Below are 144179 nucleotides of genomic sequence, written 5' to 3' on the forward strand. Positions count from 1 at the left end.
CTCATGAACCGCTTCATGAATCTTCATCAAACTACCGGTATTCGTCTAAGGATAAACGAAACAAAATTGCAACCCTACGAAACCTTTGCGAAAAATTAAAAGAGAACCATTTAAATTGTTAAAGTGCAGTGTTTAGTTTTGCAATTTGAAAAATGTTAGATGAAAGATGAATGTTAGATGAAAAATTCATAAACTTCTTTCCTTATTACAATTCGCCGACCATCATTTTTAAAGATATTTCTTGTTTACATTATTATGTTAGAGGACCATATGTTAGATTGCTAATCTTTATGTTTGGTTCAACTGCAGAAATATGTTTGGTACTGTTGCTTCCAAGGGTCATTTCAAGGTCACAGACAGGTCAAAGGTCAAAACCGACTTTAAAAACGGACTTTGTACGTATTAATGATACCAAAATAGTGTGTGTATATCATGTTTATAAAATTACACTGCAAATTTATTTACTGCATTTCAGGCAGCAATAAAATTTGAATTTAAAATTTTCACACAGACTATCAAAAAATTGATGATTTATTGTACACTCTGAGGAATGTTTTGAAACGGAAAGTATTGTATTTTTGTGAAAGAAGACAACGATTGAAAATAAATTATGCATAAATATATAAGGTATCTCATATAAGCTGTTAAAATCACGATACTATCATGTATACAATGAAATATGTTCAGTCTGCCCGCTTAGCTCAGTAAGAAAAGCAGATCTATTGATCACGGGGGCGGGAGTTCGATCCAAGGGTGAGGCGTATGTTCTCCATGACGATTTGATAATAGACAGGTCAGGAGTCATTTGCGTCCTCATCCTAGTTACTTGCGGGGAGGAGGCCAGTACTGGTAGAGAATCCAGAAAGACTTAAATAGGTTTACTGATATTTGTTTTATTTTGTTCTTAAAATTCAGCATGTTATTTTTGTTTCGACTCTTCTAGTTTGACATGAAATTGTGACATGTTTATACTCTTTCTTTTCCTTTTCAAAACAAACATTGAAATCAAAATTAAATATTTAATCAGATCGTAACAATTTTTAGATCAAACGCTTGGTTTTAGACAGGATGTTCTTGATAGCATTTTGAAAACAAAGTAAGCATTAGCCATTCAGACGTTTTACAACCTGAAAAATCAAAGAACATCTGAAATGTTCATTCAGAATTTTTATGAGAGTAACACTTGCGCACATTCTATGAAACGATGAAGTCATTTTAAATAGAACTTCCGATATTTTCATAATTATTGATAAAGATGATGTTTCAACTAACAAGAGCACCGCCTGCGGGTGCCAACGATCGTCTGCAAGTGCTGGACAATATGTTAAAAAGGAGTTATGGTTCTTGGCCTTCTTACTCACCTTAATTGGTGAAAACAATGTATGAGATTTCAAAGCTATAGTAAGTATTCAAGAAAAGTGAACTTTAAGAATGCCAACAAAGGCAATTTCTAGGCCTGTTTTTTCAGAAATAAATCCTTCTAGGTCTTTCGTTTGTATGTTACTGGATAATAAAGTTTATCATGTCGGAAACAACCTCATCAGCTTTTGTTGCAAGTTACAACTTTGTTACTGTTATTTATAAACAATTATAAATAAATCTTGTTTTATCATACCGACAAACTATTCCAGTTCCTGCAAAAAAGCCATTATTTGTAATAACTTAATCAAAAGATGTTAAAATATTGCAACATTTTTAACAAAACAGGCTCAGAAAGCTAATATACAACACCACCATCATCTAGATATCTTTTACTGTTGTTTTATTTTATATTCATCTTATTAATACATATCATAAAACAGCTACAGATAAAAAAATCAAAGTTTAAATTTCTTTCCACCATGTGCATTTCTTTTCAAATTTTGGTTTTTACCACTTCGTTTCCTGCTGATACTCGTGGTTACCTCCTCCTGAAGTTGAGTGAAGAATGCCTTTGAAGATGTCAAACCTGTCCGTTCTTTTTTGTCCTCCTAAAGATAATACAATAAATAATTTAATACTGATATTTGTCTAGATACAACCACATGACACCAGGCAATCGAGATACAACCACATGACACCAGGCAATCGAGATACAACCACATGACTCAAGATACAACCACATGACACCAGGCAATCAAGATACAACCACATGACACCAGGCAATCAAGATACAACCACATGATACCAGTCAACCAAGAGACAACCACATGACACCAGGTAACTAAGAGACAACCACATGACACCAGTCAACCAAGAGACAACCACATGACACCAGGCAATCAAGATACAACCACATGACACCAGTCAACCAAGAGACAACCACATGACACCAGGTAACTAAGAGACAACCACATGACACCAGGCAATCAAGAGACAACCACATGACACCAGTCAACCAAAAGACAACCACATGACACCAGGTAACGAAGAGACAACCACATGACACCAGGCAACCAAGAGACAACCACATGACAGCAGGCAACCAAGAGTCAACCACATGGCACCAGGCAACCACTATGACATAAGGTAAACAAGTGACAGCCACATAGTACTAGGTAATCAGGAGACAACCACATGATACCATGAAACAAAGAAAACACTAAAAAAAAACTAGAAAATGCTTTTGTAAAAAAGCGCATGTCTCCCCCAATGCAAAGTCCTATAGGCAAGAAGTCAATAGGGGTCAGGAGCGAAAGTCGAAGAGACACTGATGGTTGGCTGCAATAAGGATCATCTACTTGGCATGTCCAGTCATCACGCTAAATTTCAACACTCTTGGCCTAGTGGTTCTAAAGTCACTGTTCAGGCTCCTGTGACCTTGACCTTTCATCAAGTGACCTCAAAATAAATAGGGGTCATCTACTCTGCATGTCCAATCATCCTATTAAGTTTCAACATTGTAGGTCAAGTGGTTCTCAAGTTATTTCCAAAAAATGATTTTACATGAACAGGCCACTGTGACCTTGACCTTTAATAGACTGACCCCCAAAATCAATAGGGGTCATCTACTCTGCATGTTCAATCATTCTATGAAGCTTCAACATTCTGGGTCAAGTGGTTCTCAAGTTATTGATCGGAACTGGTTATCAATGTTCAGGCCCCTGTGACCTTGACCTTTAATGGAGTGACCCCAAAAACAATAGGGGTCATTTACTCTGCATGAACAATCATCCTATGAAGTTTCAACATTCTGGGTCGAGAGGTTCTCAAGTTATTGATTGGAAATGGTTTTCCATGTTCAGGCCCCTGTGGCCTTGACCTTTAACAGAGTGACACTAAAATCGTTAGGGGTCATCTACTGTGCATGACCAATCATCCTATAAAGTTTCATCATTCTGGGTCAAGTGGTTCTCAAGTTACTGACTGGAAATAGTTTTCAATGTTCGGGCCCCTGTGACCTTGACCTTTCACAGAGTGACCCCAAAATCGTTAGGGGTCATCTACTCTTCATGATCAATCATCCTATGAAGTTTCAACATTCTGGTTCAAGTGGTTCTCTAGTTATTGATCGGAAATGGTTTTCAATGTTCAGGCCCCTGTGACCTTGACCTTTGATGGAGTGACCCCAAAATCAATAGGGGTCATCTACTCTTCATGATCAATCATCCTATGAAGTTTCAACATTCTGGGTCAAGTGGTTCTCTAGTTATTGATCGGAAATGGTTTTCAATTTTCAGGCCCCTGTGACCTTGACCTTTGACGGAGTGACCCCAAAAACAATAGGGGTCGTCTACTCCAGCAGCCCTACAACCCTATGAAGTTTGAAGGTTTTAGGTCAAATGGTTCTCTAGTTATTGATCGGAAATGAAGTGTGACGTACAGACGGACGGACGGACGGACAGACAGGGCAAAAAGAATATGTCTCCTGGGGGAGACATAATAACAGTTCCTCTAGTGAAAGTGTGATAGCCAATGAAGAAGTTTCTTCTTTATTTCAGGGTATTAAACATAAACAGAAATACCACCAATACAAATAGACGTATAGTTAACAAAAAACTTATTCATGACTTAATAAAAGAAATTAAGGATCAGTAGTTAAACTCTTAAAACATACGTATATAATGAATTTACACACTGGCACCTGATCAGAAAGAAAATGCCTCCGTACGTGTTACACCCTACCCCTAGGTATTCTATAAGAACCATGGTCGTGAACGGGAAAATATACTAACCCATTTCAATCGCGTATTTCATATCTAAAACACGCAGTTCAGTAAATGTGTACTATTGATATTAAACAAGTTGTAATTTATCTTCCGTTGTGTACCGGTCACATTTCATCAGTAGTTCTTATCTTAGAAAAACAACGTGTAGTTTACAGTTTTTTCACAGGTACTCAAAAAACTTGCTTGAACTTCCCTGGTGAAGTTCCGTTCTAGTTTATAGACACACTCTGATTGGCTGATATGAAAATGTATGTCAGTCGTCATTTTACTACACGTGTACGCTAAAATGTTTATATGCAGCATAAATGTGCAAATGAATTAAATAAACAGAATAGATGTATAACTATGCATGATTTCAAATTCAAAACCATATACAAGATGAATTTCATTCATCATTTCGAGTCTTATCGTAAAACTGTGAATATATTGCATTCTGTTTTTGTTTGTTTACATTTCGCTTAACATGTGCACACTGTCGTGACCTCTAGACCGGATGTTCATTAGGGAAGTTCACGCAAGTTTTTTCTGTAACGTTGACTAAAGCATAAATATACGGAGCATCTCTGCAATATGGAATATTGAGACAAGGTGACTGGTGCACGATTGAAGATAAATTATCGCTTGTTTAATATCAGTAGTACACATTTACTGACCTGCGTGTTTTAGGTATGAAATACGCGATTGAAATGGGTTAGTATATTTTCCCGTTCATGACCATGGTTCTTATAGAATACCTAGGGGTAGGGTATAACATGTACAGAGGCATTTCTTTCTGATCTGGCGCCAGTGAATTTACATCATGATATTCATTATCAAATTTTAAAATGGATTTCATCTGATTTATGTGAAAAACCAAAAAACAGATTCAAACCTCAATGAAATCATAAAACAAGAGCTTGTAGAACACGAAATGCCCCCCTTGATGCATTCAATAACTGGACAAGGAACAGAATTTATTTGGTCACTGTGCACTGGACGTTTGACATACTGACCTCACATGGGTCATTTACCAGTCATAAGCGACCTCCGTATCAAACGTGATCTTAAACCAATACATTCCCTAATTATTTGGCAAAACAAATTCTACTATTCTGGGTCAATGTGACCTTGAACTTTGACCTACTGACCTCAAAATCAATAGGGGTCATCTGCTGGTCATGATCAACCTACCTATTAAGTTTTGTGATCCTAGGCCCAAATGTTCTCAAGTTAATCATCCAGAAATGGTTTAACTGTTCTGGATCAATGTGACCTTGACCTCTGACCTACTGAATTCAACATCATTAAGAGTAATCTGCTTGTCATGATCAACCTCCCAATTCGGTTTAGTGATCCTAGGCCCAAGCCTTCTCAAGTTATCGCCCGAAAACCGTTTACTGTTCCGGGTCACTGTGACCTCGACCTTTGGCCTCAAAATCAATAGAGGTCAACTGCTGGTCATGATCAACCTCCCTATTAAGTTTCATAATCCTAGGCCCAAGTGTTCTCAAGTTATTGTCCGGAAATGGTTGACCTCAAAATGAATAGGGGTCATTTGCTGGTCATAACCAACCTCCCTATCAACTTTTATGATCCTAGGCCAAAGCATCTGGAAACTGTTTAACTGTTTCGGATCACTATGACCTTGATCTTTGACCCACTGACCTAAAAATCAATAGGGGTCATCTGCTGGTCATGACCAACTTACCTATCAACTTCCATGATCATAAGCCCAAACCTTCTTGAGTTATCATCTGGAAACAGTTTAACTGTTCTGGGTCAGTGACCTTGACCTTTGACCTACTGACCTCAAAATCAATAGGGGTCATCTGCTGGTCATGACCAACCTCCCTATCAACTTTCATGATCCAAGTGTTCTTGAGTTATCATCCGGAAAGCAACTGGACTACGGACCGACCGACCAACATCTGCAAAACAATATACCCCTCCATCTTTGAATTAAGTAGCTTGTTATGAGGATTTTCTTGCATCAATGTTTATGTATTTTCTTAACTGCAAATTCATATACCTTTATCAGAGTTACTCCAGCAGTATCAGAATGGCTATCCTTCTCAAGTTTCTTCAAAGCTTTTTCTTTGCTATACTTGTTTCCAAGACCAGGATTCAATTTCTCAACAAGTTTTTGTCTCTTCTCCTGTTCTTTCTTCCTTATTCTCTGGTTTTTCTTCTTCAATTTTCTTTCCCTCAATCTATCTGATGCAGTTTTCTCTGTTGAACCTTTAACTTCCTGCCGCTCCTTGTCCTTAAACATGAAAATCCAAAATCTGAAGATCACTGTAACTATACTTTAGTATCAATATTAAGAAATTATGCACTTATCCTAAATTCAGTTTTGACAAATTTATAAAGAATTCTGCTACAATTTAAATATATGAAATACACAAAATTGTGCAGCAGCATTCCTTTTAAAAAGCTATGCAAAATTTTGTTACAATGAACTAGTGTGAAATTCTGCTTCAATAACTTAAAGCAAAATTCTGTTATAATGAACTAATGTGAAATTCTGCTACAATAACCTAATGCAAAATTTGTAACAATGGACTAATGTGAAATTCTGCTACAATGAAGTAATGCAAAAGTTTGTTACTATGAACTAATGTGAATTCTGCTACAATAACTAAAGAAAATTGTACAATGACTAAGTGAAATTCTGCATACAATGACATGTAATTTCACAAATGTTACTATGAACTATGTGAAAATTTTACAATAACTAGCAATTGTTACAATGAACTAATGCAAAATTCTACAATCACCTAATGTAAAATTTGTTACAATGAACTAATGTGAAATTCTGCTACAAAGAATGTTACAATGAACTAATGTGAAATTCTGCTACAATGAACTTACGCAAAATTCTGTTACAATGAACTAATGGGAAATTCTGCTACAATAACCGAATGTAAAATTTTGTTACAATGAACAAACGTGAAATTCTGCTACAATGAACTTATGCAAAATTCTGTTACAATGAACTAATGTGAAATTCTGCTAAAATAACCTAATGCAAAATTTGTTACAATGAACAAATGTGAAATTCTGCTACAATGAACTATTGCAAAATTTTGTTACAATGAACTAATGTGAAATTCTGCTACAATGAAGTAATGCAAAATTTTGTTTCATTGAACTAATGCGAAATTCTGCTACAATGAACTATTGCAAAATTTTACTACAATTAACTAATGTGAAATTCTGCTACAATGAAGTAATGCAAAATTTTGTTTCAATGAACTAATGTGAAATTCTGCTACAATAACCTAATGCAAAATTTTGTTACAATGAACTAATGTGAAATTCTGCTACAATGAACTACTGCAAAATTTTGTTACAATGAACTAATGTGAAATTCTGCTATAATGAAGTAATGCAAAATTTTGTTTCAATGAACTAATGTGAAATTCTGCTACAATAGCGTAATGCAAAATTTTGTTTCAATGAACTAATGTGAAATTCTGCTACAATAACCTAATGTAAAATTTTGTTACAATTAACTAATGTGAATATCTGCTACAATGAACTAATGCAAAATTTTGTTACAATGAACTATGTGAAATTCTGCTACAATAACCTAATGCAAAATTCTATTTACAATGAACTGATGTGAAATTCTGCTACAATGACCTAAAGCAAAAGTTTAACAGTGAATGTCTCCACAATAACCTTATGCAAAATTTTGAAATAATTAGTTCTACATAAGTTTGCTACAGCAAATAATTAGATACATAAATTGTTACTGAATTGGAGCTCATCCGCCTTGCTTGTAAAACAGACATTTACTGACACAAACAAAATAATTTAAGATATTATGATAATTTTTTCTATGAAATATTATGATTCTGAAATAATGGTAATAAATGTTCTATATATTCATACACAAAATATTACATTTCTAAAAGCATGTCAATGGAAGTAATAATTTGTTGGGTACAAACCTTAACTTCTTCTGGTGCCAGTAATTTTCCTTCACTGACTGATACAGGTGCTACCTCTTCCATTGTAATTGAAGGTTGATTTGTTATGACCTTGACCTCTGCACTTGCCTGTACAAATAAAAGACCATAAAATAAATATTTATGTTTCATCTGATTCTGCTTATTGTGCATACAAACTTTATCAGAATAAAGTATAATACAATCATCTAACCATCAGTTCTTTATTTTTTTTTAAAAGAAGTTATCTTTTTATTCAATGTCTGCCATAAGTACAATTTGCATGAGATGAACAGCCACATAAAACTGTAGGTCATACCATAATTTTGGAAAAACTTCTACTTAAAGAGTAAGAATACAGCATTCACTCAAGAAAGATGTAACCCTTATCATGCTGGACACGACTGATTCTGGCTTTGCGACCAGTGCAGATCATGATCAGTCTGCATATCCATGCAGTCTGATCATGATCTGCATTGTTCGCCATTCAGTCAGTAACTTTTTAGTCTGCACCCCTTTCAACAGTTAATGGTACTGTCCAAATTGAAAGATGGACAAGTTCATAATAGAAATTCAGCAGGGCAAGGGTTAAGTCAAGTGAGTACAGTGACAGCAGGTACATGACAGATTTATAAACTGGTGATGCTCCTGTTTTTAGATTGAAATAAACTGTAGTTAAAGCAAACTCCTTGGGGCCGGCAAAATAGGTTTGTTACATCTGGAGTTTCTTATATTTTTTTCTTTTTTAATAAAATTTTGCTTTGGGTTTAGCGCAGTTTTTCCACCGTACCTAAACATGTAGTTTAAAGAGACCAACAACTTGTAAGAGACAAAGTTTATTCTTAACAACTACATAACAAAAGCACCGCCTGCAGGTGCCATCCCTCGTCTGCACATGCTGGACAATATGTAAGAAAAGAGTTATAGTTCAGATTGTCTAAGTATAAAAAGGGCCATAATTCTAACAAAGTGCATATCAGAGTTATGGTTCTTGGCCTACATAGTCATCTAAATTAACAAGAGGACCATGATGGTCCTGAATCGCTCACCTCTTCCCACATGACCCAGTTTTGAGTATGACGTCGTTTTTTCTATTATTTGACATAGTGACCTAGTTTTTGAGCTCATGTGACCCAGTTTTGAACTTGACCTAGATATTATCAAGATAAAAATTCTGACCAATTTTCATGAAGATCCATTGACAAAATATGGTCTCTAGAGAGGTCACAAGGTTTTTCTATTATTTGACCTATTGACCTAATTTTCGAAGGTACGTGACCCTCTTTTGAACTTTACCTAGATATCATCAAGGTGAACATTCTCACTAATTTTCATGAAGATCTCATGAAAAATATGGCCTCTAGAGAGGTCACAAGGTTTTTCTATTTTTATACCTACTGGCCTAGTTTTTGACCGCACGTGACCCAGTTTCGAAACTGACCTAGATATCATCAAGGTGAACATTCAGATCAATTTTCATGAAGAGCCATTGAAAAATATGGTCTCTAGAGAGGTCAAAAGATTTTAATAATTTTAGACCTACTGACCTAGTTTTTGATCGCAGCTGACCCAGTTTCAAATTTAACCTAGATATCATCAAGATGAACATTCAGACCAACTTTCATACAGATCCCATGAAAAGTATGGCCTCTAGAGAGGTCACAAGGTTTTTTATTATTTGACCTACTGACCTAGTTTTTGACGGCACATGACCCAGTTTCAAACTTGACCTAGATATCACCAAGGTGAACATTCTGACCAATTTTTATGGAGATCCATTCACAAGTATGGCCTCTAGAGAGGTCACAAGGTTTTTCTATTATTTGACCTACTGACCTAGTTTTTGACCGCACATGACCCTGTTTCGAACTTGACCTAGATATCATCAAGATGAACAATCAGACCAATTTTCATACAGAGCCCATGAAAAATATGGTCTTTAGAGAGGTCACAAGGTTTTTCTATTATTTGACCTACTGACCTAGTTTTTGATGGCACGTGACCCACTTTTGAACTTGACCTAGATATCATCAAGATGAACATTCAGACCAACTTTCATACAGATCCCATGAAAAATATGGCCTCTAGAGAGGTCACAAGGTTTTTCTATTATTTGACCTACTGACCTAGTTTTTGTAGGCACGTGACCCACTTTCAAACTTGACCTAGATATCATCAAGATGAACATTCTGACCAATTTTCATGAAGATCTCATGAAATATATGGCCTCTAGTGATGTCACAGGGTTTTTCTATTTTTAGACCTACTGACCTAGTTTTTGACCGCACGTGACCAAGTTTCGAACTTGACCTAGATATTATCAAGATGAACATTCAGACCAATTTTCATACAGATCCCATGAAAAATATGGCCTTTAGAGAGGTCACAAGGTTTTTCTATTATTTGACCTACTGACCTAGTTTTTGACAACACGTGACCCAGTTTCGAACTTGACCTAGATATCATCAAGGTGAACGTTCTGACCAATTTTCATGAAAATCTTGTGAAATATATGGCCTCTAGAGAGGTCACAAGGTTTTTCTATTTTTAGACCTACTGACCTAGTTTTTGAAGGCACGTGACCCAGTTTCGAACTTGACCTAGATATCATCAAGATGAACATTCTGACCAATTTTCATGAAGATCTTGTGAAATATATGGTCTCTAAAGAGGTCACAAGGTTTTTCTATTTTTAGACCTACTGACCTAGTTTTTGACGGCACGTGACCCAGTTTCGAACTTGACCTAGATATCATCAAGGTGAACATTCTGACTAATTTTCATGAAGATCTTGTGAAATATATGGCCTCTAGAGAGGTCACAAGGTTTTTCTATTTTTAGACCTACTGACCTAGTTTTTGACGGCACATGACCCAGTTTCGAACTTGACCTAGATATCATCAAGATGAACATTCTGACCAACTTGCATAAAGATCCCATGAAAAATGTGACCTCTAGAGTGGTCACAAGCAAAAGTTTACGGACGGACGGACGCACGCACGGACGACGGACACCGCGCGATCACAAAAGCTCACCTTGTCACTTTGTGACAGGTGAGCTAAAAATGATGTTAAACAAGTGTGCAAAGTTTCAAAGCTGTAGCTCTGGTAGTTTTTGAGAAAAGGTGGACCTAAACAAAACTTTAAACCAAGACACTTAGATTTTCTTAGTACAAAAGGGCCATAATTCTGACAAAATGCATATCAGAGTGTTGTGGTTCTTGGCCTATATAGTAATCTAATGATGTTAAACAGTTGTGCAAAGTTTCAAAGCTGTAGCTCTTGTAGTTTTTGAGAAAAGGTGGACCTAAACAAACATTTTAACCAACGTCGACGCAGACTATCAAGTGACAACAATATACCTCGTAGATTTTTTTCAAAAATCAGACGAGCTAAAAATGAAATATTTTTGGCAAAAGGGAGACAGGCTGGCACAGTCCACCACTGCAAGCTGGCAAACCTGACAATTTCTGTAGGAGATGAGGCTGGTGCTCATTCAGGCAGTTCGGTAAACTGAATATAATCTGATAACAGTATCCGAGAAACCCCAGGCAGTCATGGTCAATTACCATAACCGAAGGCGATGATTACTCATCGTGGCAATTCGTCCAATAGGACAATGGTATCCAGAAGACTCAAGATGAACTCTAGAAAATGCTTTTGTAAAAAAGCGCATGTCTCCCCCAATGCAAAGGTTTATAGGCAAGAAGTCAATAGGGGTCAGGAGCGAAAGTCAAAGAGACACTGTTGGTTGGCTGCAATAGGGATCATTTACTTGGCATGTCCAGTCATCCTGCTAAATTTCAACATTCTTGGCCTAGAGGTTCTCAAGTCACTGTTCAGGCTCTTGTGACCTTGACCTTTGATCAAGTGACCTCAAAATAAATAGGGGTCATCTGCTCTGCATGTCCAATCATCCTATTAAGTTTCAACATTGTAGGTCAAGTGGTTCTCAAGTTATTTCCAAAAAATGATTTTACATGAACAGGCCACTGTGACCTTGACCTTTAATAGACTGACCCCCAAAATCAATAGGGGTCATCTACTCTGCATGTTCAATCATCCTATGAAGTTTCAACATTCTGGGTCAAGTGGTTCTCAAGTCATTCATCGGAACTGGTTATCAATGTTCAGGCCCCTGTGACCTTGACCTTTAACGGAGTGACCCCAAAAAACAATAGGGGTCATTTACTCTGCATGAACAATCATCCTATGAAGTTTCAACATTCTGGGTCGAGAGGTTCTCAAGTTATTGATTGGAAATGGTTTTCCATGTTCAGGCCCCTGTGGCCTTGACCTTAAATAGAGTGACCCTAAAATCGTTAGGGGTCATCTACTCTTCATGACCAATCATCCTATGAAGTTTCATCATTCTAGGTCAAGTGGTTCTCAAGTTACTGACCGGAAATGGTTTTCAATGTTCAGGCCACTGTGACCTTGACCTTTCACAGAGTGAACCCAAAATCGTTAGGGGTCATCTACTCTGCATGACCAATCATCCTATTAAGTTTCAACATTCTGGGTCAAGTGGTTCTCAAGTTACTGACCGGAAATGGTTTTCAATGTTCAGGCCCCTGTGACCTTGACCTTTAATGACGTGTCCCCAAAATCGATAGAGGTCATCTACTTTGCATGTACAATCATCCTATGAAGTTTCAACATTCTGGGTCAAGTGGTTCTCTAGTTATTGATCGGAAATGGTTTTCAATGTTCAGGCCCCTGTGACCTTGACCTTTGACAGAGTGACCCCAAAATCAATAGGGGTCATCTACTCTTCATGACCAATCATCCTATGAAGTTTAAACATTCTGGGTCAGGTGGTTCTCTAGTTATTGATCGGAAATGGTTTTCAATGTTCAGGCCCCTGTGACCTTGACCTTTAACAGAGTGACCCCAAAATCAATAGGGGTCATCTACTCTTCATGAACAATCATCCTATGAAGTTTCAACATTCTGGGTCAAGTGGTTCTGTAGTTATTGATCGGAAATGGTTTTCAATGTTCAGGCCCCTGTGACCTTGACCTTTGACGGAATGACCTTAAAATCAATAGGGGTCATCTACTCTTCATGACCAATCATCCTATGAAGTTTCAACATTCTGGGTCAAGTGGTTCTCTAGTTATTGATCGGAAATGGTTTTCAATGTTCAGGCCCCTGTGACCTTGACCTTTGACGGAGTGACCCCAAAAACAATAGGGGTCGTCTACTCCAGCAGCCCTACAACCCTGTGAAGTTTGAAGGTTCTAGGTCAAATGGTTCTCCAGTTATTGCTCGGAAATGAAGTGTGACGTACGGACGGACGGAAGGACGGACGGACGGACAGGGCAAAAACAATATGTCTCCTGGGGGAGACATAATTAACCTTTGAATTACTTTTTCAGATAATGTTGAGATTTTTGGTTCTATTTGGAGATTTATTAAGGGGGTGTATATATAACAGGAGTTATATAATGACTAACCCTGTGTTGGACAGTACGCTCCTGCTCCAAGAATGCAGAACCGAAGACGACAGGTACAAGGTGGTGGGGTTAGAGAGTTCCAAAAAATTGCCTCTCCTGACCATGCACTTTAGAATAATGAAGCTCAATAAGCAAACTATAACGAGGCTCCTGCTGATTACTGATAAGCCCACGTGGGTCATACATAGGTTAAAGGTCAGAGAGAGGTTCTCGTGAGGTGTACCATATATTTGGACTCTTTTTAAAACACTGTTGAAATTTGGGAATATCAATAACTTGTTTTGTCTGGCACAACTGTACTCTTTTCCCATGGTATAGTAGGTACAAACATTTCTAATTATGAACTGATGACATTCCTGTTTTGGCGTATAGTGGGTGTAGGTAAAAACATTTCTATTTATGAACTGATGACATTCCTGTTTTGGAGTATCGTGGGTGTAGGTAAAAACATTTCTATTTATGAACTGATGACCTTCCTGTTTTGGAGTATCATGGGTGTAGGTACAAACACTCATGTTTATAAACTCATGGCGCTCCTATTTTTGAGTGCAGTGGGAGTTCATTTTATCTTTTATTTTGAATTTGATCAAGGTCTGCCATGACCAAGACATCATGTTGGTGTCCCTCACATCATGGAAGTCTTTTAAGTTTGGAGACCAAAGTTTCCTTACAACTCACCTGTTTTGGAGTATAGTGGAAGTTGGAAAGGGCATCTAGCTTTATAAACAGTGATTGCATCATCTTCTTTATTTCATCATGACCTGGATCAGTCTTCTCAACTTCTTCTGACTAAAAAACAGGAAATAATTTATTCGACTATATTTCTAAGTTTTAAATACAGAATACAAGTCATTTAATACTATATGATACCAAGATTTCTGACAATAACATGTATTAATGGGATGGGGTACCTGTGAAAGTAAACAACAAATACACTAACTTAAAACAAGACTATATTACTCAGCAGTAAAAATCCCCTAACAGAAGGGGCATTTGTCATATATCCTAACAGAAGGGGCATTTGTCATATATCCTAACGTAAGGGGCATTTGTCATATATCCTAACATATTAACTGTATTATTTTATGTTGAAACTAAAATGAAGCACTTGCATATTCTCAAAAAAATAGCCCGCCTTTTGTAAACCAGGTTTCATGAAAAAATTTGGTATTTATCAGGGTTTCAGAAATCTGCAAATTTATTGGTAGCCCAACAGGCTCTGGTAGACTGAACATTTAAGTTTATTTGGCAATGACCATTTTGCTTTGTTTACTAAGTGCTTGTATACTACAGTTGGATGGAATGCTTGAATTAATATTGGGTTTCATAATTTTAGCCATACGCACATGTTGTTATAGATTTTGTTCTCTTAAATAGCAATTATCATTACCCATTTTTCTCCTTAATATAAAACTATTTAAACTGGGATTCTTCTCCGTTAATTACTGCAACATGACAATATCATAAAAGGAATGTCAATCATTTTTCATAAACTTGCAAATTCCTTAGGAGGTGTATCAATTGCAATTTATGTCATAAAATTATTTAAAGTCTACCTGTAATTCTGTTTGATTCTTAACATCTTTTAATGCCAAGTTTAATAAAAGGACTAGAACCGAGTAAATAATGTCTCTAACTTTCTTGGCACTGTGTATTCACTTATCTGAATTTATGTTACTCATTTATCCGAATTTATGTTTGTCCCAAATTCTCTATAGTATCTGACATGAACTCGCCGATTTTTGCTAAATAGTGGTCAATTTTTTTTGCATGTTGTGCAAGTATTTAAACTGAAAAGCATAAACTCAGTGTTAGCACTAAACTGCTTCATAATCACATCGCTCGATAAATGTTGCGGTCAGCGAAAATGAAAGTACACTTTGGCAGGTGGCGGTAAAATGACGTAATTTTAAGACTGGTTTGCATATTGTTTTGAACACTACGGATCAGCGACTCTGATGATATTGGATCAGTCTAAAATCTCGCTGCACATTTTTGTAAACATTTGCCTCAGGGTACGATTAAACGGTTAATTGTTTGCTGATTGTGACAGTAGGTGTTAAAATAATTAATGCCTCAGGCATGTATCTCTCGATAAACAAGGGGATTATAGACAACTATCAAAATTATGTTTGAAGACTAGAGTATTGATTTCCGGGCAACTGATATGGAGTTTCAAGGTAGCCCAGCAAGTGCTCTCTGAAAAAAATTAGTAGCTTGACAGAATTTTCTGGTAGCCCCCGGGCTCCGGACATGGGATTTCTGAAACCCTGCTTTATAAAGCTGTTGCAAGATCTATCTTTTGTCACCAATGAATAGATAGACAAATTTACTCATGGTTTGGTGAAACTCATCTAATTGTATACAGCAAGTAGTGTAAACACTGTAAAATATGACTAATCAAGAGTCATAACTCCCCTGAAAATCACTGAACCAAAACATGCCAAAAATATGTATAAGAAGACTTGGCACTGATCAGTCCTGTAAGGTTTGGTGGAAATGCTTCCTATTATATAACAGAAGTGAGTGAACCATCCTAAAATTTGATGACTCAAGGGCCATTTACTCCACTGAAAATCAACAAACCAGAACATGTCTATGACATGCACAACTAGGCTTGCATGGATCATGTTTCTAGTAAACTGTTTACCTTCTGTTGTTTAAGGTATTCCTGCTCGTAGATTTCATTCAGACTCAGTTTACTCTTTTCCTGGTCGAGAGTTATACGCTTCTTGTATTCAAATGGGTTGTCTTTGGGCTTTACTTTACGTTCTACATCATCCCATGCCTGAAAAAATATATACAGAGGTCAAGAAACTGTACATTAGGATATATTTGCTAGTATTTAAATTAGACCTAAAGAAATAATTTTTTGTTTCCGGTAACATGCTAAAAAAATTAGGGTATGTAGATCGGTAAATTTTTTTTTGGATTTTTTTTATTAAGTGGGACTTTTCGGAAATTATTTTTGTGTCAAAAAATGAATACAAATAAGGGGGTTATGCCTTTAGAGCATCAGTAAGTTGATTTCTAACATCACTAACCATGTTTAAAGCATAAAAAGTGCAAAACACTGTAAGCCTCCCAGGTCTTCCACACCAGAGGAACAAAAAAATAAAGAGTTTTAGGCAATATTTATTTTTTCAAAAAAACAACTGTGTAGAATGCAAAATGTGACAGGGTATAAACCTGATGTGAAGTAGTTGAGGATATAAACCTGATATGAAGAAGTATGGTTTAGTTAGTAGAATGGTATAAACCTGATATGAAGAAGTATGGTTTAGCTAGAGACTAAGATGTGAAATGGTAAAGCTGTAAAAACAATCTAAAATGTATTAAAGATCCTTGATATCTTTTGAACATTAAAAGAATGGGACTTTTACTTGTTTATTGGGACTGAAATCAACAAAATATATATATATGATTTCAAAGTATATTATATAAATCTGGTATTATAATAATAATAATAATAACAAGCAAATTCGATGAATTGGTATCCCCCGCCGAAAGGGTTTGTGGTGAGGAATGGCAAAAAAATATATCCGGTAAAAAGTTAAGGATGTTAATAAGTAGCAACTAATTTCATTAGTAAAAATCAATTTAACAGAAAACAAACGTTTAATTAAAGAGTACATAATAAATGTATGATACTTTGATCCTGACTAAAGAATTTATTTTGAATGGGATATGCTTACTGTAATAAGCTTAGCTTTTAAAATTAAATGCAGTTAATTGAAATGTGAGCCTGAAGTTTAACTGGAACAAAATATTGTCTTTGAGTGGTTTGGCACCAGGTGTTGCTGTTTAACATGTACATTTGAACTTAAAAGAACAGATGTCCTTAAGAGAACACAATCAAGTAAGATATCTTGAACATGGCTGAGGACAAGGTTTGTGCAGTCACAACTTAACATGTTGAAGGTTTGAACATTTAAAAAAAAAAAAAAAAAAAGGAATGGAAATATATATATGTGTATATATATAAATATATGCATATATTTATTCTTTTTTAGGGGGTGGGGGTGCGGGGGAACAGGTGAGGTAACAAAATTTCACATGTTGATTATAAATATTGATGGAAAATTAAAAATGAAAAAAAAAAAAAAAATAAAAAAAAAAATGGGTGAAGTGGGGGGGGGGGGGGGGCAGAGGATGCATGATCAGTGGTGGGCATGACTGGGTGGAGGAGCGAGGTGGGGGAATGGTACAACTTGCATGTTGATAAATATTCATGGAAGGTTTGAAAAAAAAATCTAAAATCAGGAATGAAAAAAAATTTTGAGGTGGGGGGTGGGGGGGGGGGGAGGAGGGGTGTGACCAAGGCAAGTGGGTGACCAGGTGTGGGTGCACAACTTCACATGTTTATAATAAATGTTCATAGAAAAGAATGAAAGAAATTTAATGAAATTCTGCCAAATGGCTTGTTATGTACAAATATGTGGACTTTTATACAATTAAAGGGCAATAACTCTTAACTTACTAAATAAATCCGAACGAAATTGTGTGTACACAACCACATTATTGTGATCTAAATTCTGTTTAAGTTTCATAGTTCTAGGTCAAATATATCAAAAGTTATGATGCAGAAATTGCCATATTTATAGTACCCTATATAGTTAACACTAGAAATTTCTAAGGGCCATAACTCTGGTGTTACTAGGTCAATCTGGCTGAAACTTGACGGGCCACAAAAACTCATAGTGGTGAACATGTATATGAAGTTTTATATAAATATTCCCAACCATTTCCTAGATATGGCTCCGGATGGACGGATGGAAAGACGGACAACGCCAAAACTATATCCCTCCGACTTTCGTCGGGGATAATAATAATAATAATCCATTATCAATAAATTGAAATCTTTATATAGCATCACTCTACCAGTTTCTGTTCACAGTTTCTTGTACATAAAAAAAGATGACATTTGCTACCAATCCCAATCCAAATTGGTTTGAGACATTCCCTCGGTTCATCCTTATATTTTTAGCCAGCCTGGTCAATTAGCATGGTTCGTAGGCCTGGTAAGTGTGGAAAACACTAATCTGCCACAAAAATAGAATTCAAACCTTATCCTTTATTCTTTGTTTGATCAAATCTTCAAGGGTCTTTGTTGTTTCCTCTGTAATTTCAGGGGCTGAAATATATAACATTTTTCATATTGTGAATTCATTTTATTTCGTGATTTTAGCCAAAAATGGCAATTTCTTAGGGATATGAATTTAGGATTTCAGTTTCAACTTTTGATGATATAATGAACAGGAGTTTTCTTGAGATCTGTTTTTGTGGTTTAATGTAACCACCAAATCCACAAAAACTAGTTGTCCATCAATATTTAATGATTTCGTAGTATTTTTAACCCTTACCCTGCTAAATTTCTATTATGAACTTGTCTATCTTTCAATTTGGACAGTACCATTAACTGTTAAAAGGGGTGCTTACCAAAAAGATACTGGCTGAATGGCGAACAGTGCAGATCTTAAGTTTAAATTCATAAACACACTTAGCCTGGGGAATTTTATGAATATAGGAACTAATGTATAATATAATTTGTCTAAGATTTTCTATGATAAGAATATTGAGACAAAATTCATATTGTAAGTTTCTTAAGTTATTATCATCTTCCTCCATCTATCTTGGTTGTGCAGTCCAGACATACTAACAGAAATGAATTCCAAAGCAACACACAGTTTTAAAACTTGTCTTTTGACTCAGATTGTTGAATTATCCTACTATCTATCAAATGCTGAATTTAAACTAGATATTACATTGATATCAGTCAGCTTTTTAAATATGTTCAAATTAATGTGAAGTATTTACAGAATTTTACAAAAAAAAAGAGCTGTTGGAGGACAGCAACACTCGGCTATTCAACAGCCTTGTCAATTGAATGAATACAAAAGTCGAAAAAGTGGCATAATTTTGTAAAAATGGAAAAAAGGGTTATGGAACCTTCACAGTGCTTATCAGCTCATAAAGTGAACAAGTGCGTGAAGTTTCAATCCTTTCCCATAAGTGGATACTGAAATACAAGCTTACATATAAAAACTTAACCAAAAACTGCTAAGTCGAAAAAGGGGCATAATCTTAAAAAAAAGCAAAGTAGAGCTATGGGACTAAACAGTGCATGTCAGATCATGACAGTGAACAAGTGTATAAAGTTTCAATCCATTCCCATTAGTGGGTACTGAGATACCAGCTTACATACAAAATCTTAACCAAGAATTTCTAAGTCGAAAAGGGGGCATAATTTTGTAAAAAGCAAAATAGGTTATGGAACTGTGCAATGTAGGTCAGTTTATCACTGGATAAGTCTATGAGTTTCATCCATTCCACAAGTGGTTAGAGTACAGCTTACATACAACTAACCAGATTCTAGGTCGAAAGGGGCATAATTTGTAAAAAAGCAAAATAGAGTTATGGACCCTGGCAACTTAGGTCAGTTGTCACAGTAAATAAGTGTGTGAAGTTTCAATCCATTCCCACAAGTGGTTACTGAGATACCAGCTTACATACAAAACCTTAACCAAGAATTTCTAAGTGGAAAAAGGGGCATAATTTTGTAAAAAAGCAAAATAGAGTTATGGAACCTGTGCAATGTAGGTTAGTTTATCACAGTGAATAAGTGTGTGAAGTTTCCATCCATTCCTACAAGTGGTTACTGAGATACCAGCTTACATACAAAACCTTAACCGAATCGGGAGTGGACGCCGAAGCAGACGCGGACGCGGACGCATGAGTGAGTCCAATAGCTCTTCTTTGAATAGTCGCGCTAAAAATGATAAAAGATATATTTCTAACAGGGATCTAATTGGTTTTTCATAGTGTCAATCCATAACGGATACCTCGTATCGAAACTTAGCATCCTCAGTATCTCAAAGCGCAGACATCAGAGCCTTGCAACTAAAAATAAGTGAAATCTCAAGAAACACAGACATTGTAAGTAAATATTTGTTGTTGTTTCGCAATAAATGTGCAGGATTGTCGCTTCACAGAACTTGCAACATATATTTCTTATATATAAATGTCCAAAAACAAAATTTTAACCATTAGATTTTATAAAATAAAAAAAACAAGTGACAAGTCAGCTGGTGTGGCTGTTTGCACACATACTTTTCCTCATTCTTTCTGTACGAGTTATGTTTTCATCGAAGATGATGGTGCCAACACCGTCTTCTTGGTATACTTAACTTGTAATACATATGACGTGTGCTTACATATGAACAGCTAAAGCAAGACACAATTTGAATTCAAATGAAATAACAAAGTCCTTTAAAACTACTGAACTGGAATCCTGTAAGCGCACTCTTGATACTGCACATATTTCTGTCTATTTTTCTGTTTTACTTATCTTTGCTTTAGACAGCCATAGATGAAAACTGTTACTGAAGCAAAAATTTTGTGAGTTAATAAATCTAGAAAATTTTAAAACATAATGCTCTGTATATAGAACACATTTAAAGCTATTTCTATCAAGATTAGTATTGCTTCAGGAACGCATATGTTAGCACTTTTTCCATTACAATTTATCACGTTTCAAGTCAATAACTTTGATAACTGTAATTAGCAAACTTTCATTATCAATGAAGTAGTAATAACAAGAGACATGGAAATTCCCAGAAAACAAGGTTTTTCAAACATTTGCTTTTTTCAGTAACTTTGACTTTGATCTAACACTGACAACTAGTGATGAGAATCGGACAGCTGAAGCAGAATCGATTAATCGGTCCGATTCTGATCTCTCTCCGATTCGATTAATCGAAAGAATCGGGACCGAAAGATCAATACAGACTTTTGTAATGTGGCAATATGGTAGTAACAGCAAAACTTTCTCAAGACTTTCAGATTATCGTATGATACTTTAATACTTTTATGAAGATTTATGACACAGCTGCTGTACTGACAGCCTTTAGCAACTTTGGGCAATTATGGCCCAGTTGTTCGAATCTTTAACCGGCTGTTAACCTATCTGCTGGTAGATCTTGATTCAAAATTTGTCTTGATGGACTTTTTTTTATTTCACTAAAATACAGTCCTTAACTCAAAGATTTGTTTTCAAATTCTTCTAAAATGTCAATAAGCCTTAAAAGTTAACCAATGATGCTTAACTGGTGTTCAAGTTCGAACAAGTAGTCCAAACTGAGATCTGGAGGAATATTGGACCAAATGCAAAAGTAACTAGAATTCATTTTCTCTATGACCAAGGCCAGGGATTCAGTCATGCTAGATCACTTCCATATTTGACATGGAATATATGCTGGGGACATTGCTGGCAGGTCTGGAATTAATATATCATCTTTCTTAAGTAATTCACTATTTTGTATTGAAGGAATAATAAAAGTTGTTAAATAAAATCTGAAAATGATTCCAATTAGAGAAAGTGGGTGGGGTACCTTCGTTAATGTACGCTTTAAAGCATATTTTGCAAACAGCTCTAGTAGTATCAAGGTTTTCTTTAAAAGGAGCTAACCCCGGCTTCAAGTTTCATGCAGAACCAAAAATTTCAAGGCATCTGTTTTTTATGCCAGGCAACAAATTTTTTATAAGTTTACGATCATAACAGCTGGCCTGAGTGTTCTCCATTAAGAACCCAAAGATTAAAAGAGCAAAGTATGTAAGCTAAACGCGAGAAGTTCTGAAAAAGTCCTGAAAGCGGGATTTTAATTTTTTAACAAAATCAGCGACTAGAATCGATTTCTTTTTGGTCAGAATCGATGTCACCGATTTTGAAACTTTGCGATGATTATCGAACATCGCGACAATCGGAACATCATACAGTGACAACCCTCGTGGCCAAAACCCCCAATCTCCTAACCTTTCTAACCTAAAAAGTTCCATTGCAATATTTAATTCCTAGCTAGAGCTATCAAGTGGGAAGTGTTTTTCTCTTTTTGAAAAACCCAATTAAACTAGATGCCCATGAGCAGCATGTCGAGTCCGCCCTCTGACCCCTAACTGTGACCATGACCTTTGGGATAGAGTCCGTCTCACTGAGTTAAACAATCATGCCAAATATAAACAAGATTCCTCAATGCATGTCAAAGTTATGGGCCGTACAAGATTTTACATGACCTTTGACCTCCAACTGTGACCTTGACCTTTGAAATAGCAACCTGGGGCTTGTGCATGACACTCCATCTCACTGCAGTTAACATTCATGCCAAATATAAACAAGATTGCTCTATGCATGTCAAAGTTATGGTCCAGACAAACAAAGCCGGACAGACGGAGGCACGCACTAACGCACGGATGGACGGACGCACAAACACCCATTTGGACAACTATGTCTTCGCTTCCGCAAGCGGGCTCGACAAAAAGCTTTGGCCTGATCCTTTACATCCTGTGTCACAGACTTACAACATTGTCTTTAGCCAGACAATAGGTCTACACAGCATTTTATTTATGTATGTATTTTAAAGCTTAAAGGGTGTGTGTGTCATACAGTATACAGCTATCCGGTGCCAGATATTTAAGGTAATATTGATTTGCCAAAAGGACACCCATGTTAGTGAAAATATTTTTAACATTTACACTGTATAAAGATATATCTATACTGCAACAAGCATAATTTGCTCCAAATAGTTGTTGCATTTAAAATACACTGTGATCTGGGCAACGTATTTTCAATTTCTAATATGCAATAAATGCATATCAATGTATGAGAATAAATGTATCAGAAGTTCCATGAAAGTCTTAATAAAACCTACTTACATCTTTTACCCATGTTTATAGACACTTTTCAAAAAGGACTCTATAATTCCAGTTTATTTTGAGCTGTGAGGCTCCCGTGCCCTTTGCTCTAACTAGTCTGAGGCATGGTAAAATGCACTACAACGTTGTATCCTTTATGGATTGACACAATGTTTTAACATTCCTTTAATAAATCTCCCAACGACATACAGAAAGTGAAAAGCAGTCATTTCATGATGTGAAGACTTATTAATAGTTTGGAAACATTCAGTCCAATAAACTTGCTTACCTGCAGAACCTTTAAGTTAAGCATTTTATCAATTTTATTCAACGAGTTTAATAAATTTAGAGCCTCACATTTTATTATTTTATTCAACTCGTTTAATAAATTCAATGTGGAAAGTCACAAATGTAATATTCTTCTTATCACATGTTAGCTTTTCCTGCCGAAACATCAAATATTCTACTTTCTTCACTATTATAAACAAGTAAATTTGACCAACGTCTCCTATACTATAAACGAAGTTGACGTCAAAGCTTTATTACACTAGTGTATTATCATTTTATGTAATGGCTTTATTTCACTCTCGCGACATCAAACATGTGATAAAACCTGCTCTTTTAGGTCATCTCATGATGCCAAAGACTTGTGTGAGTTTATAAGGCCTAGTAGTTTCTAAAAAAACCTGCTTCCATTCAAAACTGTCATAAAATGTAAGCTTGAGTTATGCAAGTTGTCTTGTATAGTCATATTATGATGCCAAGGACGTATAAAATTTGGAAGTATTTGTCTAATAGCTTCTGAGAAACCTGCTGCATGCAAAACTTTTGTAAGGCTGACATGGACACAAATAACAGGATAACAACAATCTGGAATTTGGATTAGTGCAGCAAACAACTGCATCAATCAGCCTTTTACTATGCATTATCTTTTAACTCTTACCCTGCTAAATTTCTATAATGAACTTGTCCATCTTTTAGTTCGGACAGTACCATTGACTGTTAAAAGGGGTGCTTACAAGATACAAACTGAATGGCGAACAGTGCAGATCTTGAATCAATTGCGTCCAGCATGATATGGGTTAATATCAAAACTAAAGCTGTTTGAGGACAGCAATGCTTGACTATTCATCACAGTGGACATGAGTGTGAAGTTTCAATCCATTCCCATTATAGTTTACTGAGATACTACAAAAACTCAACAAAACTGGGACATGACTGACGCCAAAAAACCTGGTGAGTGCAACAGTCCTATCTTTTTGAAAAGTCAAGCTAAACATTAGGGTGATCAATTAAAATATGTTAGAAAATACTGATAATACAATTGGTTCATAGTCTGGCAGTATAGAACAGAAAAAAAGATTCACTAAAAAAATTTTTATGACAGTAAGTATCATTAGGAAACACAGTATATGAAACCTACGTAATCTTGTGGTGTGTTCAAACTGTAAATTCTCCTGTAACAGACTGTTTTCTGGGCGTTTGCCACCAGTGATTTCACCAGCAAGTTGCCATGGTTTCTCAGACAACATATCATCTTCCATAGCCGAAATCTTCTTTTTCAACTGTAATACAATTTTAAGACCACACTTAATCAAACACAGACTGTTTTAATTAATTGTGCTTAGCTGTGCTATATGCTTCCAAAGGACCTTTTCACAGATTTTATAAACACAAAACAGCCATGTGGTGGCTGTAAAAAAAGTTCCCCCATACTTCGATTCTGTGTTGTTGTATTTTCCGGTGCTATGGATCATGGAGTCCATTTCTTTTTCTGCTTATGTTTAGCCAGTGCCAGGTGGTGTGAAGGGGTGTTGGACATTTCATTACCTCTCATAAAAGTACGAAACAAACTGCTCAGTCAACAAGGAATTAGTGTTTTCATTGGCAATATTGTACACTGACTTAATCTTATGTTATTCTTTTGCTTGTTCACATTTCAAAATGCCATAATACTGTATGACACCTATAGGCATATACAATCATCCAACAAAGTTTGACCAATGCGGACCATAATCATTATCTAATCATTTATGGGATACCAGTGTTTCAGCTGTACTGAAAACTTCTCAAGTAACAGCTCCTTCTATGTAAAAGATCATTTTATGTAATTTAGGACAATTATTTACTTTGAAACAAAATTGCCAAATCATCTATGGTTATATAAACTGTTAAAAATTATTTCAGCTGTGATAATTAAAAGAACTTGAAAACAAACCCTTTCTTGTCTTATTTCATATGATGACTTTTTTGGTCTATTTCCACCCAGAATTTCTGATATATCTTCTCCCTCGCTATCAGAGCCTGCAAAAAGATCCTGGCTGTGTCTTTCTTTAGCTGCTTGTACCTCTTCTTCTAAACTGAACAAATAGACAAATGTTTGATAACAAGAGATGTCCATAAGACAGCTTTGCCAATAATTTTTTTTATAAAACTTTAAGCAAAATATTCTAAGTTAAAAAGGGGCATAACTCTGTCAAAATTCAAACCAGAGTTATGGTGATTGTTTCTCCTGGTCTAGACTTTGATAGTAAATAATTATTTAAAGTTTCAAGTCAAAAAGTAAAGCTTTGATAGTAACAGAGATATTTGACTTTATCAAAAACTTCAACCAACGGTGACACCGATGCCGGGCTGAGTGCAATAGATCTTTTTTTTGAAAAGTCGAGCTAAAATCTGGTACATCAATATGTGACACTGTTACAGTAAGGACATACCAGTACTGTAAAATAATTTAATTTTGTGAGCATAAAATTTCCTGGTTTTGGCCCAAACAGCCGTTTTGAGGGGATACATATTCATGGATATATAAAATGAACTGGCCTTTTTTTATCTGTTGAGATCAAATTTTGCAGATTGAGGTAACCATAAAAGATGTCTGCCACTAATATTACTACGTTTACAGTAGTAGTGCAGTGAGGTAATTTTTTTTAACTGTCATTAACTCTTTCTGCTATAATTTGTAACTGTCTAGCAATGAACCTTTACTGCAGCTGGAAGCATACATACTTCACAATTTTTCTGACTCAACATTTTTTTGTTCTTATGATATCTCTGTCAAATACTGAAGTATTTTAATGAAATTGGATAAAATGATTCAATGATTATTTTATTTCAATGAAACATAAGTATTAACAGTGATACTTATCAGATGTACATTTAGTGAAACATGACATCTAGGTGGTGGCCACTATGGCCACTACTTTTAACACCAATCAACTTCAGTGGTTATCTCCATGATAGAACAATAAATTACACTTAACCCTGTTTAATTTAAAAATGCCCACATTTCATATTCTCAGGTCTTGCTTGCAACTTCTTTTACCTGTTTTCTTCTTCATTATCACTTTCTTCTTCAAATGCATCTGAATCTTCTTCACTACTTTCTCCTTCAGTCTTTTTGTTTTCTCCAGCTGAGCTATCAACTTCTCCCTCTGGTGGATCAAAGAAATCTTCATAGTGTGCCTCCTAGAAAATATCAAGGCTCAAACACTTAGACCTGAAGTTTTTTTAATGTTTTTCCTACAAATGTCAATGTAAATCAAGTGAACTGCTGGATGGAACTTTGAAAACTTTGACCCTCAGGGGCTTGATTTGAACTGTTGAACAAACTTGGCAGAGAACCACTACACTATGCTACAAGCTCATATATGTTCTGGGCCTTGCAATTTTTAAAGAAGATTTTAAAAGTATTTCTAATATAAGTCTATGTAAAATCCCATGGCAGGGCTAGTTTTAACCCCAGGGGCAGTATTCGAACAATGTTGGAAGAGGACAGAAAGAAATGGAATTCTTTGAATAAATTTGGCAGAGGACCATGCAAAGAACATCCAGACCAAGTTTCATCAACTTCCACAAAATGATTTCAGAGGAGATGTCATTTGAAGAAAAGTGTGGATGGATGGACAGACTGCATGGTGAGTAATCACAATAGCTCCTCTAGAACACTTTGTGCTCAGGTGAACTAACTAGAAATGTTTCCAATGAATCTGACTGCATCTGAATATGATTGCATTCTGATAAAAAGACAACAACTTTTTATCCACAAAGAGATGTTGAATATAAGAATCTTTCACTGGTTGGAGGTGCAGATAGAAATATTTGGCTCATGGGTAACTGTTTAAACGAGGCTCTGCATAGTTTCTGCAAAACAGTCACTTGAGAGTCAGATATATCAATCGGCACCTTTAAGCAGTGATAGATTCTATTTCTTACATACTGTATTTTTCAATTAAAATAGGAAATAAAGTAAAACTAATGCCTTTTTTTCAGGTACTACTTTATTATAGTAGTATATTATGAATTTACGCATTCATTCATATATTAATTTACATCAAATCATGAAAGACAAGTTTTTCCAGCACTGGCAAAAATATGGGAAAGTCTTGTCTGGCATTAAAGAAACTATGATGTTGATTTCACGAGCTATGGCCCCTTAAAGAAGTCTTCAGTAACATATTTTGTACATTATTATCTGTAACTGTTAATTTTTATGAAGAATTACCTCTTCTGCAGAATCTATTTCTCCAAACATATCAATGTCCTCTTCCTGTTCATCATCATCACCATCATCACTTTCTTCTCCTTTTGCCTTTTTGAGTTTCCTCTCCTCACGTCTGTCCTCCTGGTCTAGAAACTCTTCAAGTTCAGCCAGTTTGAAAAAAGCATCGTCAACAATACTTCCTTTCTTTAAAAGTTTCTTTGTTTGCTTTTGACTAATTTTTTTTTTATCTTTGATGTGACTTTCATTTTCTGTCTGATCTTTAAAAGACACAGATTTCTTTTTCTTACTTTTAGATTTCTGATTTTCACTTTTATTGTCTTCATTATCTGAGTCATCATTAAACAACTCTTCATCTAGATCACCCTTCTGCCCCAATGGGCCAAAATCGAAGTTCAGATCTTCATCAGAGTCTCCAGTGAAATCGAAAAACTTATCATCCTTGTCAACTTCATCAAGTTTTTTTTCTATGTCTGCAAGTTCATCATCATCATCATCTGTTAAGTTTTCTTCAAACACTTTCCCTTCATCAAAATAATCACCTTCATTATTTTTAACCTTACTATCTTTAGAACTTTTTTTCTGATTAGGAGTCCTGTCTGTTAATTCATCATCTTGTAAAGTAGTTCCTGCTATCTTATTGTTTTGCTTTGACTTAGATGGTACTTTTGAAGAAACAAATTTGCCTGATTTAAATGAACAACGATTTTTGTTAGAAATAACTTTTGCAGCTTCACTCAACAAATTGGAAATGCATGATTCATTTTCCAGTTCCAGTTGCTGCCAAATCTGCTCATCATCAAATCCTGATACAATCAGTTCTTGTAGAGTGTCTGAAGTTGAGCTATCCTCACTGAATACCTTTGATGCATCATATAAATTCTTCAAAGGAACAGTGTACTTGGAGCCAAATGACTTCTCTGCACTAAAAGATAAGGAACAGAAAATCATTTTCATAAATATCTAAACCTCTGGCATTCTGTTCATTAAATTCTGGTTTATTTTGTTTTTATACTATAATAATACTTACATTTTAACCCTTAGCCTGCTGCAGGCGAATTTAACAGTCTTTGCAAACAGCTTGGAACCAGATCAGACGCCGATTAAATCGGCGTCTGATCAGGTTCCAAGCTATTTGCTACTCTGACAATATTTCTTCCAATTTTGGAGCAAATTGAATGAACTTAACAATTTTAGCAGACGACATTTCCAGCAGACGACAATTTACCTAGCATGCTAAAGGTTAAAGGACCTGTAATAAATTGAAATTTTTGTACTTATATGTCCATGTTGCAAATATCAACAACACATTGATACATCATTCCATTTCTAATAGTCTTAGTTATATAACTGTTGAAAAGACTTCATAAGCATTAATTCTAGGATAAGGCCTAACCATATTAATTAATAGTTCTTTGGAAAATTTTCTAAAAAAACATGGAAAGTGGCAAAATATTTTTTTCTCAGTTTTGACCTATTCAGAGGTGGGTACATTTTTCACATGGCTAACAGGATACTTAAAATTCTAACTTGATCAGCAGCAATTGCTATATAAACATATAGCAAGCAGCCTATACATCAATCTTTGATAAAATACAGCTGTTACATTTTACACTACGAGATTCTACTCTACTTCCATTATTTTAACTCCCCTTTCGTGAATAATTAACAGATGTGCTATCAGTGCAAGAGAAAGATCTTTTAAAAGTATTGACAGTGAGATGTCAATGTGAGAAAGTGAGACTGAAAATAGTTAAAACTGTAAGGTATATAGACAAGAGTAGTAAAATTACACTTGGCTACAACTGGATTTATGTTGGCATACTGATTCAATTCTTAAGACTAACTGCCGTAAAAATCAAAGAGCATATTAGCATTTTATGATGAAAAATCCCAACAGCCTGTGGCAGGATTCGAACACGGGTTGCTCTGAGCTCATGTGCTAGTCCAATGCTCTAACACTGAGCCAAAGAGTAAACTCCATGACACAGTTGTCAGAGGTTGGCTTTAAACGTATTGGCTATGTGTAAGCCACCGTAACACTTCCACTCTTCAAAGTACTTATCATTTATGATGACCCGTAAGCCATTTTGGCATAGAAAGTGCCATTTATGGCATTAGATAAAGTCTGATTCCCAGATGAACCCCCATGTTACGTTCTTTGCCATAACAAATCAAAGTGCATAGCATTTTATGATGAACAAGCCCATCTGCCAGCCAGTGGCGGATTTTGAACCCGGATGATGATCCAGGTTTTTTCTTGCTGTTTTAGGAACATAGCCTATACCCCAAAAATTGGGAATTTTGACGCGTAAATGTTCCAAATTGGGAAATATTTAGTCCCATAGGATATAGTAAGGATGTGTTTAAGCACTTTCTCATACACTTGTTTCACATTGTACAACCTCTTTAACATATTGCCATTACAAAATTGCTCATAATTTGGTCAATGTTTGTGTGAAATTTTGATGAAATTTTTTTCAGAATGTAGATTTGGAATTTTTACACTAATTTTGTGGGAAAATACATACTTTTTGGCATTGGGAATATAATCGAATAAGGGCTATAAAAACAGCCGAAAAAAAACAACCTGGGATTGTTGGGGTGCTAAAGCAATGCTGTGACCACAGAGCCAGAGTTAACTACTTGACAGTTGTCAGAGGTTGGCTTTAAACATGCAGGCTATGCATAAGTGACCGTAACACAATTGTCACTTGAATCAGGACATTTTCTCCATGCATGGTATCCAAAAGTCACGTACGTTAGCCACTCTGCCGTAGCCACTTCCAATTTTTTTTTGGCAAGAAGAAATGTTATAAAATTTAAATGCTCTAAAGTACTGAAACAAGGTCTCAAGATCTAATTGTTTAAATGAAAAAAAGAAAGAAAGTAATAAATATAAAGTAAAATCCGACAAGAAATGGGACACATGAGATTGAGGGATCGCGAAAACTCAAAACATATGCAAATACAAGCCGAAATATATTACCCAGACTTCAAATCAATATGAAATATTAAAGAGAAATGTAAACAAAAATAATCTCAACCTAAGGAAATTCTCTAGATTGTCTGTTAAAGCGATAATCTTTGACGAACTTTTGACAATTTTTCCACTCGTGCAAGCAGCCATATTTTTGACTGGTACACAATCATAGCTTAACATCGGGCAAACAAATCGCCTTTTCATAGAGAACCCTACAGGATGACGGACTGGATGTAATTTTTGTATTACACTGTCACGTCTTTGTAACGAAATATTCAGCGCAGTCTAGAAGAAAAAACACGTGTTTCTGTTTACAAATCCAAACTGTCATGAAGAGAAAACTTAGAGATACAACTGAAATGGTAATCAAAAGAGTGTTACGTATATTTCATGTCATTTCTTTAATTGTACAATAGTTTATTTTTACATCTTGCGAAGCCCTGAATCATTTGACTGTGTTAATGTTTTGCCAACTTTTTCCAGTTTTGGCACATACAGTAATCTGGTAATGAGTATCTGCGTACATTAATGTCACGGTATAGGACTTGAATATTAAAACAGGGAGAAAATGTGTAGGTGGCCGGGTAGCTCGGTCAGTAGAGCATCGGAATGGTATTCTGAGGCCAGAGGTTCAATCCCAGTCTGGCTGCACATTTTTCTCACCCTGTGACATTTTGGTGCCCACTTAATTGGGGCCGTGACTGAATATACTCTGAGATCATGTTTACCTTGTCCTCTATCCCATTAGAAATTCAAGGACGAATTTCATATAGCGGGGGAGTATGTCACGGTATAGGACTTGAATATTAAAATGGGGAGAAAATGTGTAGGTGGCCGGGTAGTCCAGCTAATTTTACGGGAGTCGCGACATTGTGATAATTTTTGCACAGGTCAATATCTCTCCTCCACGATGTAGAGGCAGACATATGGTAAATGTCAGTCTGTCACAGACTCTGTAAAATCGGTCTGCCTTGCAGTCGAAAAATTAAGACTATAGTGGCCGGGTAGCTCAGTCGGTAGAGCATCGGAACGGTATTTTGAGGCCCCGGGTTCGAGTCCCGGTCTGGCTGCACATTTTTCTCACCCTGTGATACAAATACACTACTAGAATCTGTCACCTCAGCAAAATACCTCGTCACGGATATCTCGAACGATCTCTTGTGGGATACCCACATATTAAAATAGGTCAACCAAAAAGGCAAATCAAACTCTAGGTTTCCCCTCGCAAGAATATAAAGGTTAACTCCAAACCCCTGAAGTCTGGTTTCCATACACACAAACCCGAATAGACCAAATAGAAGTGGTCCAAAGACAGGCAGCGCGTTAATGCAATGTCCGACTTTGGCTGCACCTCCAGTGTCACTGACATGTTATACAGCCTAAAATGGCTCAGGCTAGATCTCTGGCGCATTGTCTCCTGACTCTCTCTTATGTATAAAATCTGAAATCAACTGACCAGGGCAATAGGGATGACCGGGTGGGTACACAACTTCACATATTGATAATAAATGTTCATGGGAAAAAAATGAAAGAAGTTTAATGAAATTCTACCAGTTGGTTAGTTTGTAATTCTACCAGTTGGTTATGTTTGTTTTGTGGATATTTAAACAATTAAAAGGCAATAACTCTGAAGTTACAAAAGAGATTCTGATAAAATTGTGTGTGCACCACATTATGGTGATCTCAATTCAATTTAAGTTTCATAGTTCTAGGTCAAATATGAAGCAGAAATTGCCATATTTATAGTATCCTATATAGTTAACACTAGAAACTACTAAAGGCCATAACTCTGTTGTTACTTGGGCAATCTGACTGAAACTTAATTGGTCGCATTTCCCTATAGTGATGAACATGTATATGAAGTTTTATTTAAATATTCCAAACCACTTCCTAGATATGGCTCCTGATGGACAGACAACGCCAATATCCCTTCGCCTTCAGTTGGGGATAATTACATACCTGTCAAGACACATGCATTGCACAAGATTCACAAAGATAAAAATACAGATTCACCTATTATATTTTCAGAGAATTTAAATTATTACAGGAAATTATATAAAACATATGTATATTTAGTTCCTTTTTTGCTCACCTGAACCAAGGGTGTGCTGTTAGTAAAGGTGGATGATCATCGCGTCAGTGGTCAGTCATCCGGCGTCAACAATGTTCTCCTCTGAAACTACTGGTCAAAATTACACCAAATTTGGTCTGTTACATACTAAGTGACAAGGTGAGCTATTGTGACCGCTTGATGTCCGTCATGCGTAGTCTGTCGTCCGTCAACAATTTCTAAAAAATCTTCTTCTTGAAAACCACTGGGCAGAATTACACCAGATTTCACAGGAATGATCCTTGGGTGGCCCCCCTTTCAAAATTGTTCAAAGAATTCAATTCCATGCAGAACTCTGGTTGCCATTTTAACCGAAAGGAAAAACTTTAAAAATCTTCTTGTCCAAAACCACAGGGCCTAGGGCTTTTCTCCATAAAATCTCCCCACTTTTCCTTAAAACCTCCCGACCTCTCCCTAATCTAAGCTGAAGGAGAAGTGACTTCTCCCTAAAATCTGAGCCTAGCTTATGCCCTGTTAGACACAGATTATTGTATAAATTTCCATCATTCTTTTACTGGCTTGCAAGCAGACAATCTGGCATACATTTTAAATGTTTGCTTGTTGTTTTATTGTTCACATGTCATAATAATGAAAATCAAAGCTATCCTGTACTGACTATAAATCATTGGGTATTTAAAAAACATCAGTGAATGAAAAGTATTTGAGAGAATTTTAAAATACTGAATGTTTTTAAAGAGAACACATTATTATTTTGATATATAATAAAAAATCTTGGGTAGTATCTTTAGATGTGGTTTTAATAATTAGTGATTGAAAAATGACCAAAGCTATCCTGTTCACACTTAAAGCCCAGCTCCACTACCATTCAAGTTCTATTGTGTGTATGCAACCCATGATTACAATAGGTAACAGTGAACGGCCGTGGCTACAAAACTGCAAATGTTGGGAGGTTGTTCAACATTAAGACTGCCATCAGAAAAAATGAAAACTTGAAGTAGTTGGTACATGTAGTGGATATCAATATGCATTTTTCTTTTGAGTCTGTGAAGACATTATCTTGTGGGGATGGACCCTAAAACATGATGTCATTTCATTGGTCTTGTAGCATCAACTGAGCAAGTTCATATTGCAATGAGATGACTGTATCTATATTATTTCATTTTAAGGTCTCTGATGATGATGATGATGATGATGATGCCAGTGATGATGATGGAAATAGCAGTGACAGTGAAGGTTCAGACAAGGGGGCAAGTGATTCGGTGAATGAAGATGATGAGAAGGCTGATCTGCAGGCATCTGTCAAGACTGGATCTAAACAGAAGCGTGCAGTTGCTGAAAATCAGTCTAAACAATCTGGCGAGCCAGTCAGTAAAGCTGCCAGACTGTCAAAAGGTGATCTGTATAAACCACCGACCAACGAGGAGCTAAACCAACTGAAGGAAACAGAAAATCTTTTCCATTCAACATTATTTAGAATGCAGGTATTGATGTTTTACTCATTTGTTATTAGAAGAAAGCAAAAAACATCCTATTTGTTTTAAGTTAAAAACCTTTTATGCCCCTTTGGTTGCTATTATAAGACAGCTCTGTTTTTAGCTCGACTATTCATAGAGTAGTGAGCTATTGCACTCGCTCATGCGTCGGCGTCCGTGTCCGCATCCGTGTCCCGATTTTGGTTAAGGTTTTGTATGTAAGCTGGTATCTCAGTAACCACTTGTGGGAATGGATCGAAACTTCACACACTTATTCACTGTGACAAACTGACTTACATTGCACAGGTTCCATAACTCTATTTTGCTTTTTTACAAAATTATGCCCCTTTTTCGACTTAGAAATTTTTGGTTAAGGTTTTGTATGTAAGCTGGTAACTCAGTAACCACTTGTGGGAATGGATTGAAACTTCACACACTTATTCACTGTGATGAACTGATCTACATTGCACAGGTTCCATAACTCTATTTTGCTTTTTTACAAAATTATGCCCCTTTTTCGACTTAGAAATTTTTAGTTAAGGTTTTGTATGTAAGCTGGTATCTCAGTACTTACTAATGGGAATGGATTGAAACTTCACATACTTGTTCACTATCATGATCTGACATGCACTAAGCAAGTCCCATAACTCTACTCTCTTTTTTTTCAAAATTATGCCCCTTTTTCGGCAGTTTTTGGTTAAATTTTTGTATGTAATCTGATATCTCAGTATCCACTAATTGGAATGGATTGAAACTTCACACACTTGTTCACTGTCATGATCTAACATGCACTGTGAAGGTCCCATAACTCTACTTGGCATTTTTACCAAATTATGCCCCTTTGACTTAGCAGTTTTTTGTTAAGTTTTTGTATGTAAGCTGGTATCTCAGTATCCACAAATTGGAAAGGATTGAAACTTCACACACTTGTTCACTGTCATGATATGACATGCAGTACAGAGGTTCAATACCTCTACTTTGCATTTTACAAAATTTTGCCCCTTTTTCAACTTTTGTATTCATTCAATTGACAAGGCTGTTGAATAGTCGAGCGTTGCTGTCCTCCGACAGCTCTTGTTATCTTTAAAATTCCATGGAAAAGTTCTTTAGGTGGAAACTATGAAAATTAAGGCCTACAGTATTCTGTCTCAATATAAATTAGACTATTAAATGATTATCTTTTACCTACAGATTACAGAACTTCTGTCAGAAGTGAGTTTGAAAACAAAGAGGAGGAAGGAGATCGAAAACACAGTTTCCACTTTGAAAGATACAGTCATGGGTTTAAAGAAAGGTGTCAAATATGAGGTAAGTCTATGTTTGTTTGAAATTTTCAGCAGTACTTCGGTTATTTATTAGGTGCCTGTTACCTACCTTGTACTGTTGGATTCTGTGCTAGAACTAATTTCTTTGCTTCAGGTGAGTAACAACTTCCCCACATAAACAGGGAAGACAAGCAGCATTTTTCTGATTTTACAGCTGTTATTGGATCATGTTCTCAAAAAAAAAACAGCATTTTTTTTCTTAAATTTAAGACAAAAATTCCCAGTTGTAGTGTATACCAAATACATTGAAATGTTCGTCTACTTGTCCATCTGTCCATCTTCTAAACCATTGGGAATATTTTCATAAAACTAACATCATTTGTTAACCTCATCAAGATGATATTCAGGCACATAACCCAGATCACTAGGTTCAAGGTCAAGATCACACTTGGAGGTCAAAGGTTAAATAGCTGAACTTTGTGTCTGCTCCAAATTGTCTAAACTGCTGGGAAGATTTTCATAAAACAAAATGAATTGTTTACCTGAAGACAATGTGCAGAGAGTGTAACGCAGGTCATTAAATAAGGGCTTATACTGTAAGGTCAAAGGTAAAATAGCTTAACATGTGTCCAGTCAGTATTGTCTAAATTTATAAAACTAGCATCGATTGTTACCTCATCAAGATGACATGCAGAGACTGAGTACATTACCCAGTTTACGAGGTTCAGTGTCATGGGCATGCTTAGAGGTTAAAGATCAAAAAGCCTGAAGCTGTGCCCACTTCATATCTTTTAAACCACTTGTATAAATTTTATAAAATTAGCATTAACTGTTAACTTTGTCAAGACATGCACATAGCACAGCCCAGATCAGTCCAGACCATTTATCTTATCAAGACATGCACATTGCACAATCCAGATCACTTGGTCCAAGGTCAAAGCCACACTTAGAGGTCAATGATCAAGTTACTTTCAATTTGTTTCTGCTTCATATCTTCCTAATCACTAGTAGGATTTTCATAAAACTTTCTTCAGTTGTTAACCTCATCAAGACAACTTACAAAGTGTACAACTCAGGTCATTAGGTGCAAGTTCAAGGTTAGAATTGAAGGTCAAACTCATGATTAAAACATTTTATTTTCTCTGGAACAAAGTAGTGTGTAGGGGCTTTAATAGCCTTAAGTATTTAGCTGTGGTTTAATTAAAGGAAAGCACTGCAGAATCAATACAGTGTGCTTAAACATTCACAAAAATGATATTGTTTTTGTAGTAATCCCAAAATGAACCTGAAGAGTGATTTTAAAACATGTAAATTAGTAAGATGACAGCTACAAAGGCTGTATAAACTGTGACATCACTGGAACTCTACGATAGCAGCAATGCTGCAATAGCACAAACACTGTTGACTTAAGAAAGAAGTTACTCCATTTAAACGCAAATTAATTTTTCTGTACAAATTTTATTATGCCCCCCTTCGAAGAAGGAGGGGTATATTGTTTTGCAGATGTCGGTCGGTCGGTTGGTCGGTCGGTCGGTCGGAATGTAGACCAATCTGTTTCCGGATGATAACTCAAGAACGCTTGGGCCTAGGATTATGAAAGTTGATAGGGAGGTTGGTCATCACCAGCAGATGACCCCTATTGATTTTGAGGTCTGTATGTCAAAGATCAAGGTCACAGTGACCCTGAATAGTAAAACGGTTTCCAGATGATAACTAAAGAACACTTGGGCCTAGGATCATGAAAGTTGATAGGCAGGTTGGTAATGACCAGCAGATGACCCCTATTGATTTTAAGGTCAGTATGTTGAAGTTCAAGGTCACAGTGACTCTGAACAGTAAAACGGTTTCCGGATGATAACTCAAGAACAGTTAGGCCTAGGGTCACGAAAGTTAATAGGGAGGTTGTTCATGACCAGCAGATGACCGTTATTGATTATGAGTTCAGTATGTCAAGGGTCACAGTGACCAGGAACAGTAAAATGGTTTCCAGGCAATAACTCAAGAACGCTTGGGTCTAATGTCAGGAAAATTGATAGTTAGGTTGGCCATGACCAGGAGATGACCCCTAGTGATTTTGAGGTCATTATGTCAAAGGTCAAGGTCACATTGGCCAGGAACAGTTAAACGGTTTCTGATCTTCTTGTCCAAAACCATAGGGCCTAGGGCTTTGATATTTGGTATGTAGCATAATCTAGTAGTCCTCTACCAATATTGTTCAGATTATTTCCCTGGAGTCAAATATGGCCCCACCCCGGGGGTCACATGGTTTATATAGACTTATATAGGAAAAAACTTTGAAAAACCTCTTGTCCAAAACCGCAGGGCCTAGGGCTTTGATATTTTGTATATGACATCATCATCGAGTGGTCCTCTACTAAGATTGTTCAAATTATTCCCCTAGGGACAAATATGGCTCCGCCCTGGGGGTCACATGGTTTACATAGACTTATATAGGGAAAAACTTTGAAAATCTTCTTGTCCAAACCACAAAGACTATGGCTTTGATATTTTGTTATGTAGCATCATTTAGTGGTTCTCTACCAAGTTTGTTCAAACTATCTCTCTAGGGTCAAATATGGCCCCGCGCCCAGGGATCATATGGTTCATATAGACTTATATAGGGAAAAACTTAGAATCTTCATGTCCATAACTTACATCATTCAAATTTGGAACACATGTATAGTTTTGAGTGGCAAGATGAACCTTGACATGAGTTGACCTTGATCTTGACCTAGTGACCTACTTTCACATTTCTGTAGCTACAGCCTTCAAATTTGGACCACATGCATAGGTTTGTGTACTGAAATGAACTTTGATCTTGAGATTGACCTAGTGACCTACTTTCACATTTTTGAAGGTACAGGCTCCAAATTTGGACCACATGCATAGTTTTGTGTTCCAGAATAAAATTTGACCTTGATTTTGACCTAGTGACCTACTTTCACATTTCTCAAGCTACAGCCTTCAGATTTGAACCACATGTATAATTTGTGTACTGAAATGAACTTTGATCTTGAGATTGACCTAGTGACCTACTTTCACATTTCTCGAGCCACAGCTTTCAAATTTGGACCACATACACATTGTTTTGTACCGAAATGAAATTTGACCTTGATTTTGACCTTGAACAAGTCTTGAAATTTGGAACATTCAAAAATGGCTCAGTGGATGGCGCCAAGATCACTCTGTAATCTGTTGTTAGGTTAATAGGTTAAAGGTCAAGGTCAGATTAAACCAGAATGGTAGAACTTTTGTTTACAGTGAGCATATAATTTCTGTTCCTTGTGCAATTACTGAATGCATCAAGGGGGGCATTTCGTGTTCGACGAGCTCTTGTTATATTATTGATTTTGTATGTTTATAATATAATTCAGGCCCAGTTCCAGGGCCGGGCTGAGGTGGCCAGTGCAAGTTGGCTGAGAAGTGACCTATAGTCATCAAAGTTGCCCTCAACTATTTTGGCAAAGAAATATTATTTTCTCAAAATTCAGACCCAAAAATGCACCAGAGGCCACCATTTCATACCTTATTTCAAAATTTTCTAGGGGGAGAGCCCCCTGACTCTTACATGAGCAGAGCACCACCTCCTTTACCTACCTCCCCCCTATGCACCTTGCCAATGATGCCTTCATTTTGAACTGGTGCCCCCCCTCAAATCAAATATTACTGGATGGGGGCCTGATATATATACATGAATAACATAATTTGCCAATTTTAATTGGACCCCTGTCCAGTTATACACATTTTCCTACAGGCTGGTAACCGCCTCGGTAGCCTAGTGGTAGAGTGTCCGCTTCGAGTGCGGGAGGTCGTGGGTTCGATCCCCGGCTGCGTCCTACCAAAGACGTAAAAAATGGTACTAGTAGTTTCCTCGATTGGCACTCAGCATTAAGAGGGTAGTGCTAGGACTGGTCAGCCCAGTGTCAGTATAATGTGACTGGGTGGAGTATCATGTCACGTGTCTACGGCGTGATATTCCAGTGAGGCAGCACTATAAAGTTGGGCATTGTGCTCCTTGCTACAAGTAGACACCGTCTTTTATACATGTATGACTGAAAAATTGTTGAAAAAGACGTTAAACCCGATCACACACACACACTCCTACAGGCTGGTAACACCTAAATATGCATATTGTGAAGGAAAGTTTTTGATATATATGAACATTAATGAGAAGTACCTTGATAGACAGTTGATTGGATACTTTACATTGATGCCCAAATTTTTAGCTCACCTGTCACTAAGTGACAAGGTGAGCTATTGTGACCGCTTGATGTCCGTCATGTGTAGTCCGTTGTCCTTCAACAATTTCTAAAAAAATCTTCTTCTTGAAAACCACTGGGCAGAATTACACCAAACTTCACAGGAATGATCCTTGGGTGGCCCCTTTCAAAATTGTTCAAAGAATTGAATTCCATGCAGAACTCTGGTTGCCATGTTAACCAAAAGGAAAAACTTTAAAAATCTTCTTGTCCAAAACCACAGGGCCTAGGGCTTTGATATCTGGTATGTAGCATCATCTAGTGGTCCTCTACCAAAATTGTTCAAATTATCCCCCTAGTGTCAAATATGGCCCTGCCCCGGGGGTCACATGGTTTATATAGACTTATATAGGGAAAACTTTGAAAATCTTCTTGTACAAAACCACATGGCCTAGGGCTTTGATATTTGTTATGTAGCGTCATCTAGTGGTCCTCTACCAAGATTGTTCGAATTATCCCCCTAGGGTCAAATATGGCCCGGCCCCGGAGGTCGCATGGTTTATATAGACTTATATAGGGAAAATTTTGAAAATCTTCTTGTACAAAACCACATGGTCTAGGGCTTTGATATTTGATATGTAGCATCATCTAGTGGTCCTCTACCAAGATTGTTCAAATTATCCCCCTAGGGTCAAATATGGCCCAGCCCCGGGGGTCCCAAGTTTTACATAGACTTGTATAGGAAAAAAAGTTTAAAAATCTTCTTGTCTGAAACCATAGGACCTAGGCTTTTGATATTTGGTTTGATGCATTGTCTAGTAGTCCTCAACCAAAATTGTTCAAATTATGCCCCTGGGGTTAAAAGAGGCCCCGCCCTGGGGTCACTTAGTTATTATGTGAGTTTATATAGGAAAAATACTTAAAAAATAATCTGATCCTATTTCAAAGACTGTTTAATTATAATTACCTGATGACCCCAAGTAATATGATGTCACTTGACTGTGACCTTGACCTACTGACCTACTTTCTTGTTTTTTGAGATACAGCCTTGAAATTTTGATGACATACACAGTTTTACACACAAATCATAAAACTGAATTTCATTGACCATGAATGTGACCTACTGACTTTCTTAATATTTTATCATCAGTTTGACATTTGAAACATGTAGCTCATATTACTCAGGTTAAACCAGCCATATATGAAGGTTTCACAAATTTGTTGTAACTTTGCCATTCTTATCAATGGCCAAAGTATTTGTCTTGAAAATTCTGATACCTTGGTTTATTAATTTGCCAGTTATTGCTGTCAAACCAGTTAAAACACACTAGGTAACAGGATATGTTTGGCGCAGGATCAGTACATTGATTTGAAAACTTTAGAGGGGTTAGTATTCTCCTCATTTCAGTCTATAAAAACAAATAACTAGTAAAATCACCTCACTAGCCTTTTCGCGTAATAAATGAAGTTTCCAAGGGCAATTTAAAATCCTGAAAAGATGCCATTTTAAGAGAAAACGGCAAAGTTAAATGTTAAACTTTACGCCAGTTTCGACAGTTATAAAGTTTATAACCACATTTCTTTGAAAATATTACCAAACAAAGACAATATCTTTATGGACTATATATATCAATCTTTATGAAAATTCATTTTTGTGTGTGTTGTAATAAATTGACAAACAGTTTGTTTGATATAAGTTTCAAATCTTATAATGATCATGGAACTGTTTCCTGACCTGTTCAGTTTTGTTTGTAAACACGTCCAGGAGGCACATGACATAAAGCACTCCTTACATTTGGAATAAAAGGACAAAGTGTGGAGTTAGTAAAAGTTGAGTATATGAATTATCATCTGTCCAGAATTGACATTTGGAATATTTTTATCACACAGGGATTGATCAATAGATTGCTTGTCATGTCATGTCTCCTTCTGAGATTAGAGGCAGGAGGGAAGGGAATATAAAGTTCATGTAACCTTTAGCCTGCTGGAAACAAGTGGTTTTGCCTTTGCGCCCAAAGCAGACCAAGATTAGCCTGCACATCTGGGCAGGCTGATCATGGTCTGCAGTATTCGCTATTCAGTCAGTAAATTTTCAGTGAACACCTCTTGCTTAAATTGAATGATGGACCAGTCCATTTTAGAAATTTAGCAGGCTAAAGGTTAATAAATGTCACATGCTTCATATGTATGCTTCAAAAGATTATGTATTTTTATGCTCTCCTTTTCCTTCAAGGTGCTTTTTAACCCTTATCATGCTGGACATGATTGATTCTGCCTTTGCGACCAGTGTAGATCATGATCAGCCTGCACATCCATGCAGTCTGATCAAGATCTGCACTGTTGGCTATTCAGTCAGTATCTTTTTGGTAAGCACCCCTTTAAATAGTTAATGGTTCCATCCAAATTGAAAGATGGACAAGTTCATTATAGAAACTTAGCAGGGTAAGGGTTAAAAAGTTACAGAGTACCGAAAATACATTTATAGTGATACATGCAGTGTTTAATATTTCCTGTCCTGACACAAAATTTCTTTGTAAGGAATAATAAACATTAAAGTGAACTAGATGTGAAAAATGCCTTGTGTCCATGCTGTATTTTGAAATGTATTTTTTTACTTAGTTTAATTTAAATCATTTTATTTTAGCTTGATTGTGAAGGGAAAAAGATCTCTAGACTTATTTGAATCACTCTTGAATCTGGTTCCTTGAACATCAGTTCAAGTGTCATAAGAGAAGGTTATGTGATGCTTGTATGGCTTGAACCCTGGGTTTCTGTGTTGAAGAGCCCATAACTTTTACTCCCAACAGATATACTTGTATATTGTGTCCTCCCACCAGTACATCATTACAAAAGTTGTAGTGTAACGTTGTAATCTGTAATGATTTGAAAGATAATTATTGTATGAACATTTATTTCAGCTGCAAGATTATTCATGGTTAAAGGACTCTGGGATAGAAGTTCCATTAGCAGTGGAACACTCCAACGTTAAAGGCAGTTTTCACTTTATTCCGCCAGTAGATGTGAGGTTGTCGGGAAGTTTTGTCTTCGAGACTTGTATAAAGCCAAATGTTACTGTGGACCTGATAGTTGTTATGCCAAAGGTATTTAAGCAAATTTCTCTTTAAGCTATGATTCAAAACATAGTGCAAGTGCCAGAGAAATGTGTTAAATGAATATTAATATTTGAATGAAGTGGTGTCACCTTTACACTGATAGTTTGTCTGATTTTATTATGCCGCCCTTCAAAGAAGGTCTGTTGGTAGGTAGATATGTCAGTAGACCATTCAGTTTCTGATCAACATTTAGAGAATGGTTGGTCAGATGTCAAAGGTTGAGGTCAGAGTGACCTTGAGATTGAAAGCTGTCTCCGCCAAACTTCGTAGGATGAGTGCCTTTAGCCAGTAAATGGCTTTTGTTGTTTTAGGAGTCAGTAGGTTAAAGGTCAAAGTCACAGTGACCTCAAAATGGAAAATGGTCTCCACTCAGTAACTTAAGAAACTTTTGGTATCCTGCCTTCAGACTTCATAGTGTGATCGCCTGTCTGTATTGTTTTTGGGGTCAATAGATCAAAGTTCAATAAAGTCTGTGCCCGCCCGCTTAGCTCAGTAGGTAAGAGCGTTGGTCTACGGATCTCGGGGTCGCGAGTTCTATCCTCGGGCGGGGCGTATGTTCTCCGTGACTATTTGATAAACGACATTGTGTCTGATATCATTAGTCCTCCACCTCTGATTCATGTGGGGAAGTTGGCAGTTACTTGCGGAGAACAGGTTTGTACTGGTACAGAATCCAGGAACACTGGTTAGGTTAACTGCCCGCCGTTACATGACTGAAATACTGTTGAAAAACGGCGTTAAACCCAAAACAAACAAACAAACAAAAATAAAGTCTGTAAAATGATCCTTTGGAAGCATAGAATGCAACCAAGCAAAACGATAGCAGACTTATATTTTGAATAAATCCATTTTATTTTACTCAGAGCAATGGGCGATATCGGTCAGTTAATTCCCCTGATAAAACAGGTGCGCGTATAGGCGGCGCTAAATGCGAATAGGTCCTAGACTAAAGTTTGTATACTTACATCGTTATACAGTCGTTGTCACTTCAAAATATTAGTAGATTTGGAAAGTATCCGAAAATGTAATCAAAGTTCAGCTTTTTATCACTTGAGCAAAATTTTGAGTGTTCAAAGAGCTTTATTCATATCTATTGATATTCTATGCTTTGAAAAATAACAGACTAGCTGTAAGGACTGTTTTAAAGTGCATTTTCTGTGTGTCAGTTTATTCATGGACTGTATGATTGTCATATTTGTTAATTGTGGCAATAAATGCTTTATTTAGCTTTTAAGTAGTTTTTCAATATCAAATGCCCTCCTTGGAAAATCCTTTCATTTTGCAAGTATTCAGACTATATTCTTTAAATAAAGGATCAGTATAGACAGTATATATTCCTAAAGTTACAGTTTACTCGGAAAGATCTGCATACACAGCTGAGGTCTTGAATAATATAGAAATTATAAGAATGTTTACTGTAAAACGTTAAAATATATGTCCTTGTGATCAGATGTCCCTATAAATTTCCATCAGCCCAGTTAATTATTACATCTGTTTTCTCATATAATTTATGAAAATATCATCCATGAGGCATAAATGATCTCTATTGACAAATTAACATAGATCTCCTGTTAATTTTAATTTGATGGTGCGGCCTCTTTAATTTTCAGTCAATTCAAATTCACAGCAGCTTGCCCACATAAAGTGAAATGCAAACTTCCAATAAAAGGGCCATTGGTTCAATCTCAAATTTTTGTCGAGCCTAAAGCATGCCTCTTGAGATAACACCCCAACAATTAGTTGAAATGTTTTTAATCAACAAAAAAAAAAACCTGACACGTTTGTTTCTTTTCTATAGAAAACAAAGTAGAAAAATCACAAGAATGTCAAAATATGAATTTTTACATATTATAAAAACACCCGGAGGATTTTTAATATACAGACCACAAATTTGTAGAGCTTTGTGAGACCTATTAGACATTATGTCAAATCAGTGTAAAAAGTATTAAGAAAACTTATTATAAACATTAACATCAGACTGTCAAATATGTAACACCCACGTGGGAGCAGGAAGTGTTAAGTCTGCTTCAATGACATATTCTTTAACCCCTAAGTGTTAACAGGACACATGGCATGCACATTTTTATGATAACAATCAGTATGCAGCCAGTGGATAGGAAATTTTATGCAAACTTAATATATCTAGAGAAATCATTGTCTATGTGAAACAAAGTATCCATACAGGGGTAAATTTAGCAATATTTTTCAACTAGCTAAATTAGCTAACCCCACTTTGCTCACAAATTAAAAACAAATGTGACCCGCTTAAAAATAAATGCTAGGACACTATTTCAGTTATATATTACTGGCCAGTATTTTAAGTGAGGCTATAAATTTCTTGTTAAAAACAGAAGAAACATGTAGCTATCTAATTAGATGATATTGATAAGTTACATGATTCTATCTTTTGAAATAACAGAATCACTTTTTTAACACTATCATAAAAGCCGAGAGTACACCGCATGATAGGACCTATTCGCCCGTAGCGACACCTGTTAAATCATTTGGGAAGATAACTCGCCGAATGCTGCTATTGTTTTTTACCTGGTTATTTCGGCTATATCGCATAGCCTTCATCAGCTGACTGCACTGAGTTCTAGTCAGTGGGTGTCACATGACTTTGAGTCGTCATATGACACCAGGAGAGGACTGTACACTACTGGAAGCTCCAACCCCTCATCCCGGTTGAGCGATGGTCGCCGCTGCTTGATGAGTACGGCTTCTTTCACCCGCCGTTTAGATGTATATCCTCTGACGTCAAGACTTTTGTGTTTTGGGGGTCAATGTGGTGTCCAGTTTGTTCACAGTGTGTTCACAGTGAGTCTCCTGGTGTCACGTAATGACTCAAAGTCATGTAAATGGATTTATTCAAAATATAGACAATCCAGAGCAAGAGAACAACCTTCATTGTTTTAATAGCAGACACAGTTTGATTTAGAGGTAATAGAAAGTGCTACACCTCTCACATCCCCTAGCACCGGCTTAAGCGGAATTTTATTACATAGATATTGAATGAACTCCATGATCCCAAAGGATGAGAAAATTTAACAACACTGTGACTACCACTAAAATCTGTTTGAGTGAAAAAACTAAAGAATGCTTTGGCCTATAGTCTATAAACTTCATAGGATGATTGCCTGTGGTCAGTAGATGACCCATTATTTAGGAGTCAGTAGGTTAGAGATCAGGGTCATAGAAAGTCTTAGTACTGAAAGTTGAACGGGACATCATGAGGGCATATGTGGTTCACAAACAGCTCTTTTTAGTAAACATTAACATTTTAATGTGAAACGTGCTCCAAGTGTTTTTCTAGAACAATTGTCATATATTAAGTAACAATTACACGACATTAGAATTTTATGTAACTATTGATATTTGAGGTACATGAGCATATTTTGATCATGTGTTATTGCATGTGTACTTCTCTTTGTCTGTTTTCTAGCCTCGAAATATGTAAGCCGAAACCATAATATTAGCCCACCATCATCAGATGGTGGGCTATTCAAATCACTCTGCGTCCGTGGTCCGACGTCCGTCCTTACGTTAACAATTTTTCGTTATCGCATCTCCTCAGAAACTACCAGGGGGATTTTGACCAAACTTTGTCAGAATGATGTATTGGTACCCTAGTTGCGTCCCCCTGAAAATCAGACTGGTTCAACAATTCTTTAGTGAGTTATGGCCCTTTGTTTATTTCTATAATTTACATAGATTTATATAGGGAAAAACTTGAAAATCTTCTTGTCCAAAACCACAGAGCCTAGAGCTTTGATATTTGGTATGAAGCATCATCTAGTGGTCCTCTACCAAAATGGAATGGGATATAAATCTTCTACAGATTCCATACTGCAAAACGTTCAAATAAATGAGCTACAAACTGTTAACAATGATCACTAGACTAAGCTACTTTACGTTACTCGAACAAAAACAACAGGAATTGAACAACTTCGCTTTTGTCTTCGTAAATATATTTTCCACACTTTGGAATTAGCATGTTAGAATGGTTACAACGTTTCGATGATTATGAGAAGTTGGTATTTAAACAAGTAAAGTAAGACTCAGCAACGTGTCTATTTTCCTTGAAGGTATCCTTCTTTAATGCAAGCAACATTTTGAATAACGATACACTGGAGTATTGATCATGAAAGAAGACATTGTTCTATATGTATTATTGTCTAGAGCAGCTTACCGAAAGAGAACCTGTAACCGAAGTAAGTCTTCAGCAACATGCCGTCTTGACTAAACCATAATTATCTACAGCAAAACTAACATATGAAATGATTCTCAAATGTTCCGATGAATCTAAGTCGATTAATCCACAAACTACATTAAATGAATTAGATGTATGTATGGAACCTCCAATAGTTTCAAAAGCAAGAATTTTATTTTTCGAAGAATAGTCTCTTTCATCGATTTGCATCTAATGTAAATTCAGAGGATATACCGGTATATCATAGCATTCGCTTTTTTAAATATATAGTTGTTATTACAGAAACTTGAGTTGTGTAGATTATGATCAATTGTGAATAAAAAGACACTTCATTATACTTTATCATTATACTTTATCATATATAGTAATATGTACGATGTTAAGAGTGAAAATGGCAGAATAGCATTTGATTTTTTTTTTTTCAAAATTGCAGAAGAATGTCAAACTGTGATGGGAAGATATCATTATTTTTTGTGTTCCATATTTGAAATCATCCAAGATCATCCATAACAAACATTCTTACCAAGATTTATGAAGAGATAGAAAAAAAGTGTGCCCCCTAGGGTGTAAACAAACTTATTCTTTTGATTTGACCTGGTGACCTAGTTTCTGATCCCACATGACCCATATTAAAATTCATTTGAGATTTCATGCTGACAAATATTCTGATCAAATTTTATGCACATCAAATGAAAAATGCAGCCCCATATTGCATACACAAGGTTATTCTTTGATTTAACCAAGTGACCTAATTTTTGACCCAACATAACACATATTTGAACTTGATCTAAATTTCATCAAAGCAAACATTTTGATTAAATTTCATGAACATCTTTCTTAAAATATAGTCCCTATTGCATTCACAATTCACTTTGATTTTAATGGGTGACCTAGTTTTTGACCCCAGATAACCCCTATACAAATTCGACCTAGATTTCATCAAAACAAACATTCTGATCAAATTTCATGAATATCCAGTGTAAAATGCCCCTATTGCATACACAAGTTTTTTCTTTGATTTGACCGGGTGACCTAGTTTTTGACCCCAGATAACCCATATTCAATCTTGACCTGGATTTCATCGGGACAAACATTGTGATTAAATCCCACGAAGATACAGTGTAAAATGCAGTCCCTATTGCAGTCCCTATAACAAGATTTTTCTTTCATTTGACCTGGCGACCTAGTTTTTTACCCCAGATGACCCATATTCTAACTTGACCTTGACTTTATCAAGGCAACCATTCTGACTAAACTGTATGAATATCCAGTGTAAAATGCAGCCCCTACTGCGTATACAAGGTTTTTTCTTTGATTTCACTGGGTGACCTAGTTTTTGACCCCAGATGACCAATATTCGAACTTGACCTAGATTTTGTCTAGAAAAACATTCTGATCAAAATGCATGAAGATCAGATGTAAAATGCAGTCCCGATTGCATACACAAGGGTTTTTTTTAACTAAATGGGTGTAACAAGCGTAACATTCTGAAAAATACAATAGACACCTCTTCGCAGACACATGTAACATAATTAACATCAATGTTACCCCATAAAAAAGCTACGTATGATTATTTCTGGTTGTTTTATCTATCTAAAATACATCATCTTATTAAATAAAGTGAAACAGTTCTGAATTTAGATACAAAATAAGAAAAAAAACACTTGTTCTTGTTTCCCATTGTAATTAATCTTTCATGTTTAAGCTAATTAAGACCAATACGCATTTTATATACAGATACATCTATTGGTGTTTTTTTTAAAATTAGTCTTCCTGCATCTGTTTGATTGGTTAATGGATTATAACATTATTAATTGATATACGAACGAAAAGTTGAAAGTATAAATCTTAGGAACATGTTAGAAAATCAAGAGTTTATAAATAAAATTGAAAAACAAATTACAGTTTAAAACAAATAAATTAAAATCTGTTACACGTGTATACGATATTGATCATGTACAATTCTTTCTTATACATCAATGTTTTTCATTTCATGTATGGTAAAACATATTATCATCGTCTTAACTAAAAGAAACGAAAATCTCTATGGTTTAATGATGAGTGTAAATATAAGAGACGTTTTATTATTCGAAGAATCGTTATGCCGGTATAAGATCGGAGGAAAATAGATTGTCGATGCTAAACAATTCATTAAAGTGAAAAAAATGGCTAAACATATGCTTTTTGATAAAGAAAAAGTAAAGATGGCTAATATTAGCAAAACGTCTCCTCGCAAGGTTTGGAAGTATATAAAAAATTTGCTTTGATTTTAATGTAAGTTTTGATGAGTTTAAAAATCAAATATATCAAACGATTCTTAGAGTCAGTTCATGAATGATAAATTTCATTCAGAACCTGACGAGACTGTAAATGTGAAATATATTGATAGAGCTATTTCTGTAGAAGAAGTTAAAAATTGTGTGTTCTCTAAAGAGATACAAAAGTTGTGTCTGATTTCTTTATTGAAGCAAATAATGTTATATCTCTTTATTTATGTATATTTCAATTACATTTATAATAATTGTGTATACCCTGAGGCATGGTGTCTCCCTTGCTCTTTTCATTCTTTATAAATGATATTGCTGAAAATATTAATTTTGATGAGTTAACTGAAAAAGATATTGAACGTTTGTCTATATACATGATCCTATTTGCTGATGAAAAAGTAATGTTCACTGCTGATCAAAATAGTCTGCACTCATAAACAGATGTTTTTCGTCCGATATTATACCAGAACTAAGATCATAGTTAAAAAAATGTGATAAGATATACATGTTTCCATTTATGGCTGTACACGCCATAATGTTATAATGGAAGTCTATGGAAAAACAATTGGTATTCACTAACCAACAATTAATTAAGAAATATTCTAACACGATCCGCAGCAGCTGATATATAAACATATAGCGAAATCGCCTATACATTAATCTACGATAAAATATAGCTCTTCCATTCCGCCTACGATTGTAACTGACTGTGGGGATTTTCTCTGCCTCGACCCGTTATATACAGTAAAAATACCAACTAAATATTCGACTTTTACAGTGCTAGTAGAATAAAAAGTACCTCAAATTTCTGAAACAAACAATTTCTAACTGATGAATTTATTTGTTTATATTTTTACCGTAAGAAAATGTTTCAGCCCGGGTAAGTTTCAATTTCAACACCAGTGCATCTATGTCGATCGTGTGGGTGTATTTACAATTTCTGCGTTAAGGGCAACCACAAATGTCAACTAGATTCTACTTGGACAGTAAATAAATCAGAATCATTTTTCCAATCTTCCAGACTCAATGTTTACCTTTTTATATCCGCCGAAAATTTCTGCGTGTATGTTTCAGTGCCAAAAGTAGTGACGTGTACTATTTTTAGAAACGCATATATAAACTTTGAATTCAGTATTTACCTCTGATATCTATACCCGACCTTAGATGTTATTGAAAATAACATTTTCACGGCAATACCTACTTAACACTTTAATTAAATATTACTGAATATCGAAAATTCCGTTTGATGCAACGCTTTCTATTCGTGGGGAGTTTTTATAATAGCATAGGCCCCCGAATGACATATCGTGCTAAATGTAGTGCGTAAAAACAAGATTTGCGTGTTAGAACGAAATAATAAATATGTTCCAATAATTTTATCATTTAAAAAAATATGGGCAGTCGTCGGAAAGCGAAAAATTTAAATCACTCGTGCTACGCACTCGTGATTTTAAATTTTTACGCATCCGAACTCCTGCCCTATTTTATTAACTGATAATATATAGGCACATATTTATTATTTCTTAAATATATGTAGTAAGCACTCGTGGAATTATTGCTATATACTGAACTTAAAAGCTAATCCGCAATTTAATAATTTGCCTACGACTTACAAAAATACTGAATGAACGTCCTTACAACTTAGCAAGCGCATAGAACATTATGTCGTTTATAACATTTTAAAACTGCAATAATTTTAAACAGAGATTTCAGATAAATTTTACGACTTCAATACAGGTTTTTGAAAAATCACAAAATTACGCTTAACTATTTAAAATTTACAAACCAGTGACAAACGTTACGAAGGAAGAAAATGGCAACAAAGCAAAGTATTTACTTTCGCCATATTCTTTTCCATTGAAAATTATAACGTTCATTTCGTTTGAACCGCGAAAGTTACGTCAACGCTGCTTAGTGATAACGGGCCGCTGTTTTGACGACGTCCGCTTATAGTCAGGGAGAACGTTCTTTAGATGACGTCACAGCTGATATGTCTGGTTAAAAGAATTTAAATTCTACAAACGTATTAAGAGCTCTTTTACGATATACCCTCATAACGTGCTTCGCTAGTTTGTAAATTCTAGATGTTTTAGTGTATTTTTTTTTATTTTTCAAAGAAGGGCTGAAGTCGTAAAATTAGTGAATTTATAGCATAAATTGATTGTGTTAAAATTGTGAAAACTTTTCAACAACATATTATACTAAGAGTAGACTAAATTTCAAAATTGTACCTCCAGTAATTTTTTAATTACTGGCAAAAGAACTAATACCCGGTTTGCATTAGTATAGCTTTAAAAAGTATTGAATGTGATACACTACAATTGCTTTAATTTTATTCTATTTTGCTTTAACTTGTGCAAAACACAAATTATTTTATATCTTTACAATGCCTATCGTGTTTTATTGTTAATACTGGCGTTATAAAGATTTGGTAATATAATTATCATAATTGCACATATCCATATAAATGTAAAACGTATTACGTATAGTCTATAAATTCACTCAAAAGGTTTTATGTTTAAACGATCATTCGGGTAGACTGTGTTTTTTCTACCATAAATACTGGGGAATTCCCTATCAAAACCGTGCTTTTACTTGGATAAACCCGTTTTATTTAAGTGAATATTGTAAAAGTGATAGCATCAGAATCAGGTAACATATTTATTAAATATATATTGTTCTAAATGTTGGTGATTATTCTATGATTTTTTCGTGTAGCTGATGTATTTTTTTATCATTTTAACTTATAATCAAGATATTCATATACTCCTTAACGTGTCTTACCTATAATTGCAGTTGAAAATCCCTTCTGATGTCACCTATCTTAAGCAGCCACTTTCCTTCAATAGCCAGGCAGCTAACATCTCAAACTGACCCTTTGCTTTACAACCACCATTATTAAGCAGCCAGTTCATGCCTGTCAGGTTTGACGTAAGAAAACAACGTGAAGAATTTTACGACGCGCATTTATTAAATGGCTTGCCGTTTAGTAGTCAAAACTGCTGTCCGAAACACGAAGGATCCAGGGCTAATGGGTTTGACAGATGATCGGCAAACTTTATCACATGACATAAGGAATAAACTTTCTGAATTTATTGAACTGTAGACTGGTCAATGGTACAAACTGTGCACCGCCGATATATAAAATTAAATGTAATAATAAATTGTATATATTATTGTGTTAACACTTTTTAACTTCTTCTTATTTTTTATCAAGCTTAAATCAGTGATACAGGATAAAACGTATTCTAGGAACCACAAGTTTCTATAATAATGCAGCATCAAAGTTTCATGTAAACTGAGCATATACATACCGCATAAATTGTTGGAAATATTCATAATATGCAATGGCAAACTTTCGCTAAACTATTTTATCTTTAGATATTTACTTCAGATGTATAAAATCGTCAATAACAACTGAGTGTTAAAAAAAAAACAGGCAGATTTTTAATTGTAATACATAATTATACTGTGTTTATCTATACATTTATGCTGTGTGTACTATTTTAAACCTAATGCATAGTACTGTTAATACAAATAAACTCGTTGATTTAATGTTTACATATTAACTATACGAAGCAATTGTTCACGTTTATAAATATGTAATTTGGGTTACGATAATAAAATCTGTAACAATTTACTGTAGAAGCATGAACAGCATCCGAACAAATTATAAGCAGACTCGGTTTTACTGAGTTTTTGCTTGAGTGGTAATGAAATGTGTAACACTCCCACGTCCCTCTCCTCGGCACCCGCTTTAGCGGAACTTTGTCATAGAATAACTTTGAATGAATTTAACAATTCCAAACAACCAGGAATCAGGAATAATAACAACACAAGTGAGCGGCATCAATTTAATTATTCACATTTATATCAATATCTCAAGTGCAATAAAAAGACATATTACATATATATTACACATATAAATTAATGTACATACCTTTTTAAAAATATATGAGTTATGAAAGGCTTTCGGTTAATGACAGGATATGTCCAGCTTGTTGTAATAGCGTAGAAAATGAGGTACATGTAATACTATTGTCCAGCTTATGATATTATCAGAAGTGAACTTTTTGAAAAAAGCATCAGAGGTTTGTAATCACTTTACAAATTTGTCAGACGAGCATAAGTTAGATTTTATCTTTTCAAATACTGATATTGTTAAAACTGCTGCTACCTTATATTAGAAGCTAGAACACAACACTTATATTATAGTTAGTAAAACAAAGTGCATTCGTGATCTGTACGTCTTGAATGAGATATATCTTGATATTTGGCAAATTGAGGGTGTGTTGTGTAAGGGAGATAAATGAAATTGCTGATGGAAGATCAGGATGAGTTTAGTTGTAAATAACAGGTGTAGTAGATGTTGTAAATATAACAAGAGGGTCATGATGACCTTAGATCGCTCACCTGACTAATATGAGCTACATGTTTCAAATGTCAAACAGATGCTAAAATATTAAGAAAGTAGGTCAGTAGGTCACATTTATGGTCACTGAAAATCAGTTTAAAGATCGGTATGCAAAACTGTATATGTCATCCAAATTTCAAGGATGTATCTTAAAAATCAAGAAAGTAGGACAGTAGGTCAAAGTCACAGTCAAGTGACCCCTAATTACTTGGGTCATCAGGTAATTATAATTACACAGTCTAGAAAATAGGAAATATGATCCGATAATTTTTTAAGTATTTTTCCTATATAACTCATATAAAATTGACACCCGGGGCGGGGCCTCTTTTGCACCTCAGGGACATAATTTGAATAATCTTGTTAGAGAACCACTCGGTAATGTTAAATACCAAATATCAAAGGCCTAGGCCTTGAACTTTCAGACAAGAAGAATTAAAAAGAATTTCCCTTATAACTCTTTGTAAAATTTGTGACCCCCGTGACGGGGCATCTGTTTACCCCAGGGTAATAATTTGAACAATTTTGGTAGAGGACTACTAGGCAATGCAACATACCAAATATCAAAAGCCTTTGCCTTGCAGTTTCAGACAAGAAGTTTTTTCCTATACAAGTCTATGTCAAACTTGGGACCCCTGGGGCAGGGCCTCTGTTCCTCCCAGGGGCATAATTTGAGGACTATTAGATGATGCCACATGCCAAATATCGAGGCTCTACGTTTTGCGGTTTTGGGCAAGAATTTTCAAAGTTTTCCCTATATAAGTCTATGTAAACTGTGTGACCCTTGGGAAATAATTTGAACATTCCTTGTAGAAAACAACTAAATGATGCTACATACCAAATATCAAAGCCCTTGGACCTTTGGTTTTGGACTAGAAGATTTTTAAAGATTTTCCTTTCGGTTGCCATGGCAACGCGAGTTCTGTATGGAATTCAATTCCTTGAACAATTTTTAAAGAAGACCATTCTAGAAACATCCCAGTGAAGTTTCATCAAAATTAGCCAGGTGGTTTAGGAGGAGATGTTGTTTAAAGGAAAGTGGCCGGCCGGCCAGACGGCCGGACGGACGTACGGACGACGTACGGACGCCGGACGGTGAGCCATCACAATAGCCATAATGACCTAAAAAGGATTATTTTAGTCTTGCGTTTGAAGGATACATATCCTGATTGTAATACTGTTATATCCTTTTATATAAATTTAGGTAACCAATGTCCGATTGGATCAGGACTGATAAGACTTTTTTATCCAGTTTTCGATGTGAGTGTCTTAAAAGTGTTTATTTATGGCAGTTTTTAGTATTTTAAATAGATTAGCGGTAGTAATCTAACTTTTAATAAATGTAATTCATATGTGATATTGTCATATTGTCGTTATTAACAGTCTCTTATAATTTTCATATAGACTGACCATTTACATTTTTATCTTACTTTATGTATATATGCTTCTATCTACTGTATAAATGTAAATGGATGAGACTTAAATAAATAAATATATATATATGAGTTGTAAGAGACAATGATATGCATTGTCAATATATGACATATCTAATAAAATCTACATATGATATACATGTAATTTATATTCTAAGATCTAATTCAAGTTATCAAAAGATGTTAAACATTCCACAAATTTGTGGTTCAAACATATAAAACGAGCCAACAGCCTCAAATTTTAAGTGAAGCGATTCAAACCCGTTGTAAAATAACATAATGAACAGTTTAAGCAACATTTTGTGACATTTTTCACTTTTCGTATTTATTTAGCAAATATAGAGGCACATTATATTGAGTTAAATCCCTATTACATTGTTTTCGTTTAAATAAATTTTTGCTATAAACCAATTGTAATATTAAAATCGAGTATTTTTTTTTACATTTCAATGTAATTTCTAGTTTTACATCTCCCTTTGATAGATATCCAAATATTCTAAACTTTCCTGTAGCTTCGTAAATCATTTTTGTCAACCATGATATGGAAGGTAGTAATAATTTTACAAACTTCCAATATATTTCTGCTAAACGCAAATCTTTGACAGATATAAAACAGTTATTGATTGATATTTTCTTAAGGCAAAATATGTTTTTGCAAATTTTTATTTGTTTTATTATCTCTATTTTGGGTGGGCAACCAGTGAGAGGCACATAGCTTAATTCCTAATTAACTGAATTGTACATACTAATAAATTACTGTATAATAAAAGCCATTCTCTATTCAGGGATAATATATTTTACTAGATTTTGCATGATTGTCATCAATTCAGACATCTTTGCAAAATAAAATCTTTCCTAATAGATGAATACGATCAATAAAAGCTAAAAGAAAATCCTTTGGAAGCATAGAAGCATAAAATTCAACAATAAAGTTAGTAACAGGTTCGGTTTGATGGAGTCTGTTCATGAGAGGTAATGGAAAGTACGATACCCTTCACGCCCCTAGCACCGGTTTTAGCGGATTTTTTTACATAGATATTGAACTGAACTCCAACAGATATAGAGTGGACTGAAGCGATACATAGATTTTCTACCAGATTAGTACAAAGCGGAAGAACCCCTTGTGAAATCTTTCATACAATCCTGTCTCGATACAAATAGTGAAGTGGCATTATTTTTGACATAGTTTTCTGTAAGAACCTTTGATTTATACAGCCGATAAGTTTGTTTCCCAACTGAACCAATTGTAGCATATCTTGCATTGATAATATCTGACCAGTGACTGAAACCTGGCAAAGTTGTTATATTACCTTACTTTGAACCATTGTTCTATCTCATTTTATCGTGTTTGATCGTTTAAAAGATAAAAATCATATTTCCATGCGGCTAGGTTTATCATAAAGCTTTGATCTTAAAAATACATAACTTGATATGGAGATAATCACATTTGTTCTATCTTCTATTTATCATAATGGTATATTCGTACCTGGGTTAGTAAGGTCTGACTACAAATAAGATATCAAAAGATAGGTAACAATAAAGTAAGCCGGCGCCAATTGAAGTAAATTGTTTAATTTTCCTTACTGTTTACTGCTATAATGGATTGCATAAAGTTCTCTTACTTCGTGTTCAGTAAGGTATGAAAATATAATGCTTTTACGTTGTGCACCTTTTATGTAATATAATATCTGTGTTATATGTCAGAAATGATTTTTCATGTTTTATTTCCTTTAACAGCTAAACTCGTTCATTATAAGCATTTGCCAATAGTCCAATATTTTTGAAAAAAAAATGCAGTTTTAATGTTACATACCATTAATTTATTTTTAGATCGGAAATGGGGAATCGGCATCCGTCTTACAAGAGGAAATATATCATTGCCAGAAAGGTACACAAATAATTATGGATGTTTGATAAAGTCATTCTTTTGTTTCTTCAATTTCAATATAGCATTCGAAATGTAAACAGTTCTAAGTAACTGACCGATAACGTTTTTCAAATCTTAAAAGATTATATTACAAAAAAACAGTATAACTACGGAGCTGAATCAGTATTTTTTCTGTTTATTTCAGAATCCATTACCAGCACCACATGAACGCTACCTAAGGATCATGTCTGACACGGTACCGGTCTATATCAGTAAACAAAGGTTTCTATATATCAAAATGTTTGTTAGGATCTCTAGATTGAAAACTGCATGACACAGTTGCATTTCGTGTGGTAGAGAATTGATATTCAACATGGCGTCTAAAATGGCCGCCGAAAATTGTTAGATTTCTGTATATGGAGATTTATGGATATACAGAGATACTAAATTATATAGATCTTATTGAAATACACCAACATGTATCTTACGTTGTCAAGAGGATGATAAAAGGGACATTTTATAGAATATTACTAATATCCAAAATGGCGTTCAAGATGGCTGCCAAATTCAGTAAGAGTTTTGATTCATTTGCACTACTACAATTGCACATACCGTGGACAGTTGGGGTCTGCAACTATCGGAGAAAGTTGACAATAATGGACTTTGCAAGAAACCGATAGAAGATCTTTCGGTCACTTACGGGACTCCGTTAGGGCCATCGCCTTTGAATGTGTTGAGCTGAAACGTGATACCCGATAGTACGATGATGAAAACGCGAAACTACGATAACTAAAACGCGACAACACGATGATGATTACGCGATACTACGATAACGAAAACGCGATAATACGGTAGTACGATGATGATAATGCGATATATTATCGCGTTTTCAGAATCGTAATGTCGCGTTATCACCATCGTACTATCGTATTATCGCGATTTCGTTATCGTAGTGGCGTCATTTCACAATTTCATTATCGTACTATTGCGTTATCACTGACGTACTGTCGCGTTATCATCATCGTACTGTCGCGTTATCACCATCGTACTGTCGCGTTATCTCCATCGTTCAGTCGCGTCATCATCATCGTACTGTCGCGTTATCACCATCGTACACACGCTATCATACTGTCGCGTTATCAATATCGCAATATCGCCTTTCGGTGCGCATGTGCATGCTCAAAATTAGAAGATTAGCAGTTATGTTTTTAGAACTACAGCTTTCAAAGTTCCAACCCCGCTCTCACGATAGGGCGATATGCAGAATCGAACGCGGGTCCTCGTGTGTGGAAATCATGATTTATTGATGATCCTTCTATAGCTACAGCTGCTAGATAGCCAAAAGCAACATAATTAACCAGTCCTTTCCTATGCCTTTTCAGCTATCGTCAACTTAAGAGACATTTACAGAGAATGAATTTAAGACGTGTGTGGGATTTTGAACAGGTTCAAAATGCTATGCAGGTATAGCATTTCTCATTCCTGTAAAATCATAAATAAAATTTCTTAGTAAAAGGAGCGTTATCTCTGTCACTTTTGGTCGAGGTTATATAGCTCTAATTCGGTCAAATAAATAGATCCTAATTTAACCATTTTTCGCGCATTTGCGCTTACACCAGGGGCTAAAAAGGCATTATTTCACCCGTAGAGTGTATTTTACATAAAATAAGACGCTTTTCATGCTTATATTTGCATGATTTCTCGTTGCTTACTTGAAAACGGAAAGTAGTGAGTTTATTCTGCGGACCGCTTTCTGAAATGCGGCAAGATCGGGGTACCTGACAGAAACTGTATCACTGTTGATCTGAAGCAGCTTAATTTTAAATAAAACAAAGAACAATTTCTTTTATTGGTATTTAGCCTTGTAAGCCGCTTTACTTTTTTGCAGAAAATTTTAAGACTATGATGCATTAAAATGAAAATATAAGCCATGCAAATTGCGAAAAAAACTTTCTTCGAATATTTTCGAATGGTGTCTTGCGATGCTCCTATTTCAGTGTGGTTATGCGTCTTATGAAATTCAACATCGATAACTTGAGCTTTACAAGACATGCCTTTACTTCAATTTTCAGTTCAGAAATAAAGGCATCATATTTGTAAAAATATTCATGTCAGACAAATAAAAACCGCTCTGATCATGGTACACTGTGACATTCTCTGTTGTTGTTATTAATCATATACTATATAGAAAACTCAAAGCGATTGACCTGCAGAGTTTTTGCCAAATTACATATTTGGTTTTAGCTGTAAAACGTTGTACAACACATGAACAAGCAATAAAAATCATTTTGAATTTTAACAGTGCTTAAATAAGAAGACAAACAGAAACCAGAACACTGGAGGGGAAATTCTTCTATGCACATGGGCACCGGAAGGCGATAGTACGATGATGGTAAGGCGATAGTACGGTGGTGATAACGCGACAGTACGAGGGTAATAACGCGACAGTACGATGATGATAACACGACAGTACGATGGTAATAACGCGACAGTACGATGATGATAACGCGATAGTACGATGGTGATAATGCGACAGTAAGATGTTGATAACACGATAGTACGATGGTGATAACGCGACAGTGCGATGATGATAACGCGACAGTACGATGATAATAACGCGATAGTACGATGGTAATAACGCGATAGTAAGAAAATGAAATTGCGAAATCACGAAACTACGATGGTGAAAACGCGATAATACGATAGTACGATGGTGAAAACGCGATAGTACGATGGTGAGAACGCGATAGTATATCGCTTTAACAATATCGTACTATTGTATTATCGCGTTTTCGTTATCGTAGTATCGCGTTACACATCGTGTTGTCGCGTTTTCGTTACGTAGTTTTGTATTTTGCGTTTTCATCCTCGGCAAACGGGTATCGCGTTTCAGAACAACCCATTCAAAGGCGATGGCCCTAACGGAATTCTGTAGCACGACATAAAACAGTTTCCACCTGTGAGTATATTGAAAAAGATCATTATGTGTTGAAACATGTATATGTTCTAACAACGCACATATCTAATTAAAGATAATAGGTAAGGGTAGATTTCTCGGAAGCATAGTGCACCAAAAACACAGCCTCAGCGCCACGCATTTGCAAAGTAGGCCCACAACAAAAAGAAGCTGTAATGGAAAAATATACAGACGGGTTGCTTCAAAATCTAACAAGTACAAAACTTTATGCCAAATAAAAGACAGACGGGTGGAAGTAGTAAGGGTAAAAACGATACAATTTCTGTATTGACGATATTATTTATTTAAAACGAAATATTTTCTCGTAAAAGCGAGATACAAGCGCAGTAAGATCTCGTAGTTATGTACACGGGTATAGGGTAAATGTCTGTAATAAAGAATAGAATATCTCGTAATACGCGATAAGAACGATTTTTTGTTATAACGATATAATTTATTGTAATTACGATATGTTTTCTCATATGAAACCGTCAATGAAACCGCCATAACGAGTATAAATCTCGAAGTAATGTGATAAGGGTAATTTTCTTATAATAATGATACCTCTTAATTACGAGACAAGACAATTTTTTCCGAATCAAGCCCCGACTTTTGTATTTATGTAAAATTCCATTTTCGTTTATAAACCCATAAAAAATTTAAAAATGCAAAAAGGGGTTGTTTTTCTTTTGTCTGACCGGGCCATTTTTTGACCCCCCAATGCCCAATAGAATCGTCCAAGTTCTGACCAAGTTTCATTAAGATTGGGCCAAAATTGTGACCTCTAAGGTGTTAACAAGCTTTTCCTTTGATTTGACCTGGTGACCTAGTTTTTGACCCCAGATGACCCTATATCTATCACGTCCAAGATTTTATTGAGGGTAACATTCTGACCAAGTTTCATTAAGATTGGACCAAAATTGTGACCTCTAAGAGTGTTAACAAGCTTTTCCTTTGATTTGACCTGGTGACCTAGTTTTTTAACCCAGATGACGCAATATCAAACTTGTCCATGACTTTATTGAGGGTAACATTCTGATCAAGTTTCATTAAGATTGGGCCAAAATTGTGACCTCCAGAGTGTTAACAAGTTTTTCCTTTGACTTGACCTGGTGACCTAGTTTTTGACACCAGGTGACCCAATATCAACTCGTCCCAAGATTTTATCGAGGGTAACATTCTGACCAAGTTTCATTAAGATTGGGCCAAAATTGTGACCTCTAAGAGTGTTTACAGTCAAATTGTTGACGACGATGGACACAGGGCGATCACAAAAGCTCACCTTGAGCACTTTGTGCCAAGGTGAGCTAATAAAAGCTGATTGCAAGATGTGGTCTCTATTGTGTTCACAAGCCAAAAACAGTTAATTTGGCCCTTCAAGGGGCCATGACGGGACCTGGCCAGTTTTCGAAAGGAACCGAGATATGCCAATACAAGTTGTGTGCAACTTTGATTAAAGTTGATTGCAAAATGTGGTCTCTATCGTGTTCACAAGCCAAAAATAGCAAATTTTGTCCCTTTAAGCGGCAATAACTCTGGAACCCATGAAGGGATCTGGCCAGTTTTCGAAAGGAACCGAGATATTATGCCAATTCAAGTTGTGTGCAAGTTTGATTAAAATTGATTGCAAACTGTGGTCTCTATCGTATTCACAAGAAATTATGAACGGACAAACGATCACAAAAGCTCACCTTGTCACTATGTGACAGGTGAGCTAAAAAATTAACATTTTTTGGCACTTTCAATGTTCATTCAGGGGCCATAACTCTAGAACATAAGACTGGATCTGACAGGTTAGGACTAGTTATTTTGCAAGTTTGCATCAAATCAAACCATAAATGATGTCTTTATATGGCTACAAAAGCCGAAAAAGCAAAACTGGCCCTTTAAGGGGCCATAACTCTGGAACCCATGATGGGATCTGGCCAGTTTTCATAGGAACCAAGGTATTATGCTAGTTGTGTGCAAGTTTGGTAAAAGTCGATTGCAAGATGTGGTCTCCATGGTGTTCAAAAGCCAAAACTATTACATTTGGCCCCTAAAGGGGCCATAACTCTGGAACCCATGAACTGATCTGGCCAGTTGCCAAAAGGAACCAAGATATTATGCCGATACAAGTTGTGTGCAAGTCTGATTAAGGTTGATTGCAAAATGTGGTCTCTCGTGTTCACAAGCCAAAAATAGCAAGTTTTGGCCATTTATCTATCGTGTTCACAAGAAATTGTGAACGGATGATGGACGGACGACTGGCAATCACAAAAGCTCACCTTGTCATTTTGTGACAGGTGAGCTAAAAATACACAAATCTATTTACACTTGTACCTGTTGAGAACCTTATAAGAACTGAATGTTTGGCAACAGTGAAGTAAAGGTACACTCAGTGGCAATAAACAACGACAAGCTTCAGATTTTTTTCTTTGTTTCATGCCATTGTTGGCTGCAGCACTATTTTTCACAAAGCACATTTAACAGCAATTGATGTTTCTATTTTTTGACAGTAGACAGGATGTAATAGTTCCCTTCTATATTTTTTTCTTCTGCATGTCTTTTACCATGTATTAACAGGATTGCAGGTAAATCAAAGTTTGGGCAAAAAAAAAATAAATAACAGCACTATCTTGTCCATATACAGGTTACAATTTATCCAAGAAGTTATCTAATCCTTGCACTTGTTCTTTAAGTCCCTTGCGTTTTCTGATTGCAGTGACGATTTCCCCTGTTTTGGTAGTTGGATCCAGAGCACTACCACCGGGCATCACTTTCCAGTGGTCAAATACACACTGTGGAAAAGCCTGACCTCCTGTTGCAGCTCTCAATTCTGATGTGAATCCTGTTAAAAAGTAATAAAAACTTGTTGTTTTAATGCATACTAAAGGCATGGTTCATTCAACTTATTGCCCAAAAAATTTCAAGCACTTTATAAGGTTCAAAAACTCCAATTCAAGCACTTATGAAGCATTGCAAGTAATACATTTCATCCACCATGGGGCATTTTAACTTTTAGCCTGCTGGTGGCAAGTGATTTAACCTTCGAGACCAGTGCATACCACGATCAGCATGCATTGCAGGCTGATCACGGTTTGTACTGCTCGCTATTCAATAAAAAATTTTGTCCATAAATTTAAAGTGAACACCCCTTTGAATAGTGTTACTGCCTAAATGGAATAGTTACCAACAAGAGGGCCAAGGTCACCTGAGTAACACACCATAACAGTGTAAATATGTTTTACCTAGTGATTTCATAGAGATGAATATTCTGACCAATTTTCATTAAGATCGGACCAAAAACGTGGCCTCTTGAGTGTAAACAAGCTTTTTCTTTGATTTGACCTAGTGACCTAGTTTTTTTTTTTTTACCCCATATTCAAACTTGTCCAAAATTTCATGAAAACATTGACAAACAAGAGATCAAAGAGTGATCTTGGCGCCCACCAATGTGCCATTTTCGAGTGTTCCAAATTTCAAGACTTACTGACTAGCTCAAGGTAAAATTTTCGTTTCCGTACACAACAGTGCATGTGGTCCAAATTCGAAAGCTGTAGCTTGAGAAATGTGAAAGTAGGTCACTAGATCAAATTTCAAGGACAAAGTTCTTTGTATACAAAACTATGCATGTGCATCAAGTTCGAAGGCTGTAGCTTGAGAAATCTGGGAGTAGGTCACTAGGTCAATCTTAAGTTCAAAGTTTATTTCGGTACACAAAACTATGCAAGTGGTCCAAATTTGAAGGCTGTAGCTTGAGAAATGTGAAAGTAGGTCACTAGGTCAAAATCAAGGTCAAATTTCACTTCAGAACACAAATCTATGCATGTGGTCCAAATCTGAAGCCTGTACCTTCAAAAATGTGGAAGTAGGTCACTAGGTCAATGTCAAGGTTTGTTGCGGTACACAATCCTATGCATGTGGTCTAAATTTGAAGCCTGTATCTACAGAAATGTGAAAGTAGGTCACTAGGTCAATCTTAAGGTCAAAGTTCATTATGGTATACAAAACTATGCAAGTGGTCCAAATTTGAAGGCTGTAGCTTGAGAATGTGAAAGTAGGTCACTAGGTCAAAATCAAGGTCACATTTCATTTTGAAACACAGAACTATGCATTTGGTCCAAATTTGAAGCCTGTACCTTCAAAAATGTGAAAGTAGGTCACTAGGTCAATGTCAAGGTCAAAGTTTTTTTCAGTGCACAAAACTATGCAGGGGGTCCAAATTTGAAGGCTGTAGCTACAGAAATGTGCAAGTAGGTTACTAGGTCAAAATCAAGGTCAACTCATGTCAAGGTTAATCTTGCCACTCAAAAATATACATGTGGTCCAAATTTGAATGTTGTAGTTATTGACAAGAAGATTTTAAAAGCTTTTCCCTATATAAGTCTATATGAACCGTGTGACCCCCGGGGCAGGGCCATATTTGACCCTAGGGGGATAATTTGAACAAACTTGGTAGAGAACCACTAGATGATGCTACATTACAAATATCAAAGCCCTAGTCTTTGTGGTTTGGACAAGAAGATTTTCAAAGTTTTTCCCTATATAAGTCTATGTAAACCATGTGATGTCCAGGACGGGGCCATATTTGACCCTTGGGGAATAATTTGGACAATCTTAGTAGAGGACCACTAGATGATGTCATATACAAAATATCAAAGCCCTAGGACCTGTGGTTTTAGACAAGAGGTTTTTCAATTTTTTTCCCTATAAAAGTCTATATAAACCATGTGACCCCCAGGGGTGGGGCCATATTTGACCTCAGGGAGGACCACTAGATTTTGCTACACACCAAATATCAAAGCCCTAGGCCCTGTGGTTTTGGACAAGATCAGAAACCATTTAACTGTTCCTGGCAAATGAGACCTTGACCTTTGACCTAATGACCTCAAAAATCAATAGGGGTCATCTACTGGTCATGACCAACCTCACTATCAATTTTCTTGAGACTAGGCCTAAGCGTTCTTGGGTTATTGCCCGGAAACCATTTTACTGTTACTGGTCACTGTGACCTTGACCTTTGACATACTGACCTCAAAATTGATAGGGGTCATCTGCTGGTCATGACCAACCTCCTTATCAACACTCATGATCCTAAGCCCAAGAGTTCTTAAGTTACCATCCGGAAACCGTTTTACTGTTCAGGGTCATTGTGACCTTGAACTTTGACATACTGACCTCAAAATCAATGATGACCTATCTCCCTATCAACTTCCATGATCCTAAGCCCAAGCATTCTAGAGTTATCATCCGGAAACCGTTTTACTGTTCAGGGTCACTGTGACCTTGACCTTTGACATACTGATCTCAAAGTTAATAGAGGTCATCTGCTGGTGATGACCAACCTCCCTATCAACTTTCATGATCCTAGGCCCAAGTGTTCTTGAGTTAACATCCGGAAACCGTTTTACTAATCAGGGCCACTGTGACCTTGGCCTTTGACATACAGATCTCAAAATCAATAGGGGTCATCTGCTGGTGATGACCAACCTCCCTAATTACTTTCATGATTCTAGGCCCAAGCGTTCTTGAATTATCATCCGCAAATGGATTGGTCTACATACAGACCGACATCTGCAAAACAATATACCCCTCCTTCTAAGGGGGCATAAAAAGTAATTGCTTTAAAATGCTTGGGAGTGTTTTAGATTATTGGTTTTTGAGGCTACTTCCCACACTGTAAAGCACCTAATATGAATAGGGGTAGCCCATCTCAAAAGTAATACATGACTCACCGAACGATTCATTTACAGGCATGTGAGCCTTCAGAATTGACTGCCCTACAATAATTTCATAGTTCTCCTGCATTTCACCACGTTTCCTATTAAGTACAGAGAAACATCCTCCTTGGGCTGCTGTTGGTACCTGAAAGAGGTAAATACAAAATTTCGTTTATTATATATATATATATATATATATATATATATATATATTTATTCTAGCAAGAGGGCCAGTTGTTTTTTTTTTCTGGCCAATTTGTGCCCCAGTCCTAATGGCAACGAGTGTTTTTTTCTCTCTAAATTTCAATGCTAAAATTCCCAAAGTTTTTTTTTTTTTCAACTTTATCAGACAAGACTACTGAAACCTTAAAACATCTGAAACAAAAGACAATTTGCTAACCTAATGCACAATGATAAATTTTATGACCATTTTTTTTTTTTATTTGACGTTTAAGTAAACTAGAAAGTGTCTTAATGGGGGTATATCCTTCACAAACGTATTATATAAAGGCTTCATTATTCTAGGCCATATACTTCTTGAGCTATGAGCATCACAGATTTTGACTATTTCAAGGGCCAAATCTCAAGATGAATGCAAAGTGTGCAAGGGCATCATGATAAAGGCTCATGCAAGGTCTCATGAATTTACATCAAATACTTTTAAGAGGCCACAACTCTGACGGACGGACAGACAAGACAAATCTATATGCCCCCTTCACTAAGTGACGGGGGCACATTTTTTTTTTTTTTAAACAATTCCCTTTTTAGGCATTTTATGAAGTTTGAAGGTTCTAGGTCAAATGGTTCTCAAGTTATTGACCGGAAATGAATTTCCATGTTCTGTCCGCTGCGACCTTGACCTTTAATAGTGACCCCAAAGTGGGTCAAGTGGTTCTCAAGTTATTGATCGGAAATGGATTTCCATGTTCAGGGTCATGTGACTTTGCCTTTTTTTTTTTTTTTTTTTTTGGGGTGATCCCAAAATCAATTGGGGTCATCTACTCTGTATGACCAATCATACCATGAAGTTTCAACATTCTGGATCAAGTGGTTCTAAAGTTATTGACTGGAAATAGTTTTCCATGTTCAGGCCCCTGTGACCTTGACCTTTGATGGAGTGACCCCAAAAACAACAGGGCTCGTCTACTCCAAAAGCTCTGCCACCCTATGAAGTTTGAAAGTTCTAGGTCGGATGGTTCTCCAGTTATTGATCGAAAATGAAGTGTGACGGATGGACAGGGCAAAAACAATATGTCTCCCAAAGTGGTGGTGGTGGTTGGAGACATAATAAATCCTGGTAGAAGGTCACACAAGGAAGAATTTGTGTGAAATAATTTTATTTTAAAATCTGGCAGTTTTAACTCATACACATACATAGGGAAAGTGATCATGCCCATGTTTTTTTTAATTAAATCCGAATAATTCAACAAATCTTAGTAGATGGTTATATAAGGACCATTTGTGTGAAATTTCATAATTGATTCAATGGTTTAGATGTCATCTGAAGATTTTTCTAGTTTTAGCTCTGACGGCCCCTATGTGCAATAGAGCGTACCATTTGAACAACATAGCAAGACCATATATCAAGGTAAATATACTTTTCAACTTCAATGTAATGTCATGGCATACTGTCATACACGCGGAAAATCATAAAACATACTCTTATTTCTACAAGGTAGACGGGTTCCATAAGACCTGGTACAGCTGTCAACATACAGGCATACAAGACTCTTCTTGTCGTTGGGATGATCTGGCCACCACCTCTGTGAATAGCATCAGCGTGGAGAGTTACGTCATGTATATCAAATCTCACACCACGAACATTTTCATCACAAAGAACACCCTGCAATAAGCAAACAAATCTGTTTGGTCATTTTTACATTTCTGGCTATATAAATGCAGCATTACGCAATATCAAATGAAGATCTAAGGAGGATTTCACTTGAGAGACTTCATTACAGGTGATCATGTATCACTTGCAAATATGCTCCTAGCTATCAGACAAAAACATTTTTTTGCAAAACAGTTTCATGAATTGGTACCATGTTGGTTATACCTCAGAAAAATTTGCAGATATGCTTGTAAGTGGTCTCAATATGGCAAATATTTTTGCCATGTTATACGTAAACCTCCAACAGGGTAACAAGAGCTCCTCCAAGCGGGACAATATACACCAAAGGGTTATATCAGAGGACAGAAGCAAAATTTAAAGATTTTTTTTTTTTTTTTTTTTGGTGGGAGGAAGCAGGGTTTGTAGATTGCTGCAGTCGGCACATTATCTCACCACCAACTGCCTAAATTTCAAGTTTTTTGAAGTCCATACTTTAATATTTTTTCAAGTTATGCTCTGGACACTAAATACGATTGGATGGTTGGGTCAAGTAGTTGGTACTTACTCATGTACTGATTTTGCTAAAATACTGGAGTATTACTATCAGTACTTGGAGTAGTTTACGAGTACCACAGTATAGATTCAAATTTACCAGTGAATTTCATACCAAACAAGAATAGTCACAAGCATACTTCTTCATTGCTCAGTTCTACACATTTCACTCTTAAATGATAGTTGCAGCTCAATTTCTTCTGTTATTTCTTATCAGCACACGAGTGCAAGTTAACAAAATTTGTTTTCTTCAATTAGATCAAAATTTTAACTTTAAAATAGTTTCTTTTAACATTCTGTTAGCTTAGTTTAAATTCTCAAATTCCTGTTTAACAAACCTGAATGGGAGATTTGGACACCTGGTCAAATTGAGGGTTTTTTGTCCTTCACTCACAAGTTTTGTTAAAGTTCTAGATTTCTGCTAACACTTTTTACTGAACCCTTGACAGCTTTCAGAAATAAGCTTTTGTACATTGTTCTAAGATCCCATTCCAACTTCCCAACCCCCCTTACACTGGGTGGTATCAGGTATTGGCAAACTGTTTGATTAGATGGGTAATTCCTTTGCAGCCCAAATGAAATTTAAAAAATTCCTTCACATAACGAAGACACAATCTGCAGGCTTTCTAGCCAGCCATTACAAAAAAGTAAGAGAAAAATAGGAATAAATGTCAGACAAAAAAGTAGGAAAAAATAAGGAAATCTGACCAAAAAAGCAGGTGAGCTATGAAGGCTCTCCGTGGGAATTGAATCTAGGTCTTAGATATGGATTCAGACAAATGAAAGTTTGGCCGGACAGGGCCAAAACTACATGCTTCTATCAATAACAAACCTCCTTTGTAGCCCACTGGAAGCCAGCCACTACACTGTCTTTGATTTCATTGAGGTACTGTACTCCTTTTGTAACATCAATCAACAAGTTTGGGCCAGTTCCTTCTGGACCAAAACACCAGATCTTTCTTGCTTCAGAGACATCAAAGTCATACTTGTCTGCCAAGATTCGAGCCCTTTCCTTCATCTCCTGCCTTGGTGTGATCTCACCCTAAAACAAAACATCAAATTATTTCAAATGGAGAGTTTCTAAGTTATTCAAAATGGTTAGGTTTTAGAAAACATGAGATTTTTATTTTTCTTCAGCTACATAAAAGCATTATTTTCTTTATAACCCTACCCACCCCAATTTACTTGAAGCCCCAAACAGGTAAACCTTAAAATGCCCCGTTTCTTGCCCACCTGACCTAGTTCTCATCTCTTGATAGCTTAGTATCTAATTTGGCCAAGATTACATTACAAGGTCACTAACCCCAAAGCACATAGATCATTCGTGCAAAGTTTCATCCAAGTCCATTCAGTGGTTTTGGAGTAGTTCTTTAAAGAAAATGTTGACTAGTGCCACCCTATCCCCCCAGAAAGAAAAACCCTTGTGTAGTTGGTGGTTCTATCCTAATGTCTATCCCTGCCTAAAATAATATGTAGGAGCACTTAGGTCTTCCTAGCCTGCTAGCAGCATGTGATTCTGCCTTTTGACCAGTGCAAACCAGGATCAGCCTGTACAGATTCAGTCAGCAAATTTTCAGTGAACATCCCTTTGAAAAAATTAATGGTACTGCCCGAGTTGAATGACAGACAAGTCCATTTTAGAAATTTAGCAAGGTAAAGGTGAACAGCTGAAAAGCCGACATATGTTTCTTACCGTACTTGTGCACTTAAGAACTTTTGACAGTGATGTCAATAAAAACATTTAATATGAATTCAAAATACAGTACTTACATTATCAATTTGGGCTTGCAATTCTTCATCTAAAGGTCTAGCCTTCATAAAAAGACGGTTATGTTTGTTTGGTGACTTCGACAGGCACGTTATTGAGGATTCCTCTGTAACAGTTTCACGGTATGATACGACGGGGTCAGATTTCTTCAGCGGAATGCACGCATGGTCCTCCTCAAGATCTTTAAGACAAATCTCCAAATGTAATTCTCCTGCACCAGCGATGATGTGCTCTCCTGACTCCTCAATTGTACACTGAAACAAAATAAATTTAAGAACTAGATGTGTGTCCATAGGACACAGGTGCCCCCCACTCCTGCCACTGTAACATGGTTTAATGACTCAGGTTAAACAATTTTTAAGAACCTTATGTGTATTTTTCACTTAGTTGGTCATAATTTTGGCCTAGCTGAGTAAAATCCTAAAGAGAACACTTCATAGGCTATAAAACAATCTTCTGTTTTATGATTCTAGGTCAAGTACATTTTGTACTTACGTGTTTCATCAGGGCTCTCGCGAGTGGGCGACTTGAGCGAAATAGGCGCTCTAGAACTTCAAACTTCGCTCAAATTAACCTCAAAGCGAAATGCAAGTCGCCCCCAAATTTTTTTTTGATTTCCGCACTCGCTAATTAGTGCTACCCGGACTGTTGACAATTTGCACGGTGTCATAACGAGTGCCGAATACACAAACACACGCCAGGTAGCATAATTTAAGCTCCTCCTACTTCAGGTACTTGCGAGATTTTCCCGAGAAGTGTGAAAGCGAATCAAATTATCCGATACACCTCATGATTGTGTTCAGCCAATTAAGGGCGCCCTTTACGTCTTTGACACTTCGTTTTTTAATTTTGTCAACATTGTTCGAGGCAAAAAGCAAAGTGTTTTTTTTAAGAAACTACTGATTAAACCCTGCGATTAATTGGAATTTTGGTACACAATTATTTGTTATCTTTTGATAAAAGAAGACATGTAATGTAAATTAACAATGTTTAAATTTTACTTCCATCGATGAATTTTGTTTGAATATTATTTCTAGATTACACCGTTTTTCTTTCAGTTTCATTCGAGTAGATTCTGACATTCCTCGGTGAATGACTCGGTGTTTTAAAAATAAACACTTCATACAAGATATAACCAAAATTTGGCGGGTTACATTTACAGAATCGGCTTGAATTTTGAAAACGATTTTTTTTTCAGAATTTTTTAACGAAACAATAACCACTGTATGGGAAATGATCTAACTAAGAAAATGAATGGTCACATCAATACTTTTTATCAAGAAACAAGAAAATTACAGCCACCTTTCGAATCACTCGACATCATTGCGGTAGGAAATGTCATCCCACTTCTCCCAAAAGTCTCCCCACTTCTCCCTAAATCTGCTTGAGGGAGAAGTGACTTCTCCCAAAAAATTGGACCTAGCTAGACCCCTGGTTTCATAAACTTTTTTTTTGAGTAAGTCTGGACAAGAAGTCTGGGTCTTGTGTAGTGAAATAATGACTGTAGGTAAAATATTTTCGAAGCTACGCGCGACAAAACATTAAAATGACAATTTTTTCCTAGGTCAGGGGCCATTACTCCTACAATACTGAATGAATCTGGACGCGAAACCCCAGGTGCACAACTGCACATGCTGACCAACATTCCTGTAAACTTTGGTGACTCTAGATCAAACCCTAATATCTTACCTGTACCATGGGATCTGATTTTGAGAGACGCTTAAGACCTTCTACAAGCTTTGGCAATTCAGATGGGTTTTTGCATTCAACTGCAACTCTCACAACTGGACTCACAGAGAATTTCATCACCTGGTAAAAAACATTTGTATATTATATTATATATATTTATATATATATCATGTTTTTGTTAAAAATATTTGAAAGCGAATTATTTCAACACAGAACGTCAGTAATCATTTGTATCTTTGAAGAAGGAAGCCAACTCGTTATCTACATGTCTGACAATTTGTATTATGGGATTTCAATTCTTTATTACATACAAGTCAGGATACTTTCTAAATCGGAGTACAAGTATATGAAGATTGCAACAGCTGTAATGAGGAAACTATTACACCATTATTAAACAAGGAGCTGCGTTCAATAAATGCTTGATGCCCCCGGTGGCATCCTTGTGTCGATACAAAGCAACCTAAGTCCAAAACGAGGTTACTGTCAAGGTCAAACTGAGGTCAGGTGATGTCTGAAAATGAGGAATGGTCACAGGTTACATCTGCATTAGTATCAAGTCATTCTAGTTAGGGGTATTGATGCTAGACGAAACGGTCCCATTTGGTTAACCTCGTACGGACGGACAGGACAATCACTATATGCCTCCCGCATCAGTAGATGCCAGGGGCATAAAAATTGTTTGTGGTAACATAACATGAAGTTTTTTGTGTGTGTAGGCAGGTAGGGATTTTTTATTGGTTTTGAATTATAAGATTCTTTCACTGGTTGTAGGTGCAGATGGGAATTTCCTGCCTTGAGGGTAACTGTTTAGGCGGCAACGAGGTTCCTACCGAGTTACCGCCTAAACAGTTACCCGAGAGCTGGATATTCCTATATGCACCTATAACTGGTGACAGAATCTTTTTCTTGCATACTGACATTAAGAAATAATAATATATAATCAAATCAATTGAACGGCTTTCTTTTTAGAACTATTTCTTATAGCAGCCTATTTAAACAAAGCGTGGGAAACCAACGTCTGTAAACAGAAAAGACGTCGTGACGTTTCAAAGACAAATAACAATGTTTAGCTCCGGTTTTGTTGTATCAGTTGCAGCGTAACGTTATTATTTGATAATATAACGTGTTTTGAATCGAGAAATATACCACCAGGAACAAAGAGGAACTGTCAAGGTATTGGACTTTTATTCCTTTTTTTTAAAAAAATAAATTACCACATAAAGCTTCCACATATCTGTAGTTCGTAATACGTCATTTAAAGCACAAGAGTAATCTTACACCCCGGGGTGTAAGATGGATTTTTCCAACACCGGAAATCCCAGGGGTCCTGAAATATTTTCAGGGTCTACTTGTCCAGGGACAAGTTGGGCCCACAAATCCACTTGTCCGTACCAAAGAAGAACTTGTCTGTACTTTTTAGTTTAAAAAGGGAAGGATCAGCATTATCATTACTAAATAAACAAATAATACAAACATACACTTCTGTTGACTTCTATTTTGACTTATATAAAGTTTTTATGTTATGACTAGAACCATCCATTTGAAAATATGTTATAACTAGCAGGCTAAGTGACTAGAACATCCACTTGAAAATATGTTATGACTAGCAAGTTTAGTGAGTAGAGAATAATTAAGAACACTTGAACACATGCCATTGACAAAAATAATCTCAGTATGCCTAGAATTTCTACCCTGGTCCCATAACATTCACTGAATACTGCACTGGTCTTTCAGGGGTCCTGAAATAAGCTGTCCGAGTTGTTAAATGTCAAAACAATCGACTCGAAAAATTAAGGGCCCAAATTAAGCCACAAATTTTGGCTACTAAACTTGTTTACATAGCACCAACCTAGCTAATCGATTTTCTGAAAATCAAAAATGAAAGTAGATAACGGGAATCCCCAGACTGGCACTCATTTTCAACTTCACGGTATAATTTTCCAATAATGATCATTAAATGTAGTAAACCAGTCCACGTGTCTATAAATGGCTGCATACATTTTTGTTTTGATAATTTAAGGGTCATAAATGATCACAGCATGCCCAGTCACGCAGAATCCTGCGTTTTTCACGCAGAAAACACAATGTGCACGCAAATTTTCCGATGGCCGTGCGTGCAGGAACGCATATTTGTTGTGGCCGGCAAATAAACGAATTCGGCTCAAAAATTGGTGGTCGCTAACCTAAAACCCGGGAAACGCTTGCTTTTGAACAGAAAACCAATAAGCTTCCAGCGGCAAACATCTGCGCGATCTAGATTACTCCAAATACATCACTAACAAAAATGGCAGACGAGCATGAAAAACTTCATTCTGGGTGGAAATATTAAATTGACCTCAGTGCCATATGAAAGGCCGGGTTTTCACTACAAAATAGGCATCGTACAGCATTAGTTCCTGCAGGCGTACTGTTGATAATGTGCAGAACAGAATGGTCATCGAGTACTACTGTAAGCAAATGCCTAAGCCAGAGAAAAAGCTGCTGAAGCATTTAGGCCTTAGACATTCGTAATAGTTAAATACTGTTCTTTATGCCTTAGCAGCATATAGTAAACAGGCTAGGCCTATATAAATACAGTATGACTGAGTTTACTGAATACTGTAAACATTATCTAATATCTGTTGCTTTTAGTTTTCATACCAGTACGTATGTTCATGTTTTGGGAAAATTCAGTGTACCCAGATTTTTTAAGCCTGTACCCACTTTTTCCAAAAGTAGTGGGTACAGGTACCCACTTTTTAAAAATCCTGTGGGCATGCTGGATCACAAACAGATTAGATATTGCCTTTAGGCATGCGGAAATCACAATGAGGCCGATTAGTTTCGTTTTCATAAAATGTTTACCACGGAAATTTTACTTGTCCCCGGACAAGCCAGCTTCTAAAGACTGCTTGTCCAGACCGAGGAATCCACGAATCGGACAACTCGTACAGCTTATTTCAGGACCCCTGAATCCCTGTCTGGTATGCAAGAAATAATCATACAGGTGAATTTTTTTTTCTGTTTAAACTAAATGCTGCATAGAAAAATTGTCAAAGAGTATGGTCAATAGTCTAAAAAAATTTCAAGACAGATGACTTATTACCAACTTGTTCATTTCATTTAAACTAACTGTGCATTATACACAGTTATGTACTGTAAACAATTTCTGTGTCAATTTTTATTAATTGAATCCAATTAAGCAGCAACAAGAGCTGTTCCTACCCCTCCTCCAGTGGACTTACCTTCATGTTGTGGGCATCTTTGTATGTGGATATGGTACCACCCTTGACCAAAAACTGATCCACTCCTACCAAACCACATATGTTGCCACAGGGTACGTCCGGAATTGGTTCAATGTAGCGACCCATCATCAAAATGGTTCTAAAATAAACAGAGTGCTACTGGTTGAACCAACTGAAACAGCAACCTTAAACACTCGTTTCTTAAACAAAACACTGCTGTTATGCTGTTCCCTCTCAGTGCTTGGATTATATTTTTCACTAGTTTCATCTCTTTCGTCTTGAAAACAAAAGCTTTTACATGGTTCATACAGAACTTTCAAAACAAAATTCAAGTACTTTTCAAGGATGTTTTCCCAATTTTCAAGGACTACACAATTGCATTTGTCGGATTTATTTCTTTTACTTATGATGAATTCTGTCGATTTTCTACAAAATAAACACCGCAACAATAATCTGGAAATGACCACTGGCGCCAGACCAGAAAGAAAATGCCTCTGTACATGTTGTACCCTGCCCCTAGGTATTCTATAAGAACCATGGTCATGAACGAGAAAATATACTAACCCGTTTCAATCACGCATTTCATACCTAAAACACCCAGTTCCGTAAATGTGTACTATGGATATCAAACAAGTGGTAATTTATCTTCCATTGTGTACCAGTCACATTTCTTCAATACAACTTATCTTAGAAAAACAACGCGTAGTTTATAGTTATTTCAATGTTACACAAAAAACTTGCTTGAACTTCCCCGGTGAAGTTCCGTTCTAGATTACAGAACCAGTCTAATTGGCTAATGTGAAAATGTATGTCAATCGTCATTTTACTACACATGTTCGCTAAAATGTGAAAATGCAGCATAAATGTGCAAAATGAATAAAATAAACAGAACAGATGCAGACCAATGTACGAGTTCAAATTAAAGATCATATACAAGATGATTTTCATTCATTATTTCAAGTTTTATTGTAAAAATGTATTTTTTTAAATTCTGTTTTTGTTTGTTTACATTTCACCAAACATGTGCACACTGCCGTAACCTCTAGACCGGATGTTCCAGGGCTTTTTCACCCTATCTCACGGGGCCGATATTCGGCCCCATTCCCAATGCCAAATATGCTCTATTTTTCCCAATCTGGAGCAAAAAATTCCCAATCCAATGAAAAATTTCCCAACTGAAATCAGTTACTTTCTGTTTTTCAATAATAATTCTTGCACAATTAGTTTTGTTTGCCAAGTAAATCAAACAAAATGTTGGAAAAACCAACTCTTTTCTATTTTTAGTAACATGACGGTCTGCAACCTCGGCAAAAAATAATTACAAGATTTTGCTGAAGAAATGTATGATTTGTATGCAAAAACCTCTCAAAATGCATAAAAACACAAATATTAATTGAATCAAGTACCCAAAACATGTTGACAGGTAGTTCTTTTACCATTAAAATCAATTGTCACATATTTTCGCGACCCAGTTTTTACACTCGAAAATACTCGCACTTTGCCATTCTACTTTTTGGATAATTTCAGTTATAACTTTGGTGAAAACAAACTGTAAACAAAAATTTTAGCATGACAAATAAAGAGTTACTGTATTTTTAGGCAATATTGGAAGACAATCCTGAAAAAAAAAAAAACTCAAAAATTCACAAGGGGATACTGTCTACCAGTAAAATTTGAAACTGAAAATTCAAACTAATATATATTAATTAAAAACTCACTTATTTGTCAGTATATTTTCCCAAATTTGACAATTTACCGCGTTAAAAATTCCCAATATGACCAGGGGCCTTTTTCCCAAAACCCCCTGAAAAAGCCCTGTGTTCATTAGGGAAGGTCAAGCAAGTTTTTTCTGTAACGTTGACGAAAGCATAAAATATGTTGATAATCTCAGCAATATGGAATATTGAGACAATGTGACTGCTGCACGATGGAAGATAAATTATCCCTTGTTCAATATACTAGGTACCCATTCACCGAACTGTGCGTTTAAGTTGAGAAATTTACGATTGAAACGTGTTAGTATATTTTCCCGTTCATGACCATGGTTCTTATAGAATACCTAGGAGTAAGGTATAACATGTACAGAGGCATTTTCTTTCTGTTCTGGTGCCAGTGGAAATGACCTTCAATTCAGCATCGATAAAATTTCACGTTGTGATAAATGCGTTAAAGAGTACTAAAACCCATCCCAGTACCGTACTATCATTTACTCGTCGGTAAGCCCTGTCGAAGAAAGGTCTGTCATTTGTTCTTTTTTCGATATTTTGGTCTGATCTGTTATTTTTTCTGATTTTCTATTCGCAGAACATCAATTTAAGGACAATTTATCAAAATTTACTATTTTTTTTTTTTCAAAATTCAGGTACTTTTCAAGGAGTTTTTGGCAGTTTAAATTCAAGTACTTTTCAAGTACTAGGCATCAAATTCAAGTACTTTTTAAGACCTGTGCGAACCATGTTTTAAATGTGGGCAGACTTTTTCATTTTTCCTGCATTGAAGCATGCCTTTTCTTCTCCGTATTCCAATGTCTGCCTGTGTTCAATGCTCTCATTGTGCAAATTAAGGTAGTTCTGCACGTTTGGATCAAATTTTTTTCTACAATGTAGAATTCGATTAAACTCCATTTTTTCAAAACTTCAGAATATACCTAGAAAATTCAGCAAATAAAAAAGATAGGGTCGTGTGCTTGATTTTTGCTAGGCTGGTTTGAAAAATTTGGACCTCACACAATATTTCATAATGGGAGTCTATGGGAAAATCATAACTTTCGTAACATTTTCGCGAATAGAATTTTTTCTACAATGTAAATTTTGATGAAACTTCTCAGTTGTAAATAAACACATGGCCTATAATTTGATGAAATAAAATGTATAGGTCCGTGTGCTTACTTTTGAGATGTTTTACCATAATTAAAGGGAACCGGGCATTTCACGCTAATTTTAAGACATTGTTTTGATTTTTTTAACGTGCAATATGTTTTAATATCATATTTTGACTTTAGAAATATAGCAACAGTGCCATTATAACAAATTTACTCACATGTTTAGATTAATTCATAAATTGATTTTCATTTCCGTACGCCGAATCCAGGCTTCATTCTGCGTTTTCCGGATAAATGACGTTACGCCATCACTTCCGGTTTTTCAAACGTGCAGAACTACCTTAAGCCAATAATTTGTTCTTAATTGGTAATGCCTGTATTCTGAATGCTAAGAATTTTTTACACATATAGCCAGGACTTGCGTATGTGTCCCCTAGGGCCAAGTATCAGCTCCATTCCCTATGCTAATTACTCAATTCAGGAAAAGAGGGCCAAGATGGCCCTAGGTCGCTCACATGTGTAACACACCATAACAGTGTAAACATGTTTTACCTAGTGATTTCATGGAGAATTATTCTGACCAATTTTCAATAAGATTGGACCAAAAAACGTGGCCTCTGGAGTGTAAACAAGCACTTTGATTTGACCTAGTGACCTAGTTTTTGACCCCATGTGACCTAGATTTGAAATGGTCCAAGACTTCATGATAAACATTCTGACCAAAATTTATGAAGATAGAATCAACTAGAATGTGTCTGTAGGACACAGGGTATGCCCCCCACTGGTACATTTGTCACAAATGAGGGGCAATAATTCAAATGTTTGCAGTATTAATGGGGTAAAGCCTTAAACATTTTATGAAAAGGATTCATTATTAAAAGCCATATACTTTTTGAGCTATTAACATCACAAACAAAAAATCCACTATTTTGTCTGTATCAAGGGCCATAACTCTAATAAGCGCTAAGATTCTCAAGAAGAATGTCAAATGTGCCAGGTCACATCATGATAAAGACTAAAGCAAGCTTTCATGAATTTACATAAAATACTTTTCGAGCTAGGCACATAATTAGGTGAAAATGTGCATTTCTTTACTATTTCAGGGGCCATAACTTTAAAAATAGGTGTTGGAGCCAGCCAAAAAAAGGAGGTGTCCTATATAGCCCCCCCAAACGTTTGGTGGGGGTATAAAAATGGTAGTTGCATAATGGCGGATACATACAGTCCTCAGTTTTTCTGCTCTGTGACCTTGACCTTAAGACCTGGTTCATGTGTTTTGTTCACTGTCTCATCAACATCTACCTATATGCCAAGTTTGAAGTCAATACCTTGAACAGTTATTTAGTTATACTCCAGATACAAAATATGTCGGACAATTTTGACCTTTGAGCTCAATTTGTGACCTTGAACTTTGGCCTACAGAGCCCGTTCAAGCACCCTGGACACACATCTACCTATTCGTCAAGTTTAAAGTCTAAAGTCTAGACCTTTAATGATTATAAAGTTGTGCCAGGTTTTGTTTCCCAAGACACAAGTTATGTTGATGCATGTCCGAATTCTAATGATGCATTTTCCTCATTTTAACACCTTTTAATACTCTTCATACTAGTCTGTCCTCAACAGTACAATGCTGCGGCAGTGCTCCCAACAGTCTGACTGACATAAACATCTGTTAAAATTTCACCCTGTCTGGTAAAATTATTGAAAATTTTACTAAGAAAAAGATAAATATTTCCTGAATCTGGCTCTTGCGATCTGTGCTCGTCATATTTTACATACCTTTGAATACTCTTCTCATACAAGTCTTCCTTCTTGCCTGGCTTGTAGTTGGGGCCCATGATACGCACCTTCTGTCCAGTAGAAACGGTACCAGAGAAAACACGTCCAAAAGCATAAAATCGTCCCTTGTCTGATGTGGGTACCATCTTTGAGATGTACATCATCAGCTCTCCCTTGGGGTCACAAGATTTTACACCTGCAAGACAAGTTAACCTCCCTATTAAAACTGTTCCGGGTCACGGTGACCTTAACCTTTTGATCTCAAAATTGGAAGGGTTTATCTGCTAGGCAAAATACACTACTGTACCAGCAATATTAATACCCAACTTTGTAGTCCTCTTTGGTGCCATATAACCTATACTGTGTTGGTGCGCCGTAAAACCCAAATAAATTTTTATAAATACCCAACTATTTGATTTACGCACGCATTGAGTGTTGATATAGTTTAACCTAGGTTTTTAAGAGTACTATTCAATGTTGGAGAACTTTACTGCCGACCATGCTGTTATGTAAAGCATCTAGACGATTCAGATTTTCTTACTCTAGTAAAATATCATTGCCTGCGTTTCTATAATTTCATATACGTTTTTATACCCCAGGCCATTTTTTCATCAATTTGGGAATGCCACCAACACCGGTGGAATTGGGAAAATGCTCTCGAAAATTGTCTTAATTGGGACAATTTGCAAATTACCAAAAATCAACATAAATGTGTTTTTGTGTGAAATATTAATGAATTGCATTCCAGTAATTGTTCAACAGTATTATAATTTACCTAAATATACATAGAAATTAGCAAAACCATCTTAAAACAGCAAAAGCCCTAAAAGGTATAATCATTTGGGAATTTAGCCCGCCCGCTTAGCTCAATAGGTAAGAGCGTTGGTCTACGGATCTCGGGGTCGCGAGTTCGATCCTCGGGCGGGGCGTATGTTCTCCGTGACTATTTGATAAACGACATTGTGTCTAATATCATTGGTCCTCCACCTCTGATTCATGTGGGGAAGTTGGCAGTTACTTGCGGAGAACAGGTTTGTACTGGTACAGAATCCAGGAACACTGGTTAGGTTAACTGTCCGCCGTTACATGACTGAAATACTGTTGAAAAACGGCATTAAACCCAAAACAAACAAACAAACATTTGGGAATTTTAAATTAAACTTTGGGAAAAAAACATACTTTTTTGAATTGGGATTACCTCCTTTTACCGGAGGTAGATTTAAAGGGGAAAAAAGCCCTGAACCCTTAAAAATATTATCAGACATGCGTGCTTGCATTATTTCAAAGCATAATTTACGCTAATACACATTTAATCTGGAGCCCTAATCGACCAGTACTGACCACTATACTTTTCAATGAACGAAATTTTATATTATTCCAAATTGCTTTATTATTTTCATAATACTACTACAGCCTGTGCTAATCTGTGAATCTAAAAGTGTTGAATAAACCAGTACTAACCACCAAAGAGTGACCACAATATTGAATCGACCGGTCAATACTCATATTGACCAGCTTTTTGCCAATGTTGCTTTTGAAGGATGCAACTGACTAAGTTTGGTGATGATCCATCAAATGTACTGTCTGAAGGGAACATACATATTCATCAAGTACATCAGGGGGTATAAACTAGCTATTTTTATTTATGGGTCCAGACTGTCAAATGAATGTTTAACATTAGATATATGGTCATTTTCTCCAACAATTTAGGGGCCCAGCCCAAAACCTAGGGGCCATGGGCTACTGGGCCCCTGCTAATTTATATCCCTGTACATATTCAACAAGTACATATTCAACAGTATCTGAAAATAAAACTTGTATACCTGTAGCACAAGGGTCATCTAGAGGACCTTCATACAAGAGCTCAGTTCTGTATTTTTGGGCCGTTACTGGAGAAGGCAGATGAATTACTATCATCTGAAGTAGAGCATCACCAGCTGGCAGCCATTTCCTCATCATAACCTGTGTATATTTTAAAGACTGTTATTTTGTATATGCTTGGATTATGTTAAATTTTGTACATTACTATCACAACCATCTTTGTTGATCCCACTGGGGTTTGATGCAGTTCCAACTGTACAGGATTCATGCAGAATATTAGTGAAAATTCAAGGACTTTCGAAAAATTGTTTTCACATTTTCAAGTCTTGAAGTCCTAGTCCCAACAACTTTATCTTTTCTAAAACAAGGTGTTCTATTACAAATCATGTGGCCATCCTTTAATTTTTTTTTGCAGTAACCAAACCCATAACTAAGTACTTTAAGAGGATATATACATTATTGTAATGTAAAGCTTATCAACAATCAGTTTACAGCTGAAAATCGCTTTTACATTTTACATTTCGAGAAAATTTTACATGAAGCTGAAGGACTATTTGTGTGAAGTTACTTCTACATTGGGCCTGCGATTTCGTGAGAAGATTTTTAAAATTTCCGGTATAACATATAGGAACTAGAGATGCTTCTGAGAAAAGCGCACGTCTACCACAACTGCCCCTACGAAAAATGTCTAGTTTCTGTAGATGGTTTAGACGAGTGAACCCAATTAGATGGCTTGGACGAGTGGACCCAATCAGTAATTCAAGGGCCATAATTCAAAAGTGCCTGGGCGGATTTGGTTATCGAACTTGGCCGAGGTCTTTTGGTCAAACATATTTAGTTCAAGTTTCGTGAAGATCGGATGAGAAATCTTCGACTTAAGTGTAGACAAGCTTTGTGACAGACACACAGACTGGAGTAAATCAATATGTCTCCCACACCACTCTGTGGCAATTTGGCTGGTTATCGAACTTGGCCGAGATATTATGCCCACAAACATTTTCAGCAAGTTTGGTGGATCGGATGAAAACTGTTTGACTTAAAGAGAGCAGACATGCTTTTGTATGCCGACTGCCCGCCCGCCACGGGTGTTCACATAATATGCCCCGTTCTTTCAGAGACGGGCGTATAAAAAGTGACCACGTTCCCTGGCATGTTTTTTGACCAAACGGGATAATTTGAATAAATGTAATCACCTTTCAGAGGCATATAAAAATGAACCTTAAATTCGCAGTACAGTCTATGTAACACGAAATTGCCAAACTATGCAAACTAGCAATCTGGAACTAAGCATCCCAACAAAGTTTGGTTGAAATCCCACAAATTTCAATTTTTTGTTACAGACAGACAAGACAAAATAATTGAATCTCCCCACATAAGCAGAGAAACAATTACATCTAAAGGAATACATCAATATATCACAACAACCTTAATTTTCATCAACAATATTGTTCTTAAACTACCTTGAGCAAGTTTTTGCCACGTAGATCCTTCTCTTCTGTTGTCAATTTCACACCAAGTTTTGCTGCAAATGCAACTGCCTTAGAATTGTCATCTTCAGAATCCTTGCAAATCTTAAACACCTGAAAATAAACTCTGATTATATAGTTTTTATTATTACATTATAGCCGTAGAGGTCAATCTGAAAATTAAATCTAGAACGCAGTCTACCTTACTACTTGGGACCTACAGGCGAATTGGTATTTACTTATTACATTGGGTACGAAAATGTTTAATTAAAGAGTACATAATAAATGTATGATACTTTGATCCTGACTAAAGAATTTATTTTGAATGGGATTTGCTTACTGTAATAAGCTAAGCTTTTAAAATTAAATGCAGTTAATTGAAATGTGAGCTTGAAGTTTACTGGAACGAAATATTGTCTTTGAGTGGTTTGGCATCAGGTTGCTGTTTAACATGTACATTTGAACTTAAAAGAACAGATGTCCTTAAGAGAACACAGGTAAGATATCTTGAACATGGCTGAGGGCAAAGTTTGTAAAGTCACAACTTAACATGTTGAAGGTTTGAACATTACCAAAAACAAGAGCTGTCTCCATAGGATGACACATGCCCCCGATGGCACTTTGAATGAATAGTTATGGCCGATGTTAGAGTTTAGGACCTTTGACCTACGGACCTGGGTCTTGCGCGCGACACGTCGTCTTACTGTGGTACACACTCATGCCAAGTTATTTGAAAATCCATCCATCGATGACAAAGATATGGACCGGACACACCCATCAATGTACTATCCTTTGACGTCTAAGTTTGACCTTGACCCTTGAGCTACGGACCTGGGTCTTGCGCGCGACACTTCGTCTTACTGTGGTACACATTCATGCCAAGTTATTTGAAAATCCATCCATCGATGACAAAGATATGGACCGGACACGCCCATCAATGCACTATCCTTTAACGTCTAAGTGTGACCTTGACCTTTGAGCTACGGACCTGGGTCTTGCGCGCGACACGTCGTCTTACTGTGGTTCACATTCATGCCAAGTTATATGAAAATCCATCCATCGATGACAAAGATATGGACCGGACACGCCCATCAATGCACTATCCTTTAACGTCTAAGTGTGACCTTGACCTGTGAGCTACGGACCTTGGTCTTGCGCGCGACACTTCGTCTTACTGTGGTACACATTCATGCCAAGTTATTTGAAAATCCATCCATCGATGACAAAGATATGGACCGGACACGAAAATTGCGGACAGACCGACAGATGGTTCAAAAACTATATGCCTCCCTTTGGGGGCATAAAAAAAAAAAGAGGAATGGAAATATATGTATATAGATATATGTATATATATTTATTTTTTTAGGGGGTGGGGTGCAGGGGAACTGGAGAGGAAACAAAATTTCACATGTTGATTGAAAATTAAAAATGAACAAAAAAAAAAAAAAAAAAAAAAAGGTAAAAGTGTGAAGGGGGGAGGATGCATGATCAGTGGTGGGCATGACTGGGTGGAGAAGTGAGGTGGGGGAATGGTACAACTTGGAAGGTTTGAATAAAAACCTAAAATAAGAAATGAAAAAAAAAAAAAAAAATTTTTGGGGGGGGGGGGGGGGGGGGGGGGTGACCAAGTGTGGGTTTGCAACTTCACATGTTTATAATAAATGTTCACAGAAAAGAATGAAAGAAATTTAATGAAATTCTGCCAAATGGTAAGTTTGTTATGCACAAATATGTGGATTTTTAGACAATTAAAGGGCAATAACTCTGAAGTTACGAAGAAATCCGTACAAAATTGTCTGTGCACAACCACATTATAGTGCTCTAAATTCTGTTAAAGTTTCATAGTTCTAGGTCAAATATATCAGTTATGATGCAGAAATTGCCATATCTATAGTACCCTATATAGTTAACACTAAAACTTGACGGGCCGCAAGAACTCAGAGTGGTGAACATGTATATGAAGTTTTAAATAAATATTCCCAACCATTTCCTAGATATGGCTCCGGACGGACGGACAACGCCAAAACTATATCCCTCTGACTCATAGTTTTAGGTCAAATATATCAAAAGTTATGGTGCATAAATTGCCATATTTATAGTACCCTATATAGTTAACACTAGAAACTTCAAAGGGCCATAACCCTGGTGTTACTTGGGCAATCTGACTAAAACTTGACGGGCGGCAAGAACTCAGAGTGGTGAACATGTATATGAAGTTTTAAATAAATATTCCCAACCATTTCCTAGATATGGCTCCGGACGGACGGACAACGCCAAAACTATATCCCTCTGACTTTCGTCGGGGAATAACAACGGGCCATAACTCATTTAAAAAATTGTTGAACCAGTCTGATTTTCAAGGGGACACAACTAGGGTACCAATACATCATTCTGACAAAGTTTGGTCAAAATCCCCCCAGTAGTTTCTGAGATGTGATAACGAGAAATTGCTAACAGACGGACAGACGAACGGACCACGGACGCAGAGTTGATGATGGTGGGCTAATAAAGCTACTTGCTAAAATTTGCAAGTATTCAAAAAAATTAAATTTGAGCCCTGTATGATTCAAGACCAGTTGTCTTGCCCTATAGAAATAACTAGCTCTTCTCATTTACTTACCTGAAAGATTGGTACCAAGATATATTTGTTGAAACCACGGCACTTCAGTGGTGTCATATCATCTGAGCAAGACTTTGTCCATTTCTTTTCCTTCTCATTATAGAAGTTATCTCCCCAAAGTCTCTTCATCATTTTTGACTCTTCAATCTTGAACTTAGCACAGTACATCTTTGCAAAGTCCTTCAGGGTAAAAGCCCAGCCATGAAGTCCAGATCCAAAACCTACTGTACCATTTTGCGGATCCACCTAAATAATATTTAACCATTAAATATACAAAGGATCATAAACTAAGCTGTCCGAACAAAGACAAGATTCAGGGATCACTTTTGGCCGCGATTCAGAGATACTCGCGCGATTATTTTGCAATAATCGCTTAAATTTTGATCAAATGCGATTACAAATCACATCCGCAGGGCCGGGGATCTTTTACCGAAATGACTTTTTACTGCAATGCGGACTTGCCATTACTTGCTGATTGTGTGACGTTTATTAGGAGCTTGAATTTCACTTTTATCTCCATAGAGCGTCCGGTGATAATGATTACCAAGCAAAAATCACATATTTTTGCGAAGTGTCAAAATGCCACCGAAGAAGAAACTGAAGCATTTGGAAGGCAAAACTTTGCTTCCATTCACGCGGACAAGTTGTGATGATAATAACAAGGTAGGGAAACCCCTGGTGAAGTCCCTTCGTGAAAAATACACTGAATGCCCGAAATTCCAAACGAAATGATAATTGAGGCCAAAGGTAGGGTAGTTATGAGTTTAACTTCAAAGCGTAATGGAAGTGTATCAGATCCAGAAAGATTTAAATTTAAATGAGCTTCCACTTGGGCAGAGCAGCTTAGAAGTAAAAGTTCGGTTAACTCCCTACTGAAAGGAAACAAGAGGGTCATTGACCCTAAAGCGCTCACCTGTGTACAAGGCTTCAAGTGTGTTTGTACAAGTACAGAGTTAGTTTCTTCTATGTTAGCCTATATTATATACATGTCACACACACTTCTGAACCTAGGGCAGTAATTTTGACAATTATGATAGACTTTTTACAAATCTGATATCACACCTAAATATCAAGGTTCTAGCTATTATTGATTCAGAGAAGAAGATTTTCAAAGTTTCTAATATAAAAGCCTATAGTAAGTACATGTCAGACACAGGGATGTGGCCATTTTTTTTAACCTTAGGGCAATAACTTGGACAAGTATGGTATACAGAAAAGGAAAAGTGACCACGCCCTCTGGCAACCATGTTTTTTGACCAATCAAAGTAATTTGAACAATCTTGGTAGAGGGTCACACAAGAACTATTTGTGTTAAATTATTTTAAAATTTGGCCAGCAGTTTCAAACAAGAAGATTTTTAAAGTTTCCACTATATACATATAGGGAAAAGTGGCCACGCCCTCTGGCGGCCACGTTTTTTGACGAATCAAAATAAATTGAACAATCTTAGTAGAGGGTCACACAAGGACCATTTGTGTAAAATAATTTTAAAATCGGGGCAGCAGTTTTACACAAGATTTTTCAAGTTTCCACTTTATACAGAGGGAAAAGTGACCACGCCCTCTGGCGGCCATGTTTTTTGATGAATCAAAATAATCTGAACAATCTTGGCAGGGGCGGCAAATTCAATTGTCGGTATTGCCCAGGTTGTCCCAAAGCCTGTACGGACAAGTGAAATTTGACCAGAATTTACTATATAACTATTATACGGACAAGTAAAATATATCAAATGACAAAAACGGACAAGCAAGTCAAAATCAGATTTCGCCGCCCCTGCTTGGTTGAGGGTCACACAAGGACCATTTGTGTAAAATTATTCTAAAATGGGGCAAGCAGTTTGAACTTTCACACAAGATTTTTAAAGTTTCCACTACATACATATCGGGAAAAGTGACCACGCCCCCTGGCAGCCATGTTTTATGTAGATGGTCACATAAGGACCATTTGTGTGAAATTATTTCAAAATCTGACCATCGGTTTAGGAAAATGTCGTTCGAAGTTTTTTCTATTTTTAGCTCTGGCAGCCCGTATGTGCAACCAAGTGGAACCGTTTGAACAACTTTGGTAGAGGACCACTCAAGGAACACCATGGCCAAGTTTTATCAAAATTCTTTCAGTGACTTTGGACGAGTTGTCGTTTAAACACAAATGTTGACGACTGTCGACTTGACACATGCACACACAACGGACACAGCGTGATCACAATACCTCACCATGGAGCTAAGAAAGTCTTTAGTTTGAATTGGTTGTCAAACAAAACAGTTGTTTAATGGCAAATTTGAGACTTGGCAGCCTCTTAAATGGATAAAAGAAACCATTGCATAACAAAGGATGCACAAAGTAAAGTGTTGAAGAGAAAAGGCCATGTTCTTTTCTAATGATTTTGGAATGGGGCCTGGGCCTAAACTTCCAAATTGGGAATTATTGGGAAACGAGATCAGAGCAACATATATGCTGCGTATTTGCGTAAATATCAAATGAAGTTTGCAAAATATGCAACAAGATTTTCATTTTATGCAGTCTTCGAATTTGGCACTAGTCCGAAGCCCGAGGCTAGTAAAAACCTAGATCGGACTAGTATTTGTCTCTAGGTGACTAGTCCGCGAGGCTAGTAAAAAAAATCGAGAGAATACGTATAAAATTACCCAAAAAATCCATAGCGTGAGTTTTCTACGGTGTTTATTTCACGAGTGTAGATATTACGCGCCCCGGCGGAAATAGATGGTTAAGCTTTCCCTTTTTCGCTGAATTATCCTTAGCGAGAAGCAAAGGAAAAAGTTGTTTAACCTAGCGTGACCTTTACTTACGAAAATAGAAGGGTAAATTTGTAAACAAATGTTTCAACTAATGTATACACCCGGGGCCATCCGGGAAAGGCCATAAGCGGCATTTACCCGAAGAGGAAAAAATATCCGCAAAAAAAAAGTATGAATCAAAAAGAACGCGGAGCTTCCAGCCTTCTGGGAAAAAAGTTTTCCGTGGCTTACTTACAATTCTGAATCTGGCAAGATGTTTTGCACCTTTTGTATTAAAACATCAAACGAGTGTGTTTTTACCACCGGGTGTTCTAATTTCAAAGTGGAAACCTAAACGCTCACCAGGAAAGCGTGGACACCAAAAGGCTGCTGGGAAATCATGCAAAATCTGCCCCACACTCCAAAACGAGTGAGGCAGCAATTGCCTGTTAAAACTCAAGCAAAATGAGTATCAAAAATTAATTATAAAGTTTAGGACAGCTCATGCCCTTGCTAAATCACACCAGAGTTTTAATTTCTATAACACCATCTGCCGGTTAGACAAGGTCAAGGGCTTAGATGTGGGAAAGAGTTACTTAAACAACAAAGCAGCAGCCTCTTTCACTAAAGCCATTACCTCGATGCTTGAAATGTTCTCTCGTGAATAAAATGTATAATGAACCAAAATAAAAAGAAAAGAACCTTGTTTTGCAGTTATGTTCATATATTTGCATATGTATGATAAAAATGCAATAAGCAATATCAAACAATATCACACAGAGTATAAAAATGACACCAAACAAATAAAAAATACACCTTTAATAATTTACTGTTCGGACTACCAAAATTCCTTTCGGGCTAGTAAATTCTGCTATGTTGGTAGTCCGGCTGGCTAGTACTTTGAAAAGTTTTTCGTGAAGACTGTTTATGCGTATCAGAAAATACCCAATTCGCATCCCAGGCGTAAGTATCATTCTACATAGCTTTGCAGAATTTAAACAGTACTTTCCCATTCATGACCGAGGTTCTTATAGTATACCTAGAAGTAGGGTTTAACATGAACAGTAGCATTTTTTTTCTACCCAGGTGCTAGTGACATGAATGTTCACATTTTGGCAATCATGTCAATATAAATGAACAAGTATGTATTATGTAGCCTCGAGTACTTACAGAAATGTTGCCCATAGGGCTGTCTGAACCCTCATACGTGGCAATGATGACATTAGTATTCTCTATGGCTCGCTGGAAGATCTGGTACAACGCCTCTTCATCACACTGCAATGTCAGCAGGGCAAGGTCCATCTTATTCATGAAGAGCACCGGCTTAATTCGCTCAGCAATAGCCTGTCTCAAAACAGTTTCTGTCTGTACAGATACCCCTGAAACAGTGTAATAGCAAGAAGTTGTGTACATGCCACCACCTCAAAGATTTCATTTATGAAGTGGAAGATGGAAGTGGGCCTCGCCCATTCTCCACGCTGAAACTTCAAACAACTATTGCTTCTGCCATCCCTTAATGAAAACCTCTGCATTTTAAATACAGAAATGTTTTTTCAACAGAGAGTTTTAAGTTATAACAGGGCACTTGTTTTGCCGTTTTTTGGGGCCGAATATGGGTCCCATTCCCCTCTTAAAATAATATGTATTTTTCCCCTTTCTCAGAAGAATATTCCCCAGATGACAGGTTGTTTGACACAACTAGATATGAACTCTCTTTCAAGTTATATCATTGTGTCTCTAAGGAAGGTTACTGCTGCAATATAGCTACATTAGTTAGAAATGATTAAAAACAGTATTAGTAAGTGTGAAAAGTAGTAACATATATGGCTAAAAACTTCCCCTTTTTGTCTTAAAACGACCAAACATTCTCCTTCCCGAGGGTATGGGTACCTGTCCCCAAAAGTTGTCTAGTGCCCTGTATATGTATAATGACTGATGTCTATTACCTTAATGTTTTCACATACACTTATGAGAGAACAGACCGGGCTTCTTTCATTATATAGCAGGGAACAAAAATTGGCTTCTTAACAATTCCAATACATTTTACAATGGAACTAGGAGTTGCCTTTTCAAAACGCAAAATCATGTCCTCTGGTGTATGCAGTGGTTGGGAAAGAAATTTTTGAAATGTGAAAATTCCCCCATTGGCCCTGAAATTAATGGGGGATTTTCATATTCAATGAAAAATATCAACAAGAAAATAAGACAAATGTAATGAATTACTAAAACATAGAAATAAATTGGCTATGAAAAGAAAAATTTTCTGAAGCAGCTACAACAAGCCCCAAAAGTGTTTTTAACAAAGTAGGTCAGATATTTTCGAAAGAGACAGCTTCACTGAAAACGTGGTTATGGGTAGAGGAAAGTCTCGGGATATCTGAAACTTCAATTATTAAATACTTTAATGTAGTTAGAAAAATACGAAATGTTTATACAAATTTAATTGTACACAATATATTATCTCTCGTGAAAAAAAAAAGAAATCTCCCACTAAAATTTGCCAAATCTGAAAATTATTAAATATTGGCCAAAATAATCCCTGAAAAAGTATGAAGCTTCCTTCTGCAAATAAAGCATAACAAATTGACATTTTCAACTAAACTTACCAGACACACAGTCGACAACCACAAGCGCTCCATCTGTCACACGAAGAGCAGCAGTCACCTCAGATGAGAAGTCAACATGCCCAGGAGAATCAATCAAATTGATCAAGAAATGGTTCTCGCGTTCCTCACCTTGGGGCTGTTGAATAAACTGGAGGTCTTCTTTTGCCAGTTCATAGTACAGGGAGATGGCCCTGTGAAAGTTAATTAGCTGATATTAGTGGATGTTCTCCGTCAAAGTTACAATTATTGTATGATGTTTATAAGACAGGTCAAATAACACAAGAGGGCCATGTTGGCCCTGCATTGCTCAACTGACCTGTTCTTATGTAATCAACATTATTACATACTCGTTTCTATTCCCAATTAAGCTATACTGGTACCGGAAACGTCAATATTTTTCCATACACCGACGCCTGAATTTCATATCGGGTGCGTGACGTAACTCAGTGCGTGTTGTTGCACTATTTTTTCTATTTAGTTCAGTATTGTCAATCCTATTCAGGCTATTGTACATATTTATGATATTTACATAATATTTATACGTGTAGATGGGTATGTAATAAAAGGTTATTATCTTTGCATCGGGATATATGCACTCGTTCTTCAGCAGAAGAATATTGCGCTCCTAAAGTCGCGCAATATTTCCGCTGAAGAACTCGTGCATATTTCCCAATACAAAGCTAATAACCTATAAATATTATAACATATATGCCTCACATAATGACCCCTTACCAGACAATCATATACATTCTAACCTGTTTGTAAGAGCTGTTAAAGGGACTGACTGAAAGAGACCTCTACAGACAAGTGTCCGCTATATACGGATTAAGGACATCAACCTTTTTGTTTAAAACGTAATTATGCTAATCATTTTTTTAATTATATTATTTTATCATTATGCTTCAACCTTAAAAACTGATCCCCAATTATCTTGAGGGTATTCTTTTCTGTATGTTGCCTCATCAGTCATCACCACCCACCAATGTGCCAAATTATGCTCTAGACAATTTGAAGGACAATTTTGAGCTCCAAATGTAATCTTGACCACCCTGATATGGGCACTCTGCACATAGTCTCATTGTCAATTACCTATAAACAGAGGGTCACACAAGGCCTATTTGTGTAAAATTATTCTAAAATCGGACAAGCAGTTTCATACAAGAAATTTTTTAAGTTTCCTCTATATACATATAGGGAAAAGTGACCACGCCCTCTGGCGGCCACGTTTTTTGACGAATCAAAATAAATTGAACAATCTTAGTAGAGTGTCACACAAGGACCATTTGTGTAAGATTATTTTAAAGCCGGACCATCGATTTAGGAGGAGATGTCGTTTAAAAGTTTTTTTTCTATTTTTAGCTCTGACAGCCCCTATGTGCAACCAAGCGGAACCGTTTGAACAACTTTGGTAGAGGACCACCCAAGGAACATCATGGCCAAGTTTCATCATAAAACAAGGATCATCTACTGACCAGACAGTCTTCTATAACATTCCACAACTGTGGGCAAAATGTTCTTCCATTATCCATTGAAAACAATTTTTAGTTGCAGGTCATGATCAATATGCTTAACATGTTTCCTTAGTGGGGAAAGCCCCTCCACAACAGCTAGTACAAAGGTGTATAAATTATAATTGTGCAAATAAATTTATTCTTACGTTGACTTGATGGTAATGCATCTGTCTTGTTCATCTTTTCTGGTATCAGTAAACCTGGTTTCTCCTGCTTTAGCACCAGCAATGATACCAGCTTTACTGACCAGAGAGTCCGTCAGTGTTGATTTTCCATGATCTACATGAGCAATCACGGACATGTTCCTAATGTTGTACTTTTTGTCCATAATGGCGCGAATCTCGTCTACTGTAAAGTTCACCTAAAAATACAAAAACCTTCTTTCAGCTCTTTTCATGACTCACACTGGCAAATAGATAAAATAAAGATCATGCAACTACATGGTTACTGGACGAGAGTCATTCCCTGAATCAAAGCACAGTCTCTTATTTGAAAGACAAAATCAAAGGACTGGATTTAGCTCAGGTCTTACAACCATGAAATCTTTGTTAAAACAATTATTTCTCATTACAGGTAGGCCTAAAAAATTCTTTGTTTCCAGTAACATGCTAAAAAAAATTAGGGTAGGTTAGGTCTGAAAGTTTTTTATAGATATTTTTTTTTGGAAGTGGCTATTCTTACTGTCCCATAGGAATAGCCTCGCAGGCTATTCTTACGGCTCTCCCGTAAGAACAGTGAAAAGCCCGCAGGTGGCTATTCCAACGGCTCTCCAGTACAAATTATGAAAACCCTGCAGGTGGTTATTCCTACGGCAGTTTTGTGTTAAACTTCTTACTGAATTCATTCCACTGATATAATTTCACCCAACTTCTTTACTTTTCCGGTAAGGAAATGCAGAGAAGACAAAAAAGGGAAGTGATTTCCCCTAGTATACTGTATAATGCATTTTATTACATTTGATTACTTCCATTGGTTACATAAACAATTTTAATACAACAAATTTATAGTAAGTGTAAAATACTCATTTGGTTACTGAAATTTGTCTAAATAAATCGGAAAAGGATTGTTTGTTGTACAGATGTAGATGTAAATACATACGTTATTAATATTGAAACACTGAAAATACTGACCAAGTATTTTCAACAAAACCAGTTAGAGAATTATTGATCTATGTTTCATGTATATAAATGCAAATTTTTCACAACAGTACAAATCTCTTACCGCCCTAAATATGTTTTTGCCCTTTAAATTAAGTTTAATATACTTGACGTTTGTCACACATCTGCTTGACATGTTTGCATCAATTCAGACCTGACTTTTTATTTGTAACACAATGACCAAGTGTGATTACATGTCATTTCCAAAATCAGTTGAAAATTTATCAGTTGAAATGACTTCATTACCATGTATTTTAATACAAAACTGCCGTAGGAATAACCACCTGCCAGCTTTTTCACTATTCTCACGGGACAGCCGAAAGAATATTCCTACGGGACCGTAGGAATAGCCACTTCCTTTTTTTATCAAGACTTTTCGTTAATTATTTTTATGTCAAAACATGGGTTATGCCTTTAGAGCATCAGTAAGCTTTGTTTAAAGCATAAAAAATGAAGTTTTGCAACTTTTTGTTCAAAAGTTGTAAAAAATGCTCTGCAAGGCCAAAAAAAACATTTAGGGTCAGGCCACAATTTTAGGGTAGGTTGGGATACTGGAAACAAACATTTTTTTAGCACCTAACATTGATTATTCATTTAAACAATTTATTATTTCAAATAAACTTTACTTCATCCCTTACCATGCTGGACACTATAATTTGGTTCTGCTTTAGTGACCAGTGCAGATCATGATCACCCTGCACATATGTGCAGTCTGATCATGATCTGACCTGTTCGCCATTCAGACAATATAATTTGGGCAAGCATCCTTTAAACAGTTAATGGTACAGCAAAATTGGTACTGTCAAAATTGAAAGATAGACAGGTTCATTCTAGAATTTTAGCAAGACTGACAAGAATTATAAATCTATTATGCTTAAAACACAAGAATTTGGATTTTTGAGAATTTGATATATCTAACTGTTAAGCAAGCCCGAAGACTTTACCTGGATTAAGAGACAATTTTTCCCAAATTATCTGGTCCCGTAAAGTGAGTGTCCCCGTATTCTTCTTTTTTTTGTCTTTCGAGAGACGATGTTTATTTCAAAAGAATGTCTCAATGCAGATGAAGTCTCCGACCTTGTGAAAACTTAAACATTGGTCTTAATCAATTTTAAATCGCTATTTCGACAGAATTCATTAAGAAATCTTATGCCGGCACCAACCGTATTTTAAGTATACACACATTTCAATGATCGTAAAATATCAAAGGACTTATATCATATAGCCTCTAGTAAATATATATTTTAACACAGGAACAATAGGTGTAAAACATATTATAAATTTGTCAACGAATACGACTTACCATCTTGGATTTACTCTGATTTTCCCGGACAACTGGTAATATAAGTTGTCCTGCTTCTAGGACCCGACGGAAAAGGACAGATATCACGTGATTCACTTGTGAAATACTTCGATTGGTTAACAAATTTTGTATACTGCAACGTCAATAAAATATTTGAAATAGAGAACCTAAATATTGCCACGTAAATTAAGTTTCGGTAAATATTTTTTGTTTCTTCTGCTTCATTACATATTAATTGACAGAAAGTGTCTATCAAATTTAATTTAATTTATTATGCGAAAAAAAAAGAAAAAGAAAAATGGTTCAGACTAAACCTATAGTATTACGCCAATATGCCGTCCCCATCCATCCATCAATGTGCGTGTAGTTGAGTGTAGCGACGAGCATGATCGTGGTTATATAGTTTTCTCTATGATGATGTATCAATCTGAGCAGTTTTCTACCCATCTCACGGTACATCAGTGAAGACAGACAAACAGCACTGTCATCTGCAAACAAACGAACTTTGGGTTTGAGGGTTTCATGAAGATCACGTATATATAATTAAAACGGTAAAGGCCCAAGTACGGACCCCTAAGGCTCCAGATGTAAAAGCTACTTCAGTTGATTTTTCATCTTCAGGAATAACTGACTGTGTACATTCTATAAGAAAAGATTTAATCTATGATTAAGTGTAGGTCTTCATTTAGATCTTCGTTTTATGAGATTATCTGGTCGACTGGTTTGATCCCCGTCGATTTAGTCGCGGTGTTGTCCATCGCTTCCGGAAACTGTCTTGTCAAGACTGCTGGTCTCTGGCAGTCTTCATCCTATATCGACAGGTAAACAAAGTCCGATTACCCAAAGATGTAATCAATTGCAGATTTGCTACATATTTCATATAAACATAGAGCTAATAAAACAAGTGAATGAAGTATTGCCATGCAATACAAAGTCCCCTACTGGAAGGCACCTAATTTTCTCTACTGCAGTATAACATAATGAACTGATATCTGTCAATGATGTATAAACAATATTGTACTATATATACAATATGTTATAACAAAACACTTGGATTAAAATTTATATATATAAAAACCTACAGTTGTTTTCATATTGAATTTTTTTACCTGATTATAAAAATGTTATCATGTAAGTTATTTATAGTAACAACAAAGGGAAATTAATCTTTAAAAAAAAATCTATATAATACAAGTCCACAAGAAACTCTTTACCAGATAGAGATAGGTCAAAATACACCTAAAAATTGGATGTAACTTGCATGCTGTACCACAGAAAAGTGGTCTCGATTTTTCTCTACCGCCAGTAATAAAAAAGTTACAATAAAATCTATTTATAGTAAAAACAAAGGAACGTAATTCTAAAAACAAGGGTGCCTCATGGTGGTGAACATTTGGTCCAAGTTACATCAAAATCCCTCCATGCATGAAGAAGAAATGTCCCGTACAAAGTCATTCTTGAATTTGACCTTTGACCTCTAAATATGACCTTGACCTTAGACCTAGGGACCTGGTTCTTGCGCATGACATGTTGTCTCATCCAGAGGAATATTTGTGCCAACTGATATCTAAATCCTGCTTTGCATGACAAAGTTATAGACCGGACAGGAAAAAAATCCTCTTGACCTTTGATCTCAAAGTGTGACCTTGACATTTAAGCTAGGGTATTGGGTGTTGCGCATGACACGTCGTCTCATCATGGGAAACATTTATGCCAAGTAATATTGTAATCCCTTGATGGATGACAGAGTTCTGGATCAGACAGGGCAAAAACCTTATTGACCTTTGACCTCTAATTGTGACCTTGACCTTTGAGCTAAGGGTCTGGGCTTTGCGCATGACATGTTGTCTCATCATGGGGAACATTTGTGCCAAGTAATATTAAAATCCCTTCATGGATGGCAGAGTTATGGACGGGACAGGAAAAAAACTCTGTTGACCTTTGACCCCCAATTGTGACCTTGACCTTTGAGCTAGGGGTCTGGGATTTGCGCATGACACGTCGTCTCATCATAGGGAACACTTGTGCTAAGTGATATTAAAATTCCTTAATGAATGTCAGAGTTATGGACCGGACACGAAACAGACCCTGTTCATGCTATGTTAACATTTGACTGCTAAGTGTGACCTCGACCTTTGAGCTAGGGGTCTGAAAGTGTGCACGACACATTGTCTTATTATGAGGTACATTTGTGCCAAGTAGTATTAAAATCCCTTCATAGATGGGAAAGTTATGGACCGGACAGGAAAAAAGCCTTGTTGACCTTTGACCTCCAATTGTGACCTTGACCTTTAAGCTAGGGGTCCAGGTTTTGCGCATGACACGTCGTCTCCTCATGGGGAACATTTGTGCCAAGTAATATTAAAATCCCTTCATGGATGGGAGAGTTATGGACCGGACAGGAAAAAAGCCCTTTTGACCTTTGACCTCCAATTGTGACCTTGACCTTTGAGCTAGGGGTCCGGGATTTGCGCATGACACATCATCTCATCATGGGGAACATTTGTGTCAAGTAATACTAAACTCCCTTGAAGGATGGGAGAGTTGTGGACCGGACAGGAAAAAAGCCTTGTTGACCTTTGACCTCCAATTGTGACCTTGACCTTTGAGCTAGGGGTCCGGGTTTTGCGCATGACACGTCGTCTCATCATGGGGAACATTTGTTCCAAGTAATATTAAAATCCCTTCATGGATGGCAGAGTTATGGACCGGACACGAAATTGCGGACAGACGGACGGACGGACGGACAGACAGACAGACGGACGGACGGAATGACGGAAAAGTGCATTCCTATAGTCCCCGAAACTGGTTTTCAACCAGTAGAGGAATAATAAAACATTTTGTATGATTTTTTTTTCAAAAATTAATATGATTTGCCTTTATCTTTTTTGCTCCAGAAGCACGCCAAAATAACCATTTGCCGTCATCACTTTAGATAATTTCGAAAGAGGATACCGCCGAATCCCTTACATATCATCAGAGTACTACAAAAAAAGGGGCGGAGCTTATTTTCCCTATATGGCTATATTGTAAATTTCAAAAACCTTCTTCTTAAAAACAACTGGGCATATTTACACTAAACTTCACAGAAATGATCCTTGGGTGCCCCCCCCCCCCTCCGCCCCACCCCTATCAAAATTGCCCAAAGAATTGAAATCCATGCAGAGCTCTGGTTGCCATGGCAACCGAAAGGAAAAGCTTTAAAAATCTTCTTGTCCATAACCACAGTAGCTAGGGCTTTGATATTTGGTATGTGACATCATCTAATGGTCCTCTACCAAGTTAGTTCAAATTATCCCCTAGGCTTAAATTTGGCCCACCCCGGGGGTCACGTTGTTTATATAGACTTATATAGGGAAAAACTTTGAAAATCTTCTTGTCCAAAACCACAGTAGCTAGGGCTTTGATATTTGGTATGTGGCACCATCTAATGGTCCTCTACCAAGGTAGTTCAAATTATCCCCCTAAGGTCAAATATGGCCCCGCCCTGGGGGTCATATGGTTTACATAGACTTATATAGGAAAAACTTTGAAATGACCTTCTTGTCCAAATCCACAGGGTCTAGGGCTTTGATATTTGGTATATAGCATCATATATTGGTCCTTTACCAAGTTTGTTCAATTTATCCCCCTAGGGTCAAATATTACCCCGCCCAGGCCCGGGTCACATGGTTTAAATAGACTTGTATAGGAAAAAACTTTAAAAATCTTCTTGTCTGAAACCACAAGACCTGGGCCTTTGATGTTTTGTATGTAGCATTGCCTTATGGTCCTCTACCAAGATTGTTCAAATTATTACCCTGGGGTGAAAAGAGGCCCTTCCCTGGGGGTCCATAGTTTTACATATACATATATAGGAAAACTTTAAAAATCTTCTTGTCTGAAACTGGAAGGCCTAGGCTTTTGATATTTGGTATGTTGCATTGCCTAGTGGTCCTCTATACCAGGATTATTCAAATTACGCCCCTCAGTGGAAAAGATGCACCACCCAGGGTGTCCCAAGTTTTACATAGACTTATATACGGAAAAATTCTTCTTGTCTGAAAGTTCAAGGCCTAGGCCTTTGATATTTGGTATGTAGCATTGCTAGTGGATTTCTAACAAGATTGTTTGAATTATGCCCCTGGGGTGAAAAGAGGCCCCGCCCCGACCTACTTTCTTGATTTTAAGAAACAGCCTTGAAATTTTGGTGACATGTACAGTTTTGCACACTGATCCTAAAACTGGCTTTCAGTGACCATGAATGTGACCTACTGACCTACTTTCTTAATATTTTAGTATCAGTTTGACATTTGATACATCTGGTCGATATTTACAGGTATGGACGACAGCATAATACAGATAAATGTATTGACTTATACGGAGTTTCTACTCCCCGTATTAGACCTTCCTGGATACATGTAGCTCATATTACTCAGGTGAGCGATCCAGGGTCATTATGACCCTCTTGTTTTATTAAGTGAGACTTTTCGGAAATTATTTTTGTGTCAAAACATGAATACAAATAAGGTGGTTACGCCTTTACAGCACCAGTAAGTTGATTTCTAACATCCCTGACCATGTTTAAAGCATAAAAAGTGTAGTTTTGCATATTTTTGTTAAAAAGTTGAAGGAAATATTCTCCAAGGCCATAAAAACATTTAGGGTCGGGCCAAAAGTTTAGGGTAGGTCGGGATACCGGAAACAAACATTTTTTTTACGCCTAAATTGAAATATCCGCCAATAATATATACATATATTATATACATGTATTCCGTCTGGATGAGTGTTTAACTGTATTCCGTCTGGATGAGTGTTTAACTTTTACTTCTGCTAAATAGAGTACATAAACGCTGTCTGTCATGATCTGTCGTCTGTGGGACGAGGAAATTGCTGCCGTCTAGCATTTCCATACTTTTCGCCTTCCAGTATTATGATAGTTTTTTACTATGAGAACTATCTAAAACTCCGAACACCACCAATTCCTGTTCTTCTAACCGTAAGTAGAATATTGCACCAATCACTTCTTCCGAATTGCAGAAATGAGCTAAACTTTGGGTAACCGAACCAGTTGAGCACCTAGAAGCTTGCGTATTTGAAACAGATGCCATTAGCATATCAACACTGGAAATATTTCAGGGACTGGATACATGCTTATATTCATTTTTAAACAGAATGATTCAGATTGCTTCTTCGGTGGTAATAATGAGTGGTGACAAAATTTGCATCGGGACTATGTGGACACTTCTTTAATATTGAGGTAGTACGGCATGTTGACTGCATGCACATCTATGTGTACAACAGGATGAAAAGCATGATCACACGACCTTGCGCACTCGAAGCGGACGCTCTACCATAGAGCTATCGAGGCGGAATTATTAAACGTTAATAGACCCTTGTTCAATGGCATATCGCTTTGAACTCCGTCACAAGAGTTAAGCGAGCCACTTTCTAGCTTTTAAAGCTAAAGTTTGGTGTACCTCTGCCATCAGGATATTTAAAAAGAATAATTTTCTGCCTTTGGTTTTGTTTATGTACATTTCTTTCTTATTTATAAGACCATACTGATAATCAAATCCTAAAAGCTCACTAGAATTCGGCATTTGGCTGTTGAAATCCAATACTTCCTACAAGGATCTTGCACACTAATAAAATGTCTTTTTAAAATCCGTTACATTTTTAGCTCACCTGAGCCAAAGACTCAAGGTGAGCTTTTGTGACCGCTTGATGTCTGTCGTGCGTCGTGCGTCCGTCAACATTTTCTAGAGAAAAAAATCTTCTTCTTCAAAACTACTGGGCAGATTCACACCAAACTAAACAGGAATGATCCTTAGGTGGCCCCCTTTCAATATTGTCCAAAGAATTAACGGTCTCTAGGTGACCCTCTACCAAAATTACTTAAGCCGTGCTATTTCTGTAAAAAAAAATACATGACCGCCAGGGGGTGGAGCTTATTTTCCCTATATGGCTATATTGTAAATTTCAAAAATCGTCTTCTTCTTCTTCAAAACCACTGTGCAGATATACATCAAACTTCACAGAAATGATCCTTGGCTGGCCCCTTTCAAAATTGTCCAAATAATTAAAATCCATTCAGAACTGTGGTTGCCATGGCAACCGAAAGGAAAATCTTTAAAAATCTTCTTCTCAGGACCTGTTTTAGCCAGATTTTAAAAATATTTTGTAGAAATGATACTCTATGTGACCTCTACCAAAATTGCTTAAGCCATTCTATTTCTAGTAAAAAAACATGACCGCCAGGGGCGTGGTTATTTTCCCTATATGACTATATTGTAAATTTAAAAATTCTTCTCTGAACTCAAACCATTAGACTAATATTCAAACTGTACATGTATGGATTTACAGGCTGGTTCAAGTTATGATTCCAGGAGCAACATTGGTCCCGCCCCGTGTTCCCTAGAATTTACACAGAGTTCTATAGCAAAAAAAACATAAAAAGATGTTCTTTTCTGAAATGGAGAGGCACAGAGCTTAGATATTTTACATGTGGCATTGTCTAGTGGTTCTTTACTAAGATTGTTAAAATCACGACCCAGGGTTCATTTAAAATCCTGCACCGGGGTCACTTATTTTTTTTTAGTTATGTAGCAAAAATACGTAAAAATATCTGATCATGTTTCCTAGACTGTTTAAATATAATTACCTGATGACCCCAAGTAATCAGAGGCCACTTGACTGTGACCTTGACCTACTGACCTACTTGAAACAGCATAGGAAATTGGATGACATATATAGTTTTGCACACCGATCTTAAAACTGACTTTCAGTGACCATGAATGTGGTCTACTGACCTACTTTCTTGATGTTTTATAGCATCAGATTGACATTTGAAACATGTTCACACAACTGGTAAAATATTTCAAAACTTACTTATATTTGACTTTCAAAACTGATCTCTTACATTTGTCTATGTAGCTCATATTACTCAGATGAGCGATCCAGGGATATCATGGCCCTCTTGTCCAAGCTTTGTCGACATTATATAACTTAAACCTAAAGTAACCATAATTTTCAATGTTGAAATCCCCTTAGAATTCAGGATTTGGCATGCACAAATTGCAAATGTTTACGAGGGAGTACCCCCGTATCCCCCTCATACAGAAATAATACAACTCTTTCTCAAAATAAGGTAACCATTTTATTAAGAAATTGTTCTCAAACACATAGACCAAAAATGCAAATAACAATATTTATAGTTTTAACCCTTTATAGGTTACAACACACTAAATAGCTGTTCTTCTTTATTCTATATAAAATTGACATGTTTCCAATGGCTGCATCACACATCACACTTGGACGGTAATAGGTCGTACAAATAATTTAACTCGGACTACGCCCTCGTGAAATTATTACGCCCGACGTATAACCGCCCATCGTGCATAAATAGTGTTTAAACACTCCTTTGCTATAAATCATTTCTTCCCATATCCTCCGTGTGATACTGTGATACGTAGCATAATGTCCAAGGTGATCAGATTGAGAATAACCAATAAATTTAAGTACGGCTTATGGAGTTGTCGAGCCGTGATTCCATTCCAAGAATTAACAGAAGTTTTCTTAATATGGACAGTTGGGTTTGGTGAAGAACTCAATACATTGTTATTGTAAATTCATGGTCTCATAAAATTAAATCTTTTTTAGATAATTTAGGCTTTAGTGATGTCTTGTTGAATTATGATTGAAATTGTAACTATTATAATATGTTTAAACAACGGTTACGCGATCAGTATATACAAAACTGGAAAGCGTCGATTAAAACTATATCAAAATTGGAATATTATCGAAAATTTAAAATAGAATTCTGTTATGAGAAGAATATATTAGAAAGCGATTCACTGAGAAGGCAATACGCCAGTTTTAGAACTGCATCGCATAGCCTGGAGATTGAAGTTGGACATTATACTGGTATTGATAGACAACATCGTGTCTGTAAAATGAGCTTAAGTCATTTTGTTGAGTCCGAATATTATTTTCTGCTTTGTTGTAAGAAGTACTCAAACATATTAGACAGAAATATTTTGTAAATAAAGCCTGGCCATCTGTACAAAAATTCATTAATATTATGCTATCTACTAATAAGAAAAGAGTGATTAAAAATGCTAAATATGTAAGCGAAGCTTTTAATTTACTTGAAGTTCTAACCGCTTCTTAGTTTAGGGTACTATGTTATGTTTTGGATGATATGTTCCGCTTTATTTGTATGTTATAATTGTTTCTTTATTTCACGTCAATATGTCTTGACCATATTTGTAATAGATATTGTAAACGGTCAAAGGCATTTGTAATGCCGATTTGACAATAGATGAAATGAAATGAAATGTTATTTTTAAAATGTCAAATATGGAGTTATTTTGCTCCGTGCATGGTGACACTAAATCTAGATGGTAAAGCTATTTCTGAAAAGCTATATACAGTATAGTCAAGTTGATTGTTTTATATGTCATAATTACTGTAAATTAGCCACGACTTTTGAATAAACTTTTGAAAATTTTAAATCTAAATAAATATATTTGTATTATGTTGATAACATTTCCATTCTGGTGAAGTAAGATAACATTCATTTACGCGAAAACAAGGACAACAATAAACTAATAATATCTAGCCACGTTCTAAGATGGGCAGCATCCACAAAACAAAACCAAACATCAACACCTGAGCTTGGAAGTAGCTGTGTTGACTTTTAGACAGTAAAATGTAAAGTGGATACATCTACTTACTCATCAATACATTTTTATGGTACCCAGCATGTTGTGGTACCCAGCATGTTGGGCCAAAATGTAACATGGAATACCCAATTGTGAATATTAGACCCATCGTGAAAATCGCCACAAAAGCCGATTATAAGTTTGGCCATGTAAATCTGCTGTCGAGACTGTTCGCTAGTTTTCGGTCTACTCCGTATTTTAGGCCGATGTCTATTAAGTAATCCCGACTTCGCCAATGTACATGTACCGTTACATTAATACTTTTTTGTGCCCCCCCCCCACCCCCATGAGTGGTGGGGGCATATAGATTTGGTCTTGTCCGTGCATCCGTGCGTCCGACCGTCTGTCCGTGCGTCCATCCGTCCGTCCGTCCGAAGTTCGTGACGCGCCTAGCTCGAAAAGTATTTGATATAAATTGATGAAACCTTGCATGAGTCTTTATCATGATATGAACTTGCGCACCTCCTATTTTTCATCTGGCTCCTCCCCCTATTTTCAGAGTTATGGCCCCTGAAATAGTCAAAAATGCACATTTTTACCTTGTGACACGCCTAGCTCAAAAAGTATTTGATATAGATTGATGAAACCTTGCATGAGTCTTAATCATGATATGAACTTGCGCACCTCCTATTTTTCATCTGGCTCCACCCCCTATTTTCAGAGTTATGGCCCCTGAAATAGTCAAAAATGCACATTTTTACCTTGTGACACGCCTAGCTCAAAAAGTATTGATATAGATTCATGAAACCTTGCATGAGTCTAATCATGATAGAACTTGCACACCTCCTATTTTCATCTGGCTCCACCCCTATTTTCAGAGCTATGGCCCCTGAAATAGTCAAAAATGCACATTTCACCTTGTGACATGCCTAGCTCAAAAATATTTGATATAGATTCATGAAACCTTGCATGAGTCTTAATCATGATATGAACTTGCACACCTCCTATTTTTCATCTGGCTCCACCCCCTATTTCAGAGCTTATGGCCCCTGAAATAGTCAAAAATGACATTTTCACCTTGTGACATGCCTGCTCAAAAATATTTGATATAGATTCATGAAACCTTGCATGAGTCTTAATCATGATATGAACTTGCGCATCTCCTATTTTTCATCTGGCTTCACCCCCTACTTCCAGAGTTATGACCCCTGAAATAGTCAAAAATGAACATTTTCACCATGTGACATGCCTTGCTCAAAAAGTATTTGATATAGATTCATTAAACCTTGCATGAGTCTTAATCATGATGTGAACTTGGGCACCTCCTATTTTTTATTTGGGTCCACCCCCTATTATTAGAGTTATGGCCCCTGAAATAGTCAAAAATGTACATTTTCACCTTGTGACACTCCTAGCTCAAAAAGTATTTAATATAAATGGTTGAAAACTTGCATAAGTCTTTATCATGATATAAACTTCCACACCTCTAATTTTTTGACTAGCTCCACCCCCTTTTTTATAGTTATGGCCCCTGAAATAGTAAAAAAATGCACTTTTTCACCTAATTGTGTGCCTAGCTCAAAAAGTATTAGATGTAAATTCAGGAAACCTTGCTGGAGTCTTTATCGTGATGTGACCTTGCACACTTGGCATTCTTCTTGAGAATCTAAGCTCTTATTACAGAGTTATGGCCATTGAAATAGCCAAAATAGTGGATTTTTTGTTTGTGATGCTCATAGCTCAAAAGTAATGAATCCTTTGCATAAAATGTTTGTTGAGGCTTTACCCCATTAAGACTGCAAACATTTGAATTATTGCCCCTTATTTGTGACAAATGTACCAGTGGGGGCACACCCTGTGTCCTACAGACACATTCTAGTTTGATGAATAAGTCTAATTTACAGTGATTGCAAAGATAAATTAGAAAATAAATTGGAACTAATCGGAACCTAAATCATGGTATTTGGTGGATTAATCAGAATACTTTTATATTTTATAACGGTATTCTCAACAAACACATTTTTATAAACCGAACAATCACTGCAAAAATAATTTCTACTGTCTTACAATCAGATGGAAACTCGCTTTTATAATACTTTGTTTGATGATCATGATTATGAAATAAAGGTTTTAAATAGTTTTTTGCGTAATTAAAAAACTGCACCGTGAGCGGTGTCGAACTAGCTTAGAATCTTCTGCCAGCTCGAAGATCGAAATTCAACTTCATAACTTGTCGAATTTTGATCCCAAGCTACCCCTGATGATAGAAAAACGTCAAAATTCAAAATAGCTTTTAAAGGCCTAAATTTTGGCAGTGGCCCAAGGGATTTTTGTCTTCACCAGCACAGTTGGGGGCTAATGACCATCACAGTATGGCTCCAATAAACAAGGGTCATTGTTTATTGGAGAGTCAGTCTACCTTACAAGTGTATCTATTAGTGAGAAGGGGAAACAATGTAATTTATTTATAAATTAACAAATAATTGATAACTTTTAAAGTTATACTAGTTTTTTCTGGCATTTTTATGTAAAGAAAAATATTTGTTGATCAAACACAATAATAAAATAATCAGAAACTTATTTTCTCAATAATGAAATAATGAGAAACCTACTTAAAGAAACATGCAAGTTTTTATTTTTTTTCAAATTCTGTCTGGAGAATTGTGATATTTTTGAAAAATGTGACTTTCACTCATCTAAAGCTTGCAGAATACTGTAAATAACATTTGTTTAAATTGAAAACAGAATGTGCATTTCAAGTTACAAAGCAAAGCAAAAGAAGTCACTTTAGGCAACATACTGAAAATGAAAATTGAGTATAGATGGAACACAATAATTTTATATTCAAATAATGTTGGTTACAGGAATACAAGAAAATCAATTTCCAATTCGAAAAATGTTGTTTGTCAGCACAAAGAACTCATGAAGTTTTCACTATACTTGTGTTTTATTATCATTATTATTTTCAATATTATTACTGTATCTTTTATCATCCTATATGTAATATAATAATAACAAAAATGATAATAATATAATAATGATGATAATAATAATATTATTATAACATCAAAATAATAGTTATTATTATTTACGTAATATCAAAATAATAATAATTATTATTATTATTCCACATTCACTGAAGAAAAATTAAATTCTTTCAACTCGACTGCACACATCTTCATGGTCTAGTTGGGGTCCCTGCTGTGCTTATTGCCCTCTAATCAATTACTGTTACATAATCGCTGATAAGCAGCAGATAAGATGGGAGTTGTATATTGGATTTGGAGGGTGGGGGGGGGGGGGGGGGGGGACACTTATAACGTAGTGAATCTAGGCCTTTAATTTCGGGCCAGCTCAATGATCGAAATTCATAATACTCCAAAAGCCAAAATTTCGATCATCTTTTGGATGAACAGCCTGTTCAAAGATTGAAATTGATTTTTTAAAAGTCAAATATCGAACAAGCAATTAGTGTCGAGCCAGCTCGAAAATCGTACTTCAAATTTTGAAAAGCTGAATTTCAGTATAATACTGAAACTGCGATCTGCTCAAGATCATAATTCAAAGATTAAAAATCGTGCAAGATCGGATATATCGGAATTCAAGTTTTTAAAAATATAAATAGATTATTCCCGGTATTATATTTCAAGCCTGCTCGAATTTTCAAAACAATCGAATTTAAAACTGAGATTGAATGTGAAACTATCGTTTGAAACAGCTGGATTTCGGTCTTGCATTAATTTAATTTGCGAGCTCGCTCGACGTTTCTAAAATCTAGCACTGCATGCCGAACAAGTTCGAAAATCAGTCAAATTTTCAATCTGAATATCGAGCAGGTATTGTATTAAGAGTAAGTTTAAAGATCGCAATTTAATTTTTTAAATTGCCGATTGACATGAAATTCGTGGTAGCTCAAAATGTTTGCATTTCGATCTTCATGCTGGCTCTAATTTCAATTCTGCCTCGAAATTTGTTGATTTCTTTGATTTTGATTTCCGAGTTTGTGCGAAATTAAATGTAAACGAAGTTCAACGTCATCCTTTCGAAAATTTGAATTTCGATCTTCTACTTCCAACTTCCCAAAAATACGCCGCCTTGAATTTCCGTTACTGATATTATTGCTGGAATCTTACAGCAGAAACTGCAATCTTACTGGTATTAAGTAACTGCAATCTTATTGATATTATTGCCGGAACCTTAAAGCAGTAACTGCAATCTTACTGATATTATTGCTGGAACCTTAAAGCAGTAACTGCAATCTTACTGATATTATTCCTGGAACCTTAAAGCAGAAAGTGCAATCTTACTGAGATTTTTTGCTGGAACCCTACAGCAGTAACTGCAATCTTACTAATATTATTGCTGGAACCTTACAACAGTAACTGCAATCTTACTGATATTATTGCTGGAATCTTACTGCAGTAACTGCAATCTTACTGATATTATTGCTGGAAACTTACAGCAGTAACTACAATCTTACTGATATTATTGCTGGAACCTTAAAGCAGTAACTGCAATCTTACTGATATTATTGCTGGAACCTTAAAGCAGAAAGTGGAATATTACTGATATTAAGTCACTGCAATCTTACTGATATTAAGTAACGGCAATCTTACTGATATTAAGTAACTGCAACTTACTAATATTATTGCTGGAACCTTACAACAGTAACTGCAATCTTACTGATATTATTGCTGGAACCTTACAGTAGAAACTGCAATCTTACTGATATTATTGCTGAAAACTTACAACAGTAACTGCAATCTTACTGATATTATTGCTGGAACCTTAAAGCAGTAACTGCAATCTTACTGATATTATTGTTGGAACCTTAAAGCAGAAAGTGGAATATTACTGATATTAAGTCACTGCAATCTTACTGATATTAAGTAACGGCAGTCTTACTGATATTAAGTAACTGCAACTTACTAATATTATTGCTGGAACCTTACAACAGTAACTGCAATCTTACTGATATTATTGCTGGAATCTTATAACAGTAACTGCAATCTTACTGGTATTAAGTAACTGCAATCTTACTGACATTATTGCTGGAACCTTACAGCAGTAACTGCAATCTTACTAATATTATTGCTGGAGTCTTACAACAGTAACTGCAATCTTACTGATATTAAGTAACTGCAATCTTACTGATATTATTGCTGGAACCTTAAAGCAGAAAGTGCAACCTTACTGATATTATTGCTGGAACCTTACAGCAGTAACTGCAATCTTACTAATATTATTGCTGGAACCTTAAAGCAGTAACTGCAATCTTACTGATATAATTGCTGAAAACGTACAGCAGTAACTGTAACCTTACTGATATTATTGCTGGAATCTTAAAGCAGTAACTGCAATCTTACTGATATGAATTAACTGCAATCTTACTGATATTATTGCTGGAACCTTACAGCAGTAACTGACGTCTTACTAATTTTAAGTAACTGCAATCTTACTGATATTATTGCAGGAACCTTACAGCAGTAACTGCAACCTTACTGGTATTATTGCTGGAACCTTACAGCAGTAACTGCAATCTTACTGATATCATTGCTGGAACCATACAGCAGTAACTGCAGTCTTACTGATATTAAGTAACTGCAATCTTACTGATATTATTGCTGGAACCTTACAGCAGTAACTGCAACCTTACTGATATTATTGCTGGAACCTTACAGCAGTAACTGCAACCTTACTGATATTTTTGCTGGAACCTTACAGCAGTAACTGCAATCTAACTGATATTATTGCTGGAACCTTACAGCAGTAACTCCAGTCTTACTGATATTATTGCTGGAACCTTACAGCAGTAACTGCAACCTTACTGATATCATTGCTGGAACCTTACAGCAGTAACTGCAACCTTACTAATATTATTGCTGGAACCTTACAGCAGTAAGTGCGGTCTTACTGATATTATTGCTGGAACTTTACAGCAGTAACTGCAGTCTTACTGATATTATTGCTGGAATCTTACAGCAGTAACTGCAATCTTACTGATATTAAGTAACTGCAATCTTACTGATATTATTGCTGGAACCTTACAGCAGTTAATGCAATCTTACTAATATTATTGCTGGAGTCTTACAACAGTAACTGCAATCTTATTGATACCATTGCTGGAATCTTACAGCAGTAACTGCCATCTTACTGATATTAAGTAACTGCAATCTTACTGATATTATTGCTGGAACCTTACAGCAGTAACTGCAATCTTACTGATATTATTGCTTGAACCTTACAGCAGAAACTGCAATCTTACTGATATCATTACGGGAACCTTACAGCAGTAACTGCAATCTTACTGATATTATTGCTGGAATCTTACAGCAGTAACTGCAATCTTACTGATATTTAGTAACTGCAATCTTACTGATATCATTGCTGGAACCTTACAGCAGTAACTGCAACCTTACTGATATGATTGCTGGAACCTTAGAGCAGTAACTGCAACCTTACTGATATTATTGCTGGAACCTTACAGCAGTAACTGCAGTCTTACTGATTTTATTGCTGGAACCTTAAAGCAGTAACTGCAATCTTACTGATATTTTTGCTGGAACCTTAGAGCAGTAACTGCAACCTTACTGATATCATTGCTGGAACCTTACAGCAGTAACTGCAACCTTACTGATATCATTGCTGGAACCTTACAGCGGTAACTGCAACCTTACTGAGATTATTGCTGGAACCTTACAGCATTAACTGCAACCTTACTGATATTATTGCTGGAACCTTACAGCAGTAACTGCAGTCTTACTGATATTATTGCTGGAACCTTACAGCAGTAACTGCAGTCTTAGTGATATTATTGCTGGAACCTTACAGCAGTAACTGCAACCTTACTGTTATCATTGCTGGAACTTTACAGCAGTAACTGCAGTCTTACTGATATTATTGCTTGAACCTTACAGCGGTAATTGCAACCTTACTGATATTATTGCTGGAACCTTACATCGGTAACTGCAACCTTATTGATATTATTGCTGGAACCTTACAGCAGTAACTGCAATCTTACTGATAATATTGCTGGAATCTTAAAGCAGTAACTCCAATCTTACTGATATTAAGTAACTGCAATCTTACTGATATTATTGCTGGCACCTTACAGCAGTAACTGCAATCTTACTAATATTATTGCTGGAGTCTTACAACAGTAACTGCAATCTTACTGATATTAAGTAACTGCAATCTTACTGATATTATTGCTGGAACCTTACAGCAGTAACTGCAATCTTACTGATATTATTGCTGGAACCTTACAACAGTAACTGCAATCTTACTGAAATTATTGCTGGAACCTTACAGCATTAACTGCAATCTTACTGATATTATTGCTGGAACCTTACAGCAGTAACTGCAACCTTACTGATATTATTGCTGGAACCTTAAAGCAGTAACTGCAATCTTACTGATATCATTGCTGGAACCTTAAAGTAGTTACTGCAATCTTACTGATATCATTGCTGGAACCTTACAGCAGTAACTGCAACCTTACTGATATGATTGCTGGAACCTTACAGCAGTAACTGCAACTTTACTGATATTAGTGCTGGAACCTTACATCGTAACTGCAATCTTACTGATATTATTGCTGGAATCTTACAGCAGTAACTGCAACCTTACTGATATGATTGCTGGAACCTTACAGCAGTAACTGCAACTTTACTGATATTATTGCTGGAACCTTGCAGCTTACTGATATTATTGCTGGAATCTTACAGCAGTAACTGCAACCTTACTGATATTATTGCTGGAACCTTACAGCAGTAACTGCAGTCTTACTGATATTATTGCTAGAACCTTACAGCAGTAACTGCAGTCTTAGTGATATTATTGCTGGAACCTTACAGCAGTAACTGCAGTCTTAGTGATATTATTGCTGGAACCTTACATCAGTAACTGCAACCTTATTGCTATTAATTTTGGAACCTTACAGCAGAAACTGCAATCTTACTGATATTATTGCTGGAACCATACAGCGGTAACTGCAGTCTTACTGATATTAAGCAACTGCAATCTTGCTGATATTATTGCTGGAACCTTACAGCAGTAACTGCAACCTTACTGAGATTATTGCTGGAGTCTTACAACAGTAACTGCAGTCTTACTGATATTATTGCTGGAACCTTACAGCAGTAACTGCAACCTTACTGATATTATTGCTGGAACCTTACAGCAGTAACTGCAGTCTTACTGATATTATTGCTGGAACCTTACAGCAGTAACTGCAGTCTTAGTGATATTATTGCTGGAACCTTACAGCAGTAACTGCAACCTTACTGTTATCATTGCTGGAACTTTACAGCAGTAACTGCAGTCTTACTGATATTATTGCTGGAACCTTACAGCGGTAACTGCAACCTTACTGATATTATTGCTGGAACCTTACATCGGTAACTGCAACCTTATTGATATTATTGCTGGAATCTTAAAGCAGTAACTCCAATCTTACTGATATTAAGTAACTGCAATCTTACTGATATTATTGCTGGAACTTACAGCAGTAACTGCAGTCTTACTGATATTAAGTTACTGCAATCTTACTGATATTATTGCTGGAACCTTACAGCATTAACTGCAACCTTACTGATATTATTGTGCTGGAACCTTACAGCAGTAACTGCAGTCTTACTGATATTATTGCTGGAATCTTACAGCAGTAACCTTATTGATATAATTGCTGGAACCGTACAGCAGTTACTGCAACCTTACTGATATTATTGCTGGAACCTTACAGCAGTAACTGCAGTCTTACTGATATTATTGCTGGAACGTTACAGCAGTAAGTGCAGTCTTACTGATATTATTGCTGGAACCTTGCAGCAGTAACTGCAGTCTTACTGATATTATTGCTGGCACCTTACAGCAGTAACTGCAATCTTACTAATATTATTGCTGGAGTCTTACAACAGTAACTGCAATCTTACTGATATTAAGTAACTGCAATCTTACTGATATTATTGCTGGAACCTTACAGCAGTAACTGCAATCTTACTGATATTATTGCTGGAACCTTACAACAGTAACTGCAATCTTACTGAAATTATTGCTGGAACCTTACAGCATTAACTGCAATCTTACTGATATTATTGCTGGAACCTTACAGCAGTAACTGCAACCTTACTGATATTATTGCTGGAACCTTTTAAAGCAGTAACTGCAATCTTACTGATATCATTGCTGGAACCTTAAAGTAGTTACTGCAATCTTACTGATATCATTGCTGGAACCTTACAGCAGTAACTGCAACCTACTGATATGATTGCTGGAAACCATACAGCAGTAACTGCAACTTTACTGATATTAGTGCTGGAACCTTACATCGTAACTGCAATCTTACTGATATTATTGCTGGAATCTTACAGCAGTAACTGCAACCTTACTGATATGATTGCTGGAACCTTACAGCAGTAACTGCAACTTTACTGATATTATTGCTGGAACCTTGCAGCTTACTGATATTATTGCTGGAATCTTACAGCAGTAACTGCAACCTTACTGATATTATTGCTGGAACCTTACAGCAGTAACTGCAGTCTTACTGATATTATTGCTAGAACCTTACAGCAGTAACTGCAGTCTTAGTGATATTATTGCTGGAACCTTACAGCAGTAACTGCAGTCTTAGTGATATTATTGCTGGAACCTTACATCAGTAACTGCAACCTTATTGCTATTAATTTTGGAACCTTACAGCAGAAACTGCAATCTTACTGATATTATTGCTGGAACCATACAGCGGTAACTGCAGTCTTACTGATATTAAGCAACTGCAATCTTGCTGATATTATTGCTGGAACCTTACAGCAGTAACTGCAACCTTACTGAGATTATTGCTGGAGTCTTACAACAGTAACTGCAGTCTTACTGATATTATTGCTGGAACCTTACAGCAGTAACTGCAACCTTACTGATATTATTGCTGGAACCTTACAGCAGTAACTGCAGTCTTACTGATATTATTGCTGGAACCTTACAGCAGTAACTGCAGTCTTAGTGATATTATTGCTGGAACCTTACAGCAGTAACTGCAACCTTACTGTTATCATTGCTGGAACTTTACAGCAGTAACTGCAGTCTTACTGATATTATTGCTGGAACCTTACAGCGGTAACTGCAACCTTACTTATATTATTGCTGGACCCTTACATCGGTAACTGCAACCTTATTGATATTATTGCTGGAATCTTAAAGCAGTAACTCCAATCTTACTGATATTAAGTAACTGCAATCTTACTGATATTATTGCTGGAACTTACAGCAGTAACTGCAGTCTTACTGATATTAAGTTACTGAAATCTTACTGATATTATTGCTGGAACCTTACAGCATTAACTGCACACCTTACTGATATTATTGTGCTGGAACCTTACAGCAGTAACTGCAGTCTTACTGATATTATTGCTGGAATCTTACAGCAGTAACCTTATTGATATAATTGCTGGAACCGTACAGCAGTTACTGCAACCTTACTGATATTATTGCTGGAACCTTACAGCAGTAACTGCAGTCTTACTGATATTATTGCTGGAACGTTACAGCAGTAAGTGCAGTCTTACTGATATTATTGCTGGAACCTTGCAGCAGTAACTGCAGTCTTACTGATATTATTGCTGGAACCTTACAGCAGTAACTGCAACCTTACTGATATCATTGCTGGAACTTTACAGCAGTAACTGCAGTCTTACTGATATCATTGCTGGTACCTTACAGCGGTAACTGCAGTCTTACTGATATTATTGCTGGAACCTTACAGCAGTAACTGCAACCTTACTGATATCATTGCTGGAACTTTACAGCAGTAACTGCAGTCTTACTGATATTATTGCTGGAACCTTACAGCGGTAACTGCAGTCTTACTGATATTATTGCTGGAACCTTACAGCGGTAACTGCAACCTTACTGTTATCATTGCTGGAACTTTACAGCGGTAACTGCAGTCTTACTGATATTATTGCTGGAACCTTACAGCGGTAACTGCAACCTTACTGATATTATTGCTGGAACCTTACATCGGTAACTGCAACCTTATTGATATTATTGCTGGAACCTTACAGCAGTAACTGCAATCTTACTGATATTATTGCTGGAATCTTAAAGCAGTAACTCCAATCTTACTGATATTAAGTAACTGAAATCTTACTGATATTATTGCTGGAACCTTACAGCAGTAACTGCAGTCTTACTTATATTAAGTTACTGCAATCTTACTGATATTATTGCTGGAACCTTACAGCATTAACTGCAACCTTACTGATATTATTGTGCTGGAACCTTACAGCAGTAACTGCAGTCTTACTGATATTATTGCTGGAACCTTAAAGCATTAAGTGCCATCTTACTGATATTATTGCTTGAACATTACAGCAGTAACTGCAGTCTTACTGATATTATTGCTGGAATCTTACAGCAGTAACCTTATTGATATAATTGCTGGAACCGTACAGCAGTTTCTGCAACCTTACTGATATTTTATTGCTGGAACCTTACGGCAGTAACTGCAGTCTTACTGATATTATTGCTGGAACCTTACAGCAGTAACTGCAGTCTTACTGATATTATTGCTGGAACCTTACAGCAGTAACTGCAGTCTTACTGATATTATTGCTGGAACCTTGCAGCAGTAACTGCAACTTTACTGATATTATTGCTGGAACCTTACAGCAGTAACTGCAACCTTACTGATATTATTGTGCTGGAACCTTACAGCTCAATAACTGCAGTCTTACTGATATTATTGCCGGAATCTTAAAGCAGTAACTGCAATCTTACTGATATTAAGTAACTGCAACCTTACTGATATTATTGCTGGTATCTTACAGCAGTAACTGCAACCTTACTTATATTATTGCTGGAACCTTATAGCAATAGGAAGTTCTCCTGGAGAAATATATTAGGATCGACAATAAATGGACGTTATAGCAGTAATGTTGTTACCGCTGGAACGTTGTAGCTGTATCGGCAATATAACTACTGTTTTAAGAATTCAATGCTATTTTTGTGCGTTTATACGTAGGACTTCTTCCAAATCAATGCATCGCACTAGCAAGAAGTCCTAATGTCGTCCCTATACCCGTACAAACGCATATAGATTACATTTAGTCCTCAAGTTTACATTTCTTTAGGAGCTTGCTTAAAATGAGTGGTTTCTTTTCCATGATGATCAGAAAATCAAAATAAGCGTCAGAATTCCGATCTTTTCAACATCAAAATAGAACAGCCAAAAAGACCCGCCTATACGTTCAATTGTAATTCCATGAATTCGCCTTCCGATGAAAATACAGTTCATGAGTTTATTTAAAATATCGTGAAATCCAATAAAAAAATCATGTAGTTGTGTCGATTCAGTTTTGATCTTTACCGTTTAACTATTATTTAATCATCTTGTTGAAAGTTTGGTGTCCAATTTTGATACAATTTTTCGAACGACGCCATTTTGTTCATATTTTTTTATTTTTATGAACAGATTGTGAGTGCTATATCGCGGAAAAAACTATCCTTGATATTGTCACACAAATGTTGTTTATTATACATTTATTAAACAGCAATGGCGGGCCTGTAATAACTACGCAAGGAACGTCAAAATCAAATCAAATCTATTCAGTGCATCATACATGATACAAACATGAGGTATATATGTAGTAATGCGTTTTAAACAGCGGTACATAGCAAATCTAATTTACAGACAGCAAACAGAACGTTACTAGTACAGGGCAGTATATGTATGTCGCATGTCGAAAAGATTCCCCACCCCCACACCCTGCACCGCACCCAACACGAGACCGTTGCTCACTTGACAGAAAAATCTGAGAAAAAATGAGCAATGAATTCCACCAGACGCACGACGCCCATAGGACGAGCAACGAACCCGTACCCGACATACACTTACACTATGTTTATTTATCTTTTACTATTTTATTAATCATCGGTATGCAAATTTTCGGAATAACGTTATTTAAATAATAAATTTGACTAGATATATTTATTTCATCGAGACTGGTTTGAATTTTGTTCTTTTATATCTAGTAATTGATACGAAATTCAGACTGTCAAAAAAGTGACCACTGACCGCCTACGTCACTGCCATAATGATAATCCTAAACACAACAACAATCGCTCGTTTGCTTGAATTACATGTAGTTCATTACAAAATGATCAACATTAACGACTTTATACCGCGACGGCTAATGGCGTCACAAATCTACGTGGCAAGCCAATAACCGACAGGTTATACAGTTTTGCTACTATTTATAGTAAGGTACATAATAACCGGTCATAATGTCCGCTTCAGGTTATAATACCCGCTTCCGGTTATATATATATATATTATATATATATATAATACATAGTGCCTGCTCCTGGTGATTTGGCTTTGGTTAATGCAGTTTTGTTATTTTTTTAGAAGTAAGGTACATGTTTGTAATAAACGAAAATGAAAGCTTTTTTCGTACAAAGTATGTAGTAAATATACACTAATGTGTGTTAAGGTCGCTGACTTTGAATCACTTGGTTCGAAACCTCACTTTGGTGTAGAATGTTTCATGTGAGGGAGTCATCCAGTCGGCTTTCGGAAGGTAGTTGGTTCTACCTAGATGCCGGCCGAGTCTGCCACTTGAAAAATCTCTCGGAAGACCTAACAAGATGCAGAAGACCCTCCTATCTAGAAGAATCCCTGGTATATAATATATATACGTGCACCCATAATTACGCTTGCACCTATGGTGAACCATTTGGGTCGAAAGTCTGCTTTATACGTGCATGCACATTTCAAAATATATGTGCACATATAAAAATATGCGTGCACGCTTAATTATGTAAGTGTACGCTTATATAGTTGTGTGCGTGTATATATCCGTGCACTTATTATTGCGCGTGCACTCATAAATTTACGCGTGTACGTCGATATATGCACGCATCTACATATTTACGTGTGTAAGTATGAAAATATACACGTGGACATATATATTTACGCGTGCACGCACATTCTAGTCGCACTTGAATATAGGCGTACACCTATATATTTACCAGTGTACGCGTAAATATATATGTAGATGTATAATTTATAGGTGCACGCGTAATTATAGGTGCACGTATACATACGCATGCACGCATATATGAACGTGTACGCGTAAATTTATTCGTGCACGCGTAATTACAAATGGACGTATATATAGTAAACGCGCACGTACATATAAGCGTGCATCTACATATTTTACGCGTACACGTATAAAATATACAGGAAGACGTATACATTTACGCGTGCATCCATATATTTTTATACGTGCACGTATATTTTAAAATATGCGCCTTTCGACCCAAATGGTACACCATAGTGCACAGCGCAGTAAACCAAATCGATACTGACCCGGATAATCACATAACCGTAACTGTAATATAAGTATATACGCCCGTTCAGGTAATTTATGCTGCGGGTAAGACTTTTTTCATCCATATTTTATTAATATTTTCACTATTAGTATTTTCAGTTTACTATAACCAAATACATATTAATTATTATGGACTGCTTGATACGTATTTGCTAGCGGTGATCTACTAGTACTATTGTTGTTGTCTTGTTGTGATGCAATCTTATAACCCGGTTGCTAGTTGCTTTTGACGCCGCCCCTGGAGGGCGGTGATTATTGAAATATGGTATGGTACGACTAGTCTAAGGGCATATTCAGAGGGGGTGGGGGTAGCGGCGACAAGTGCTTTTTCGGCAAGGCTAGCAAACTTTATTCCACTAACATATATACTTCTTATGCCATTTTTGTCTCTTTTCTGTCTTCTTTTTCGTTTCGCTCGCCAACGTGTATACATATGGATAATTACTTTGTGAGTTGTCGCATTTGCAATAGGCTGCATGCAAAATAGTTATTACTTTACAAACATCAGTGGTATTTAAACTGAGGTAGAAATTTGAAAATTGGGTGCATACAATAATATACATGTACTATACAAGAGACGATCCAAGGGGTTGTGTCGTTACCTGCCCCCACCGCCCCTACCTCAAATCTGGCGAATGTACACTTTTGATAGCCTACAGTTGAGTTATCAGTCATTTTAGTCAAACTTTCTGCTCACTTTGCTTGAAAAACTTTAAATAAATAGTATTTATAATTACTGATGTAGTGTATAGACATTATCTATCCACTTACTGCTTTGTTTTTGAAAAATTACAAATTTAAAAGACTAAATTGTCTCAAATATTCCTGCATTCATGCTCAAATATAAGTCAGATCGCACCAATTGAGGTATCATGCCAACAATCAGAATTTTCCGAGTCGATATACCCCCGATTCCTGTAGTGACTAACCCCCCCCCCCACCCCACCACTAAACCCAAATCCTTGACCCAGCATCCAACTTTGGTACATTCCGACGATGGAACTCTGCCCTGACGATAATATGCCGTCAGGCGATTTGTTACAGGAGTGTATTGTAGACGAGCATCCCAAGCAGTCCCGATCATGTAAAGGGATTTCGCATGATAGATAAGCAGTGCAAGCGGATTATTTACATGAATATCTTAAACATATTGCTCAGAATAACATGCATACTAGTAGTGCCCATTTCATTTAAATATATATACATACGTTGTGACATTTTTATGACGCAAACAAGGGGAGGTTCGACTTTACAGGTGGTTATCCGCACCTGAGAAATATTTGAAATTTTCATGCTTATTGGTTTCTAAGACAAACCGATTTCAAGTCCTAATTCAACAAGTCCTCCGATACAATATTATGTCAAACTGCACGAAAAACGCTCAAGTCTTTTAAAAAAAATCTTGGAGAGGCCCTAATAGCACCTGCAGGAGGGGGACACCCCATCCGCCATTTCACGCTAGTATTCGCACCCCTGTCCAGTAAATCCTGGCTAGCCTGCGATTAGTATGTTCAATATTGTCCTTATTTTTGATAACACGGTGTTATTTTTCCTAAAACAAACTATTTCCTTTATTGAAAATTCGTCCGTGTTACATGGGGCAGACAATTCAAGGTCATTCGCGTTTTTCAATTAACGTTGGTGACAGGTCACGCCCAAACAAATTCTCTTTCTGATCAAATACTTATGTAATATGAAAACTTTTTCAGCTACATAACTTGAGTAAGGAATGATATACCTGCTTTTGTAGGCGGAGAAGAAGGGTGAAACCTTTATTCTGTTCGGCAGTAAAACCTTGCTAAAGTTGACTACGTACAAAACAAAATCATTTTGTACTCGCGTTATGTGACGTTAATTGACTAAATAGTTTCCTTTCTCACCTTTGCCTGATATCATACTTGCAAACTGTATATTGACTATTGCTGGCAGACATATCCAACTTCTATCAAGACAATGACTAATTTTGTTCACAGGTTAGAAGTATTAATAGATGCATAGCGAGATATATAATTGTTTAAGAAATTCTTGAAGAAAAAATGCATACGGCGTTGATACAGCTAGTTGTAGAATTTAACAGGAAGGCCGTAATGAAATATATAAATATATTTTTAGAAATGTCGTCGGGCGATGAAGAAGACACAGGCATTGTTATAGATAACGGTTGTGGTAAAATCAAGGCGGGTTTTGCTGGCGATGACGCCCCGCGATGCGTCATACCAAACATTGTTGGCAGCTTGGAGTCAAATACGGACTATTTCATAGGTGATGCGGCACAGAGTAAACGCGATGTTCTAACCATCAAGTGCCCAATGTCACGTGGTATCATTCAAAACTGGGATGATATGGAAACAATATGGAATTACATTTTTCACAATCAGCTTCATTGCTCCCCAGCTGGAAAACCCGTCTTTGTTTCAGAAGTTCCATTAAATCCAGGCTCCAACAGAGAAGGAATTGCCCAAATTATGTTTGAAAAGTTTAACTTTTCGTCACTATATACCGCTCCAGATCCTGTGTTTTCCATGTATGCTCATGGATCGGTGTCTGGATTAGTCTTCTCTTCAGGGGATGCAGTGACCTCCGTTTATTCCATTTTCGAGGGTTTTCCTGTACCGGAGAGTGTCAAGCGTATAGACTTCGGCGGTTTGGATGTAACTGAACTTGTTTCTACATGTCTGTCAGAGAGAGGATATCATAGCCTGTCACCATGTGCTAAAGATGTGTTCACCGTCAAAGATATCAAAGAAAAACTTTGTTATGTGTCCAAAGATTATGAAAAGGAAAAATCAAAGACTGTAGAAGAAATTGCAGAAACCTATAAACTGCCGGACGGCCAGACAGTGACCTTGGACGAGGCTAGGTTTAAATGCGTCGAGCCGATGTTCCAACCGTCTCTGTTCGGTCTCGAACACGAGGCTCCGGCAACTCTTATCCGGAAAGTGATCATGAACGGGGATATAGACCTCCGTAAATCTTTGTGTGAAAATATAGTTCTGTCTGGCGGAAACACGAAATTTCCAGGATTTGTGGAGAGATTGAAGCATGAGCTGGATGTTATTTTACCGAAATCTTTGAATGTGAATGTACGAGCGCCGCCCGAGCGGATAAACACTGTTTGGATTGGAATGTCAATCCTGGCGTCAATGAGCAATTATAAAGCAATGTGGATAACGAAACGAGAGTATGAGGAAAATGGTCCAAACATTATTCATAGAAATTCTGTGTAGATACAAATAGTACTATTAATAAGTCTGGGATGCATATTTCAGTCCCTTGATAGTATATACCCATTATGCCTAAATAATACTATCTAAAGACATTTTTTAACCGTGAAGTGCGACTGACTTGCATTAATGACACCCCGATAGCAGTAGTTCAGCAGCAGTAGTCTCGTATTCATAATTTTAACATGTCCAAAACGTTGTGGAATGATACTAATTTCACTTGGGTATTGATTACATTTTACTCGGACTTTATCATAGACTCCCTGTGTAAAATCTCAAAATTTTAACAAAAATAAAGGTATTAAATCGATATGATATTTTGATGAAACTTCAAAGTTTTGTTGTTTGTAGCATTATCTGGAGCATATGCAGTGAAAAATCTTAATTTGATTTCTACGATAGTGTGATATTAATTGCTTAAGTCACTATATGTTCATTGTAAATATACTTCGTTTATACCCAAGTGGAAACTGGCAGGTACTCGAAAATGCAGCTCTCTGATTGGTCAGTTAGAACCCCTAATGTACTGTGATGTCATGATAAAGTTATGAATACAACAAGAGCTGTCAAATGACACCGTACTAAGCTAAATGAGAACCTACTACATACAAAAGCTTTAACAAATTTCAGTTAAAAAAGGCGCATTATAATTTTATAAACTGTAAGCCCAGATATAAAACCTTGTACAAAATGGTTATTTCATGATGTCCGAAGACTTTTATAAGAATTTGAAAGCATTGATCAGGTCGGCGTGACGTCACATCCGGAGCAATCGATTATGCAAATTACCTTGGAGGTGAAAGCAGGACCTCGCAATTCGTAGCGAATTAACTAGCGGTGTGGGTTGTGATGTTTTAATTCTCAAATGAAACAAATCAAGAGTCATCTTTTTTATCATCTGCAGTCCTTACGCTATGGTAGATTCTACAATCTATATATTTTTCAAAAAAAGTAGGGTTTTTGTGATAATTGATTTTGTGGCATTTTAAAACGGTCTGGAAAACTAAATATCTGAGAACAAAACATTTTTTTTATTCAACTTCTTTGCTTGAAATCGTAGCAGTTGTTTCTTTCATCTCTTTCAAGTGTCTTGATTTTTTTTTCTTTTTAAGAAAGAACAGATCAAATAAACAGTAAATTAATTTTCTGATATTTTTATGTCTTTTTTAAATAAGCTGATTTTCTAAATGTTTTAATGCTCTGAAATAATTATATTGTTGCCATTTTCTGAAATGTACTTTGTGCGATATATTTTATTTAGTTAATGTAAAATGCTATAATGTCGAAGTACATTAAGTATGAAAGTCATTTAAATAAAGTTGAAAACTTATACTTTATTCTATATGTAATCTTATTGCAGACATTTTTTTTTTTTTGAAGAAATGTCCTTCCAGCCAAAAAATAGTTTGGTGAATTAATTTTAAAGTTTCAAATGAACTAAATGTTCGGGCATGTGTATTGGTTAAAGTTTTTTATGTAGTAGCTCTATTAATCCCTTTGTCAATTGACACACAAATAACAATAATGTGCATCTTCCAAATATCATAAGACCCTGAAGGCATACATCAAACAGATAAGACAGGAAATTACCATAAGGCCCCGAAGGGGTACATCAGAGGGATAAAACAAACAGGAAATCAATCTATTAAAAAGTGATAGTCATTAGGAACTGGTCAAAACTGATTTTCATCAATATACCACATACTGATTGGTTTGCATAGTGATTTATGACTGGAATGAATGCTTTAATTTTGTGGTATGTGGAAGCAGTCAATTGTGACAGTCTAACAATTAACAAACAAAAAATGGACATTGAAAACTACAAGATATGACTAACATTATTCTAGACAAAGCGTGCAAATTATCGTTCTCAGTTTTAAATAATTGACAAAACAGAGATCAGTATTTTTTTTAGTATTTTCGTAATTGGAAGTCATCAATTTATTGATACGTCCTGGCTTTTCGTAAAAAAGAAACTAGCATGCAGTTATTATATATATCGTTTTATCTCCGCGTGTAACACAGTAGCTCTAGATGTCATATTACATTTAAAACAATTGTAACATATAAAAAACCGCTTTGTGTTATAAATGCTATTGTGATCCTGATACCCTTCGAGGGAGAAAAAAAATCCCTTCTCCAGTATTTACGCATAATGTGCTATTAAGCTTTAAATTATGACACCTCTCATTAAATTTCATACGAATGAGAATTTAGGTAAGAGGTGTTGATTTGATTAAATTTGGAGTGACTGAATCACTTTTGACACCACAGTATAAGCTATCTGGCTTTCATAACTATTTTAATGGCAGGCTACTAAATAGAACGAGAAAAGTGAAACGAATGGAGAAACCTAATTAGATGAAATAGATTTTCTGTTTTATTTACTTTAAAAAGACCTCCGATTTTTTAAATTATAATTTTCATCCAGTCCGTCACAAATATGAGACCTTGCAGCTTACACGGATCAATGATGAATATCACGTCTGAAACCTAAAAAAGAAAGGTTTCTTTCTCGGGAGTGATTTCTGGAACATCATGCTACATTAAAAATTCACTGACTTATTAATATTGCCCAAAATTTTACTTTAAGCAAAGAAAAACAACCAGCAATAGTGAAACATGAAACGCTTTTCAATTACAATTTAGCGTTTGCTGTCACCTCCGCTTGTTGCTACGCAACGCGATACGCTGAAGTGCCCGGATATCCGACCTGATCAATTCAGTTCCTTAGAAATCTGCTTACATGCGAAACTTTCTAAGAGAAAAATGGACAAGATTCTTCTAAAATGCAAGCTAGAATTATGTAACTTATCATGTGAGTTCTTCTAATGAAGATGAGGACGTGTCCAGTTCGAAAGTGTTACTGCTAACATGTAACTTTTTGTGATGTGCACAACGCGAATACCGACACACTGATAGTGCGGATAGTCGAGCAAAAAACTGACAAAAATAGCAACTACTCATGCATGTATTCAGCCTTCCGAGGTACGACAATCAGTCGCATTCAGACATTTTCAAATTTTTTGTTATCCAAGAAGACTATGTACAACAATCCAAGAGAGTTGTTTTAAGAGTCTGACCATGGTAGAGCTGCATTGAAAAGGTTGAGAAAACAATAGACAGTGGGGTCGGACATAAGAAAACTTTATGTATGTAAATGTGGTTGTTTATTTAAAGATTTAATGTATATTAAATTTTAGATATTTTGGATATAAAGTTATATCACTGTGGGTTGTTCATTTAAAGCTATATTGTTAAGTTTGGGTTTATTTTGAATAAAAAGGGCGTTATTGTTTACTCAGGCATATTTTTTGTCCTAGATTCTGTAGTGCATGTACATATGTATACAGTATAGGACAGAAATAAATATAAACATTGAAAGGGAAAATAATTAATTTATTACTGCAGATAAATGATGTTTTTTAAGTATCTATCACTATTTAGCACTAAGTATTATTTCAAGTTTATTATACTGACAATATAATGTAACCAGTATGTACAAAAGCAGAAATAGATAAAATATTCAAGAAAGAGTTGTGATTCTTGGACAAAGATTCTTGCATTGTGCATTTGGTCTATTGTCTACATCTCCATTAAATCCTATCCTGTATTACATATTTATATAAAATATATTATTAATAAAGAACAAGAAGGGGGAGAAAACACTGTTCTCGAAAAGGGTTCTGTATCAGAAAATCAAGTAACATCAATGTCGTGCAGCAGCTGCAGTTATTTCTTAGAAAAAATATAAGAAACAAGAGGGTCATGATGACCCTATATCATTCACCTGTTAAATACGCGTTCTTTTGATTTGAGTGGGTGACCTAGTTTTGACCCTCAATGACCTAGTTTCAAACTTGGCCTAGGGATCATCAAGATAAACATTCTGACCACGTTTCATGAAGATAGAGTCATAAATGTGGCCTGTAGAGTATTAACAAGCTTTTCCTTTGATTTGTGCAAGTGACTTAGTTTTTGAATCCACATCACCCAGATTAAAACTTACCCTTTGAATCATAGAGATAAACATTCTGACCAAGTTTCATGAAGATAGGGTCATAAATGTGGCATTTACAGTGTTAACTAGCTTTTCCTTTGATTTGAGTGGTGATCTAGTTATTGATCCCACATGACCCAGTTTCAAACTTGGCCGAGGAATCATCAAGATAAACATTCTGACCAAGTTTCATGAAGACAGGATCATAAATATGGCCTCTAGAGTGTTAACAAGTTTTTCCTTTGATCTGAGCAGGTGACCTAGTTTTTGACCCCACATGACCCAGTTTCAAACTTGGCCTAGGAATCATCAAGATTAACATTCTGACCAAGTTTCATGAAGATAGGGTCATAAATGTTGCCTCAAAAATGTAAACAAGCTTTTCCTTTGATTTGACCAGATGACCTAGTTTTTGACCCCATATAGTCCAGTTTTGAACTTTGCATAGTAATCATCAAGATAAACATTCTGGCCAAGTTTAATGAAGATAGGGTCATAGGTGTTAAAAAGCTTTTCCTTTGATTTGACCTGGTGACCTAGGTTTTGACCCCACATGACCCAGTTACGAACTTGGCCTAGAGCTTATCAAGATAAACACTCTGTACAAGTTTGTATCAATTCAAAGCATAAATGAAACCTGTATATAGCTGAAAGGGCAAAACTAGAAAATTTTGCCCCTTTCAGGAGCAATAACTCTAGAACCCATGATGGAATCTAGCTGGTGTTCGAAAGGAACTGAGATCTTATTGTGACTTAAGTTGTGTGTAAGTGTGGTTAAAATTGAATGTAAAATGTCACTTCTATCGTGTTCACAAGGTAAAACTAATAAATTTTGGCTCTTTCAGAGGTCAATCAGGGGCTGTAACTCCAGAACCTATGATTGGATCTGACAGATTCATCATAAAATCCAATTGTTGTTAAAAATATTTTGCAAGTTTGTATCAAATCAAACCATAAATGAAGTGTCTATATGGCTACGAAAGCCAAAACAGCAAAATTTGGCCCTTTAAAGGGCCATAACCCTGGAACCAATAATTGGATCTGGCCAGTTCTCAAAAGGAACCAAGATATGATGCCTATACAAGTTGTGTGCAAGTTTGATAAAATCAATTGCAAAATGTGGTCTCTATCATGTTCACAAGAAATTGTGAATGGATGGACAATGGACGAAGGGTGATCACAAAAGCTCACCTTGTCACTACGTGACAAGTGACCTAAAAATATATTTCCCAAGTAATATATTATATATTATTTTCCATCTGCTGTTTAAATAATTTGTGGTTTAGTGGATAAGGTGTCAGCTGCTCAATCCAGGGAATGTGGGTTCGAGCCCCACTTGAGTCACGACCATTACTTCTCATATGACATCAGTACCAGTACTGGTTTTTCCAAGAAGCGGACTCGAGAATGGTTCTAATAAGCTTGAAGCTTTTATCACAATCGAGCTAAAACAAATTAGTATAAAGTTATTAAATGAAGCTTTGCAGAAAATAGCCACTATGGCAACTTGAATGTGTCTACAGTCTCAACTATACTGGTACTGATGATAAACCCGAACAGAAAATGAGGTTTTTTCCCTGTAACTTTTTTATTTCTGCAAATTGTAATCAATGGTCGGTATCAAAATAAAGCTTAACCTTTGCTGAAAACATTACATAATTCAAGTTTATATTTAGTAAGCAAACTCACACGAAGTGAGGCCCTGAAAGGGGTATGTAAAATGGGGACTGTATGAACGTTGACTGATGATAAATTCGAACACTTTGTCATTTACAATTTTTTTTTGGTATTATTATATTGAAACTTTCCCCAAAAAAGCTGCAACAGTCATTCCTTATCAAGTAATGAAAACTTACCAAATTTCAGGCCTTCATGTTTCGACAGTGAGCATGTGCAAAAAAACACCCTCCTCCCCAGTTATTTTGGATAAATATTTTTTATACAAATAAATGTAAGTCATTTATTTATACTGAATATTTACCAATTTTGTTTTTGTTTACACCAGTTGGTGTTGTAAATGGAAACTATTAAATGGTGTGTTCAATTTTATAAATAACCGATTGCAATCGAATATTTCCAAGTTGGTCGACTTTATCATCTGTCCGGGTTTATCATCAGTACCAGTAAATGAATGATAAACACCTTTAAATTAAAAAGTTGTCAATTTTATGTTTGAGTCTTATTTTCCGACATATTACCATGTATTGTTCTACATGTATATTTAGTTTGTGGAAACGCACATCAAAAAAACACATATGTACAGAAAATCTTAAACTTTGCACTAAAATCCAACTAACATCTGCTGAAAGTTTTTTTTTTTCTTGTTGTACAAGTTTCTGAATAAAATGAATGCAGAGTAATTATTTTGTTTTATTTATTTTTCATTCTACACTAACGCAGATCATCTGAAATAAATACTACTTTCTAGCTGTCCTAATCATGGTTTTAGTATACTAAGTACAGCTTTGACTGTATATACCAGATATACAAGTAACAATTGTAAAATGCAAGACATAAAACCATCTATTTACAAATTACATTCCTGCATGATAAAAAGAACACACTATTTTATTTACAATTTCTATGATCATAAATTGTACACTTTAAATTGTATGAACATAATAACACATACATGTATTATATAAAGCAGTAATTTCAGTTAATGTACAATTTGAACCAACAAGAGCTGTCTGATGACAGCGCGCTCGACTATTCGAAGTATTGATTGAAGAATGGTGTCAAAATATTTCCACGGATATTCAGACAAAAGAAATAAATAGATTGGACAAACAATGTTCCTGTATTACTTTGATTTCGATAAGTCTTGCACTAAATGGCATATATGAGCCAATTTCAAAGTCCAAAAAGGGCCATAATTCAGTAAAATAGTTATGTACTCTTGCCTACAGATGAAATCATAATGATAAACAAGTGTTCAAAGTTTAAAAGCCATATGTCAAATAGTTTTGACAAAACATGGACTTGTATGGGAGCAGAACAATTTCAAAGTCCAAAAATGGGCCATAATTCAGCCAAAATAGATGACAGAGTTATGTTCTCTTTCCTACAGATAGAGAATATTATACTAAACAAGTGATAAAAATTTCAAAGCCATGAGTCAAACACTTTACAAAAAATATGAACTGGTACGAAAAACTTAACCAAGATTTCTCAGTCAAAAAGGGCATAATTCACCCAAAAAATCCTTGATGGAGTTATGTACTCTTGCCTATAACTGGACATGGTGATGGTAAACAGATGTTGAAAGTTTCAAAGCTTTATCTCAAAAGACTTTGTCAAAATATGAACTGGTACGAAATATTAACCAGATTTCTAAGTCAAAAAGGGCCATAATTAAGCCAAAATCCTTGATGGAGTTATGTACTCTTGCCTATAACTGGGACAATGGTGATGAGTAACTCAAGTGTTGTAAGTTTCTATAGTTTATTACTCAAAAAGCTTTGTCAAAATATTTACAAGTAATGAAAACTTACCATGAGCTTCAATGTCGAAAGGAGGGCCATAATCTCAGTCAATTCTTGATGAGTTTTGCTCATTGGCTATTAACTGGACATTTTGTTTTTTTTAAACAAGTGTTGTGAAAGGTTTCAAAGGTTTTATTCAAAAGTAACGTTGCTCAAGATTTTGGACTGGTCAAATATTGTCCCCGATTTCATAGTCTAAAAAGGGACACTTTTAAATTAGCAAAATCTTGTGGATTTATGTTTGCTTATTTCACATAGGACAGGGTATGTATCACATGTATATAGTTTGTGAAGCGTACATCAAAAAACATTGTCAAAATATAACTGCTACTAAAAACTAACACCTGATTTCTAAAGTCAAAAATGGGGCAATAATTCAGCCCAAATCCTGACGAGATATTGATACTTTTTCTAACTGGCCATGATGATGGTTAAACTAAGTGTTGAGAAAGTTTAAAGTACTTTAATCTCAAAAAAACTTTTTCAAAATTGCTGTAGAAAAGAACATTTATCCAATGGTGTACGTCTATTGACCTTTGAATTGTAGGACTAATCTACTTATTATATCAGAATTATCGAGACTTAAAAAATCATGCTGTCATTGCCTGTGAGAATGAGCTTACCCTTGCATGTGTCACATCTTATAATGATGCTTCACATTTGTGTAAAGCTTCAATGGAACCCTAGAGAATGGTCCAAAGCACACATGTAATCTTAATCCAGTTTCCCTTCAATATGCTGAAAACTTTCTAGAGATCACTATACTGTCGTTTGCCAATGAACTTGACGGTATGGAGTCTTGCATACTTTTAAATATGATGCTTAACATTTGTGTAAAATTTATTTTGATCCCTTAAATTGTTTGAAAGTTATAACTTAAACATAAATAACCCAAGTGACCTTGCCTGTGACCTTGACCTTGGAGGTACTGACTTGACTCTTCAAAGACACAACTTCTCAACATACTAATTTCTAAACATTTGTATGTATACAGTTTCATTTGAATCCCTTCAACTGTTTTTGAGACATGGGTTTCTGATGGACTGACAAACAAACACAGAGTGTGACTACTACATGTATATACCACCTTCTAGGGGCAAAAGGTTTTATGCATTTTGAAAGATGAATATTATTTGTATAATAACTAATTTAAACAAATTCATTTGAAAAGTTCTGAGAGTCAAACAATAACACTAGTAGACTAGCAAAGTTTTGGTTTACGAACAACTGGCTTCACAACAGGAGCAGTTGGATGACAAACATATACAGCAGGTCTATTCATAAGTCGTTCATCAATTCCAAACTGCCTTGGTCGCACTGGAACAGGTTTTGTCACCACTGTTATATTGCCACGTGAATCTTTTATGGATTCGGTTACATATTTCACTTTCATGTACGTTCCCTGAGCATATCGAGAATTAACCCCATGCGGGACAGAACCTGCTGGAGGGAAATAAGCTGTCCCCTCAGCGCCACTGTCACTGTCATAATCTATATTTTTAGCATCTTGTCTAACAGCTATTGTTGTACTGCCTTCAGATGGTTTCTTTGTGCCTAAGTTTGTGATCCTTTGAGGATCAATAGTTACCAGGCTTTCAGAATCAATTTTCAAATTTCTTCCCTTGACTGGTGTGTGAGATTTGAATTTTTTCTTTACAACAACAACTTCTAAAGGATCATAATCACTACTTTCGTCTAAGTCACTTTGTTCTGCACTGATTCTGTTGTAATCTACTTTTTTCCTAGCTCGGAGTCTTCTCTTTCCAGACTTTTCTGTAACATTTTCTTCTTTGTAAGAAGAATTTTTATCAACCTTTTTTGTTAAACCTAAACTAAACATCTGTTCATTTTTCTGAGCCTCAATTTCATCTTCTACTGCACTAGTAGGTTGATCAGCTTCATTTTCCACTTTTACAATAGTTGAAACACTCTCCATCCACCTTTCCAGCACAGTCTGTCCTTCAGATTCAGAACTTTCTCTTGCTTCATTTCTAGAATATGACACATCAAGTATATTTGTACTAGACCCACTTGAAGCTGTTGATTTGGCATTTTTTACTTTACTGTATTCTTTATCATAACTTACATCATCTTTTTCTTCTGAATCAACTGAAAACTCATCATTTGATAAACTACTTGGATCTGCATATTTGTAATACACTGTTCCACTTTTTGTTTTATATTCCACAAGGTTTCCTTTATTTCCTGCCTTTTCAGTGATCTTATCCACTGATAATTCCTCTGTTGTTGTGGAAAAATTATGTTTATCTGGTATGACTCTATTCAATTTGATTCCCACTTTTGGGTTCTTCTCTTTCTCCAAATCCTGACCTGAAAAACTTCTAATTTTGTCCACAATGTCTTTTTCCAGATGAACCGCCTTTGCTGGTCTTCCCCTTTTTCTTTTTCCAGTGCCTGCTTTGGCCTCAATTGGCAACTTGTTATCTGTGTTTTTTGGAAAAACATATTCAATATTCTTACTGTTTGGGGAAGTTTTTTTACTTTTCGGGGCAGGTAGAGCAGGATATAGTTTTGCATTACTGATATTATATGAAGCATTTTGTTGAAAATTTCTTTCGCCTACTGAACTGTCAAGTGTGTATTGATATGCTGGCTGCCTGACTCCCAAAGTGTGGCTTGAAACTGGAACTGCTATAGTACTTCTGTAGTCCTTTTCAGTCTTACTGGGTTCATCAAAAGTTGCAGTATTTATGTCTCCAAAGTCATCAACAGGTTCTGTTTTAATTATAACATGAGGATCAGGCTCTTCAGGGAGTTCAAAGGAAGATGGAAATGGATCTACACTTGCTGGAGCTACTGGAGCTGTAAAAGTTGGTATACCTGAAAGTATGGAAGTAATATAAGTTGAAGTTGCTTATACATTTTGTTTGTTGATGCTAGCATATTGTTTAACAAAAGTAAAATTTTATATATTTTTTCAGCTATATAAAATAATAAATAATAATTATTTTGACAGAAGACCCTAGCTTTTCCCCTAGGCATCACTTCAGGGAAGGCTAAGTTTCTGGGTATGACTAAGGCCACATAAACAGTATGGTTTCTGCACACAGAAGTTAAAAGCACAACTCAAACCCACAGCAGTTATATGCATGTGTTTAAGAGTTAGTTGCTTCAGCCCTTGAAACTCACAGCCACAATCACCTTAAGTAATTTGCTGCACCTACTTCTTATCATATAGATTGGTCTACTGCTGTGAATACATCCTGGTAATATCAAACAGCTGGCAAATTGACGATTAAGTTATTTATTTTGTTTGGTCTAACATTGCACTGACACAATTACAGGTGATAGATGGCAACTTTCCAGCTTTGATTATGGAGGAAGACCCCAGATGCTCCTTCATTATTTCATCACAAGGCAGGCGCATGGGTAGAACCATCAACCAGCTGAATGGCTTCCTCACATGAAGAATTCAATATCCTGAGTGAGACCTGAACCCACATCAATGAGGGGCATGTGATTTAAACTCAGTGACCTTAACCACTCAGCCATGCAAACAGACAAGAATATAAAGAATACAAAAAATTATATGGAATATCACACATAGCTGACTGTTAAAATCTGCATTATACTAAAAATAACAAGAGACAACTTCTGAAAAGTGCATACCCCCATACTGCTTCACTGGAATGGAAGTGTTAACTGATATGTACTACCTGGGTAAATGTTGGGTTGAATTTTTATAACCCTTATGTTATGGATCAGACAGAGAAAAAAACTTATTGACCTTTGACCTCCAAGTGTGACCTTGATCTTTGAGCTGGGGGTCTGGCTGTTGTGCAAGACAAGTTGTCTGTGATAAACAATATTAAAATCTCTTAACTGATGGCAAAGTTATGGGCTGCACAGGAAAAACCAAGAAGCATGTCTCATGTGACTGATTAGAGCTCAGAACTTTTTCTCAAAATCTAAAAGTTGTTTGCCTCATGAATTTTAGAGGCTTTTGGCTTCAGTTTAAAAATCTTGTCAGCAAGTTTGGTAAAGATCGCATGAAAACTGTTCGACTTAGAGAGCGGACAAGATTTCGAGTAATTCAAGGGCCATAATCCAAGAGTGCCTGGGGCAATTTGGCTGGTTATCAAACTTGGCTGAGATATTATGCCAACAAACACTGCAAGTTTGTGGATGATCGGATGAAAACTGTTCGACTTAGAGAGTGGACAAGGCTAAATTTGTTTTTTGAGTAATTCAAGGGGCATAATCCAAGAGTGCCTGGGGCGATATGGTTGTTATCGAACTTGGCCGAGATATTATGCCCACAAACACTGTCACCATTTTGGTGAAAATCGGATGAAAACGGATGAGGGCGGAAGGCTAAATTTGCAGATATTGAGTAATTCAAGGGCCGTAACTCAAGACTGCCATAGGCGATTTTGCTGGTTATCGAACTAAGGCCAAGATATTATGCCCACAAATATTGTCACTATGTTTGGTGAAGATTGGATGAAAACTGTTCGAATTAGAGAGCGGACATGCTTTTGGACACCGTCCGCCCACCATGGGTGTTCACATAACACACCCCGCTCTTTCAGAGACAGGCGTATAGAAAGGGGCAGAACTCAGCCAAAATTTAAATCAGACTTATGTGGATTGTTTCTCCTGGTGTAGACTCTGTTAGTAAATAACTTTTTAAAGTTTCAAGTCAAAGTTTTGATAGTAACAGAGATATCTGACTTTAGTAAAAACTTTCACCAAATAAAATCTAAGTTAAAAATGGGCATAACTCAGTCAAAACTCAAATCAGAGTTATGGGGATCATTCCTCCTGGTGTGGACTTTATTTTAAGTTTCAACTCAAATGTTTTGATAGTAACAGAAATATTTGACTTTTATCAGAAACTTTTACCAAACAAGAGAGCCCTGAAGGCCCTGTATCGCTCACCTGACCTATGGACCTAAAGATCAGATCATCAAGATTAACATTCTGACCAAGTTTCATTACGATATGGTCGTAAATCTAGCCTCTAAAGTGTTAACTAGCTTTTCCTTTGATTTGACCTAGTGACCTAGTTTTTGACCCCATATGAGCCAGATTCGAACTTGACCTAAAGATCATAAAGATTAACATTCTGACAAAGTTTCCTGAAGATACAATCATAAATGTGGCCTCTAGATTGTTATAAGCATTGTTTGACCTTGTGATTTTTTGACCACTGTTTTGACCTAAGTTTTTGGAACCACTAATGTGACCCAGAAATTTACACCTGACCTGATAGGATCATCCAGAGACTTGTAGATTCTAACCAAGATTAATGAAGATATAGCCATGAATGTGGCCTCTAGAGTGTTAACAAGCTTTTCCTTTGATTTGACCTGGTGACCTAGTTTTTTATCTAAGATGATCCAATATCGAACTCGTCCAAGATTTTATTGAGGGTAACATTCTGACAGTTTCATTTAGAGTGGGCCAAAATTGTGACCTCTAGAGTGTTAACAAGCTTTTCCTTTGATTTGACCTGGTGACCTAGTTTTTGACCCCAGATGACCCAATATTGGAATGTCCAAGATTTTATTGAGGGTAACAATCTGAGCAAGTTTCATAAAGATTGAACCAAAATTGTGACCTCTAAAGTGTTAACAAGCTTTTCCTTTGATTTGACCTGGTGACCTAGTTTTTGATCCCAGATGACCCAATATCGAACTCGTCCAAGATTTTATTGAGGGTAACATTCTGACCAAGTTTCATTAAGATTGGGCTAAAATTGTGACCTCTAGAGTGTTAACAGTCAAATTGTTGACGACAGACACGGCGATCACAAAAGCTCACCTTGATCACAAAAGCTCACCTTGAGCACTTTGTGCTCAGGTGAGCTAAAAATTCTAAGTTAAAAAGGGTATAACTCTGTCAAAATTCAATCAGAGTTATGAGGATTGTTTATTCCTGGTGTAGACTTTCATAGTAAATAATTATTTTAAGTTTCAAGTCAATAACTTTCATAGTACAGGAGATATTTGACTTTATCAAAAACTTAAACCACCAGCCATTGTGATGGCGAGGCAAGTGCAATAGCTCTACTTTTCTTTGGAAAGTCAAGCATAAAAGAGAAAGTGCATCAAAACTTTAACCTTGGTGTCCACCCGGAAGGACGCTGACGCTAACATCAAGACGAGTCGGATAGCTTTCCATATACTTCATCTAGTTGAGCTAAAAAGCTCACCTTGAGCAGTGAGCACTCTGTTCACATATGAGCTAAATATAACTGTTGATAGGCTGAACAAATGACACATTTAAAATATTATAATATTAACAGGTGTTCAGTTAAAAACAATCAGTAACTGGTTACAAATACTTACAGAAGAAAAAGGTTGCTGATTACTAAACCATGAAACTGAATCACTCGGCTAACAATAACAAAGAATTTATCTTTCACTTACAATGAACCTTACCCTAAATGTAAGGAGAAAACTACTTCAAATGTTCCCGATAATTAATTTTCAAAATTTATAATTTGGCATGACATATACTTACTATTTTCCTGGAGATATGTTTTACAACCAGTCTGTGCTTCCACACACCCAAGTTCTGTTGCAGCCTTATACACATTTTCTACCTGTAATAAAGAACAATTAAACACCTGGACAACTGGACCAGTTTTCGCCCAAATTTAAACTTATTTTCAGCTTTTCTCAATTTGCATAATACAAAATGCGGCATTTATTTTCAACATACTCAATCTAGATGTATTCTCACAATATTTCATGATTAACTACAGCTTGTTTTTTAACCAAAACACATGCGTTCTCATTCCATTTCATGGTACCGTTATGTTACAGGCAGCAAGATATAGTCAGAACATCATCAGTAACTCCCGTGAAGTTTGCTGGCGTTCCAACCAGTGGTATAGAAGAAGCACGTATCAACTAATTTAACAAATCAAGGGTCATGACTCCATTAAGAATCAATTAGTCAGAACATGTAAAATATGACAAATCAAGGGTTATAAATCAGCTGAAAATCACAATGTTTTAAGACCAATTATTATCTGAACAATTATTGTAAAAGGTCATGATTTTCAAAAGCTGATCAACAGTTTCTGACAAGAAGTTTTATAGGTACAACTTTTTGGATTGAAGGAAACATGTGGCCATGTCTTTTTTTTCCCTGACGAATCAGAATAATTGCAACAATCTTAACAGATGTCATCCAAAACACATTCCAGAAAAACTAGAAAATGCTTTTGTAAAAAAAGTGCATGTCTCCCCCAATGCAAAGTCCTATAGGCAAGAAGTCAATAGGGGTCAGGAGCGAAAGTTAAAGAGACACTGATGGTTGGCTGCAATAGGGATCATCTACTTGGCATGTCCAATCATCCCGCTAAATTTCAACACTCTTGGCCTAGTGGTTCTCAAGTCACTGTTCAGGCTTCTGTGACCTTGACCTTTAATGGAGTGACCCCAAAATAAATAGGGGTCATCTACTCTGCATGAACAATCATCATATGAAGTTTCAACATTCTGGGTCGAGAGGTTCTCAAGTTATTGACTGGAAATGGTTTTCCATGTTCAGGCCCCTGTGGCCTTGACCTTTAACAGAGTGACCCTAAAATCGTTAGGGGTCATCTACCCTGCATGACCAATCATCCTATGAAGTTTCATCATTCTGGGTCAAGTGGTTCTTAAGTTACTGACCGAAAATGGTTTTCAATGTTCACGCCCCTGTGACCTTGACCTTTCACAGAGTGACCCAAAAATAAATAGGGGTCATCTACTCTGCATGACCAATCACCCTATTAAGTTTCAACATTCTGGGTCAAGTGGTTCTCAAGTTACTGACCGGAAATGGTTTTCAATGTTCAGGCCCCTGTGACCTTGACCTTTAATGGAGTGACCCCAAAATAGATAGGGGTCGTCTACTTTGCATGTACAATCATCCTATGAAGTTTCAACATTCTGGGTCAAGTGGTTCTCTAGTTATTGATCGGAAATGGTTTTCCATGTTCAGGCCCCTGTGACCTTGACCTTTCACAGAGTGACCCCAAAATCAATAGGAGTCATCTACTCTTCATGATCAATCATCCTATGAAGTTTCAACATTCTGGGTCAAGTGGTTCTCAAGTTACTGACCGGAAATGGTTTTCAATGTTCGGGCCCCTGTGACCTTGACCTTAAATCGAGTGACCCCAAAATCGATAGGGGTCATCTACTTTGCATGTACAATCATCCTATGAAGTTTCAACATTCTGGGTCAAGTGGTTCTCTAGTTATTGATCGGAAATGGTTTTCCATGTTCAGGCCCCTGTGACCTTGACCTTTGATGGAGTGACCCCAAAATCAATAGGAGTCATCTACTCTTCATGATCAATCATCCTATGAAGTTTCAACATTCTGGGTCAAGTGGTTCTCAAGTTACTGACCGGAAATGGTTTCCAATGTTCGGGCCCCTGTGACCTTGAACTTTGATGGAGTGACCCCAAAAACAATAGGGGTCGTCTACTCCAGCAGCCCTACAACCCTATGAAGTTTGAGGGTTCTAGGTCAAATGGTTCTCCAGTTATTGCTCGGAAATGAAGTGTGACGTACGGACGGACGGACGGACAGGGCAAAAACAATATGTCTCCTGGGGGAGACATAATTATTTCCTGATGAGGAGAATATTTTTATATTTCGTACTAGAAACACATAAGGAAAATTGTGAAATTATTTCAAATTAGAGCAGCTATTTAGTCAATGTTGCTCAAAGCTCTTGTGCAACCACGTAAAATTGTTTGAAAAACGTTAGGAAAGGGTTATCCAAGGAACCTGCATGCCATGTTTTATCAATTTCCACTTAACAGTTTGAGGGCGATGTCATCTGAAGGAAAGTGTGAAAGACTTACGACGGACAACCTCCCCAAGCTTGAACATGTTGTGCTTTGCTAAGCTAAAACAGTCAAACTTAACATTCCAACATTTCTTACTTGTAATGCTAGACACATACCTTTTATCTTTTCAAAACAGTTAATCTTTAACTAGCTGCTTTAATATGTATTTTTACCTGATCTAAAGAACAACAAAGATTCCCAGTGTACACTAATCCGATCAGTGCCTCCACCACAGGCTGAGTATAGTGTGTAAGATCCATGTAAAACCTGTCATCTTCAAGTTCAGCACCTGCCTGTAAAATATATACCCATCATTTTGGTAATTGATCACACATTAAATACTACAGAGATAATACAAACATAGATATCATCGATTCCAAATTATTTTTTCAACATGCACTCATACAAGTTTCTTTTCTTGTACCAAACAAATTTGCTTTTTATAACACTTTTTGACACAATAGGTTTATCACTTAATACTCTCAGTAAATATCTACATAATCATGTATATCAAGTTCTGTTCCAGAACTCAAAATTCTTAACTTGAAGATTACAATACTTGCTTACATTACCACAGAAATGTACAAAATTTTCACTGTCTGAACAATTCCTACACATACTAACCAACAATGCACAAATCATGCATACATTTGCAATCTGAAAAGTCGAATTCTATGAATATTCAAAAGTAAGCGCAAAAAGAATATCTAAGTGAAAATTAAGAACTAAATTTAATCTGTTTACTTTATGAAATGAGAATACTGCTTCTATAGAATATAACTGTTTCCAGAAATCTCAAAAACATAGATACTAAAGTTCTAATGACTTTATGGAAAACTTACAGGTATAGAAACTTTAGATAGAAAGTACATGTATAAACCCCTTTTTTACATATTCAGTTCAACACAACTTAAAAATAAACAAGAGCTGTCAGTGGACAGCGCGCTCGACTATTCTCAGTGCTTGATAGTATAATATAAGCAATGAGTAAAACTTTAACATTACTATAAGCAGATTCTAAGTCGAAAAGGGGCCATAATTCAGTCAAAATGCTTGATAGAGTTGCCTCCTCCTTTTTACAGACTGGGGTTATGATGGTAAACAAGTATGCAAAATATGAAAGCAATATCTCAATGGACTTTGAAAATATTTGGGGTGGTACGCAAACTTTAATATTTATTGTAAGTCGAAAAGGGGCCATAATTCAGTCAAAATGCTTGATAGAGTTGCCTCCTCCTTTTTACAGACTTGGGTCATGATGGTAAACAAGTACGCAAAATATGAAAGCAATATCTCAATGGACTTTGAAAGTATTTGGGGTGGTACGCAAACTTTAACATTTATTCTAAGTCGAAAAGGGGCCATAATTCAGTCAAAATGCTTGATAGAGTTGCCTCCTCCTTTTCACAGACTGGGGTCATGATGGTAAACAAGTATGCAAAATATGAAAGCAATATCTCAATGGACTTTGAAAATATTTGGGGTGGTACGCAAACTTTAACATTTATTCTAAGTCGAAAAGGGGCCATAATTCAGTCAAAATGCTTGACAGAGTTGCCTCCTCTTTTTTACAGACTGGGGTCATGATGGTAAACAAGTATGCAAAATATAAAAGCAATATCTCAATGGACTTTGAAAATATTTGGGGTGGTACGCAAACTTTAACATTTGTGTGACGCTCACGCCAATGCCGGGGCGAGTAGGATAGCTCCCCTATTCTTTGAATAGTTGAGCTAAAAAAAAATTGATATCAGCAAGAAGCAGAAATTCTTACCTTAATGAAGAAGGTGTCAATCAGACATTTATGGACATATAACCGCTTTTTATTTAACCTTATCTCTAGGTCACAGTTCCGCCCTTCTTTAAATTGTGTATGGAGCTCTTTAACAACAGTTTCTCCATGTTTCAGGGAGATGTAGATCTTAGATGCTCTCATCTAGATGACTGATCTCAATCAAGACTGGAAAAAGAAATACAGCCAAACCTGTATTACAGTCAGACAAGGAAGCAACTCATTCTGGCTGCTTCAGACAAGCTAAAATTAGAACAAATTATCCATTTTGAAAGTTAACTGACTGGCTGCTTTAGTCAAGTGGCTATTCAGTAAAAGTGGCAGGAGCGGCAAATTGAATTGTCCGTATTGCCCAGGTTGTCCCAAAGCTTGTACTGACAAGTGAAATTTGACCAGAATTTACTATATAACTATCATACGGACAAGCAAAAAATAGCAATTGACAAAAACGGACAAGCAAGTCAAAATCAGATTTCGCCACCCTCTCGCCTGCTCTCTGTTTACATTGCTGGTAAAGTGACGCACATGGGCGTAGCCGTGTGCAATGTGTAATATAAGTCATATGAAACAGTTTTTAGTTACTGCAGTACTGGCACGTACGATATGTATATCTTTAAGTGTTTTTAGTAATTAATTCTAGTAGGGATCAGTAGTACAGGAGTGATCTCAAGTGATAAAAAGATTAGAGTAGTTTAAAATAATGCAACATGGTGTCTAAAATGACGCAGTAAAACAACACGACAATAACATCTTAACATTAGTTTGCATACATGCTTAATATTTGCAGAATTAAAATTATTCATCAGATTTTAAATTTCTGCCTGAAAACATGGATCCTATTTAAGTATTCAACGTTCAAATCATAATATTAATTCCAATATACCCAAACCTATTTGCAACGTATAATACAGTGGTATGCATGTTTTTGTTGTAGTAGAAGGATACGATCAATGTCGTTCCAAAGTCTAAAGATGTGCTTAGTGTACAATCAACACTTGCTTAAAATTTCCATGGCAGGCCATTCATATACTTTAATTGCTGTTTTGTACCTCCCTAAATGTGTTTTTATTCAGCAAATTTGTCGCGAACAGGTAGTTTACATGTATTTTCAATGGCGATGTCATTTGCGCCATTTGCGCCATATTACCGGCCACGCCATATTACCAGCTTTTGTGAAATGCAATCATAAAATTATGTCAAGTTGTGTTTTAATGTCAACTTAAATTTTTCTTTGAATTATGCCAGTATGGATATCTTGTGGAAAACTGGCCTAACTAAGTAAAAACATAGCAAGTATTATTGGTGGAATGACTAAATTTTATATGAAACAAAGAACAGTGTCAGTGTCTCTTTAAAGTTTTTTAGTTTTTGACAGGATTGTCTCCCTTCGTTCGTACGCCATGTTGGGTGCAACTTTTGTTCTTTTTTCCCAAAATCTAAGCTTTCTGGATAACAATGGAATACACATAAATGACAAGATTGATCCGTTCAATGTAATTTAACTTTCACGGGGAAAAAATGCTAAAAAAAGCTAAATGAATAACAGTAAATGATAAATTTACCTATATCGGGACAACTCTTTGTTTTCTTTCTTCCTGCACAAGAACTGTAACTCTGCACGGGAGATAATTCTCAGCGTTAGCTAGACTGGATTGCTCCCCTTCGTAAAACCTGGGGCGTATTTAGTTTGCGATTGTTGACACCCGGGTTGGCGCTCCCCTCAGCTACAGAAAAGTACAAATCATCTCGGATGAATTACATTAGCGGATCCAGGATTTTGAGTTTTATGGGGGTGAACTTTTGGTACTTTTGCTGATATAGGCCTATAGTTTAATTGGTTTCCTAATAGGCCTATAGATACATGTTCACTCACTCAGGTAGGGCCTACTGTATATTAAATGAAGACATGCGAGCAAAGCGAGGTAAAAATTTCATGCTTTAGCTTAAAGTTAAGCTTCATTTGTATAGAACTATCCAGCTGAAAGTTTTTGTTGTTGTTGTTGTTGTCTCAGATAAGGTAGTTGTAACATTTGCTTTTCGAGCGAAGCGACCAAAATTCTTTCAGTTTTCTTAAGGATAGGCCAATCTACCTGTGATGTTAGTTATAACGAACGATGACTTCAGAATGTGTGATAATGTGCTGGGAAAACTTTTAACTTGCATAGAACAGTGTAGAAATAACGTAAAAAAAAAAAACAAAACAAAAAAAAAAACATAAATAAAACATAAAATATATGCAGTTTTTTTTCTACCTGTATGATATGGATCTGAATGTAGCACAGATTAAATTCTCCTTTCGAACATAATCTATAAATTGATCTTTATACTAATCATTTAGCCACTGATTTTAGTTTAGTTGTGGATATCATATTGAAGATGGTGAGCTCTATCTTTTTCAGTGTCCTAAAAAAAACAACAACAGAAATGTGGACAATTTTTGAGAAAATCTGTTGCAGATTTTTTTTCATAAGTCAGTTATTTTTGCGTTTAATTTCGTCAGATTAATCCTTGTTGCTACTCATTTCAACATTTAGAAAAAATTGCAAATACTGGCAAAATATTTTTTTTTTGGAAACAACTTTATGTGAACTACGTTACATAGTGAGTGACATGATACATTCATTATACCTGTATGACAACTAGAATAACATTAAAAACATAATTCCTTTTCTAACATTTTACTGAAACAATCAAAAAACTGTTTAACAAAACATATTTACCACAGACATACATTTTTGTCACATTTTTGCATTTTAAAATGTGTTTGTTTAGAAAAATCTCTGTTTTACACCATTTTCTAAACTTTCTTATTTTGAAGTTTAACTGTGGATGGCAAACAGGACAATACATTTAATTACAGGTATTATGACTTCACTTTATGAATAATCCAAGATTGGAATTTAGAAGAAGCAAAATCTGCAGTACACGTTGGGACAAAAACAAATGGTGTTTGGTAACGTAGTTCACCATTCTATAGTTACAGACTATAAATGTGATGATGCCGTTAATTTATGTTACATAATTTTTCATAACCAAAGCCAAATACTTTCTTGACAATTTTATATTGCAATACAGTAACTTTATACATCTTATATTTTCACAAAATTCTTATTTTACAGTATTTTAAGAAAAGTTGATTATGAAATTTATGAATTCACTTAATTGGATTAGCTGTGATGTAAAGAATCCTGCCATATTTATTTAAAATAGACATATAGTCACCACAGTTAACGAATATTGACTAGAGATCACAATAAAAACAGGAATGTATGGGGGCATAGCTAATGCTGACTATATAACTATTAGAAGTGTAACCAACATTTATGTATAAGGATTTCAGTTGAGAGTGTTTTGATCAACTGTGCGCTAAGTGCTGCTTTACACTTGATATTACAAATAAAAGTAGTCAAAGTTAACATAAAGAAATGTGAACTAGATGTAACTCAATTAAAAGAACAAGAGACGAAAAGGACATGAAGCTTATGCCGACTAATATATGTACTTGGTAACGTAGTGCCCAAAAATGCCTATTTGTAAGAACTATATCCTTGCTTATGATACAAATACAAGTTAAACATGTGACATAATGTTTAACTCTATAAAACAACAATGCAACGCCATTTTTCTGTAATGATAAAAACGATTCTGATCACAAATAAATTTATGTGAACTACGTTACCATTTTGTGAACTACGTTACCATTTTCAGCATGCTCTCCATGTATTATACCTATGTTTGCATTTAATATAGCAGCAACACACCACAAAGTCATCATAATACCACCAGAAAATGTAGAAAATTAATATATATCATTTGGTTAACTTACTTGATCTGTTTCTAAACGATGACAGGTTCAAATCTGATTGTTTGTGTTACTTTTATTTGATGAAATCACACATGGGACGCCGCATCCTTGTTTACACAGAACACCGTGAAGTGTAGTCAGTGCCCATGTGTATTGCTCCCCAAGAAATTAGTTTTAGGATTAGATATAAGACATTTTGCTAATTGATAGTAACGTAGTTCACAAAAAATAGGTTAAGTCTGTCTGACATAATAAACATGATGCACAGTAAAGCTTTTTTTGCTTTAATATAATAATATTTTCTAATATGTATGTAGTAAGAAATAGGCATACCTTTGTTTTTATTGCATATAGCAGTAATGTATGGTAACGTAGTTCACAAAATAATGTAAAAAAAATGACGGGGTATCGATTTTAAGGGGATTTTTTGAAAATTTATCAAGACATACGAACGAAATAATTTCATACCGTACCTTTTCTATGTTTTGACTGTCTTTGAGACTGATCATAGTACATATCTATATACGCATTGATTTTTAAATGTTCAGCTCAGAATGGTAACGTAGTTCACAGAGATTTCTGTGACAAGACAATATCGCTAAAAGAATGTTTTTATGTTTCTAAACTGCTCAAATATTACTGCTAGGTTGTTTTTGTACATGTCACCTATACAAAGGCATGCAAAAACTGCATACAAAAGCATCTTTCTAGCAGAGTTTGTAGACCAAATTAAGCTACAGGGTATTTTTGCCAATTTCGGATCCTAATACGTACCATAATATTATAAAAGTACCATTGTCAGTGGCCAAACATTTTTTTAAAAGTAGATAATGACTATAGCCTTATACCAAAGCAAACGTGTTATATCTTCTACTTTTCAATATGGAAGAATATGCTTGAAACGGCAGTTTTACGTAATTGTCCACTTTTCCGGTTTTTTAATGCCTAACTTTATAAATCAAAGAATAGTTATGTTCCAGTCAACCAAGGACTACCACACTTTAAGCACAGAAACTTTACTTTTAGAGAACTCTTCTTTATCAGCAAACGATAATATTAATATTTTTAGAAGTGTTCGAAAATTTATTAAAGATACAAAGCGTTTTGAGAATTGAAATACTACAGTGACTTTTGTGTCCATAATCATCTAGATTTAGTTCTGCAACAACATGACCAACATTAAAAATCTACAAAGCAATAACTAAAATATCAGTATCACGCGAAATATAAAGAATATGTTGTACTTGATCTAACTAGATTTCGTCTTACTATCTTTTCTTCCCTCTTTCCCTCTTCTTTTTACTTCAATAATATAAAATTTTGCATAGCTTTATGAATAACACATTTTGTAGCCGAATCTCATGTAAGTGAAATTTGCTAAGGGGAGGGTATGTAATAATGTTGAGAGAACTTGTTACCCAACCCTTTTGCATATACCGTTGTTAAGTTTTGTATT

The 144179-nt window shown here is 36.1% G+C and overlaps 5 protein-coding genes across 5 annotated transcripts; 2 read left to right on the plus strand and 3 right to left on the minus strand.

The window, feature by feature from the left end:
* Nucleotides 1–1736: 1736 nt before the first annotated feature.
* Nucleotides 1737–30916, minus strand: LOC123566065 (U3 small nucleolar ribonucleoprotein protein MPP10-like). Its single transcript, XM_045359898.2, has 11 exons — nucleotides 30774–30916; nucleotides 27730–28651; nucleotides 26551–26693; nucleotides 25444–25585; nucleotides 24649–24790; nucleotides 18605–18672; nucleotides 16189–16326; nucleotides 14217–14327; nucleotides 8084–8191; nucleotides 6157–6390; nucleotides 1737–1970 (listed from the first exon to the last, which is right to left on the minus strand). Exons 1-11 carry the CDS (start codon nucleotides 30911–30913, stop codon nucleotides 1818–1820), a joined length of 2301 nt encoding a protein of 766 aa, XP_045215833.2. The 5' UTR covers nucleotides 30914–30916; the 3' UTR covers nucleotides 1737–1817.
* A 9-nt stretch (nucleotides 30917–30925) lies between these two features.
* Nucleotides 30926–54951, plus strand: LOC123566064 (nucleolar protein 6-like). Its single transcript, XM_053549192.1, has 5 exons — nucleotides 30926–31071; nucleotides 33947–34261; nucleotides 35444–35560; nucleotides 42635–42817; nucleotides 54922–54951. Exons 1-5 carry the CDS (start codon nucleotides 31039–31041, stop codon nucleotides 54949–54951), a joined length of 678 nt encoding a protein of 225 aa, XP_053405167.1. The 5' UTR covers nucleotides 30926–31038.
* A 7424-nt stretch (nucleotides 54952–62375) lies between these two features.
* LOC123566063 (elongation factor 2-like) lies at nucleotides 62376–94713 on the minus strand. The gene is made up of 15 exons (XM_045359896.2): nucleotides 94559–94713; nucleotides 92245–92459; nucleotides 90588–90778; nucleotides 89152–89360; nucleotides 85247–85492; nucleotides 82621–82740; nucleotides 81163–81301; nucleotides 79340–79535; nucleotides 74740–74878; nucleotides 71516–71635; nucleotides 69829–70080; nucleotides 68891–69100; nucleotides 67336–67518; nucleotides 65691–65820; nucleotides 62376–62803 (listed from the first exon to the last, which is right to left on the minus strand). Exons 1-15 carry the CDS (start codon nucleotides 94559–94561, stop codon nucleotides 62607–62609), a joined length of 2550 nt encoding a protein of 849 aa, XP_045215831.1. The 5' UTR covers nucleotides 94562–94713; the 3' UTR covers nucleotides 62376–62606.
* Nucleotides 94714–117607: 22894 nt separating this feature from the next.
* On the plus strand, nucleotides 117608–124417 carry LOC123565617 (uncharacterized). The gene is made up of 2 exons (XM_045359475.2): nucleotides 117608–117641; nucleotides 119709–124417. The coding sequence occupies exon 2, from the start codon at nucleotides 119711–119713 to the stop codon at nucleotides 120821–120823; it is 1113 nt and encodes a 370-aa protein (XP_045215410.2). The 5' UTR covers nucleotides 117608–117641; nucleotides 119709–119710; the 3' UTR covers nucleotides 120824–124417.
* A 4479-nt stretch (nucleotides 124418–128896) lies between these two features.
* Nucleotides 128897–140638, minus strand: LOC123566062 (uncharacterized). The gene is made up of 5 exons (XM_045359895.2): nucleotides 140481–140638; nucleotides 138901–139086; nucleotides 137300–137419; nucleotides 134795–134876; nucleotides 128897–131146 (listed from the first exon to the last, which is right to left on the minus strand). The coding sequence occupies exons 2-5, from the start codon at nucleotides 139060–139062 to the stop codon at nucleotides 129507–129509; spliced, it is 2004 nt and encodes a 667-aa protein (XP_045215830.2). The 5' UTR covers nucleotides 139063–139086; nucleotides 140481–140638; the 3' UTR covers nucleotides 128897–129506.
* Nucleotides 140639–144179: the final 3541 nt, after the last annotated feature.

Source organism: Mercenaria mercenaria, chromosome 8 (genome assembly GCF_021730395.1).
Source record: "Mercenaria mercenaria strain notata chromosome 8, MADL_Memer_1, whole genome shotgun sequence".
NCBI classification, from domain to species: domain Eukaryota; kingdom Metazoa; phylum Mollusca; class Bivalvia; order Venerida; family Veneridae; genus Mercenaria; species Mercenaria mercenaria.

Excerpts from the sequence above, each read along its gene's own strand:
- LOC123566065 (XM_045359898.2), bottom strand. The coding sequence starts at position 30,913 with ATGAAAAGGCGATTTGTTTGCCCGATGTTAAGCTATGATTGTGTACCA. Across the intron at positions 28,652-30,773 it reads AATCTAGAGAATTTCCTTAG|TGCAGAGAAGTCATTTGGCT; the intron begins GTTGAGATTATT and ends CTTATCTTTTAG. Across the intron at positions 8,192-14,216 it reads TCCACTATACTCCAAAACAG|GCAAGTGCAGAGGTCAAGGT; the intron begins GTGAGTTGTAAG and ends TTATTTGTACAG.
- LOC123566064 (XM_053549192.1), top strand. The coding sequence starts at position 31,039 with ATGAAGAGAAAACTTAGAGATACAACTGAAATG. Across the intron at positions 31,072-33,946 it reads TTAGAGATACAACTGAAATG|GTCTCTGATGATGATGATGA; the intron begins GTAATCAAAAGA and ends TTTCATTTTAAG. Across the intron at positions 34,262-35,443 it reads CAACATTATTTAGAATGCAG|ATTACAGAACTTCTGTCAGA; the intron begins GTATTGATGTTT and ends TTTTACCTACAG.
- LOC123566063 (XM_045359896.2), bottom strand. Across the intron at positions 70,081-71,515 it reads AATCAGATCCCATGGTACAG|TGTACAATTGAGGAGTCAGG; the intron begins GTAAGATATTAG and ends ATTTTGTTTCAG. Across the intron at positions 62,804-65,690 it reads GCCTGTAAATGAATCGTTCG|GATTCACATCAGAATTGAGA; the intron begins GTGAGTCATGTA and ends ACTTTTTAACAG.
- LOC123565617 (XM_045359475.2), top strand. The coding sequence starts at position 119,711 with ATGTCGTCGGGCGATGAAGAAGACACAGGCATTGTTATAGATAACGGT.
- LOC123566062 (XM_045359895.2), bottom strand. The coding sequence starts at position 139,062 with ATGAGAGCATCTAAGATCTACATCTCCCTGAAACATGGAGAAACTGTT. Across the intron at positions 134,877-137,299 it reads TTTGTTGTTCTTTAGATCAG|GTAGAAAATGTGTATAAGGC; the intron begins GTAAAAATACAT and ends TCTTTATTACAG. Across the intron at positions 131,147-134,794 it reads AACATATCTCCAGGAAAATA|GTATACCAACTTTTACAGCT; the intron begins GTAAGTATATGT and ends CCATACTTTCAG.